Genomic DNA, 128791 nt, shown 5'->3' on the forward strand with positions numbered 1-128791 from the left:
GAATACGAAAATTTAGGTATGTGACTCATTTGGGTACTAACCAATCAGAGAAGAGTTAGGGTTGAAAGTTAGGGTTGAAAGTTAGGGTTAAAAGTTAGGGTTGAAAGTTAGGGTTGACACTTAGGATTATTTTTCTATTTTTGTTTGGCCCAGGGTTATAGGGGAATACGAAAATTTAAGTATGTGACTCATTTGGGTACTAACCAATCAGAGAAGAGTTAGGGTTGAAAGTTAGGGTTGAAAGTTAGGGTTGAAAGTTAGGGTTGAAAGTTAGGATTATTTTTCTATTTTTGTTTGGCCCAGGGTTATAGGGGAATACGAAAATTTAGGTATGTGACTCATTTGGGTACTAACCAATCAGAGAAGAGTTAGGGTTGAAAGTTAGGGTTGAAAGTTAGGGTTGACACTTAGGATTATTTTTCTATTTTTGTTTGGCCCAGGGTTATAGGGGAATACGAAAATTTAGGTATGTGACTCATTTGGGTACTAACCAATCAGAGAAGAGTTAGGGTTAGCGTTGAAAGTTAGGGTTAGGGTTGACCCTTACGATTATTTTTGTATTTGTGTTTGGTGAAAAAAGAATAGAACATTTTTAGTTATGTGACTCATTTAGGTACTTGGCCAATGAGAGTTAAGTTCTGAACAATTTAGGGAGGGTGTGGTTTGGGGTTGAAAGTGTGGTAAGAAAAAGTGTAAGTGGGTAAGAACGTGAGGGAGGTTGTGGGTAGGTGGGTGAGGGAGGTTTAGGGATGTATGGTGGGTGTGGGTAAGGAGGTTGAAGGTTTTTGAGGGAAGGTGGATGATGAAGAGAGTGGGTAGGTGGTGTTGAAGGTGGATTAGGGAGGGTGAGTAAATGTGTCTGGGAGGGTGAGGATGAAGGTGGGTGAAAAAAGTGTGGGTCAGTTCAGGTATGGGTGAGTGGGCAAGGGTGAGGCTGGGTATTGGTGTGCAGGTAAGGGTGGTGAAGGTGAATTTTAATATGGATGATGAGGGTAGAAGGTGGGTGAGGGAGGTTGGGTGAAGGAGGGTGTGGGAAGGTGATGTTGAAGGTGGGTGAGGGATGGTTAATATGGGTATAGGAGGCTTTGTAGGTAAGGTTGAGGCCAGTAAGGTAGAGTGAACATGGGTGAGGGAGGGTGAGGATTAAGGTGGAAGAGGGAGGGTGTGTTTAAGTGGGGTTAAAGGTTGGTGAATGTAGGTGAGGTAGGGGGATGAGTGAAGGTGTGGGTGAGTGAAGGTGTTGGTGAGGGGGCAATGGTGGGTGGGTGAAGGTGGATGAGTGTGAGGGTGAAGGTGGATGAGGTGGTGGGTGATAGTGAACATGGGTCAAGAGCGGGTGAGGGAGGGCATGGAATCAGTCTGTGAGCCTGCCCTTTCTATTTTGTTGTATATATTCTATTCCCTATCCAATTGACATGTTGCATTTATATGCAGTTAGTCATTCAAAAATTTGAAAACTCTTGCATTCGTTGCATGTTAGCGAGAGGCACCCTTAGAGGTAAAGAGCTAGCTTTTACCTCACTACTAAGTACTTGGACATTGAGGACTAGATCCGTTTTGTACAGAGCGGAGCTTCTCCTCTGCCGTATGCTAGGAGTGAAGAAGCACTACTGTCTATCGTCCGTAAAGGGGTATGCTTTCTTCCCCCAATTTACAGTCGAGCTAGCGCTGCAGATGGGACAGTAGCGAAGAGTTCACTGCCTGACTCTAAAAGGGCACACTCGTGTAAAGGGAGAGAAATCAACTCAAAGCTTTATATCCTGAGAGATAAAAGCAATGCATTGTGTAGGTGTACTCACTTACCTCAACTACTTACCTCCTTGTTAGTATGTCCTTTGTGAACATCATCTTGATAGACGAACTTACCTATTTTCATACTGCAAATAAATTTTACCCAAGATAAGTGAAAAAATATAATGCAATCCCCTTTAGAGCAATGCAGTTGAGGACCCTCTTTCACTGATGGACTAAATAAACAATGCTTAGACTGAGTGAGAGAGGGGTTTGTGAGAGAGAGGGGAGAGTGGTAGTCCTTGAAAGAGAGAGAGAAAGAAAGGACATTTGTGAGAGTAAAATACAGGTGATTTAGAAGGAGCAGGGATGCTAGTCAGGGAGAGTAATAGAGAGCAGGGAGAGAAAGAGAGGGTGTGAGAAAGAAAAAGAGAGAGAGAGAAGTGGAAGAAAGAAATGTGTGTGAGAGCAAGAGACGGGTTGAAGTGAAAGAGATAGAGTGGGAGTAAGAGAGAAAAAAATTGAGAGAAGGGAGAGGGAGAGAGAAGGGAGAGGGAGAGAGAAGAGAGGGAGAGAGAAGGGAGAGAGAGAAAGCAGGGAGAGACAAGTGTGAGAGGAGGGACAGAGAAGGGAGAGGGAGAGAGAAGGGAGAGGGAGAGAAAAGGAAAAGGGAGAGAAAATGAAAAGGGAGAGAGAAGGAAATGGAGATAGAAGGAAAAGGGAGAGAGAAGGAAGAGGGAGAGAGAATGGAGAGACAAGGGAGAGGGAGAGACAAGGAAAGGGAGAGAGAAGGGATAGTGAGAGAAAAGGGAGAGGGAGAGAGATGGAAGTGACAAGGGAGAGAGGAGGGAGAGAGAAGGGAGAGGGAGAGCGAAGGAAAGGAGAGGGGAAAGGAAAAGGGAGAGAATGGAGAGACAAGGAAAAGGGAGAGAGCATGGAAAGTGAGAGAGAAGGAAGAAGGAGAGAGAAGGAAGAGGGAGAGAGATGGGATAGGGAGAGAGAAGGGAGAGAGAAGGCAGAGGGATAGAGAAGGGAGTGAGAAAAGGGAGAGAGAAGGGAGAGAGAAAGAAAAGGGAGAGAGAAGGGAGAGGGAGAGACAAGGAAAGGGAGAGATAAGGGATAGGGAGAGAGAAGGGATAGGGAGAGAGAGAAGGGATAGGGAGAGGAAGAAGGGATATGGAGAGAGAGAAGGTAGATGTAGAGAGAAGGGAGATGGAGAGAGAAGGGAGAGGGAGAGAGAAGGGTGAGGGAGAGAGAAGGGTGAGGGAGAGAAAAGGAAAAGGGAGAGAAAAGGAAAAGGGAGAGAAAAGGAAAAGGGAGAGAAAAGGAAAAGGGAGAGAAAAGGAAAAGGGAGAGAAAAGGAAAAGAAAAGGGAGAGAAAAGGGAGAGAAAAGGGAGAGAGAAGGCAAAATGAGAGAGAAGGTAAAGGGAGATAGAAGGAAAAGGGAGAGAGAAGGAAGAGGGAGAGAGAAGGAAGAGGGAGAGAGAATGGAGAGACAAGGGAGAGGGAGAGACAAGGAAAGGGAGAGAGAAGGGATAGGGAGAGAGAAGGGATAGGGAGAGAGAAGGGAGAGGGAGAGAGAAGGGAGAGGGAGAGAGTGATGAGGGAGTGACAAGGAAAAGGGAGAGAGAAGGGAGAGGGAGAGAGAAGGGAGAGGGAGAGAGTGATGAGGGAGTGACAAGGAAAAGGGAGAGAGAAGGGAGAGGGAGAGAGAAGGGAGAGGGAGAGAGGAGAGAGAGAAGGGAGAGAGAGAAGGGAGAGGGATAGACAGAGAGAAGGAAGAGGGTGCGAGAGAAGGGAAAGGGAGAGAGAGAGAAGGGAGAGGGGGAGAGAGAGGTAGAGGGAATGATCAGGGAGTTATAAGGGAGAGGGATAGAGAAGGGAGGGGGAGAGAGAGAGAGAAGGGAGTGGAGAGAGAGAGAAGGGAGAGGGAGAGCAAAGGAAAGGGGAGGGGAAAGGAAAAGGGAGAGAGATTGGAAAGGGAGAGAGAAGGAAGAGGGAGAGAGAATGGATAGGGAGAGAGAAGGGAGAGAGAAGGCAGAGGGATAGAGAAGGGAGTGAGAAAATGGAGAGAGAAAGAAAAGGGAGAGAGAAGGAAAAGGGAGAGAGAAGGAAAAGGGAGAGAGAAGGAAAGGGAGAGAGAATGAGAAGGGAGAGAGAATGGAGAGACAAGGAAGAGGGAGAGACAAGGAAAGGGAGAGAGAAGGGATAGGGAGAGCGAAGGAAGAGGGAGAGAGAAAAGGGAGAGAGAGAGAGAAGGGAGAGAAAGAGAGTGATGAGGGAGTGACAAGGAAAAGGGAGAGAGAAGGGAGAGGGAGAGAGAAGGGAGAGGGAGAGAGGAGAGAGAAAAGGGAGAGAGAGAGAAGGGAGAGGGAGAGAGAGAGGTAGAGGGAATGACGAGGGAGTTATAAGGGAGAGGGAGAGAGAAGGGAGGGGGAGAGAGAGAGAAGGGAGTGGAGAGAGAGAGAAGGGAGTGGAGAGAGAGAGAAGGGAGAGGGAGAGCGAAGGAAAGGGGAGGCAAGGAAAAGGGAGAGAATGGAGAGATAAGGAAAAGGGAGAGAGCATGGAAAGGGAGAGAGCATGGAAAGGGAGAGAGAAGTAAGAGGGAGAGAGAAGGAAGAGGGAGAGAGAAGGGATAGGGAGAGAGAATGGAGAGACAAGGGAGAGGGAGAGACAAGGAAAGGGAGAGAGAAGGGATAGGGAGAGAGAAGGGAGAGGGAGAGAGAAGGGGGTCACAAGGGAGAGAGGAGGGAGAGAGAAGGGAGAGGGAGAGAGAAGGAAAAGGGAGGGGAAAGGAAAAGGGAGAGAGAAGGAAGAGGGAGGGAGAAGGAAGATGGAGAGAGAAGGAAGATGGAGAGAGAAGGAAGATGGAGAGAGAAGGAAGATGGAGAGAGAAGGAAGAGGGAGAGAGAAGGAAGAGGGAGAGAGAAGGAAGAGGGAGAGAGAAGGAAGAGGGAGAGAGAAGGAAGAGGGAGAGAGAAGGAAGAGGGAGAGAGAAGGAAGAGGGAGAGAGAAGGAAGAGGGAGAGAGAAGGAAGAGGGAGAGAGAATGGAGAGACAAGGGAGAGGTAGAAACAAGGGAGAGGGAGCGACAAGGGATAGGGAGAGAGAAGGAAGAGGGAGAGAGAGAAGGAAGAGGGAGAGAGAGAAGGAAGAGGGAGAGAGAGAAGGGATACGGAGAGAGAGAAGGTAGATGTAGAGAGAAGGGAGATGGAGAAGAAGGAAGATGGAGAAGGGAGAGAGAGAGAGAGAGAGAGAGAGAGAGAGAGAGAGATGAGGGAGTGACAAGGAAAATGGAGAGAGAAGGGAGAGTGAGAGAGAAGGGAGAGGGAGAGAGGAGAGAGAAGGGAGAGAGAGAAGAGAGAGGGAGAGACAGAGAGAAGGAAGAGGGTGAGAGAGAAAGGAATGGTTGAGAGAGAGAAGGGAGAGGGAGAGGGAATGACGAGGGAGTTATAAGGGAGAGGGAGAGAGAAGGGAGGGGGAGAGAGAGAAGGGAGTGGAGAGAGAGAGAAGGGAGAGGGAGAGCGAAGGAAAGGGTAGGGGAAAGGAAAAGGGAGAGAATGGAGAGATAAGGAAAAGGGAGATAGCATGGAAAGGGAGAGAGACGGAAGAGGGAGAGAGAAGGAAGAGGGAGAGAGAAGGGATAGGGAGAGAGAAGGGAGAGAAAGGCAGAGGGATAGAGAAGGGAGTGAGAAAAGGGAGAGAGAAAGAAAAGGGAGAGAGAAGGGAAAAGGAGAGAGAAGGAAAAGGGAGAGAGAAGGAAAAGGGAGAGAGAAGGAAAGGGAGAGGGAAGGAAAAGGGAGAGAGAATGGAGAGACAAGGGAGAGGGAGAGACAAGGAAAGGGAGAGAGAAGGGATAGGGAGAGAGAAGGGAGAGGGAGAGAGGAGGGGGTGACAAGGGAGAGAGGAGGGAGAGAGAAGGGAGAGGGAGAGAGAAGGAAAAGGGAGCGGAAAGGAAAAGGGAGAGAGAAGGAAGATGGAGAGAGAAGGAAGATGGAGAGAGAAGGAAGATGGAGAGAGAAGGAAGAGGGAGAGGGAAGGAAGAGGGAGAGGGAAGGAAGAGGGAGAGGGAAGGAAGAGGGAGAGAGAATGGAGAGACAAGGGAGAGGTAGAAACAAGGCAGAGGGAGCGACAAGGGATAGGGAGAGAGAAGGAAGAGGGAGAGAGAAAAGGGATAGGGAGAGAGAGAAGGGATACGGAGAGAGAGAAGGGATACGGAGAGAGAGAAGGGATACGGAGAGAGAGAAGGTAGATGTAGAGAGAAGGGAGATGGAGAAAGAAGGAAGATGGAGAAGGGAGAGAGAGAGAAGGGAGAGAGAGAGAGAGAGGGAGAGAGAGAGAGTGATGAGGGAGTGACAAGGAAAAGGGAGAGAGAAGGGAGAGAGAAGGGAGAGGGAGAGAGGAGAGAGAGAAGGGAGAGAGAGAGAAGGGAGAGGGAGAGACAGAGAGAAGGAAGAGGGTGAGAGAGAATGGAAAGGGAGAGAGAGAGAAGGGAGAGAGAGAAGGGAGAGGGAGAGAGAGAGGTAGAGGGAATGACGAGGGAGTTATAAGGGAGAGGGAGAGAGAAGGGAGGGGGAGAGAGAGAGAGAAGGGAGTGGAGAGAGAGAGAAGGGAGAGGGAGAGCGAAGGAAAGGGGAGGGGAAAGGAAAAGGGAGAGAATGGAGAGATAAGGAAAAGGGAGAGAGCATGGAGAGGGAGAGAGAAGGGAGAGGGAGAGAGGAGAGAGAGAAGGGAGAGTGAGAGAAGGGAGAGGGAGAGACAGAGAGAAGGAAGAGGGTGAGTGAGAAGGGAAAGGGAGAGAGAGAGAGAAGGGAGAGGGAGAGAGAGAGGTAGAGGGAATGACGAGGGAGTTATAAGGGAGAGGGAGAGAGAAGGGAGGGGGAGAGAGAGAGAGAAGGGAGTGGAGTGAGAGAGAGAAGGGAGAGGGAGAGCGAAGGAAAGGGGAGGGGAAAGGAAAAGGGAGAGAATGGAAAGATAAGGAAAAGGGAGAGAGCATGGAAAGGGAGAGAGAAGTAAGAGGGAGAGAGAAGGAAGAGGGAGAGAGAAGGTATAGGGAGAGAGAAGGGAGAGGGAGATAGAAGGGGGTGACAAGGGAGAGAGGAGGGAGAGAGAAGGGAGAGGGAGAGAGAAGGAAAAGGGAGGGAAAAGGAAAATGGAAAGAGAGAATGGAAAGGGAGAGAGAAGGAAGATGGAGAGAGAAGGAAGATGGAGAGAGAAGGAAGATGGAGAGAGAAGGAAGATGGGGAGAGAAGGAAGAGGGAGAGGGAAGGAAGAGGGAGAGAGAATGGAGAGACAAGGGAGAGGTAGAAACAAGGGAGAGGGAGCGACAAGGGATAGGGAGAGAGAAGGAAGAGGGAGAGAGAGAAGGGATAGGGAGAGAGAGAAGGGATAGGGAGAGAGAGAAGGGATAGGGAGAGAGAGAAGGTAGATGTAGAGAGAAGGGAGATGGAGAAAGAAGGAAGATGGAGAAGGGAGAGAGAGAGAAGGGAGAGAGAGAGAGTGATGAGGGAGTGACAAGGAAAAGGGATTGAGAAGGGAGAGGGAGAGAGAAGGTAGAGGGAGAGAGGAGAGAGAGAAGGGAGAGAGAGAAGGGAGAGGGAGAGGGAAGGAAGAGGGAGAGAGAAGGAAGAGGGAGAGAGAAGGAAGAGGGAGAGAGAAGGAAGAGGGAGAGAGAATGGAGAGACAAGGGAGAGGTAGAAACAAGGGAGAGGGAGCGACAAGGGATAGGGAGAGAGAAGGAAGAGGGAGAGAGAAGGAAGAGGGAGAGAGAGAAGGAAGAGGGAGAGAGAGAAGGAAGAGGGAGAGAGAGAAGGGATACGGAGAGAGAGAAGGTAGATGTAGAGAGAAGGGAGATGGAGAAGAAGGAAGATGGAGAAGGGAGAGAGAGAGAGAGAGAGAGAGAGAGAGAGAGAGAGAGAGAGATGAGGGAGTGACAAGGAAAATGGAGAGAGAAGGGAGAGTGAGAGAGAAGGGAGAGGGAGAGAGGAGAGAGAAGGGAGAGAGAGAAGAGAGAGGGAGAGACAGAGAGAAGGAAGAGGGTGAGAGAGAAAGGAATGGTTGAGAGAGAGAAGGGAGAGGGAGAGGGAATGACGAGGGAGTTATAAGGGAGAGGGAGAGAGAAGGGAGGGGGAGAGAGAGAAGGGAGTGGAGAGAGAGAGAAGGGAGAGGGAGAGCGAAGGAAAGGGTAGGGGAAAGGAAAAGGGAGAGAATGGAGAGATAAGGAAAAGGGAGATAGCATGGAAAGGGAGAGAGACGGAAGAGGGAGAGAGAAGGAAGAGGGAGAGAGAAGGGATAGGGAGAGAGAAGGGAGAGAAAGGCAGAGGGATAGAGAAGGGAGTGAGAAAAGGGAGAGAGAAAGAAAAGGGAGAGAGAAGGGAAAAGGAGAGAGAAGGAAAAGGGAGAGAGAAGGAAAAGGGAGAGAGAAGGAAAGGGAGAGCGAAGGAAGAGGGAGAGAGAAAAGGGAGAGAGAGAGAGAGAAGGGAGAGAAAGAGAGTGATGAGGGAGTGACAAGGAAAAGGGAGAGAGAAGGGAGAGGGAGAGAGAAGGGAGAGGGAGAGAGAAGGGAGAGGGAGAGAGGAGAGAGAAAAGGGAGAGAGAGAGAAGGGAGAGGGAGAGAGAGAGGTAGAGGGAATGACGAGGGAGTTATAAGGGAGAGGGAGAGAGAAGGGAGGGGGAGAGAGAGAGAAGGGAGTGGAGAGAGAGAGAAGGGAGTGGAGAGAGAGAGAAGGGAGAGGGAGAGCGAAGGAAAGGGGAGGCAAGGAAAAGGGAGAGAATGGAGAGATAAGGAAAAGGGAGAGAGCATGGAAAGGGAGAGAGCATGGAAAGGGAGAGAGAAGTAAGAGGGAGAGAGAAGGAAGAGGGAGAGAGAAGGGATAGGGAGAGAGAATGGAGAGACAAGGGAGAGGGAGAGACAAGGAAAGGGAGAGAGAAGGGATAGGGAGAGAGAAGGGAGAGGGAGAGAGAAGGGGGTCACAAGGGAGAGAGGAGGGAGAGAGAAGGGAGAGGGAGAGAGAAGGAAAAGGGAGGGGAAAGGAAAAGGGAGAGAGAAGGAAGAGGGAGGGAGAAGGAAGATGGAGAGAGAAGGAAGATGGAGAGAGAAGGAAGATGGAGAGAGAAGGAAGATGGAGAGAGAAGGAAGAGGGAGAGAGAAGGAAGAGGGAGAGAGAAGGAAGAGGGAGAGAGAAGGAAGAGGGAGAGAGAAGGAAGAGGGAGAGAGAAGGAAGAGGGAGAGAGAAGGAAGAGGGAGAGAGAAGGAAGAGGGAGAGAGAAGGAAGAGGGAGAGAGAATGGAGAGACAAGGGAGAGGTAGAAACAAGGGAGAGGGAGCGACAAGGGATAGGGAGAGAGAAGGAAGAGGGAGAGAGAGAAGGAAGAGGGAGAGAGAGAAGGAAGAGGGAGAGAGAGAAGGGATACGGAGAGAGAGAAGGTAGATGTAGAGAGAAGGGAGATGGAGAAGAAGGAAGATGGAGAAGGGAGAGAGAGAGAGAGAGAGAGAGAGAGAGAGAGAGAGAGAGAGATGAGGGAGTGACAAGGAAAATGGAGAGAGAAGGGAGAGTGAGAGAGAAGGGAGAGGGAGAGAGGAGAGAGAAGGGAGAGAGAGAAGAGAGAGGGAGAGACAGAGAAGGAAGAGGGTGAGAGAGAAAGGAATGGTTGAGAGAGAGAAGGGAGAGGGAGAGGGAATGACGAGGGAGTTATAAGGGAGAGGGAGAGAGAAGGCAGGGGGAGAGAGAGAAGGGAGTGGAGAGAGAGAGAAGGGAGAGGGAGAGCGAAGGAAAGGGTAGGGGAAAGGAAAAGGGAGAGAATGGAGAGATAAGGAAAAGGGAGATAGCATGGAAAGGGAGAGAGACGGAAGAGGGAGAGAGAAGGAAGAGGGAGAGAGAAGGGATAGGGAGAGAGAAGGGAGAGAAAGGCAGAGGGATAGAGAAGGGAGTGAGAAAAGGGAGAGAGAAAGAAAAGGGAGAGAGAAGGGAAAAGGAGAGAGAAGGAAAAGGGAGAGAGAAGGAAAAGGGAGAGAGAAGGAAAGGGAGAGGGAAGGAAAAGGGAGAGAGAATGGAGAGACAAGGGAGAGGGAGAGACAAGGAAAGGGAGAGAGAAGGGATAGGGAGAGAGAAGGGAGAGGGAGAGAGGAGGGGGTGACAAGGGAGAGAGGAGGGAGAGAGAAGGGAGAGGGAGAGAGAAGGAAAAGGGAGCGGAAAGGAAAAGGGAGAGAGAATGGAAAGGGAGAGAGAAGGAAGATGGAGAGAGAAGGAAGATGGAGAGAGAAGGAAGATGGAGAGAGAAGGAAGAGGGAGAGGGAAGGAAGAGGGAGAGGGAAGGAAGAGGGAGAGGGAAGGAAGAGGGAGAGAGAATGGAGAGACAAGGGAGAGGTAGAAACAAGGCAGAGGGAGCGACAAGGGATAGGGAGAGAGAAGGAAGAGGGAGAGAGAAAAGGGATAGGGAGAGAGAGAAGGGATACGGAGAGAGAGAAGGGATACGGAGAGAGAGAAGGGATACGGAGAGAGAGAAGGGATACGGAGAGAGAGAAGGTAGATGTAGAGAGAAGGGAGATGGAGAAAGAAGGAAGATGGAGAAGGGAGAGAGAGAGAAGGGAGAGAGAGAGAGAGAGGGAGAGAGAGAGAGTGATGAGGGAGTGACAAGGAAAAGGGAGAGAGAAGGGAGAGAGAAGGGAGAGGGAGAGAGGAGAGAGAGAAGGGAGAGAGAGAGAAGGGAGAGGGAGAGACAGAGAGAAGGAAGAGGGTGAGAGAGAAGGGAAAGGGAGAGAGAGAGAAGGGAGAGAGAGAAGGGAGAGGGAGAGAGAGAGGTAGAGGGAATGACGAGGGAGTTATAAGGGAGAGGGAGAGAGAAGGGAGGGGGAGAGAGAGAGAGAAGGGAGTGGAGAGAGAGAGAAGGGAGAGGGAGAGCGAAGGAAAGGGGATGGGAAAGGAAAAGGGAGAGAATGGAGAGATAAGGAAAAGGGAGAGAGCATGGAGAGGGAGAGAGAAGGGAGAGGGAGAGAGGAGAGAGAGAAGGGAGAGTGAGAGAAGGGAGAGGGAGAGACAGAGAGAAGGAAGAGGGTGAGAGAGAAGGGAAAGGGAGAGAGAGAGAGAAGGGTGAGGGAGAGAGAGAGGTAGAGGGAATGACGAGGGAGTTATAAGGGAGAGGGAGAGAGAAGGGAGGGGGAGAGAGAGAGAGAAGGGAGTGGAGAGAGAGAGAGAAGGGAGAGGGAGAGCGAAGGAAAGGGGAGGGGAAAGGAAAAGGGAGAGAATGGAAAGATAAGGAAAGGGAGAGAGCATGGAAAGGGAGAGAGAAGTAAGAGGGAGAGAGAAGGAAGAGGGAGAGAGAAGGTATAGGGAGAGAGAAGGGAGAGGGAGATAGAAGGGGGTGACAAGGGAGAGAGGAGGGAGAGAGAAGGGAGAGGGAGAGAGAAGGAAAAGGGAGGAAAAGGAAAAGGGAGAGAGAATGGAAAGGGAGAGAGAAGGAAGATGGAGAGAGAAGGAAGATGGAGAGAGAAGGAAGATGGGGAGAGAAGGAAGAGTGAGAGGGAAGGAAGAGGGAGAGAGAATGGAGAGACAAGGGAGTGGTAGAAACAAGGGAGAGGGAGCGACAAGGGATAGGGAGAGAGAAGGAAGAGGGAGAGAGAGAAGGGATAGGGAGAGAGAGAAGGGATAGGGAGAGAGAGAAGGGATAGGGAGAGAGAGAAGGTAGATGTAGAGAGAAGGGAGATGGAGAAAGAAGGAAGATGGAGAAGGGAGAGAGAGAGAAGGGAGAGAGAGAGAGTGATGAGGGAGTGACAAGGAAAAGGGATTGAGAAGGGAGAGGGAGAGAGAAGGTAGAGGGAGAGAGGAGAGAGAGAAGGGAGAGAGAGAAGGGAGAGGGAGGAGTGGGAAGGAAGAGGGAGAGAGAAGGAAGAGGGAGGAGAGAAGGAAGAGGGAGAGAGAAGGAAGAGGGAGAGAGAGAATGGAGAGACAAGGGAGAGGTAGAAACAAGGGAGAGGGAGCGACAAGGGATAGGAGAGAGAAGGAAAAGGGAGAGAGAGAAGGGATAGGGAGAGAGAGAAGGGATAGGGAGAGAGAGAAGGGATACGGAGAGAGAGAAGGTAGATGTAGAGAGAAGGGAGATGGAGAAGAAGGAAGATGGAGAAGGGAGAGAGAGAGAGAGAGAGAGAGAGAGAGAGAGAGAGATGAGGGAGTGACAAGGAAAATGGAGAGAGAAGGGAGAGTGAGAGAGAAGGGAGAGGGAGAGAGGAGAGAGAAGGAGAGAGAGAAGAGAGAGGGAGAGACAGAGAGAAGGAAGAGGGTGAGAGAGAAAGGAATGGTTGAGAGAGAGAAGGGGAGAGGGAGAGGGAATGACGAGGGAGTTATAAGGGAGAGGGAGAGAGAAGGGAGGGGGAGAGAGAGAAGGGAGTGGAGAGAGAGAGAAGGGAGAGGGAGAGCGAAGGAAAGGGTAGGGGAAAGGAAAAGGGAGAGAATGGAGAGATAAGGAAAAGGGAGATAGCATGGAAAGGGAGAGAGACGGAAGAAGGAGAGAGAAGGAAGAGGGAGAGAGAAGGGATAGGGAGAGAGAAGGGAGAGAAAGGCAGAGGGATAGAGAAGGGAGTGAGAAAAGGGAGAGAGAAAGAAAGGGAGAGAGAAGGGAAAAGGAGAGAGAAGGAAAAGGGAGAGAGAAGGAAAAGGGAGAGAGAAGGAAAGGGAGAGGGAAGGAAAGGGAGAGAGAATGGAGAGACAAGGGAGAGGGAGAGACAAGGAAAGGGAGAGAGAAGGGATAGGAGAGAGAAGGGAGAGGGAGAGAGGAGGGGGTGACAAGGGAGAGAGGAGGGAGAGAGAAGGGAGAGGGAGAGAGAAGGAAAAGGGAGAGCGGAAAGGAAAAGGGAGAGAGAATGGAAAGGGAGAGAGAAGGAAGATGGAGAGAGAAGGAAGATGGAGAGAGAAGGAAGATGGAGAGAGGAAGGAAGAGGGAGAGAGAATGGAGAGACAAGGGAGAGGTAGAAACAAGGCAGAGGGAGCGACAAGGGATAGGGAGAGAGAAGGAAGAGGGAGAGAGAAAAGGGATAGGGAGAGAGAGAAGGGATACGGAGAGAGAGAAGGGATACGGAGAGAGAGAAGGGATACGGAGAGAGAGAAGGTAGATGTAGAGAGAAGGGAGATGGAGAAAGAAGGAAGATGGAGAAGGGAGAGAGAGAAGGGAGAGGGAGAGAGAGAGGTAGAGGGAATGACGAGGGAGTTATAAGGGAGAGGGAGAGAGAAGGGAGGGGGAGAGAGAGAGAAGGGAGTGGAGAGAGAGAGAAGGGAGAGGGAGAGCAAGGAAAGGGGAGGGGAAAGGAAAAGGGAGAGAATGGAGAGATAAGGAAAAGGGAGAGAGCATGGAGAGGGAGAGAGAAGGGAGAGGGAGAGAGGAGAGAGAGAAGGGAGAGTGAGAGAAGGGAGAGGGAGAGACAGAGAGAAGGAAGAGGGTGAGAGAGAAGGGAAAGGGAGAGAGAGAGAGAAGGGAGAGGGAGAGGAGAAGGGATAGGGAGAGAGAGAAGTGATAGGGAGAGAGAGAAGGGATACGGAGAGAGAGAAGGTAGATGTAGAGAGAAGGGAGATGGAGAAAGAAGGAAGATGGAGAAGGGAGAGAGAGAGAAGGGAGAGAGAGAGAGTGATGAGGGAGTGACAAGGAAAAGGGAGAGAGAAGGGAGAGGGAGAGAGAAGGGAGAGGGAGAGAGGAGAGAGAGAAGGGAGGAGAGAGAGAAGGGAGAGGAGAGAGGAGAGAGAAGGAAGAGGGTGAGAGAGAAGGGAAGGGAGAGAGAGAAGGGAGAGGGAATGACGAGGAGTTATAAGGGAGAGGGAGAGAGAAGGGAGGGGGGAGAGAGAGAGAAGGGAGAGGGAGAGGTTTCAAACCACAGAAACATTAACATTCACAGTATTTACAATCTTAACAGAACTCTTATGGAGACAATAAAGGGGGTAGGTGCTCTGGGGAATTTCATACACAAGAGCCCCACAAACAGGGCTGGTTGATGATAAACCAATGAATACCATATTTAAAACCACATAAACATTACAAGTTACAGTACTTACAATCTTTATCAGTACCCTTGTAGACAATAAATGTGGATATATACACACACACACACACACACACACACACATTACAGTATGTGGGTGTGTATGTGTACATTATCTCTAGGGGTAGGTGCTATGGACTGTTTCATACACAAGAGCCACCCACAACCAGGGCTGGTTGATGATAAACCAATGAATACCATATTTCTAACCGCATAAACATTACAAGTTACAGTACTTACAATCTTTATCAGAACTCTTATAGTCAATAATGTGGATATGGAGAAGGAAGAGAGAAAGAAAAGGGAGAGAGAAGGGAAAGGGAGAGAGAAGGAAAAGGGGAGAGAGAAGGAAAGGGAGAAAAAAGGAAAAGGGAGAGAGAAGGAAAGGGAAGAGAGAATGGAGAGACAAGGGAGAGGGAGAGACAAGGAAAGGGAGAGAGAAGGGATAGGGAGAGAGAAGGGAGAGGGAGAGAGAATGGAGTGACAAGGGAGAGAGAAGGGAGAGAGAAAGAGAGAGAAGGAAAAGGGAGGGGAAAGGAGAAGGGAGAGAGAATGGAAAGGGAGAGAGAAGGAAGAGGGAGAGGGAAGGAAGATGGAGAGAGAAGGAAGATGGAGAGAGAAGGAAGAGGGAGAGAGGAGAGAGAGGGAGAGAGAAGGGAGAGACAAGGGAGAGGTAGAAACAAGGAGAGGGAGTGACAAGGGATAGGGAGAGAGAAGGAAGAGGGAGAGAGAGAGAAGGGAGAGAGAGAGAGAAGGGAGAGAAAGAGAGTGATGAGGGAGTGACAAGGAAAAGGGAGAGAGGAGGGGAGAGGGAGAGAGAAGGGAGAGGGAGAGAGGAGAGAGAGAAGGGAGAGAGAGAGAAGGGAGAGGGATAGACAGAGAGAAGGAAGAGGGTGAGAGAGAAGGAAAAGGGAGAGAGAGAGAAGGGAGAGGGAGAGAGAGAGAAGGGAGAGGGAGAGAGAGAGAGTAGAGGGAATGATTGAGGGAGTTATAAGGGAGAGGGAGAGAGAAGGGAGGGAGAGAGAGAGAGAAGGGAGTGGAGAGAGAGAGAAGGGAGAGGGAAAGCAAAGGAAAGGGGAGGGGGTAAAGGAAGGAGAGAATGGAGAGACAAGGAAAAGGAGAGAGATTGGAAAGGGAGAGAGAAGGAAGAGGGAGAGAGAAGGAAGAGGGAGAGAGAAGGGATAGGGAGAGAGAAGGAAAGGGAGGAGAGAAGGAAAGGGAGAGAGAAGGAAAAGGGAGAGAGAATGGAGAGACAAGGGAGAGGGAGAGACAAGGAAAGGGAGAGAGAAGGGATAGGGAGAGAGAAGGAGAGGGGAGAGAGAAGGGGGTGACAAGGGAGAGAGGAGGGAGAGAGAAGGGAGAGGGAGAGAGAAGGGAAAAGGGAGGGGAAAGGAAAAGGGAGGGGAAAGGAAAAGGGAGAGAGAATGAAAGGGAGAGAGAAGGAAGAGGGAGGGAGAGGGAAGATGGAGAGAGAAGGAAGATGGAGAGAGAAGGAAGATGGAGAGAGAAGGAAGATGGAGAGAGAAGGAAGAGGGAGAGAGAAGGAAGAGGGAGAGAATGAGAGACAAGGAGAGGTAGAACAAGGGAGAGGGAGCGACAAGGGATAGGGAGAGAGAAGGAAGAGGGAGAGAGAGAAGGAAGAGGGAGAGAAAGAAGGAAGAGGAGAGAAAGAAGGAGAGGGAGAGAGAGAAGGGATAGGGAGACAGAGAAGGTAGATGTAGAGAGAAGGTAGATGTAGAGAGAAGGGAGATGGAGAAGAAGGAAGATGGAGAAGGAGAGAGAGAGAGAGAGAGAGAAGAGGAGAGAGAGAGAGAGAGAGAGAGAGAGAGAGAGAGAAGGGAGAGAGAGTGATGAGGGAGTGACAAGGAAAAGGGAGAGAGAAGGGAGAGGGAGAGAGAAGGGAGAGGGAGAGAGGAGAGAGAAGGGAGAGAGAGAGAAGAGAGAGGGAGAGACAGAGAGAAGGAAGAGGTGAGAGAGAAAGGAATGGTTGAGAGAGAGAAGGGAGAGGGAGAGGGAATGATGAGGGAGTTATAGGGAGAGGGAGAGAGAAGGAGGGGGAGATAGAGATGGGAGTGGAGAGAGAGAGAAGGGAGAGGGAGAGCGAAGGAAGGGAAGGGGAAAGGAAAAGGGAGAGAATGGAGAGATAAGGAAAAGGGAGAGAGCAATGGAAAGGGAGAGAGACGGAGAGGGAGAGAGAGGAAGAGGGAGAGAGAAGGGATAGGGAGAGAGAAGGGAGAGAAAGGCAGAGGGATAGAGAAGGGAGTGAGAAAAGGGAGAGAGAAAGAAAAGGGAGAGAGAAGGGAAAAGGAGAGAGAAGGAAAAGGAGAGAGAAGGAAAGGGAGAGAGAAGGAAAAGGGAGAGAGAATGGAGAGACAAGGGAGAGGAGAGACAAGGAAAGGAGAGAGAAGGGATAGGGAGAGAGAAGGGAGAGGGGAGAGAGGAGGGGGTGACAAGGAGAGAGGAGGGAGAGAGAAGGGAGAGGGAGAGAGAAGGAAAGGGGAGCGGAAAGGAAAAGAGAGAGAGAATGGAAAGGGAGAGAGAAGGAAGAGGGAGAGAGAAGGAAGAGGGAGAGAGAAGGAAGAGGGAGAGAGAAGGAAGATGGAGAGAGAAGGAAGATGGAGAGAGAAGGAAGATGGAGAGAGAAGGAAGAGGGAGAGGGAAGGAAGAGGGAGAGAGAATGGAGAGACAAGGGAGAGGTAGAAACAAGGCAGAGGGGAGCGACAAGGGATAGGGAGAGAGAAGGAAGAGGGAGAGAGAAAAGGGATAGGGAGAGAGAGAAGGGATAGGGAGAGAGAGAAGGGATACGGAGAGAGAGAAGGATACGGAGAGAGAGAAGGTAGATGTAGAGAGAAGGAGATGGAGAAAGAAGGAAGATGGAGAAGGGAGGGAGAGAGAGAAGGGAGAGAGAGAGAGAGAGAGAGAGAAGGGAGAGAGAGAGTGATGAGGGAGTGACAAGGAAAAGGGAGAGAGGAGGGAGAGGGAGAGAGAAGGGAGAGGGAGAGAGGAGAGAGAGAAGGGAGAGAGAGAGAAGGGAGAGGGATAGACAGAGAGAAGGAAGAGGGTGAGAGAGAATGGAGAGACAAGGGAGAGGTGTAGAAACAAGGGAGAGGGAGTGACAAGGGATAGGGAGAGAGAAGGAAGAGGGAGAGAGAAAGGGAGAGAGAGAGAGAGAAGGGAGAGAAAGAGAGTGATGAGGGAGTGACAAGGAAAAGGGAGAGAGGAGGAGAGGGAGAGAGAAGGGAGAGGGAGAGAGGAGAGAGAGAAGGGAGAGAGAGAGAAGGGAGAGGGATAGACAGAGATAAGGAAGAGGGTGAGAGAGAAGGGAAAGGGAGAGAGAGAGAAGGGAGAGGGAGAGAGAGAGAGTAGAGGGAATGATGAGGGAGTTATAAGGGAGAGAGAGAGAGAAGGGAGGGAGAGAGAGAGAGAGAGAGAGAGAGAGAGAGAGAGAGAGAGAGAGAGAAGGGAGTGGAGAGAGAGAGAAGGGAGAGGGAAAGCAAAGGAAAGGGGAGGGAAAGGAAAAGGGAGAGAATGGAGAGACAAGGAAAAGGGAGAGAGATTGGAAAGGGAGAGAGAAGGAAGAGGGAGAGAGAAGGAAGAGGGAGAGAGAAGGAAGATTTAGAGAGAAGGAAGATGGAGAGAGAAGGAAGATGGGGAGAGAAGGAAGAGGGAGAGGAAGGAAGAGGGAGAGAGAATGGAGAGACAAGGGAGAGGTAGAAACAAGGGAGAGGGAGCGACAAGGGATAGGAAGAGAGAAGGAAGAGGGAGAGAGAAAAGGATAGGGAGAGAGAGAAGGGATAGGGAGAGAGAGAAGGATACGGAGAGAGAGAAGGTAGATGTAGAGAGAAGGGAGATGGAGAAAGAAGGAAGATGGAGAAGGGAGGGAGAGAGAAGGGAGAGAGAGAGAGAGAGAGAAGGGAGAGAGAGTGATGAGGGAGTGACAAGGAAAAGGGAGAGAGGAAGGGAGAGGGAGAGAGAAGGGAGAGGGAGAGAGGAGAGAGAGAAGGAGAGAGAGAGAAGGGAGAGGGAGAGGGAGAGAGAAGGAAGAGGGTGAGAGAGAAGGGAAAGGGAGAGAGAGAGAAGGGAGAGGGAATGACGAGGGAGTTATAAGGGAGAGGGAGAGAGAAGGGAGGGGGAGAGAGAGAGAATGGAGAGGGAGAGAGAGAGAGAAGGGAGAGGGAGAGAGAGAGAAGGGAGAGGGAGAGGTTGAGAAGGGAGAGAGAGAGAAGGGAAAGGGAGAGAGAGAAGGGAGGTCAGGTGTTCAGGATATCCAAGCTTCAACACAGATGCTTTAATCAGTCCCTGCTTCAGCACAGGTGGCTCAATCAGGGTCTCTGTCTTCAAACAAGCCTCTGTTTGAGCCACTTGTGCTGAAGCTGTAAAATTGTGCTGAAGCTGTAAAATCCTGAAATTCAGACCAGTTTGGGGGATTAAGGACTTGAGTTGAGCAGCCATGTGTTCAAATTTTATGATACCTATTATTTACATTTGCATCTAGAGTGCTCTTTAGAAGCGGTTTGTCTCACTTAAGAGTGATTAGAATAGGCCGCAAAATCTTTTGCTGTGTACAGGAAAAAAGAGGCATAACAAACCAAGGCTGCCATCTCTTTATATCACAAGGTTACTCAGCAAACATAACAGAAAAACACAGAGAATACACAGAACAATGCAAAGAGCCACCCACATACAGAACTGGTTGATGATAAACCAATGAATACCAAATTTCAAACCACAGAAACATTAACATTCACAGTATTTACAATCTTTAACAGAACTCTTATGGAGACAATAAAGGGGGTAGGTGCTCTGGGGAATTTCATACACATGAGCCCCACAAACAGGGCTGGTTGATGATAAACCAATGAATACCATATTTAAAACCACATAAACATTACAAGTTACAGTACTTACAATCTTTATCAGAACTCTTATAGTCAATAAATGTGGATATGGAGAAGGGAGAGAGAAAGAAAAGGGAGAGAGAAGGGAAAGGGAGAGAGAAGGAAAGGGGAGAGAGAAGGAAAGGGAGATAGAAGGAAAAGGGAGAGAGAAGGAAAAGGAAGAGAGAATGGAGAGACAAGGGAGAGGTAGAAACAAGGGAGAGGGAGCGACAAGGAAAGGGAGAGAGAAGGGATAGGGAGAGAGAAGGGAGAGGGAGAGAGAATGGAGTGACACGGGAGAGAGGAGGGAGAGAGAAGGGAGAGAGAAGGAGAGAGAAGGAAAAGGGAGGGGAAAGGAAAAGGGAGAGAGAAGGAAGAGGGAGAGAGAAGGAAGAGGGAGAGAGAAGGAAGAGGGAGAGAGAAGGAAGAGGGAGAGAGAAGGAAGAGGGAGAGAGAATGGAGAGACAAGGGAGAGGTAGAAACAAGGGAGAGTGAGCGACAAGGGATAGGGAGAGAGAAGGAAGAGGGAGAGAGAGAAGGGAGAGAGAGAGAGAAGGGAGAGAAAGAGAGTGATGAGGGAGTGACAAGGAAAAGGGAGAGAGAAGGGAGAGGGAGAGAGAAGGGAGAAGGAGAGAGGAGAGAGAGAAGGGAGAGAGAGAGAAGGGAGAGGGAGAGACAGACAGAAGGAAGAGGGTGAGAGAGAAGGGAAAGGGAGAGAGAGAGAAGGTAGAGGGAGAGAGAGAGGTAGAGGGAATGATGAGGGAGTTATAAGGGAGAGGGAGAGAGAAGGGAGGGGGAGAGAGAGAGAGAAGGGAGTGGAGAGAGAGAGAAGGGAGAGGGAGAGCGAAGGAAAGGGGAGGGGAAAGGAAAAGGGAGAGAATGGAGAGACAAGGAAAAGGGAGAGAGATTGGAAAGGGAGAGAGAAGGAAGAGGGAGAGAGAAGGAAGAGGGAGAGAGAAGGAAAAGGGAGAGAGAAGGGATAGGGAGAGAGAAGGGAGAGAGAAGGCAGAGGGATAGAGAAGGGAGTGAGAAAAGGGAGAGAGAAGGGAGAGAGAAAGGAGAGAGAAAGAAAAGGGAGAGAGAAAGAAAAGGGAGAGAGAAGGAAAGGGAGAGAGAAGGAAAAGGGAGAGAGAACGAAAGGGAGAGAGAATGGAGAGACAAGGGAGAGGGAGAGACAAGGAAAGGGAGAGAGAAGGGATAGGGAGAGAGAAGGGGGTGACAAGGAAGAGAGGAGGGAGAGAGAAGGGAGAGGGAGAGAGAAGGAAAAGGGAGGGGAAAGGAAAAGGGAGAGAGAATGGAAAGGGAGAGAGAAGGAAGAGGGAGAGAGAAGGAAGATAAAGAGAGAAGGAAGAGGGAGAGAGAAGGAAGAGGGAGAGAGAAGGAAGAGGGAGAGAGAAGGAAGAGGGAGAGAGAAGGAAGAGGGAGAGAGAAGGAAGAGGGAGAGAGAAGGAAGAGGGAGAGAGAATGGAGAGACAAGGGAGAGGTAGAAACAAGGGAGAGGGAGCGACAAGGGATAGGGAGAGAGAAGGAAGAGGGAGAGAGAGAAGGGATAGGGAGAGAGAGAAGGGATAGGGAGAGAGAGAAGGGATACGGAGAGAGAGAAGGTAGATGTAGAGAGAAGGGAGATGGAGAAGAAGGAAGATGGAGAAGGAGAGAGAGAGAGAGAGAGAGAGAGAGAGAGAGAGAGAGAGAGAGAGAGAGAGAGAGAGAGAGAGAGAGAGAGAGAGAGAGAGAGAAGGGAGAGAGAGAGAGTGATGAGGGAGTGACAAGGAAAAGGGAGAGAGAAGGGAGAGGGAGAGAGAAGGGAGAGGGAGAGAGGAGAGGGAGAGAGGAGAGAGAAGGGCGAGAGAGAGAAGAGAGAGGGAGAGACAGAGAGAAGGAAGAGGGTGAGAGAGAAAGGAATGGTTGAGAGAGAGAAGGGAGAGGGAGAGGGAATGACGAGGGAGTTATAAGGGAGAGGGAGAGAGAAGGGAGGGGGAGAGAGAGAAGGGAGAGGGAGAGAGAGAGAGAAGGGAGAGGGAGAGAGAGAGAGAAGGGAGAGGGAGAGGTTGAGAATGGAAAGAGAGAGAAGGGAAAGGGAGAGAGAGAAGGGAGGTCAGGTGTTCAGGATATCCAAGCTTCAACACAGATGCTTTAATCAGTCCCTGCTTCAGCACAGGTGGCTCAATCAGGGTCTCTGTCTTCAAACAAGCCTCTGTTTGAGCCACTTGTGCTGAAGCTGGAAAATCCTGAAATTCAGACATGTTTCGTGGCTTAAGGACTTGAGTTGAGCAGCCATTTGTTCAAATTCTATTATACTTTTTATTTACATTTGCATCTAGAGTACTCTTTAGAAGCGGTTTGTCTCACTTAAGAGTGGCTAGGATAGGCCGCAAAAGCCATTGAGGTTTACAGGGAAAAAAAGAGGCATAACAAACTAAGGCTGCCATCTCCTTTATATCACAAGGTTACTCAGCAAACTTAACAGAAAAAACACAGAGAATACACAGAACTATGCAAAGAGCCACCCACAAACAGGGCTGGTTGATGATAAACCAATGAATACCATATTTCAAACCAAAGAAAAATTAACATGTACAGTATTTAAAGTACGTGAATGTGACCGCAATCACCGTTATGAATAGGTATATAGGATCAAACGACAGGTGCTCAAGGGGTATAGATATAATGTTTATCAGAGTTGATCAAAAAAGATTTGATCAGAAGAGTTCCCCTTATATACAGCACTCTATTGTCATTCGTATGGTAAAGGTAGACAACAATTGGTCTTGCAGTATATTACTGCAGATCTGTCAGGTTGGCCAGAATCACTGCGGATATCAGAAAATAATAAAATTTTATTAATTCTACATAGATAATTAAAAACACATATACATGATTAAAAATCCCTTTTTGTGGCTGATATGTAAATAGGATGAGGATTATTTGGATCTATTGCCATATATCATCATATCATGACTCTCAGAGTAATAACAGCAGGTCTGTAATTGATTTGTATGTGGCTAGCTAGCAAACAAATTGGTCTTGCCGTATATTACTGCAGATCTGTCAGGTTGGCCAGAATCACTGCGGATATCAGAAAATAATAAAATTTTATTAATTCTACATAGATAATTAAAAACACATATACATGATTAAAAATCCCTTTTTGTGGCTGATATGTAAATAGGATGAGGATTATTTGGATCTATTGCCATATATCATCATATCATGACTCTCAGAGTAATAACAGCAGGTCTGTAATTGATTTGTATGTGGCTAGCTAGCAAACAAATTGGTCTTGCAGTATATTACTGCAGATCTGTCAGGTTGGCCAGAATCACTGCGGATATCAGAAAATAATAAAATTTTATTAATTCTACATAGATAATTAAAAACACATATACATTATTAAAAATCCCTTTTTGTGGCTGATATGTAAATAGGATGAGGATTATTTGAATCTATTGCCATATATCATCATATCATGACTCTCAGAGTAATAACAGCAGGTCTGTAATTGATTTGCATGTGGCTAGCTAGCAAACAAATTGGTCTTGCAGTATATTACTGCAGATCTGTCAGGTTGGCCAGAATCACTGCGGATATCAGAAAATAATAACATTTTATTAATTCTACATAGATAATTAAAAACACATATACATGATTAAAAATCCCTTTTTGTGGCTGATATGTAAATAGGATGAGGATTATTTGGATCTCTTGCCATATATCATCATATCATGACTCTCAGAGTAATAACAGCAGGTCTGTAATTGATTTGTATGTGGCTAGCTAGCAAACAAATGTTGGCAAAAATCACAGTTTGAGATCATATCATAACTCACAGAGTAATAACAGCAGGTCTGTAAATGTTTTGTATGTTATTAACTCGCAGATAGATACTTGCAAAATTCACCATTCAAACCACAATCACTGTCTAACATATATACTGGTATTGCTGCTCTGAATAGATAATTTACAGGGCAACTCTTCTGATCAAATCTTTTTTGATCAACTGATAAACATTTACAGTATTTACAATCTTTATCAGAACTCTTATAGAGACAATAAAAAGTGGATATATATACACACACACACACACACACACACACACATTACAGTATGTGGGTGTGTATGTGTGTATATTATCTCTAGGGGTAGTTGCTCTGGGCTATTTCATACACAAGAGCCCCACAAACAGGGGTGGTTGAGCCTTTCAGGTACAGACACATCTCAAATAAACACTGATACCTTATGAATATTTCTCTATTAAACAGAAAGTAATCAGCAGCTTTGTGCTTTTTCAGTAACAGACCCTCTTTAATCACAGAAGATTCCCAGAGATAAAAAAAATAAAGCAACTTACTGTATTTGAGACACACACCACTCGGTTAAACACTTTGAATTAAAGCCCAGGCCCATCTGACATCACATGATCAGTGACCAATTAGAGAATTTGTAGCAGACAAAAAAACTACAGTGCCCATGAAGCTTTGCTGCAAACTCATCCTGGAGTTCAAGAGTTTACAATGATTGATGTCTTACAACTGGGAGTGAGACAAATTGTAACAAAAACTAAATGTATCTATTCTGCTTATTGTAATGTCAGTGTGTGTGTCTGAGGTCCAGGGATATGTCATTTAATTGTGTGTGTGTGTGTGTGTGTGTGTGTGTGTGTGTATGTATGTGTGTGTGTCATCTTAAATCAATCTATTCTTAACAAATAAAAATATTTTACATGTACTAATTCTCTAATTTCTTTTAATTCACTATGAATTGACTGAATTATTTTAGTATTTTTCTCTCCGCTCTTAATTATTGCTTAATTATATATTTTTTCATGTTTGTGGTTCTGAATCCACACATTAGGAAGTATAGACAGTTGCTTTCTTTCTTTCTTGCTTTCTTGCTCTCTTGCACTCTTGCACTCTTGTGGAGAGGGAGTGGCTCAGTGAGTAAAAGACACTGAGTGGCACTGAGAGTTTGAAGCCTGGGGCCTGGTTCAATTCCTGGTGTCAGATCCTTGTGACCTTGGGCAAGTCACTTTATCTCCCTGTGCCTCAGGCACCAAAAACATAGATTGTAAGCTCCATGGGGCAGGGACCTATATTATATTATTATAAATTATATTATTATATTATTGAGCATTTCCCATTTTAAATGCAAAATTACTAACTAATATGTTTTTCTCCTTGTGCTATGAAATGCCTTATTTGAATCCAAAACTCATTGTATGAGGATAGACGCCATTGATTTTTCTTTCATTATTGCACATATGAATGTACAGCTGCAGCAGCAGCGGCCTTTATTCGAACACTTCACGCTGTGTATACTTCAGAATACCCATGTAGTGGCACGTGATCTCTTCCAACCTTCCCGCCTTATCACCCACTATCACTGCTTACTGAATAGCAGTAGGCATTAAGTGCTTGATAAGTGGCTTATGAACGCTTACTGCATAGGCGTGTGTGTGTGTCTGTGTCTATCTGAGGTACTGAGATACAGTAGGTCATTTAATTGTGTGTGTGCATGTACAAACTAAAAAAAAGTAACAGTGTTATTATAGCAATTACCAGTGTTACAAATATAGAAGTGCAAATAGCTAAAATGTAAGGAATCTACCGTTTTTTTTAAAAAAGGGGGGGACTATTCCATTTTGCATTTCACTTAATGTGACTTATTACCTTGCAATTAGATTTCTAGATATCTCTTGTATTTTCTAGGGTTACTCTTTGGGAGTACACTGGCGACACACTTTATTCGAGCTTGGCTAGCCCCACGAATTCGGGTATACCCGGGTGTATTGAGGTTTGTGACTGTTTTCTGCCCGAGTGCATTGAGTTATTTTCCAGGCAGGGATTGAAGCATTTTATTCCCGCTGGCTGCAATACTGCACAGTATATATATATATACTGCATTACAATTCATGAATTTATGCCATCTGGCAGACACGCGAAGCATTGCAGCCTATTAAATCCTAATCATTATCATTTAACAGATCAGCCGCCCATCAGCCAGGCATGAACCCAGGCTGGGAAGGCAAATGCAACGGGGCTTGTCAGAGGTGAGGAGCGGCGCATTCCAGGTATCTGCCAGGTACATACCGGGTATTTGCTCTAATAAAGTGTGTCGGTGCAGTATGTGTGAGAGCAAGAGACGGGTTGAGTGAAAGAAATAGAGTGGGAGTCAGGGTGAAAAAATGGAGAGAAGGGAAAGTGAGAGAGAAGGGAATGTGAGATAGAAGGGAAAATGAGAGAGAAGGGAGAGGGAGAGAGAAGGGAGAGGGAGAGAGAGCAGAGGTAAAGAGTGGTGTTTAAAGAGGGGGCAGTTTTAGTCGGGGAAGTAAGGCAAGGGTCATATCGAGAGAGATAAAGGGGGAGTGAGTGATAAAGGGAGAGAGAAAGGGGGAGAGAATGAGCTCTTAAAACAGGACTGCTTTAATGTTTTTAAAGCCTAAGAAATCAGATCAACATACACTGAAAATGAAGGATTTTTTAAAACCGATCGAATTGGCAGAACCAGACTGAAACAGCTTCGTACAAAGCCTTTTTAGATACAGATTGGACATGGGAGAAGGGCTTGCAGCATAGCAAACCATGCCAATTCGCATCTAGAGTGCTCTTTCGAAGTGATTTGTCTCACTTCAGAGTTTCTAGACTAGGCCGCAAAATCCTTTACGGTGTACAGGAAAAAAGAGACATAAAATACCAAGTCTATTTCAAAACAATGAATGCAACTTAAAGACTCAACATATCTGGCTGATGAATGCAAGGGTTAAACCTGGGAATACTATATTTTCAGTGTGACATGACCCTATTAAGATGCATTTCTCAAGGTTTACAAGTTACTGTATGGTTATTTTGCTGTTTAAAGTTTTTCTACCTTTTTTTGTTTAATTTCTTGAAATTACCTATGTACTGGTAGGAAGATAAATGTTTGAACAGGGGTTCTCAACTCCAGTACTCAAGCCTGTCCAACAGGTCAGGTTTTCAGGATATCCCACCTTAAGCACATGTGGTTCCATCAGGGGCTCAGTTTTCAACCAAGCCTCTGATTGAGCCAAGATATATGACACATATTACTAATGCAGGAATAAGTCATCAGAAATAGGCCCCTTGTTCAAAACAATATAACCATTTTCTCCTGGGATGTTGGAAGCATTAATATGCCTGATGACGCCATATGCTGGGCACAATGACCGAGATAGCAGCTGAGAGAAAGAGCAGAGAATGTAATAGTGTTTAAAATTGTTTCCCAATAGCTCAGATATAGCGATCAGTGAAAGAACAGTGTCCCATCAGCAGTGGCTGGACTGGATGTCTTGCTCACAAGTGCTATGTAATGTGGAAAAATGTTGCACACCAAAAATCAAAATAAATCTGAGATACTAATACCAGTGGGAGTCCGAGTGAAAAAATGGAGAGAAGGGAGAGTGAGAGAGAAGGGAGCGAGAAGGGAGTGGGAGAGGGAGAAGAGGTAGAGAGAGGTGATTAAAGATTGATTAGTTTGAGTCAGGGGAAGTGGGGCAAGGGTCATATAGAAGGAGATAAAGGGGGAGTGAGTGATAAAGGGAGAGAGAAAAGTTGTGAGATAAAGGGGGAGAGAATGAGCACTAAAAACAGGACTGCTATAACGTCTTGAAAGCCTAAGAAATCAGATCAACATACATAGACCTGAAAATGGAGGATTTTTTAAACCGATCGAATTGGCAGAACCAGACTGAAACAGCTTCTTATCAGCCGTCTACCACTGAGATGTATATTCTTTCAGTGGTAGAGAATGTATCATACCCTCCATTAGCAGTGTCTGATTACAATGGCTGCAGTGAAAGAAGTTAGGGTTAGGGTATCCTGAAAACCTGGCCTGTTTGCGGCTCTCGAGGACTGGAACTGTGCAGGCCTGGCTTACAGCATAGCAAAGTAGGCCAATTCACATAAAGAGAGCTATTTAGAAGTGGTTTGCCTCACTTCAGAGTTACTAGAATAGGCCACAAAATCCTTTGCGGTGTACAGGAAAAAAGAGGCATAACATACCAAGGCTGCCATCTCTTAATATTACAAGGTTACTAGATGCTCTGCAGAATTTTATAAATGCAGTAATTAATTGAAGCCAACTAAAGTGTCACTAATTTTAAATATCTTGGCATTTGGTTTCACTCCCATTTAAAATTTGAGTTGCATATTGATAATCTGACATCCAAAATCATTGCCAAACTGGGTGTACTTTATAGGAACAAATCCTCCCTAGGCCAAGGTGCATGATGGGTTAACTTTTGTATCTTACAGACATGCTTAAATGTAGTTAGTACTGCATTGCTGTGAACAGGACACATAGTGGAAAGTTACCTTAATTAAGAGAAACTCTCCAGAGTTGTATGGGAGTCTCCTGGGCCCTCCCCTAGGTCATGCTTATAGTGCCAGCAACGCGACTGGCGAAGTGACGGGTGACGTCACCTGCGAAAGTTATAATTTAACTTTCGGGGATGTCGCTGGCGACATGGGCATTGATTGGTTCAGAGGCTGTCACATGTGGCGACAGCCTCTGAAAAATCTGATTTCCCCAGCTCCAAATTTTGAGTCGCCAGCGTTACTCCCGTCGCGTCGCACTTACTATAAGCGCTGCCTAACTGGGATGTATACTGAATGCCTGGATGTGTTCTCTGACACATTTGTACAGCAGAGAAATGTGCCAGACTCTCAACTGTGGCAAAGCTGATAGTATACTCAGGACTGCGTGCAGTAAAAATTGATCACATAATAGCAACTATTGGGAGTCCCCTGGTTGTTGATGACATCATGAGCGCTATCCTGAGTGTCATAGAATGCTGAAATATATCCAAAGCTATGTATCCAATAAATTGAGCAGAAAGAGATAGGGGAAACTGTCCAAGCATTGCTGGAGTCAGAGGTAATATGGACCGCAGCCAGTTTGTTCAACTATCTGGGCTGTGGAAATACCAGATGGGTAGTGTAGGGTGGCTGTGCACTGTAGAACCCTAAACACAGTAGTGCCACTGTTGGTCGCTGTCATCGCTGACGTAGTTACTTTGGTGGAACATATGCTGTGAAGTATGTATATACAATTATACCAAGGTACAAAAATAGGAGAATGAGAAAAGGAACATAGAGTAGTACGTCTTTGGCTAAGAGAAGAAGAAACCACTTGATTGTCTCTCTCTCTCTCTCTCTCTCTTTTTAGATATATATATATATATATATATATATATATATATATATTTATATTTATTTATAAATAAATATATATATATAAAAAAGAGAGAGAGAGAGAGAGAGAGAGAGAGATATACTGACTGCACTGCACACAGATAGTGAGTATAACATGACCACACAATTATTACCCTATTTATTATTATCCTCTATCTACTCTATAATTCTTGATGCAATTCCTCAGATATACTACATACATTGTATCATTAATATGTCAGTGAGTTGACTGTATTACCCTGTTAATTTAATGTAATCATGTATGGTTATAACTCTGTTCCCAGGTCATTCTTGAAAATGAGAGGTAACTCTCACTGTATTACTTCCTGGTAAACATTTTATAAATACATAATCTAGTTTTTGTTAAACGAGTATAAATGGCTATTGGATTTCAGAGCGCCCTCCTGGATGCTACAAATGTGGGCGCAATGGTGTCTCACCAGTACACATATAGCAAATAGAAACAAAGAAACACAGAGTTTACAGCAGGTACAACCAAGGAATCCTTTCAGATAAAGGGATTCATCAACTGTAATACTCAATAGGTGGTATATCTCCTGACATGCACATGCGGCCTACACTATCTAGGCCATACGAAACGAACAATGTGCAAAAAGTTTTTAGAACATCGGCGCACTAATGTCAAGGGATTCGTAGTCCTTTCAGTAGCTATCAGGAAGGTGATAAACCAAATCAAGGAATTTTCTGATAAGGGGATATCAAGGGCTCAAGAGCACTATAGTCAGAGATGTACAGCGGTTCCTATGTAAATCTGAAGAGTCATTTAAAATGCATGCCCATTAAGTAATAGATATTGCAAGCTTACAAAAACTGTTGAATACAGGGACACCGATATAATCTAATACAATTAAAATTAGAATTTGAGATTGTATTATGCTTAATGAACCATTTATTGAACAAAACAGCCAGCAAATAAACGAGTGCACAGAGATATCTTCATAAGATCCCCTAATATTCTCTAAGTAGGTGGAGCATTATGAACTTTTCCCACTTTTGTTATATGAAGGGGTGATTAGATTTTCTAGGCCCAACGCCTGGAACAGGTTGAAATGTAACTTACACGAATAGCTTTGGGCAAACCTCAATGAATGAAAAGTGTTATGATATTGCCTAGATTGAATAGGATGCCTACCGAGCAGACATTATGTATTAACATTGTTTCCCATTTTGATTTTATCATTTTATTATTGTTAGAACTTTAATAAAAATTATTTTAACTTTAGTTCCTATATGGATTTCACTAGCACTATAAGTGCTATAATGAAAACACTTGGGTGAAAAAAAGAAAAATACTTTTAACCATTAAGTTTTTTTCTCATTATGGCTTTTTAAAAATATATTCATACCCATAATTACTTGCACTTTTATGTTTATTATTATTCATGTATGTTTAATAAATGGGCATCAAAGTGTCAAGGACCAAATAATACCTCTCTTAAAATGTTATTGTTGAGTTTTCCCTAGCTGAGGATGTTTGAGCTCATTCATATGTATTTTTATTCATGTCAATTTTATGCCATTATTTATTTTATTATATTTATTTAAAAAATCTTTTACCCAAGGAGCTGACAGTCAACCCATTTCACATGCTGGGAGGAGGTAAACTTAGGTCATATAGTGTTACACTGGCGACACACTTTATTCGAGCTGGGCTAGTCCCACGAATTCGGGTATACCCGGGTGTATTGAGGTTTGTGACTGTTTTCTGCCCGAGTGCATTGGGTTATTTTCCAGTCAGGGATTGAAGCATTTTATTCCCGCTGGCTGCAATACTGCACAGTATATATATATATATACTGCATTACAATTCATGAATTTATGCCATCTGGTAGACACGCGAAGCATTGCAGCCTATTAAATCCTAATCATTATCATTTAACAGATCAGCCGCCCGTCAGCCAGGCATGAACCCAGGCTGGGAAGGCAAACACAACGGGGCTTGTCAGAGGTGAGGAGCGGCGCATTCCAGGTATCTGCCAGGTACATACTGGGTATTTGCTCGAATAAAGTGTGTCGGTGCAGTATACCACTGAATTTATTTGCACCAATCACCATCTATAGACATTGCACTCCCAGTGTATAAATTGGGGGCTGTTCCCCATCTGGGTTATCTCAGATGAAGTCACCTAGTGGCGAAATGCATTACGAGTTAGTGTTGGAGCATTTGCCACCAGCTAGCATGAGCTAGAACCCGTTGCCTTAGCTGCAGCACTCCTAGGCTGTGCAGAGGCATCCTGTATGATCACAGAGCTTTGTCAGCTGTTTGGAGACCAGCTACTGCGGGCCCATGGAATCCCTTTCCTGATACAGGAAGTAGTCATATGTTTTTAAACGTATTGCGAGGGAGTGGGGGCTTCTATATACACTGGCGACACACTTTATTCGAGCTCGGCTAGTCCCACGAATTCGGGTATACCCGGGTGTATTGAGGTTTGTGACTGTTTTCTGCCCGAGTGCATTGAGTTATTTTCCAGGCAGGGATTGAAGCATTTTATTCCCACTGGCTGCAATACTGCACAGTATATATATATATACTGCATTACAATTCATGAATTTATGCCATCTGGTAGACACGCGAAGCATTGCAGCCTATTAAATCCTAATCATTATCATTTAACAGATCAGCCGCCCATCAGCCAGGCATGAACCCAGGCTGGGAAGGCAAATGCAACGGGGCTTGTTAGAGGTGAGGAGCGGCGCATTCCAGGTATCTGCCAGGTACATACTGGGTATTTGCTCGAATAAAGTGTGTCGGTGCAGTATGTCTTGGGGCTTTTTTTATATGAATTGGAGGGGTTTTATGTGCATTGGGGAGGTGGGTGGTTGTGTGAATTTGGGGGTTGCAGATTTTTTTGTATGTATTTGGGGGTGGGAATTTTTTTGCATTGGGGTGGTTTTTTTTTGGCATATATTTTGTGGGTGGAATTATGTGAGGGAGAGGGAATTGAGTCAGAGTGTTGTAATTGATGGAAGGGTGAGAGGAGAGAGGGGGAGAGAGAGTGAGGAAAAGAGGGAGTAGGGGTAAGAAATACATGTGAGGGGGGTAGGTTTAGAGGGAGAGTTGGGTAATTGATGGCGGGGGGAGAGTGAGAGGTGAGACAGAGGGAAGAAAAATACATGGGAAAAGGGAGGGAAATAGAGAGGGCCTACAAAGTGTAAAATGGGGGGGTTTGTGAGGTGTGAAATAGGCCTTGCAACACTACCATTTGAGTAAAAGTTGTGCCCTAAAAAAAATGTCATGGTAGGTGTGCTATGGGGTAGGGAGGGGGGCCTGATCCTTGCATTTGTCCTGGGCCCCAAGATTTCTGCTGGCGGCCCTACTGACAAGGGATTCCTCAAATTGGGCCCAGCAGAAGCTACTTCCCAAGCAAGCAATTGCCTTTTTATATTATTTGTTCTGCTTTTTACTATTACCAGTATATATATGTAACATCGCCAAAAGAAGGGTCGTGCGGTCACTGCTGTATTTCATCTCCTGTCTGCACCGCTGATAAGAGGCATAGAGGAATTTGTGAGGGCGGACCCTCGCTCTCGCAGAGGGGAGGGGTTTGATGTCTGTCTGTGTGTGTGTGTGTGTGTGTGAGAGGGAGAGAGAGAGTGTGTGTGTAAGAGGGAGAGTGTGTGTGTGTGTGTGTGTGTGTGTGTGTGTGTGTGTGTGTGTGTGTGTGTCACCCACCCTGTTTCCCTCTGTCTCACTTTCTGTCGCCCTCTGTCTCACTTTCTGTCACCCTCTGTCTCACTTTCTGTCACCCTCTGTTTCCCCCTGTCACCCTCTGTCTCACCCTGTCACCCTTTGTCTCACCCTGTCACCCTGTGTCACACCATGTCACCCATTTTCTCCCTGTCAACCTCTGTATCTCTCGGTATCACCCTGTCATTCTCTGTCTCACCCTGTCACCCTCTGCCTCACCCTGTCACCCTCTGCCTCACCCTGTCACCCTCTGCCTCACCCTATCTCACACACTCTCTGTGTCTCACACACTCTCTGTGTCTCACACACTCTCTGTGTCACACACACACGCACACTCTCTCTGTGTCACACACACACTCTTAACAAGGACTAATTGTAGTATAATGTAATACAATAAATAAACATGTCAAAAACGAATGTTGTTCTTACTAGGAATTTATTCAATTTTTTTTAAAGCGGGCCTGGGGCGGGGCTAGGTGATGAGTAGATTTTTTTGTTCAGCGAGTAGATTTTTGGGTGATTTGTCAACCACAATATATATATATATATATATATATATATATATATATATATATATATATATATATATGTAAGGGGGCCACTCCCGGCTTCCCTGATGTTCCTTTGCCCCTTGCCTTACCCCTGTGGCAGTGGGGGAAGGGGATGGCGACTTTTCCCAGTTGGCGCCGCTATCTGTGCCGGCGCCGTCGGGGGCCCTGATGCTCGAGCATGCGCAGATAGCCACAGCGGCCATGTTGTGTTTGGTGCGAGGTTCGCGCAATACGCAGAGGTTGGCAAGGGTAGTGGTGGCCATTACAAGTGTACAGGAGATCTGGTAGGTTGCGCAGGTGCAGTTATGTGTAGCGGTGGCCACTACAGCTTTGCACAGGTGCAGTAGAGACCGCGCACACAGTCCCCATAGGAAAGAGGTTCTGAGTGGACTACATCCCCCAGCAGCCTCTGGTGAATGCCCTATGTTCCCTGTCACCTGCAACCAACCAGCCACTGAGACTTGCAGATTCTCTGCAGCAGGGAATTTGATACATTGTTTTGTGCAGTCAGGAAGCAGACTGGGAAGCACATGAGTGAGTGAGACTTAGGGGACAAAGGGGGAAAGAAGGTGGGCAGAGAGCTGCGAGATTCTGCCCTAGGCCAGAAATCCCCAGGCTAGAGTTGAGGCCCTGACTTCCCACTAGTGAGGGTGGGTGGTCACAGGGACAGGCCCTAGTACAGGAACCTGTCACTTTAGAGAGAGAGAGAAGTGAAGGAAGCAGAGACTGTCGCAGCACCATTACAGAGGTTTAGGATCAGACCTCTTCAAGCACAGCAGCAACCAACCGGGTGGGATCGCCCTGGAAGGTAACCCTGACGTATCTTCACCGTCGGATCCTTTGCGAAGTCTGTTTGCAGGTCCTAGCGCTGGAGCGCTCGGCAGGTAACATCCATAAGTGCACCAACTATAAATCAGTACATAGTGGCTGTGCAGTCACACACACACATACCTTACTTTGGGGGTGGGGTTGTGGTGTGGGGAGTTGGACATGGTGTGGGTACACGGTGAGGGGTTGCATCCTGCGAGACACGTGAGTTACTGTGTCTCCTAGAAGAGAGACACTTAATGTATGACATGCATAGTTATGTTACTGTTAGAAAAGTCACTGTTCTTTTATATGCTGTGTGCGTGATATTATATTATTGTCCTGTGAGGAACAACTCCCGCTCTGCTTGGAGCCATCACAGGTGGAGGCGCTGCACCATATAGTATTGTTCAGGAGGATACACCCCAGGCTCTCATTGGCGGAGGCTCAGGCCTCCTGTGAGCCTCACAGGTAAAGCACCACACTGGGTAATACATATAGCTCCCCTCACATGCACCCTATCTGCGATTGGGTGGGGGAATATGGGTTACATATATATATATATATATATATATATATATATATATATATAGTACCGACACACTTTATTCGAGTGTGGCCGGTACCGCAAGCCGGGAGATTTCCCGGCTTGCTAGTGGCCGCCCCTCGGCGTGCCGCGCGTCATAGACGCGCGGTCACGCGTCTTCGGGAGCGTGCGCCCCCTGCACACGCGTCCAGGGGCTCCCCGAGGGAGCCCTGGTGTCCCGCGATCGCGGGACAGCGGCAGGGGGTTCCGGGGGACCCGGCGGACCCGGCAGCGGTAGGGAGAGCGCCCCGATCGGAGGGCGCTCTTCCGCTGCTTCGGCGCGCGCCCGTCACTCTCGGGCGCGCGCCAGGCTACTGCTGCGGCCAAGAACGGGCAAATGCTCGAATAAACTTGGCCGCAGCAGTATATATATATATATATATATATATATATATATATATATATATATATATACTTATTATTAGGCTATAACTGCAGCACTGATTATTGTGCTACCTAGTTCTTGTTGGTTCTTAATAGATTGCTATGAGGGATATTGTTATATGCACTTATGATATAATACACCTCATTTAGCAATCAGGACGCCACACTCCATATATTTTAGCACCCTCCCCATCAGTTACATATGTTGCTGGTACCATGGTTTTTTACCTCACTACTTCTTATTGGGACTCACACTGGTACTGTCATTTAGCGCATGAATATTTATTTTGTTCTAACAAAATTAACACAGTATAGGAAAATATGCATTTGTCAGAGGGAAAGGCCAATAATCTGGAGTCAGGTCACCCTAATGTATATTAAAAATAAACACAGGCCTGTCTGATACTCCCTGATATTATAAAGTAAAGAGGCCACTCTATAATAAATATTTACACAGGCCTTTTTAAGTCTGTCCCTAATAATCTGTAATCAGGAGGTCATTATAAGTGTTAAACAGTAGTGGTACTGTGATATTAAAGTGACAATCCCATACAAGTTTAATTCAGCCCAAATCCACACAATAATGTTAATAAATGCATTATAAATATCACATGACCATATGTATACTGGCTTAGTTCATGGCTGTGTTATTACATCATTACATGTGTAATTAAATCCGTGACATTCTCAGGCTCCCCCCTTCTGTGACAATCATACAGCCGGGCCGTTACATTGCAACACACTAATCCCGCCCCTAGTGACATCACGTAATCAGTAACCAGTCAGAGAAGCTAGCAGGCAAAGAACTACATTTCCCACAATGCACCTCGTGGAGTGTGGCTAGCAGCTACACCTTCTCTCACTAGTTTGTCTCCTGCGAGCTTCCGTACACAGCGTCTTGTTAGAGTGGGGCGTGGACATGTGTAAACTTCAATGGTGGGAAAATGAGACAGTTTTAGCTGCTAGCTGAGCAGTGGTACAGCGCTCTGTAGAAGGCGCTCTCAGTCGGGTGAGTGATTTTTCAATGTGTGTGTTTATTTTATTTCATTTCTCATTTTACTTTCACTTTAAGTACTGCATGCTTATTTTTTTCTTTGGGCATTTAGGGATTTAAGTGCTCCGTGAGCCGATTCCTCCATTGAAGGAGGAGCTATGAGGCCAACCTATCACAGCTACTGTACCATCTTCAGTTGCTTTCAGTATACTGATTAATCCACGGCACAGAATATGCAACTTCAAATACATCTATCAACTGTCTATATGTTAAGCCCCCGGACAAGCATTTGCTTGTTAGTTATACACTAGTTTCATACAAGCACTTCACACAGGGGGCTTCAACTTAGGTAGTACTTGACCGGCCGGTCTGAGTGTTCTCATTTCCATATATTTCTTGCCTCTACACTTTATTTACATACTTTGTACTTATTACTGCAGTGTAGCATTTTTCCCCACACCTTAAGGTTCAGTTTATAACAGCTTTGTAGGTCACCACTGCTCCTCATTTTAACCATTTATGTGTATGTGATTAATAAACCTTTATTGATACAATTTGTGTATGTTAGAGTGCTATTCAGGGGATTCTTTTTTTCTGTGTTAGTTTTCATATATATGTGTGTGTGTGTGTGTGTGTGTGTGTGTGTGTGTGTGTGTGTGTGTGTGTATATATGTATATATTTATGTATATATATTTGTGTGTGTGTGACCTTGGGCAAGTCACTTCATATCTTCTGTGCCTCAGGCACCAATGTCATAGATTGTAAGCTCTATGGGGCAGGGACTTGTGTCTGCAAAATGTCTCTGTATAGCGCTACGTAAAACTAGCAGCGCTTTAAAAGAACATGCTGTTATTATTATTATATATAAATGTGTATGTATTTATTTATATAGCACTATTAATGTATATAGCGTTTCACAGTAGTAATACATGTGAAAATCCTATAAATAACAAATACAAATATCAGGTCATGGGAATAAGTGATTTGGACATAAAAGTAACATTTCGGAAGTGTGGACAACTAATACATCTTGTAGATTGCCTTTACAGTGTGATGTCATTGATTCAGTAGATTGTGTGCAGACCAGGACTGCAGTACAGTGTCACTCACATGGATGACTTGCGTGGTAGAAGCTCAAGAACAAGGATGTCAAACTCCAGTCCTCGAGGGCAGCAAACAGGCCAGGTTTTCAGGATATCCCTACTGAAAACCTGGCCTGTTTGGGACCCTCGAGGACTGGAGTTTGACATGCATGCTCTAGACGGAGCACAGCTGTGGGTGGGAGGTGGATTTGCTTTGCATCAAATGGTTTGGAGCAAGGTTTATTGTATGTATTATCATAATAACAATGCAATGCTTAACTTTTATTTCAGGAGGGATGACTGCAGAACAGAAGTGAATATTGAAGCCATGTGTTCCTTTTCTTGCAAAAGAGAAAATTTGAAGGACAGTTGAACAGAATGAAAATTACTACACAGAGACAGATAAGCAATGTGTATATTTCTCATTTACCATTTAGTATTTGTCGTTTTATTGACTCCACACAATCCGGCTGCTACGGGTTTCACATTGAACATTTTCATCTCTACTCTACCCCTTCCTGTGATCTGAACCATGCAAGTTTTCATTGATTCAATACATCATGAGTAGAGTGTGGCTACAGTATGAAGTAAAGACCCAAGGACCACATCTACTACCATTCATAACAAGAACATGTGCAGTAGCGCACAGCTGCAGTTCTATGTGATTGTTATGAAAGGTTGAGGTGGTTCAATTCTATGAATCTGGAGTGGGATGGATCCTGTTTGCATCACATGGTTTCATCTAGGCCAGTAGATTATATAACTCTCAGTACAGGTTACACATGGCATCAGTATTAGTGATGTAAAGAGGAGGAAAGCTTCAATGTGGAGAACAAAGCCAAGTAATGTTGAAGTTACTCCTTTTACCATTTACTTGGTCAGTCTGTACTGTCTACTCCCCACACAGCTGCTAAGGGTCTTCCATTTTAAATACTTTCACCTCCTATTCTGCACTGCTTTGCTGCCCATTATTTAGAGATGCGTTCCAGTCATGTTTACCACTCTGAATCTCTCTGCAGTCATTGATTCAGCACATCATGGGTAGAGCATGGCTACAGATACAGAAAGCTTTTATTATTTTACCGGCTGATCATCCATAATATTGCATTAAAACATAGAATATCACTTAATTTCCAAAAGATTCAGTGATGCTGATAATGCAGAATCTCACAACATTTCCCATCATAATGCCATAATGCACCAGAGGAAGAAATAATCCTTGCTATATCTGTACATTGTGTGACGTATTACCTCCATGACCATTGATAGCAAGTACATCTTCTGTATAGAGCAGCTGTGTTATGATGCAGTTATTGATCATCATTGACATAATCACAAGAATCTTATGCAAAGGGAAATTGTCCGCAGCGAAGTGAGATGTGTGCCTGTTTTAAGTCCTCCAGCTTAACGCCCCTACACCTCCCACTACACAGACATACTTACTTATGCATACACTGACATCTGGCATACCTACACACACCCCAGGGCCACTTCCTTCCCCTGATGTCAGGGAGAGGATGGGCATGCAGAGTGCAGTAAGTCTCCACGTTACTCTGGCCAACAGTCTTGGCCTACCCCCAGCATCTGTCACCCACAACATCTGTTCCCTCCTTGTAAAGTGCTGAACTATCTCACCTGGGTCAGTGCTATAGCTGATCACAGTGCCCGATCATGATGTCACTGTGACAGGCAGCAGTGCAGATTGACCGGTCAATCAATGCAGTGCCGCACCATATGCACTAAATGAGATTTCCGTGCCCCCTGTCAGGTTACTCCCTGGGCAGTGACCCTGCTCACCCCCTCCCCTAGTTCCACCTCTGACCACAATTATCTCTCTTGGAGAGTGTAGCAAATTGGTGTTGGTGGAATCTCACCTCTGCCATGCATGGTCACAATCTGGGCACAGGACCCAAATAGTGGGCAATGTGGCACTTCTTACAGTAGAGAATAAGTAACTATATTCTTTACTTGTGTATTAAGGACCTTATTTGCATTAAAATTCAGTCCCCATGGGACCAAGACTTTCTGGCTTACTGAACAAAGTGGAATTGTTTCGTAGAGGGTGGAGAATTGTATTTTATCTGAAATTACCCCCTCTGCACAAAATACAAACAATTATACACATACACGTACCTTGTGGAAGTTGTTGCCCTCTATCTTCCTGTGGTCTCTCCCTGTTTCTCACCGTGCCTCCTCCCATTTCCTTGCACCTCTGCGTCTCCGCATATATCCCTATACTCAGAGCCGGCTCCGGTCAGTGACATGGGATGCCCAAATATGAGCATATCCATACATGGGCATCCATGCCACTGACCGGAGCCCACTCTGTTGCGGATATGGAGAGAGACTGGGAGATTTACATCCCCTTATAATTCATATGGTGCATAGTACCGGCACGTATTGTTTTACCGTTACTGTGTACCTTCCTACTTTCACACTGGTACAGTATGTGCTGCAGTGGGACTGAGAGGGATATATTGGTAACACATAGTTATTGTTGGGGGAATTCAATCCATTTTGAAAATAGTAATGCAATGTTTTATACTTTTTTTTTTGCAGTAATGAAGAATGAAAAAGTTCTGTTAAAATTGAATTGGAGGTGAACTGGAATCATCATCAACTCTGCACCAGTGTGAATTGATGTTCTTTAATGTTCTGATAAGGTACATGCAACATCTCTTCCTCAACCCCTACACCACTCTCTGCCTCTTGCCTCTCTCTCTCCACCTCCCTGCTAAGCGTATTAACCCATCTAATGTAATCCACATTCCATGTCTCACTTTACTCTTCACTTCTCACGTGCCCTCTGGAATGTCTGCTCTCTGACTAACAAGGTCTATTTGTACATGACCTCTTCTGCTCTCATCATCCACCACTTCTCATTCCCCTCACCCCTGTCCTACTCGATACCTCAGCTTAATTGAACTCTCTCCTCTGACATCTACCCTTATCTCTAACCTCTCCTCACTTTCTGCTTAAACTAACTATCTTGTTAACTTTTACAATGCTATCATCTCCTCCTCCTCCCTCCTCCCTCCTCCATTATATATTTATATGCCCCTTCTAGGCTCTGACACACTCATCCCTCTAAGGCCATGATTATCATGGGCACATGCTTGGTCATCCACAGTGCGTGCGAGCGATGCAGAGCCGCCTCGGACCTCAGTGCAGGGATTGCTGCATACCCCAGCATCTGTCACCCACAAACAATACACACACTAATACTCCCCACAATACACACTATAATACCTCCTCAATACTAATCTCTCCAATAATATTATAGCTCCAAACACAATATACACAACACCCTTACACAAGATACACAATCTAGTACTCTCCTCTGCACCTCTACACACAATATAATACTCCCACACACACAATATACACACTACCCTCCTACCCCCATAAAATACAACCAATAATACACACACACTTTGTGGATGTTGGGACCAGCTCCCGGCATGCACCAGTGAAAGAGAGAGGCCAGCAGAAGCTCGGAAGAACTCCCTCTCTCCATCCGTGCCTCCCTCCGTTTCCCATCTTCTCCCTGTCTCTCTCCCTCCCTTTCCTTGCATCTCCCTGCGTCTTTACGTATACCCAGTCAGTGACGGCTCTGGTCACGTGATGCCTTAATATGGGCTTATCCATATATGTTCATCCACGTCACTAATGTGATGCCCGCACTGTTGCGGAGCTGGTACTTACGACGCGCACTTATTGTTTTATCAGTACTGCGTACCTGACTCTACCGGCCTACTTTCAACACTAGTACAATAAGTGCTTCACTACGAGTGAGTGGGGAATATTGGCATCACACAGTCACTGTTGAATATGCCATTCAATCCATTTTGAAAATAGTAATGCAATGTGGTTTTGTTTTGTTTGCTTTTTGCAGTAATGAAGAATGGATAAGTTATATTAAAATTAAATTGGAGGGGAACTGGATTCAGCATTTCATCATGAACTCTGCACTTGTGAGAATTTACCTTCTTGAATGCCCTGACAGGTACACGCAACTTTAAGACTATAATCTGCTGTGCAAGCTTTCGTGCTATACCTCCCCCTCAGGTTTTGATTTATACATTTGCTCCCTCAAGTCATGTCCTCTAATATTTGAAAGCTCTCTCCTAGCATTTTCTCTCTACCACAGAACGTCATCCCAATGTAACCTCTCTCTTGTTCTCTCTGCTTGCTGTTTCCTCACTCCTCTGTTAAACTTTTCTAATTTCTCTAACTTCCACACTCCTGCTTTTATCCACATGTTCTCCTCTTTCCTTCCCCTACCTTTGCATGTGTCTACACACTGCACCATTTGTACAGACCTCTATTGCAGCTATTTCTGCACTGCTCAATGAAAAGCACTCATGTACATCCTATTCTCTGCGCCCCCTCTCTCTGCGCCCCCTCTCTCTCTGCACCCCTCTCTCTCTGCGCCCCCTCTCTCTCTGCGCCCCCTCTCTCTCTGCGCCCCCTCTCTCTCTGCGCCCCCTCTCTCTCTGCGCCCCCTCTCTCTCTGCGCCCCCTCTCTCTCTGCGCCCCCTCTCTCTCTGCGCCCCCTCTCTCTCTGCGCCCCCTCTCTCTCTGCGCCCCCTCTTTCTGCGCCCCCTCTTTCTGCGCCCCCTCTCTCTGCGCCCCCTCTCTCTGCGCCTATCTGTCTCATTCTCTCTACGTCCCTCTCTCTCTACATAGAGCTATCTCTGGCTCTCTCTACACCTATCTCTGTGTCTCCTTCTATGTTTGCTGATGTGTGGGATATCTCTTATAATCTTGAACCTGCTCATATACACATCGGGTCTCCCTGCCTCTGCCTCCCTGCTAAGAGTGTTAACCTATCTAATGTAATCCACATTCCTTTCCTTACTTTTCTCTTCCCTTCTCCTATGCCCTCTGGAATGCCCGTTCTCTGACTAACAAGGCTCTAGTTGTACATGACCTCTTCTGCTCTCATCATTCACAATCAGTCATTCCCCTCACCCCATCTTACCTGTCCCACTGATTTTCCTCTGCTTAATTAAACTCTCCTCTGACATCTACTCTAACCTCTCTGCTCTCTCTCTCTCTCTTTCTGCTTAAACTGACAATCTTATTAACTCTTACAATGCTATCCTCTATATGCCCCTTCAAGCTCTGACACACTCGTCCCTCTAACCCACACCCTTGGCTAAATTCCCAAACATGTTCATCACACTTCCACTCGCTGTTCTTAATGCCTATGAAGGAAATCTCACACTTGATGTTTGATTTTTCTACAGTAAAAATGTCTCCAGTCCTGTATAAAGCTGCTCTCTGGGGCCAAACCACACTACTTTTTTTTCCACATTCATCAACACACAAATTTAATTTACGCTGTCTTTTTTCCCCTGTATTTGACTCCCTCCACTAACCTTCTTCTCACACTTGCCATCCTTCCTTCACTTCTCCTCAAGCATTTGACTACTTCAGAGGCAAGGTGGATGCCACCCACAAGGAGATTCCTTCTGTCCCTTCCCCCTTCTCTCCTTCTACCTAATTCTCCTTCTGCATTTGACTCCTTTTCTTCTCTTACAGAGCTGGAAGCTAATCATCTTCTCTTCTCCCTCTACCACATGCCCTCTAGATCGTATCCCCTCACACCTTACTGCATCTCTTAGTCCCCACTCTCACCCACATCTTCAAGTCCTCCCTATTCTCTGGCTCTTTACCCTCTTACTTTAAGCCTGTAGTGGTCACCCTTTTCTCAGAAACAACCTACACCCTATGTGCCTTACTAACTACCGCCCTATATCCCTCCTGCTGTTTGTCTCCTAATTGCTAGAATGTCAACATTCTTAAATCACATGCCCTCCTGGATCCTTTACAACCTGCCTTTCGTACAGCTCGTTCTACAGACTGTGCTTAAAGCAAATTCCCAAGGTCACTTTTCCCTACTAATCCTACTTGATCTATCTGCTGCGTTTGATGCTCTCAATCACTCTCCTCCTTCATATTCTAAACTCTCTCTTGGTATCCGTAACACAGTTCTATCCTGGTTTTCATCATAACTTTCCTGTCACACATTCTCCATCTCTGTTGCTAACATGTCTTCGTCTTCTATTGATCTGTCTGTGGGTATACATCAGGGCTCTGTTCTGAGATCTCTCTTTCTCTCTACATACTATCATTTGGTGACCTCATCAACTCTTTGTGACAATCCTATAAATAACAAATACAAATATCAGGTCATGGGAATAAGTGATTTGGACATAAAAGTAACATTTCGGAAGTGTGGACAACTAATACATCTTGTAGATTGCCTTTACAGTGTGATGTCATTGATTCAGTAGATTGTGTGCAGACCAGGACTGCAGTACAGTGTCACTCACATGGATGACTTGCGTGGTAGAAGCTCAAGAACAAGGATGTCAAACTCCAGTCCTCGAGGGCAGCAAACAGGCCAGGTTTTCAGGATATCCCTACTGAAAACCTGGCCTGTTTGGGACCCTCGAGGACTGGAGTTTGACATGCATGCTCTAGAAGGAGCACAGCTGTGGGTGGGAGGTGGATTTGCTTTGCATCAAATGGTTTGGAGCAAGGTTTATTGTATGTATTATCATAATAACAATGCAATGCTTAACTTTTATTTCAGGAGGGATGACTGCAGAACAGAAGTGAATATTGAAGCCATGTGTTCCTTTTCTTGCAAAAGAGAAAATTTGAAGGACAGTTGAAGAGAAGGAAAATTACTACACAGAGACAGATAAGCAATGTGTATATTTCTCATTTACCATTTAGTATTTGTCGTTTTATTGACTCCACACAATCCGGCTGCTACGGGTTTCACATTGAATATTTTCATCTCTACTCTACCCCTTCCTGTGATCTGAACCATGCAAGTTTTCGTTGATTCAATACATCATGAGTAGAGGGTGGCTACAGTATGAAGTAAAGACCCAAGTACCACATCTACTACCATTCATAACAAGAACATGTGCAGTAGCGCACAGCTGCAGTTCTATGTGATTGTTATGAAAGGTTGAGGTGGTTCAATTCTATGAATCTGGAGTGGGATGGATCCTGTTTGCATCATATGGTTTCATCTAGGCCAGTAGATTATATAACTCTCAGTACAGGTTACACATGGCATCAGTATTAGTGATTTAAAGAGGAGGAAAGCTTCAATGTGGAGAACAAAGCCAAGTAATGTTGAAGTTACTCCTTTTACCATTTACTTGGTCAGTCTGTACTGTCTACTCTCCACACAGCTGCTAAGGATCTTCCATTTTAAATACTTTCACCTCCTATTCTGCACTGCTTTGCTGCCCATTATTCAGAGATGCGTTCCAGTCATGTTTAGCACTCTGAATCTCTCTGCAGTCATTGGTTCAGCACATCATGGGTAGAGCATGGCTACAGATACAGCAAGCTATTATTATTTTACCGGCTGATCACCCATAATATTGCATTAAAACATAGAATATCACTTAATTTCCAAAAGATTCAGTGATGCTGATAATGCAGAATCTCACAACATTTCCCATCATAATGCCATAATGCACAAGTGGGAGAAATAATCCTTGCTATATCTGTACATTGTGTGACGTATTACCTCCATGACCAATGAGAGCAAGTACATCTTCTGTATAGAGCGGCTGTGTTATGATGCAGTTATTGATAATCATTGACAAAATCACAAGAATCTTATGCAAAGGGAATTGTCCGCAGCGAAGTGAGATTTCAGCCCCCAAACGTCTGTAATATTAATGCAATGTCTTACTTTTGTTGCAGTGAACACTGAAGAGATGGATCTACTACAACACTGTACAGGATGATCATACGCTACAAGCAGCAAAATGATCTTGCAGTTGACAGTATGTTGTTCTGGTAATGTGCACAATTATTATTTATGGGCTACACACCACAGTGCTGGACATATTCTGTTAACTTCAACTCTACTCCTAACATGGAGATGTCTTCCTGGTGTTACTGATTCAGTACATCATATGCACAGTGTGGTTATGATATGATGGATTGATTTAATGAACCCACCAACCAATGATGACATCTGCATCATCTTCTGTAAAGTGCAGCTACAGCATGATATTATCAGCATTTGGTGCGGTATAATCAGAGGTATCTATGTGCTTTTGTGCCTGTTTTAAGTCCTCCAGCTTAACGCCCCTACACCTCCCACTACACAGGCATACTTACTTATGCATACACTGACATCTGGCATACCTACACACACCCCAGGGCCACTTCCTTCCCCTGATGTCAGGGAGAGGATGGGCATGCAGAGTGCAGTAAGTCTCCACGTTACTCTGGCCAACAGTCTTGGCCTACCTCCAGCATCTGTCACCCACAACATCTGTTCCCTCCTTGTAAAGTGCTGAACTATCTCACCTGGGTCAGTGCTATAGCTGATCACAGTGCCCGATCAGGATGTCACTGTGACAGGCAGCAGTGCAGATTGACCGGTCAATCAATGCAGTGCCGCAACATATGCACTAAATGAGATTTCCGTGCCCCCAGTCAGGTTACTCCCTGGGCAGTGACCCTGCTCACACCCTCCCCTAGTTCCACCTCTGATCACAATTATCTCTCTTGGAGAGTGTAGCAAATTGGAGTTGGGGGAATCTCACCTCTGCCATGCATGGTCACAATCTGGGCACAGGACCCAAATAGTGGGCAATGTGGCACTTCTTACAGTAGAGAATAAGTAACTTTATTCTTTACTTGTGTATTAAGGACCTTATTTGCATTAAATTCAGTCCACACGGGACCAAGACTTTCTGGCTTACTGAACAAAGTGGAATTGTTTCGTAGAGGGTGGAGAATTGTATTTTATCTGAAATTACCCCCTCTGCACAAAATACAAACAATTATACCCATACAAGTACCTTGTGAAAGTTGTTGCCCTCTATCTTCCTGTGGTCTCTCCCTGTTTCTCACCGTGCCTCCTCCCATTTCCTTGCACCTCTGCATCTCCGCATATATCCCTATACTCAGAGCCGGCTCCGGTCAGTGACATGGGATGCCCAAATATGAGCATACCCATATATGGGCATCCATGCCACTGACCGGAGCCCGCTCTGTTGCGGATATGGAGAGAGACTGGGAGATTTACATCCCCTTATAATTCATATGGTGCATAGTACCGGCACGTATTGTTTTACCGGTACTGTGTACCTTCCTACTTTCACACTGGTACAGTATATGCTGCAGTGGGACTGAGAGGGATATATTGGTAACACATAGTCATTGTTGGGGGAATTCAATCCATTTTGAAAATAGTAATAAAATGTTTTTTACTTTTCTTTTTTTTCAGTAATAAAGAATGAAACATTTCTGTTAAAATTGAATTGGAGGTGAACTGGATTCATCATCAACTCTGCACCAGTGTGAATTGATGTTCTTTAATGTTCTGATAAGGTACATGCAACATCTCTTCCTCAACCCCTGCACCACTCTCTGCCTCTTGCCTCTCTCTCTCCACCTCCCTGCTAAGCGTATTAACCCATCTAATGTAATCCACATTCCATGTCTCACTTTACTCTTCACTTCTCACGTGCCCTCTGGAATGACTGCTCTCTGACTAACAAGGTCTATTTGTACATGACCTCTTCTGCTCTCATCATCCACCACCTCTCATTCCCCTCACCCCTGTCCTACTCGATACCTCAGCTTAATTGAACTCTCTCCTCTGACATCTACCCTTATCTCTAACCTCTCCTCACTTTCTGCTTAAACTAACTATCTTGTTAACTTTTACAATGCTATCATCTCCTCCTCCTCCCTCCTCCTCCTCCCTCCTCCATCATATATATGCCCCTTCTAGGCTCTGACACACTCATCCCTCTAAGGCCATGATTATCATGGGCACATGCTTGGTCATCCACAGTGTGTGCGAGCGATGCAGAGCCGCCTCGGACCTCAGTGCAGGGATTGCTGCATACCCCCAGCATCTGTCACCCACAAACAATACACACACTAATACTCCCCACAATACACACTATAATACCTCCTCAATACTAATCTCCCCAATAATATTATAGCTCCAAACACAATATACACAACACCCTTACACAAGATACACAATCTAGTACTCTCCTCTGCACCTCTACACACAATATAATACTCCCACACACACAATATACACACTACCCTCCTACCCCCATAAAATACAACCAATAATACACACACACTTTGTGGATGTTGGGACCAGCTCCCGGCATGCACCAGTGAAAGAGAGAGGCCCGCAGAAGCTCGGAAGAACTCCCTCCATCCGTGCCTTCCTCCGTTTCACATCTTCTCCCTGTCTCTCTCCCTCCCTTTCCTTGCATCTCCCTGCGTCTTTACGTATACCCAGTCAGTGACGGCTCTGGTCACGTGATGCCTTAATATGGGCTTATCCATATATGTTCATCCACGTCACTAATGTGATGCCCGCACTGTTGCGGAGCTGGTACTTACGACGGGCACTTATTGTTTTATCAGTACTGCGTACCTGACTCTACCGGCCTACTTTCAACACTAGTACAATATGTGCTTCACTACGAGTGAGTGGGGAATATTGGCATCACACAGTCACTGTTGAATATGCCATTCAATCCATTTTGAAAATAGTAATGCAATGTGGTTTTGTTTTGTTTGCTTTTTGCAGTAATGAAGAATGGAAAAGTTATATTAAAATTAAATTGGAGGGGGACTAGATTCAGCATTTCATCATGAACTCTGCACTTGTGAGAATTTAACTTCTTGAATACCCTGACAGGTACACGCAACATTAAGACTATAATCTGCTGTGCAAGCTTTCGTGCTATACCTCCCCCTCAGGTTTTGATTTATACATTTGCTCCCTCAATTCATGTCCTCTAATATTTGAAAGCTCTCTCCTAGCATTTTCTCTTTACCACAGAACGTCATCCCAATGTAACCTCTCTCTTGTTCTTTCTGCTTGCTGTTTCCTCACTCCTCTGTTAAACTTTTCTAATTTCTCTAACTTCCACACTCCTGCTTTTATCCACATGTTCTCCTCTTTCCTTCCCCTACCTTTGCATGTGTCTACACACTGCACCATTTGTACAGACCTCTATTGCAGCTATTTCTGCACTGCTCAATGAAAAGCACTCTTTAATATCCTATTCTCTGTGCCCCCTCTCTCTGCGCCCCCTCTTTTGGCGCCTCCTCTCTCTGCGCCCCCTCTCTCTGCGCCTATCTGTCTCATTCTCTCTACGTCCCTCTCTCTCTACATAGAGCTATCTCTGTCTCTCTCTACACCTATCTCTGTGTCTCCTTCTATGTTTGCTGATGTGTGGGATATCTCTTATAATCTTGAACCTGCTCATATACACATCGGGCCTCCCTGCCTCTGCCTCCCTGCTAAGAGTGTTAACCTATCTAATGTAATCCACATTCCTTTCCTTACTTTTCTCTTCCCTTCTCCTATGCCATCTGGAATGCCCGTTCTCTGACTAACAAGGCTCTAGTTGTACATGACCTCTTCTGCTCTCATCATTCACAATCAGTCATTCCCCTCACCCCATCTTACCTGTCCCACTGATTTTCCTCTGCTTAATTAAACTCTCCTCTGACATCTACTCTAACCTCTCTCTCTCTTTCCGCTTAAACTAACAATCTTATTAACTCTTACAATGCTATCCTCCTATCTATATGCCCCCTCTAGGCTCTGACACACTTGTCCCTCTAGCCCACACCCTTGGCTAAATTCCCAAACATGTTCATCACACTTCCACTCGCTGTTCTTAATGCCTATGAAGGAAATCACACAATTGATATTTGATTTTTCTACAGTAAAAATGTCTCCAGTCCTGTATAAAGCTGCTCTCTGGGGCCAAACCACACTACTTTTTTTTCACATTCATCAACACTCAAATTTAATTTACGCTGTCTTTTTTTCCCTGTATTTGACTCCCTCCACTAACCTTCTCCTCACACTTGCCATCCTTCCTTCACTTCTCCTCAAGCATTTGACTACTTCAGAGGCAAGGTGGATGCCACCCACAAGGAGATTCCTTCTGTCCCTTCCCCCTTCTCTCCTTCTACCTAATTCTCCTTCTGCATTTGACTCCTTTTCTTCTCTTACAGAGCTGGAAGCTAATCATCTTCTCTTCTCCCTCTACCACATGCCCTCTAGATCGTATCCCCTCACACCTTACTGCATCTCTTAGTCCCCACTCTCACCCACATCTTCAATTCCTCCCTATTCTCTGGCTCTTTACCCTCTTACTTTAAGCCTGTAGTGGTCACCCTTTTCTCAGAAACAACCTACACCCTATGTGCCTTACTAACTACCGCCCTGTATCCCTCCTGCTGTTTGTCTCCTAATTGCTAGAATGTCAACATTCTTAAATCACATTCCCTCCTGGATCCTTTACAACCTGCCTTTCGTACAGCTCGTTCTACAGACTGTGCTTAAAGCAAATTCCCAAGGTCACTTTTCCCTACTAATCCTACTTGATCTATCTGCTGCGTTTGATGCTCTCAATCACTCTCCTCCTTCATATTCTAAACTCTCTCTTGGTATCCGTAACACAGTTCTATCCTGGTTTTCATCATAACTTTCCTGTCACACATTCTCCATCTCTGTTGCTAACATGTCTTCGTCTTCTATTGATCTGTCTGTGGGTATACATCAGGGCTCTGTTCTGAGATCTCTCTTTCTCTCTACATACTATCATTTGGTGACCTCATCAACTCTTTGTGACAATCCTATAAATAACAAATACAAATATCAGGTCATGGGAATAAGTGATTTGGACATAAAAGTAACATTTCGGAAGTGTGGACAACTAATACATCTTGTAGATTGCCTTTACAGTGTGATGTCATTGATTCAGTAGATTGTGTGCAGACCAGGACTGCAGTACAGTGTCACTCACATGGATGACTTGCGTGGTAGAAGCTCAAGAACAAGGATGTCAAACTCCAGTCCTCGAGGGCAGCAAACAGGCCAGGTTTTCAGGATATCCCTACTGAAAACCTGGCCTGTTTGGGACCCTCGAGGACTGGAGTTTGACATGCATGCTCTAGAAGGAGCACCGCTGTGGGTGGGAGGTGGATTTGCTTTGCATCAAATGGTTTGGAGCAAGGTTTATTGTATGTATTATCATAATAACAATGCAATGCTTAACTTTTATTTCAGGAGGGATGACTGCAGAACAGAAGTGAATATTGAAGCCATGTGTTCCTTTTCTTGCAAAAGAGAAAATTTGAAGGACAGTTGAAGAGAAGGAAAATTACTACACCGAGACAGATAAGCAATGTGTATATTTCTCATTTACCATTTAGTATTTGTCGTTTTATTGACTCCACACAATCCGGCTGCTACGGGTTTCACATTGAATATTTTCATCTCTACTCTACCCCTTCCTGTGATCTGAACCATGCAAGTTTTCGTTGATTCAATACATCATGAGTAGAGGGTGGCTACAGTATGAAGTAAAGACCCAAGGACCACATCTACTACCATTCATAACAAGAACATGTGCAGTAGCGCACAGCTGCAGTTCTATGTGATTGTTATGAAAGGTTGAGGTGGTTCAATTCTATGAATCTGGAGTGGGATGGATCCTGTTTGCATCATATGGTTTCATCTAGGCCAGTAGATTATATAACTCTCAGTACAGGTTACACATGGCATCAGTATTAGTGATTTAAAGAGGAGGAAAGCTTCAATGTGGAGAACAAAGCCAAGTAATGTTGAAGTTACTCCTTTTACCATTTACTTGGTCAGTCTGTACTGTCTACTCTCCACACAGCTGCTAAGGATCTTCCATTTTAAATACTTTCACCTCCTATTCTGCACTGCTTTGCTGCCCATTATTCAGAGATGCGTTCCAGTCATGTTTAGCACTCTGAATCTCTCTGCAGTCATTGGTTCAGCACATCATGGGTAGAGCATGGCTACAGATACAGCAAGCTATTATTATTTTACCGGCTGATCACCCATAATATTGCATTAAAACATAGAATATCACTTAATTTCCAAAAGATTCAGTGATGCTGATAATGCAGAATCTCACAACATTTCCCATCATAATGCCATAATGCACAAGTGGGAGAAATAATCCTTGCTATATCTGTACATTGTGTGACGTATTACCTCAATGACCAATGAGAGCAAGTACATCTTCTGTATAGAGCGGCTGTGTTATGATGCAGTTATTGATCATCATTGACATAATCACAAGAATCTTATGCAAAGGGAAATTGTCCGCAGCGAAGTGAGATTTCAGCCCCCAAACGTCTGTAATATTAATGCAATGTCTTACTTTTGTTGCAGTGAACACTGAAGAGACGGATCTACTACAACACTGTACAGGATGAGCATACGCTACAAGCAGCAAAATGATCTTGCAGTTGACAGTATGTTGTTCTGGTAATGTGCACAATTATTATTTATGGGCTACACACCACAGTGCTGGACATATTCTGTTAACTTCAACTCTACTCCTAACATGGAGATGTCTTCCTGGTGTTACTGATTCAGTACATCATATGCACAGTGTGGTTATGATATGATGGATTGATTTAATGAACCCACCAACCAATGATGACATCTGCATCATCTTCTGTAAAGTGCAGCTACAGCATGATATTATCAGCATTTGGTGCGGTATAATCAGAGGTATCTATGTGCTTTTGTGCCTGTTTTAAGTCCTCCAGCTTAACGCCCCTACACCTCCCACTACACAGGCATACTTACTTATGCATACACTGACATCTGGCATACCTACACACACCCCAGGGCCACTTCCTTCCCCTGATGTCAGGGAGAGGATGGGCATGCAGAGTGCAGTAAGTCTCCACGTTACTCTGGCCAACAGTCTTGGCCTACCTCCAGCATCTGTCACCCACAACATCTGTTCCCTCCTTGTAAAGTGCTGAACTATCTCACCTGGGTCAGTGCTATAGCTGATCACAGTGCCCGATCAGGATGTCACTGTGACAGGCAGCAGTGCAGATTGACCGGTCAATCAATGCAGTGCCGCAACATATGCACTAAATGAGATTTCCGTGCCCCCAGTCAGGTTACTCCCTGGGCAGTGACCCTGCTCACACCCTCCCCTAGTTCCACCTCTGATCACAATTATCTCTCTTGGAGAGTGTAGCAAATTGGAGTTGGGGGAATCTCACCTCTGCCATGCATGGTCACAATCTGGGCACAGGACCCAAATAGTGGGCAATGTGGCACTTCTTACAGTAGAGAATAAGTAACTTTATTCTTTACTTGTGTATTAAGGACCTTATTTGCATTAAATTCAGTCCACATGGGACCAAGACTTTCTGGCTTACTGAACAAAGTGGAATTGTTTCGTAGAGGGTGGAGAATTGTATTTTATCTGAAATTACCCCCTCTGCACAAAATACAAACAATTATACCCATACAAGTACCTTGTGGAAGTTGTTGCCCTCTATCTTCCTGTGGTCTCTCCCTGTTTCTCACCGTGCCTCCTCCCATTTCCTTGCACCTCTGCGTCTCCGCATATATCCCTATACTCAGAGCCGGCTCCGGTCAGTGACATGGGATGCCCAAATATGAGCATACCCATATATGGGCATCCATGCCACTGACCGGAGCCCGCTCTGTTGCGGATATGGAGAGAGACTGGGAGATTTACATCCCCTTATAATTCATATGGTGCATAGTACCGGCACGTATTGTTTTACCGGTACTGTGTACCTTCCTACTTTCACACTGGTACAGTATATGCTGCAGTGGGACTGAGAGGGATATATTGGTAACACATAGTCATTGTTGGGGGAATTCAATCCATTTTGAAAATAGTAATGAAATGTTTTTTACTTTTCTTTTTTTTCAGTAATGAAGAATGAAACATTTCTGTTAAAATTGAATTGGAGGTGAACTGGATTCATCATCAACTCTGCACCAGTGTGAATTGATGTTCTTTAATGTTCTGATAAGGTACATGCAACATCTCTTCCTCAACCCCTGCACCACTCTCTGCCTCTTGCCTCTCTCTCTCCACCTCCCTGCTAAGCGTATTAACCCATCTAATGTAATCCACATTCCATGTCTCACTTTACTCTTCACTTCTCACGTGCCCTCTGGAATGACTGCTCTCTGACTAACAAGGTCTATTTGTACATGACCTCTTCTGCTCTCATCATCCACCACCTCTCATTCCCCTCACCCCTGTCCTACTCGATACCTCAGCTTAATTGAACTCTCTCCTCTGACATCTACCCTTATCTCTAACCTCTCCTCACTTTCTGCTTAAACTAACTATCTTGTTAACTTTTACAATGCTATCATCTCCTCCTCCTCCCTCCTCCTCCTCCCTCCTCCATCATATATATGCCCCTTCTAGGCTCTGACACACTCATCCCTCTAAGGCCATGATTATCATGGGCACATGCTTGGTCATCCACAGTGTGTGCGAGCGATGCAGAGCCGCCTCGGACCTCAGTGCAGGGATTGCTGCATACCCCCAGCATCTGTCACCCACAAACAATACACACACTAATACTCCCCACAATACACACTATAATACCTCCTCAATACTAATCTCCCCAATAATATTATAGCTCCAAACACAATATACACAACACCCTTACACAAGATACACAATCTAGTACTCTCCTCTGCACCTCTACACACAATATAATACTCCCACACACACAATATACACACTACCCTCCTACCCCCATAAAATACAACCAATAATACACACACACTTTGTGGATGTTGGGACCAGCTCCCGGCATGCACCAGTGAAAGAGAGAGGCCCGCAGAAGCTCGGAAGAACTCCCTCCATCCGTGCCTTCCTCCGTTTCACATCTTCTCCCTGTCTCTCTCCCTCCCTTTCCTTGCATCTCCCTGCGTCTTTACGTATACCCAGTCAGTGACGGCTCTGGTCACGTGATGCCTTAATATGGGCTTATCCATATATGTTCATCCACGTCACTAATGTGATGCCCGCACTGTTGCGGAGCTGGTACTTACGACGGGCACTTATTGTTTTATCAGTACTGCGTACCTGACTCTACCGGCCTACTTTCAACACTAGTACAATATGTGCTTCACTACGAGTGAGTGGGGAATATTGGCATCACACAGTCACTGTTGAATATGCCATTCAATCCATTTTGAAAATAGTAATGCAATGTGGTTTTGTTTTGTTTGCTTTTTGCAGTAATGAAGAATGGAAAAGTTATATTAAAATTAAATTGGAGGGGGACTAGATTCAGCATTTCATCATGAACTCTGCACTTGTGAGAATTTAACTTCTTGAATACCCTGACAGGTACACGCAACATTAAGACTATAATCTGCTGTGCGAGCTTTCGTGCTATACCTCCCCCTCAGGTTTTGATTTATACATTTGCTCCCTCAATTCATGTCCTCTAATATTTGAAAGCTCTCTCCTAGCATTTTCTCTTTACCACAGAACGTCATCCCAATGTAACCTCTCTCTTGTTCTTTCTGCTTGCTGTTTCCTCACTCCTCTGTTAAACTTTTCTAATTTCTCTAACTTCCACACTCCTGCTTTTATCCACATGTTCTCCTCTTTCCTTCCCCTACCTTTGCATGTGTCTACACACTGCACCATTTGTACAGACCTCTATTGCAGCTATTTCTGCACTGCTCAACGAAAAGCACTCTTTAATATCCTATTCTCTGTGCCCCCTCTCTCTGCGCCCCCTCTTTTGGCGCCTCCTCTCTCTGCGCCCCCTCTCTCTGCGCCTATCTGTCTCATTCTCTCTACGTCCCTCTCTCTCTACATAGAGCTATCTCTGTCTCTCTCTACACCTATCTCTGTGTCTCCTTCTATGTTTGCTGATGTGTGGGATATCTCTTATAATCTTGAACCTGCTCATATACACATCGGGCCTCCCTGCCTCTGCCTCCCTGCCTCTGCCTCCCTGCTAAGAGTGTTAACCTATCTAATGTAATCCACATTCCTTTCCTTACTTTTCTCTTCCCTTCTCCTATGCCATCTGGAATGTCCGTTCTCTGACTAACAAGGCTCTAGTTGTACATGACCTCTTCTGCTCTCATCATTCACAATCAGTCATTCCCCTCACCCCATCTTACCTGTCCCACTGATTTGCCTCTGCTTAATTAAACTCTCCTCTGACATCTACTCTAACCTCTCTGCTCTCTCTCTCTTTCCGCTTAAACTAACAATCTTATTAACTCTTACAATGCTATCCTCCTATCTATATGCCCCCTCTAGGCTCTGACACACTTGTCCCTCTAGCCCACACCCTTGGCTAAATTCCCAAACATGTTCATCACACTTCCACTCGCTGTTCTTAATGCCTATGAAGGAAATCACACAATTGATATTTGATTTTTCTACAGTAAAAATGTCTCCAGTCCTGTATAAAGCTGCTCTCTGGGGCCAAACCACACTACTTTTTTTTCACATTCATCAACACTCAAATTTAATTTACGCTGTCTTTTTTTCCCTGTATTTGACTCCCTCCACTAACCTTCTCCTCACACTTGCCATCCTTCCTTCACTTCTCCTCAAGCATTTGACTACTTCAGAGGCAAGGTGGATGCCACCCACAAGGAGATTCCTTCTGTCCCTTCCCCCTTCTCTCCTTCTACCTAATTCTCCTTCTGCATTTGACTCCTTTTCTTCTCTTACAGAGCTGGAAGCTAATCATCTTCTCTTCTCCCTCTACCACATGCCCTCTAGATCGTATCCCCTCACACCTTACTGCATCTCTTAGTCCCCACTCTCACCCACATCTTCAATTCCTCCCTATTCTCTGGCTCTTTACCCTCTTACTTTAAGCCTGTAGTGGTCACCCTTTTCTCAGAAACAACCTACACCCTATGTGCCTTACTAACTACCGCCCTGTATCCCTCCTGCTGTTTGTCTCCTAATTGCTAGAATGTCAACATTCTTAAATCACATTCCCTCCTGGATCCTTTACAACCTGCCTTTCGTACAGCTCGTTCTACAGACTGTGCTTAAAGCAAATTCCCAAGGTCACTTTTCCCTACTAATCCTACTTGATCTATCTGCTGCGTTTGATGCTCTCAATCACTCTCCTCCTTCATATTCTAAACTCTCTCTTGGTATCCGTAACACAGTTCTATCCTGGTTTTCATCATAACTTTCCTGTCACACATTCTCCATCTCTGTTGCTAACATGTCTTCGTCTTCTATTGATCTGTCTGTGGGTATACATCAGGGCTCTGTTCTGAGATCTCTCTTTCTCTCTACATACTATCATTTGGTGACCTCATCAACTCTTTGTGACAATCCTATAAATAACAAATACAAATATCAGGTCATGGGAATAAGTGATTTGGACATAAAAGTAACATTTCGGAAGTGTGGACAACTAATACATCTTGTAGATTGCCTTTACAGTGTGATGTCATTGATTCAGTAGATTGTGTGCAGACCAGGACTGCAGTACAGTGTCACTCACATGGATGACTTGCGTGGTAGAAGCTCAAGAACAAGGATGTCAAACTCCAGTCCTCGAGGGCAGCAAACAGGCCAGGTTTTCAGGATATCCCTACTGAAAACCTGGCCTGTTTGGGACCCTCGAGGACTGGAGTTTGACATGCATGCTCTAGAAGGAGCACAGCTGTGGGTGGGAGGTGGATTTGCTTTGCATCAAATGGTTTGGAGCAAGGTTTATTGTATGTATTATCATAATAACAATGCAATGCTTAACTTTTATTTCAGGAGGGATGACTGCAGAACAGAAGTGAATATTGAAGCCATGTGTTCCTTTTCTTGCAAAAGAGAAAATTTGAAGGACAGTTGAAGAGAAGGAAAATTACTACACAGAGACAGATAAGCAATGTGTATATTTCTCATTTACCATTTAGTATTTGTCGTTTTATTGACTCCACACAATCCGGCTGCTACGGGTTTCACATTGAATATTTTCATCTCTACTCTACCCCTTCCTGTGATCTGAACCATGCAAGTTTTCGTTGATTCAATACATCATGAGTAGAGGGTGGCTACAGTATGAAGTAAAGACCCAAGGACCACATCTACTACCATTCATAACAAGAACATGTGCAGTAGCGCACAGCTGCAGTTCTATGTGATTGTTATGAAAGGTTGAGGTGGTTCAATTCTATGAATCTGGAGTGGGATGGATCCTGTTTGCATCATATGGTTTCATCTAGGCCAGTAGATTATATAACTCTCAGTACAGGTTACACATGGCATCAGTATTAGTGATTTAAAGAGGAGGAAAGCTTCAATGTGGAGAACAAAGCCAAGTAATGTTGAAGTTACTCCTTTTACCATTTACTTGGTCAGTCTGTACTGTCTACTCTCCACACAGCTGCTAAGGATCTTCCATTTTAAATACTTTCACCTCCTATTCTGCACTGCTTTGCTGCCCATTATTCAGAGATGCGTTCCAGTCATGTTTAGCACTCTGAATCTCTCTGCAGTCATTGGTTCAGCACATCATGGGTAGAGCATGGCTACAGATACAGCAAGCTATTATTATTTTACCGGCTGATCACCCATAATATTGCATTAAAACATAGAATATCACTTAATTTCCAAAAGATTCAGTGATGCTGATAATGCAGAATCTCACAACATTTCCCATCATAATGCCATAATGCACAAGTGGGAGAAATAATCCTTGCTATATCTGTACATTGTGTGACGTATTACCTCAATGACCAATGAGAGCAAGTACATCTTCTGTATAGAGCGGCTGTGTTATGATGCAGTTATTGATCATCATTGACATAATCACAAGAATCTTATGCAAAGGGAAATTGTCCGCAGCGAAGTGAGATTTCAGCCCCCAAACGTCTGTAATATTAATGCAATGTCTTACTTTTGTTGCAGTGAACACTGAAGAGACGGATCTACTACAACACTGTACAGGATGAGCATACGCTACAAGCAGCAAAATGATCTTGCAGTTGACAGTATGTTGTTCTGGTAATGTGCACAATTATTATTTATGGGCTACACACCACAGTGCTGGACATATTCTGTTAACTTCAACTCTACTCCTAACATGGAGATGTCTTCCTGGTGTTACTGATTCAGTACATCATATGCACAGTGTGGTTATGATATGATGGATTGATTTAATGAACCCACCAACCAATGATGACATCTGCATCATCTTCTGTAAAGTGCAGCTACAGCATGATATTATCAGCATTTGGTGCGGTATAATCAGAGGTATCTATGTGCTTTTGTGCCTGTTTTAAGTCCTCCAGCTTAACGCCCCTACACCTCCCACTATACAGGCATACTTACTTATGCATACACTGACATCTGGCATACCTACACACACCCCAGGGCCACTTCCTTCCCCTGATGTCAGGGAGAGGATGGGCATGCAGAGTGCAGTAAGTCTCCACGTTACTCTGGCCAACAGTCTTGGCCTACCCCCAGCATCTGTCACCCACAACATCTGTTCCCTCCTTGTAAAGTGCTGAACTATCTCACCTGGGTCAGTGCTATAGCTGATCACAGTGCCCGATCAGGATGTCACTGTGACAGGCAGCAGTGCAGATTGACCGGTCAATCAATGCAGTGCCGCAACATATGCACTAAATGAGATTTCCGTGCCCCCAGTCAGGTTACTCCCTGGGCAGTGACCCTGCTCACACCCTCCCCTAGTTCCACCTCTGATCACAATTATCTCTCTTGGAGAGTGTAGCAAATTGGAGTTGGGGGAATCTCACCTCTGCCATGCATGGTCACAATCTGGGCACAGGACCCAAATAGTGGGCAATGTGGCACTTCTTACAGTAGAGAATAAGTAACTTTATTCTTTACTTGTGTATTAAGGACCTTATTTGCATTAAATTCAGTCCACATGGGACCAAGACTTTCTGGCTTACTGAACAAAGTGGAATTGTTTCATAGAGGGTGGAGAATTGTATTTTATCTGAAATTACCCCCTCTGCACAAAATACAAACAATTATACCCATACAAGTACCTTGTGGAAGTTGTTGCCCTCTATCTTCCTGTGGTCTCTCCCTGTTTCTCACCGTGCCTCCTCCCATTTCCTTGCACCTCTGCGTCTCCGCATATATCCCTATACTCAGAGCCGGCTCCGGTCAGTGACATGGGATGCCCAAATATGAGCATACCCATATATGGGCATCCATGCCACTGACCGGAGCCCGCTCTGTTGCGGATATGGAGAGAGACTGGGAGATTTACATCCCCTTATAATTCATATGGTGCATAGTACCGGCACGTATTGTTTTACCGGTACGGTGTACCTTCCTACTTTCACACTGGTACAGTATATGCTGCAGTGGGACTGAGAGGGATATATTGGTAACACATAGTCATTGTTGGGGGAATTCAATCCATTTTGAAAATAGTAATAAAATGTTTTTTACTTTTCTTTTTTTTCAGTAATGAAGAATGAAACATTTCTGTTAAAATTGAATTGGAGGTGAACTGGATTCATCATCAACTCTGCACCAGTGTGAATTGATGTTCTTTAATGTTCTGATAAGGTACATGCAACATCTCTTCCTCAACCCCTGCACCACTCTCTGCCTCTTGCCTCTCTCTCTCCACCTCCCTGCTAAGCGTATTAACCCATCTAATGTAATCCACATTCCATGTCTCACTTTACTCTTCACTTCTCACGTGCCCTCTGGAATGACTGCTCTCTGACTAACAAGGTCTATTTGTACATGACCTCTTCTGCTCTCATCATCCACCACCTCTCATTCCCCTCACCCCTGTCCTACTCGATACCTCAGCTTAATTGAACTCTCTCCTCTGACATCTACCCTTATCTCTAACCTCTCCTCACTTTCTGCTTAAACTAACTATCTTGTTAACTTTTACAATGCTATCATCTCCTCCTCCTCCTCCCTCCTCCATCATATATATGCCCCTTCTAGGCTCTGACACACTCATCCCTCTAAGGCCATGATTATCATGGGCACATGCTTGGTCGTCCACAGTGCGTGCGAGCGATGCAGAGCCGCCTCGGACCTCAGTGCAGGGATTGCTGCATACCCCCAGCATCTGTCACCCACAAACAATACACACACTAATACTCCCCACAATACACACTATAATACCTCCTCAATACTAATCTCCCCAATAATATTATAGCTCCAAACACAATATACACAACACCCTTACACAAGATACACAATCTAGTACTCTCCTCTGCACCTCTACACACAATATAATACTCCCACACACACAATATACACACTACCCTCCTACCCCCATAAAATACAACCAATAATACACACACACTTTGTGGATGTTGGGACCAGCTCCCGGCATGCACCAGTGAAAGAGAGAGGCCCGCAGAAGCTCGGAAGAACTCCCTCCATCCGTGCCTTCCTCCGTTTCACATCTTCTCCCTGTCTCTCTCCCTCCCTTTCCTTGCATCTCCCTGCGTCTTTACGTATACCCAGTCAGTGACGGCTCTGGTCACGTGATGCCTTAATATGGGCTTATCCATATATGTTCATCCACGTCACTAATGTGATGCCCGCACTGTTGCGGAGCTGGTACTTACGACGGGCACTTATTGTTTTATCAGTACTGCGTACCTGACTCTACCGGCCTACTTTCAACACTAGTACAATATGTGCTTCACTACGAGTGAGTGGGGAATATTGGCATCACACAGTCACTGTTGAATATGCCATTCAATCCATTTTGAAAATAGTAATGCAATGTGGTTTTGTTTTGTTTGCTTTTTGCAGTAATGAAGAATGGAAAAGTTATATTAAAATTAAATTGGAGGGGGACTAGATTCAGCATTTCATCATGAACTCTGCACTTGTGAGAATTTAACTTCTTGAATACCCTGACAGGTACACGCAACATTAAGACTATAATCTGCTGTGCAAGCTTTCGTGCTATACCTCCCCCTCAGGTTTTGATTTATACATTTGCTCCCTCAATTCATGTCCTCTAATATTTGAAAGCTCTCTCCTAGCATTTTCTCTTTACCACAGAACGTCATCCCAATGTAACCTCTCTCTTGTTCTTTCTGCTTGCTGTTTCCTCACTCCTCTGTTAAACTTTTCTAATTTCTCTAACTTCCACACTCCTGCTTTTATCCACATGTTCTCCTCTTTCCTTCCCCTACCTTTGCATGTGTCTACACACTGCACCATTTGTACAGACCTCTATTGCAGCTATTTCTGCACTGCTCAATGAAAAGCACTCTTTAATATCCTATTCTCTGTGCCCCCTCTCTCTGCGCCCCCTCTTTTGGCGCCTCCTCTCTCTGCGCCCCCTCTCTCTGCGCCTATCTGTCTCATTCTCTCTACGTCCCTCTCTCTCTACATAGAGCTATCTCTGTCTCTCTCTACACCTATCTCTGTGTCTCCTTCTATGTTTGCTGATGTGTGGGATATCTCTTATAATCTTGAACCTGCTCATATACACATCGGGCCTCCCTGCCTCTGCCTCCCTGCTAAGAGTGTTAACCTATCTAATGTAATCCACATTCCTTTCCTTACTTTTCTCTTCCCTTCTCCTATGCCATCTGGAATGCCCGTTCTCTGACTAACAAGGCTCTAGTTGTACATGACCTCTTCTGCTCTCATCATTCACAATCAGTCATTCCCCTCACCCCATCTTACCTGTCCCACTGATTTTCCTCTGCTTAATTAAACTCTCCTCTGACATCTACTCTAACCTCTCTCTCTCTTTCCGCTTAAACTAACAATCTTATTAACTCTTACAATGCTATCCTCCTATCTATATGCCCCCTCTAGGCTCTGACACACTTGTCCCTCTAGCCCACACCCTTGGCTAAATTCCCAAACATGTTCATCACACTTCCACTCGCTGTTCTTAATGCCTATGAAGGAAATCACACAATTGATATTTGATTTTTCTACAGTAAAAATGTCTCCAGTCCTGTATAAAGCTGCTCTCTGGGGCCAAACCACACTACTTTTTTTTCACATTCATCAACACTCAAATTTAATTTACGCTGTCTTTTTTTCCCTGTATTTGACTCCCTCCACTAACCTTCTCCTCACACTTGCCATCCTTCCTTCACTTCTCCTCAAGCATTTGACTACTTCAGAGGCAAGGTGGATGCCACCCACAAGGAGATTCCTTCTGTCCCTTCCCCCTTCTCTCCTTCTACCTAATTCTCCTTCTGCATTTGACTCCTTTTCTTCTCTTACAGAGCTGGAAGCTAATCATCTTCTCTTCTCCCTCTACCACATGCCCTCTAGATCGTATCCCCTCACACCTTACTGCATCTCTTAGTCCCCACTCTCACCCACATCTTCAATTCCTCCCTATTCTCTGGCTCTTTACCCTCTTACTTTAAGCCTGTAGTGGTCACCCTTTTCTCAGAAACAACCTACACCCTATGTGCCTTACTAACTACCGCCCTGTATCCCTCCTGCTGTTTGTCTCCTAATTGCTAGAATGTCCACATTCTTAAATCACATGCCCTCCTGGATCCTTTACAACCTGCCTTTCGTACAGCTCGTTCTACAGACTGTGCTTAAAGCAAATTCCCAAGGTCACTTTTCCCTACTAATCCTACTTGATCTATCTGCTGCGTTTGATGCTCTCAATCACTCTCCTCCTTCATATTCTAAACTCTCTCTTGGTATCCGTAACACAGTTCTATCCTGGTTTTCATCATAACTTTCCTGTCACACATTCTCCATCTCTGTTGCTAACATGTCTTCGTCTTCTATTGATCTGTCTGTGGGTATACATCAGGGCTCTGTTCTGAGATCTCTCTTTCTCTCTACATACTATCATTTGGTGACCTCATCAACTCTTTGTGACAATCCTATAAATAACAAATACAAATATCAGGTCATGGGAATAAGTGATTTGGACATAAAAGTAACATTTCGGAAGTGTGGACAACTAATACATCTTGTAGATTGCCTTTACAGTGTGATGTCATTGATTCAGTAGATTGTGTGCAGACCAGGACTGCAGTACAGTGTCACTCACATGGATGACTTGCGTGGTAGAAGCTCAAGAACAAGGATGTCAAACTCCAGTCCTCGAGGGCAGCAAACAGGCCAGGTTTTCAGGATATCCCTACTGAAAACCTGGCCTGTTTGGGACCCTCGAGGACTGGAGTTTGACATGCATGCTCTAGAAGGAGCACCGCTGTGGGTGGGAGGTGGATTTGCTTTGCATCAAATGGTTTGGAGCAAGGTTTATTGTATGTATTATCATAATAACAATGCAATGCTTAACTTTTATTTCAGGAGGGATGACTGCAGAACAGAAGTGAATATTGAAGCCATGTGTTCCTTTTCTTGCAAAAGAGAAAATTTGAAGGACAGTTGAAGAGAAGGAAAATTACTACACCGAGACAGATAAGCAATGTGTATATTTCTCATTTACCATTTAGTATTTGTCGTTTTATTGACTCCACACAATCCGGCTGCTACGGGTTTCACATTGAATATTTTCATCTCTACTCTACCCCTTCCTGTGATCTGAACCATGCAAGTTTTCGTTGATTCAATACATCATGAGTAGAGGGTGGCTACAGTATGAAGTAAAGACCCAAGGACCACATCTACTACCATTCATAACAAGAACATGTGCAGTAGCGCACAGCTGCAGTTCTATGTGATTGTTATGAAAGGTTGAGGTGGTTCAATTCTATGAATCTGGAGTGGGATGGATCCTGTTTGCATCATATGGTTTCATCTAGGCCAGTAGATTATATAACTCTCAGTACAGGTTACACATGGCATCAGTATTAGTGATTTAAAGAGGAGGAAAGCTTCAATGTGGAGAACAAAGCCAAGTAATGTTGAAGTTACTCCTTTTACCATTTACTTGGTCAGTCTGTACTGTCTACTCTCCACACAGCTGCTAAGGATCTTCCATTTTAAATACTTTCACCTCCTATTCTGCACTGCTTTGCTGCCCATTATTCAGAGATGCGTTCCAGTCATGTTTACCACTCTGAATCTCTCTGCAGTCATTGGTTCAGCACATCATGGGTAGAGCATGGCTACAGATACAGCAAGCTATTATTATTTTACCGGCTGATCACCCATAATATTGCATTAAAACATAGAATATCACTTAATTTCCAAAAGATTCAGTGATGCTGATAATGCAGAATCTCACAACATTTCCCATCATAATGCCATAATGCACAAGTGGGAGAAATAATCCTTGCTATATCTGTACATTGTGTGACGTATTACCTCCATGACCAATGAGAGCAAGTACATCTTCTGTATAGAGCGGCTGTGTTATGATGCAGTTATTGATCATCATTGACATAATCACAAGAATCTTATGCAAAGGGAAATTGTCCGCAGCGAAGTGAGATTTCAGCCCCCAAACGTCTGTAATATTAATGCAATGTCTTACTTTTGTTGCAGTGAACACTGAAGAGACGGATCTACTACAACACTGTACAGGATGAGCATACGCTACAAGCAGCAAAATGATCTTGCAGTTGACAGTATGTTGTTCTGGTAATGTGCACAATTATTATTTATGGGCTACACACCACAGTGCTGGACATATTCTGTTAACTTCAACTCTACTCCTAACATGGAGATGTCTTCCTGGTGTTACTGATTCAGTACATCATATGCACAGTGTGGTTATGATATGATGGATTGATTTAATGAACCCACCAACCAATGATGACATCTGCATCATCTTCTGTAAAGTGCAGCTACAGCATGATATTATCAGCATTTGGTGCGGTATAATCAGAGGTATCTATGTGCTTTTGTGCCTGTTTTAAGTCCTCCAGCTTAACGCCCCTACACCTCCCACTACACAGGCATACTTACTTATGCATACACTGACATCTGGCATACCTACACACACCCCAGGGCCACTTCCTTCCCCTGATGTCAGGGAGAGGATGGGCATGCAGAGTGCAGTAAGTCTCCACGTTACTCTGGCCAACAGTCTTGGCCTACCTCCAGCATCTGTCACCCACAACATCTGTTCCCTCCTTGTAAAGTGCTGAACTATCTCACCTGGGTCAGTGCTATAGCTGATCACAGTGCCCGATCAGGATGTCACTGTGACAGGCAGCAGTGCAGATTGACCGGTCAATCAATGCAGTGCCGCAACATATGCACTAAATGAGATTTCCGTGCCCCCAGTCAGGTTACTCCCTGGGCAGTGACCCTGCTCACACCCTCCCCTAGTTCCACCTCTGATCACAATTATCTCTCTTGGAGAGTGTAGCAAATTGGAGTTGGGGGAATCTCACCTCTGCCATGCATGGTCACAATCTGGGCACAGGACCCAAATAGTGGGCAATGTCACTTCTTACAGTAGAGAATAAGTAACTTTATTCTTTACTTGTGTATTAAGGACCTTATTTGCATTAAATTCAGTCCACATGGGACCAAGACTTTCTGGCTTACTGAACAAAGTGGAATTGTTTCGTAGAGGGTGGAGAATTGTATTTTATCTGAAATTACCCCCTCTGCACAAAATACAAACAATTATACCCATACAAGTACCTTGTGGAAGTTGTTGCCCTCTATCTTCCTGTGGTCTCTCCCTGTTTCTCACCGTGCCTCCTCCCATTTCCTTGCACCTCTGCGTCTCCGCATATATCCCTATACTCAGAGCCGGCTCCGGTCAGTGACATGGGATGCCCAAATATGAGCATACCCATATATGGGCATCCATGCCACTGACCGGAGCCCGCTCTGTTGCGGATATGGAGAGAGACTGGGAGATTTACATCCCCTTATAATTCATATGGTGCATAGTACCGGCACGTATTGTTTTACCGGTACTGTGTACCTTCCTACTTTCACACTGGTACAGTATATGCTGCAGTGGGACTGAGAGGGATATATTGGTAACACATAGTCATTGTTGGGGGAATTCAATCCATTTTGAAAATAGTAATGAAATGTTTTTTACTTTTCTTTTTTTTCAGTAATGAAGAATGAAACATTTCTGTTAAAATTGAATTGGAGGTGAACTGGATTCATCATCAACTCTGCACCAGTGTGAATTGATGTTCTTTAATGTTCTGATAAGGTACATGCAACATCTCTTCCTCAACCCCTGCACCACTCTCTGCCTCTTGCCTCTCTCTCTCCACCTCCCTGCTAAGCGTATTAACCCATCTAATGTAATCCACATTCCATGTCTCACTTTACTCTTCACTTCTCACGTGCCCTCTGGAATGACTGCTCTCTGACTAACAAGGTCTATTTGTACATGACCTCTTCTGCTCTCATCATCCACCACCTCTCATTCCCCTCACCCCTGTCCTACTCGATACCTCAGCTTAATTGAACTCTCTCCTCTGACATCTACCCTTATCTCTAACCTCTCCTCACTTTCTGCTTAAACTAACTATCTTGTTAACTTTTACAATGCTATCATCTCCTCCTCCTCCCTCCTCCTCCTCCCTCCTCCATCATATATATGCCCCTTCTAGGCTCTGACACACTCATCCCTCTAAGGCCATGATTATCATGGGCACATGCTTGGTCATCCACAGTGTGTGCGAGCGATGCAGAGCCGCCTCGGACCTCAGTGCAGGGATTGCTGCATACCCCCAGCATCTGTCACCCACAAACAATACACACACTAATACTCCCCACAATACACACTATAATACCTCCTCAATACTAATCTCCCCAATAATATTATAGCTCCAAACACAATATACACAACACCCTTACACAAGATACACAATCTAGTACTCTCCTCTGCACCTCTACACACAATATAATACTCCCACACACACAATATACACACTACCCTCCTACCCCCATAAAATACAACCAATAATACACACACACTTTGTGGATGTTGGGACCAGCTCCCGGCATGCACCAGTGAAAGAGAGAGGCCCGCAGAAGCTCGGAAGAACTCCCTCCATCCGTGCCTTCCTCCGTTTCACATCTTCTCCCTGTCTCTCTCCCTCCCTTTCCTTGCATCTCCCTGCGTCTTTACGTATACCCAGTCAGTGACGGCTCTGGTCACGTGATGCCTTAATATGGGCTTATCCATATATGTTCATCCACGTCACTAATGTGATGCCCGCACTGTTGCGGAGCTGGTACTTACGACGGGCACTTATTGTTTTATCAGTACTGCGTACCTGACTCTACCGGCCTACTTTCAACACTAGTACAATATGTGCTTCACTACGAGTGAGTGGGGAATATTGGCATCACACAGTCACTGTTGAATATGCCATTCAATCCATTTTGAAAATAGTAATGCAATGTGGTTTTGTTTTGTTTGCTTTTTGCAGTAATGAAGAATGGAAAAGTTATATTAAAATTAAATTGGAGGGGGACTAGATTCAGCATTTCATCATGAACTCTGCACTTGTGAGAATTTAACTTCTTGAATACCCTGACAGGTACACGCAACATTAAGACTATAATCTGCTGTGCAAGCTTTCGTGCTATACCTCCCCCTCAGGTTTTGATTTATTCATTTGCTCCCTCAATTCATGTCCTCTAATATTTGAAAGCTCTCTCCTAGCATTTTCTCTTTACCACAGAACGTCATCCCAATGTAACCTCTCTCTTGTTCTTTCTGCTTGCTGTTTCCTCACTCCTCTGTTAAACTTTTCTAATTTCTCTAACTTCCACACTCCTGCTTTTATCCACATGTTCTCCTCTTTCCTTCCCCTACCTTTGCATGTGTCTACACACTGCACCATTTGTACAGACCTCTATTGCAGCTATTTCTGCACTGCTCAATGAAAAGCACTCTTTAATATCCTATTCTCTGTGCCCCCTCTCTCTGCGCCCCCTCTTTTGGCGCCTCCTCTCTCTGCGCCCCCTCTCTCTGCGCCTATCTGTCTCATTCTCTCTACGTCCCTCTCTCTCTACATAGAGCTATCTCTGTCTCTCTCTACACCTATCTCTGTGTCTCCTTCTATGTTTGCTGAAGTGTGGGATATCTCTTATAATCTTGAACCTGCTCATATACACATCGGGCCTCCCTGCCTCTGCCTCCCTGCTAAGAGTGTTAACCTATCTAATGTAATCCACATTCCTTTCCTTACTTTTCTCTTCCCTTCTCCTATGCCATCTGGAATGTCCGTTCTCTGACTAACAAGGCTCTAGTTGTACATGACCTCTTCTGCTCTCATCATTCACAATCAGTCATTCCCCTCACCCCATCTTACCTGTCCCACTGATTTGCCTCTGCTTAATTAAACTCTCCTCTGACATCTACTCTAACCTCTCTGCTCTCTCTCTCTTTCCGCTTAAACTAACAATCTTATTAACTCTTACAATGCTATCCTCCTATCTATATGCCCCCTCTAGGCTCTGACACACTTGTCCCTCTAGCCCACACCCTTGGCTAAATTCCCAAACATGTTCATCACACTTCCACTCGCTGTTCTTAATGCCTATGAAGGAAATCACACAATTGATATTTGATTTTTCTACAGTAAAAATGTCTCCAGTCCTGTATAAAGCTGCTCTCTGGGGCCAAACCACACTACTTTTTTTTCACATTCATCAACACTCAAATTTAATTTACGCTGTCTTTTTTTCCCTGTATTTGACTCCCTCCACTAACCTTCTCCTCACACTTGCCATCCTTCCTTCACTTCTCCTCAAGCATTTGACTACTTCAGAGGCAAGGTGGATGCCACCCACAAGGAGATTCCTTCTGTCCCTTCCCCCTTCTCTCCTTCTACCTAATTCTCCTTCTGCATTTGACTCCTTTTCTTCTCTTACAGAGCTGGAAGCTAATCATCTTCTCTTCTCCCTCTACCACATGCCCTCTAGATCGTATCCCCTCACACCTTACTGCATCTCTTAGTCCCCACTCTCACCCACATCTTCAATTCCTCCCTATTCTCTGGCTCTTTACCCTCTTACTTTAAGCCTGTAGTGGTCACCCTTTTCTCAGAAACAACCTACACCCTATGTGCCTTACTAACTACCGCCCTGTATCCCTCCTGCTGTTTGTCTCCTAATTGCTAGAATGTCCACATTCTTAAATCACATGCCCTCCTGGATCCTTTACAACCTGCCTTTCGTACAGCTCGTTCTACAGACTGTGCTTAAAGCAAATTCCCAAGGTCACTTTTCCCTACTAATCCTACTTGATCTATCTGCTGCGTTTGATGCTCTCAATCACTCTCCTCCTTCATATTCTAAACTCTCTCTTGGTATCCGTAACACAGTTCTATCCTGGTTTTCATCATAACTTTCCTGTCACACATTCTCCATCTCTGTTGCTAACATGTCTTCGTCTTCTATTGATCTGTCTGTGGGTATACATCAGGGCTCTGTTCTGAGATCTCTCTTTCTCTCTACATACTATCATTTGGTGACCTCATCAACTCTTTGTGACAATCCTATAAATAACAAATACAAATATCAGGTCATGGGAATAAGTGATTTGGACATAAAAGTAACATTTCGGAAGTGTGGACAACTAATACATCTTGTAGATTGCCTTTACAGTGTGATGTCATTGATTCAGTAGATTGTGTGCAGACCAGGACTGCAGTACAGTGTCACTCACATGGATGACTTGCGTGGTAGAAGCTCAAGAACAAGGATGTCAAACTCCAGTCCTCGAGGGCAGCAAACAGGCCAGGTTTTCAGGATATCCCTACTGAAAACCTGGCCTGTTTGGGACCCTCGAGGACTGGAGTTTGACATGCATGCTCTAGAAGGAGCACAGCTGTGGGTGGGAGGTGGATTTGCTTTGCATCAAATGGTTTGGAGCAAGGTTTATTGTATGTATTATCATAATAACAATGCAATGCTTAACTTTTATTTCAGGAGGGATGACTGCAGAACAGAAGTGAATATTGAAGCCATGTGTTCCTTTTCTTGCAAAAGAGAAAATTTGAAGGACAGTTGAAGAGAAGGAAAATTACTACACAGAGACAGATAAGCAATGTGTATATTTCTCATTTACCATTTAGTATTTGTCGTTTTATTGACTCCACACAATCCGGCTGCTACGGGTTTCACATTGAATATTTTCATCTCTACTCTACCCCTTCCTGTGATCTGAACCATGCAAGTTTTCGTTGATTCAATACATCATGAGTAGAGGGTGGCTACAGTATGAAGTAAAGACCCAAGGACCACATCTACTACCATTCATAACAAGAACATGTGCAGTAGCGCACAGCTGCAGTTCTATGTGATTGTTATGAAAGGTTGAGGTGGTTCAATTCTATGAATCTGGAGTGGGATGGATCCTGTTTGCATCATATGGTTTCATCTAGGCCAGTAGATTATATAACTCTCAGTACAGGTTACACATGGCATCAGTATTAGTGATTTAAAGAGGAGGAAAGCTTCAATGTGGAGAACAAAGCCAAGTAATGTTGAAGTTACTCCTTTTACCATTTACTTGGTCAGTCTGTACTGTCTACTCTCCACACAGCTGCTAAGGATCTTCCATTTTAAATACTTTCACCTCCTATTCTGCACTGCTTTGCTGCCCATTATTCAGAGATGCGTTCCAGTCATGTTTAGCACTCTGAATCTCTCTGCAGTCATTGGTTCAGCACATCATGGGTAGAGCATGGCTACAGATACAGCAAGCTATTATTATTTTACCGGCTGATCACCCATAATATTGCATTAAAACATAGAATATCACTTAATTTCCAAAAGATTCAGTGATGCTGATAATGCAGAATCTCACAACATTTCCCATCATAATGCCATAATGCACAAGTGGGAGAAATAATCCTTGCTATATCTGTACATTGTGTGACGTATTACCTCAATGACCAATGAGAGCAAGTACATCTTCTGTATAGAGCGGCTGTGTTATGATGCAGTTATTGATAATCATTGACATAATCACAAGAATCTTATGCAAAGGGAATTGTCCGCAGCGAAGTGAGATTTCAGCCCCCAAACGTCTGTAATATTAATGCAATGTCTTACTTTTGTTGCAGTGAACACTGAAGAGATGGATCTACTACAACACTGTACAGGATGAGCATACGCTACAAGCAGCAAAATGATCTTGCAGTTGACAGTATGTTGTTCTGGTAATGTGCACAATTATTATTTATGGGCTACACACCACAGTGCTGGACATATTCTGTTAACTTCAACTCTACTCCTAACATGGAGATGTCTTCCTGGTGTTACTGATTCAGTACATCATATGCACAGTGTGGTTATGATATGATGGATTGATTTAATGAACCCACCAACCAATGATGACATCTGCATCATCTTCTGTAAAGTGCAGCTACAGCATGATATTATCAGCATTTGGTGCGGTATAATCAGAGGTATCTATGTGCTTTTGTGCCTGTTTTAAGTCCTCCAGCTTAACGCCCCTACACCTCCCACTACACAGGCATACTTACTTATGCATACACTGACATCTGGCATACCTACACACACCCCAGGGCCACTTCCTTCCCCTGATGTCAGGGAGAGGATGGGCATGCAGAGTGCAGTAAGTCTCCACGTTACTCTGGCCAACAGTCTTGGCCTACCTCCAGCATCTGTCACCCACAACATCTGTTCCCTCCTTGTAAAGTGCTGAACTATCTCACCTGGGTCAGTGCTATAGCTGATCACAGTGCCCGATCAGGATGTCACTGTGACAGGCAGCAGTGCAGATTGACCGGTCAATCAATGCAGTGCCGCAACATATGCACTAAATGAGATTTCCGTGCCCCCAGTCAGGTTACTCCCTGGGCAGTGACCCTGCTCACACCCTCCCCTAGTTCCACCTCTGATCACAATTATCTCTCTTGGAGAGTGTAGCAAATTGGAGTTGGGGGAATCTCACCTCTGCCATGCATGGTCACAATCTGGGCACAGGACCCAAATAGTGGGCAATGTGGCACTTCTTACAGTAGAGAATAAGTAACTTTATTCTTTACTTGTGTATTAAGGACCTTATTTGCATTAAATTCAGTCCACACGGGACCAAGACTTTCTGGCTTACTGAACAAAGTGGAATTGTTTCGTAGAGGGTGGAGAATTGTATTTTATCTGAAATTACCCCCTCTGCACAAAATACAAACAATTATACCCATACAAGTACCTTGTGAAAGTTGTTGCCCTCTATCTTCCTGTGGTCTCTCCCTGTTTCTCACCGTGCCTCCTCCCATTTCCTTGCACCTCTGCGTCTCCGCATATATCCCTATACTCAGAGCCGGCTCCGGTCAGTGACATGGGATGCCCAAATATGAGCATACCCATATATGGGCATCCATGCCACTGACCGGAGCCCGCTCTGTTGCGGATATGGAGAGAGACTGGGAGATTTACATCCCCTTATAATTCATATGGTGCATAGTACCGGCACGTATTGTTTTACCGGTACTGTGTACCTTCCTACTTTCACACTGGTACAGTATATGCTGCAGTGGGACTGAGAGGGATATATTGGTAACACATAGTCATTGTTGGGGGAATTCAATCCATTTTGAAAATAGTAATAAAATGTTTTTTACTTTTCTTTTTTTTCAGTAATGAAGAATGAAACATTTCTGTTAAAATTGAATTGGAGGTGAACTGGATTCATCATCAACTCTGCACCAGTGTGAATTGATGTTCTTTAATGTTCTGATAAGGTACATGCAACATCTCTTCCTCAACCCCTGCACCACTCTCTGCCTCTTGCCTCTCTCTCTCCACCTCCCTGCTAAGCGTATTAACCCATCTAATGTAATCCACATTCCATGTCTCACTTTACTCTTCACTTCTCACGTGCCCTCTGGAATGACTGCTCTCTGACTAACAAGGTCTATTTGTACATGACCTCTTCTGCTCTCATCATCCACCACCTCTCATTCCCCTCACCCCTGTCCTACTCGATACCTCAGCTTAATTGAACTCTCTCCTCTGACATCTACCCTTATCTCTAACCTCTCCTCACTTTCTGCTTAAACTAACTATCTTGTTAACTTTTACAATGCTATCATCTCCTCCTCCTCCCTCCTCCTCCTCCCTCCTCCATCATATATATGCCCCTTCTAGGCTCTGACACACTCATCCCTCTAAGGCCATGATTATCATGGGCACATGCTTGGTCATCCACAGTGTGTGCGAGCGATGCAGAGCCGCCTCGGACCTCAGTGCAGGGATTGCTGCATACCCCCAGCATCTGTCACCCACAAACAATACACACACTAATACTCCCCACAATACACACTATAATACCTCCTCAATACTAATCTCCCCAATAATATTATAGCTCCAAACACAATATACACAACACCCTTACACAAGATACACAATCTAGTACTCTCCTCTGCACCTCTACACACAATATAATACTCCCACACACACAATATACACACTACCCTCCTACCCCCATAAAATACAACCAATAATACACACACACTTTGTGGATGTTGGGACCAGCTCCCGGCATGCACCAGTGAAAGAGAGAGGCCCGCAGAAGCTCGGAAGAACTCCCTCCATCCGTGCCTTCCTCCGTTTCACATCTTCTCCCTGTCTCTCTCCCTCCCTTTCCTTGCATCTCCCTGCGTCTTTACGTATACCCAGTCAGTGACGGCTCTGGTCACGTGATGCCTTAATATGGGCTTATCCATATATGTTCATCCACATCACTAATGTGATGCCCGCACTGTTGCGGAGCTGGTACTTACGACGGGCACTTATTGTTTTATCAGTACTGCGTACCTGACTCTACCGGCCTACTTTCAACACTAGTACAATATGTGCTTCACTACGAGTGAGTGGGGAATATTGGCATCACACAGTCACTGTTGAATATGCCATTCAATCCATTTTGAAAATAGTAATGCAATGTGGTTTTGTTTTGTTTGCTTTTTGCAGTAATGAAGAATGGAAAAGTTATATTAAAATTAAATTGGAGGGGGACTAGATTCAGCATTTCATCATGAACTCTGCACTTGTGAGAATTTAACTTCTTGAATACCCTGACAGGTACACGCAACATTAAGACTATAATCTGCTGTGCAAGCTTTCGTGCTATACCTCCCCCTCAGGTTTTGATTTATACATTTGCTCCCTCAATTCATGTCCTCTAATATTTGAAAGCTCTCTCCTAGCATTTTCTCTTTACCACAGAACGTCATCCCAATGTAACCTCTCTCTTGTTCTTTCTGCTTGCTGTTTCCTCACTCCTCTGTTAAACTTTTCTAATTTCTCTAACTTCCACACTCCTGCTTTTATCCACATGTTCTCCTCTTTCCTTCCCCTACCTTTGCATGTGTCTACACACTGCACCATTTGTACAGACCTCTATTGCAGCTATTTCTGCACTGCTCAATGAAAAGCACTCTTTAATATCCTATTCTCTGTGCCCCCTCTCTCTGCGCCCCCTCTTTTGGCGCCTCCTCTCTCTGCGCCCCCTCTCTCTGCGCCTATCTGTCTCATTCTCTCTACGTCCCTCTCTCTCTACATAGAGCTATCTCTGTCTCTCTCTACACCTATCTCTGTGTCTCCTTCTATGTTTGCTGATGTGTGGGATATCTCTTATAATCTTGAACCTGCTCATATACACATCGGGCCTCCCTGCCTCTGCCTCCCTGCTAAGAGTGTTAACCTATCTAATGTAATCCACATTCCTTTCCTTACTTTTCTCTTCCCTTCTCCTATGCCATCTGGAATGTCCGTTCTCTGACTAACAAGGCTCTAGTTGTACATGACCTCTTCTGCTCTCATCATTCACAATCAGTCATTCCCCTCACCCCATCTTACCTGTCCCACTGATTTGCCTCTGCTTAATTAAACTCTCCTCTGACATCTACTCTAACCTCTCTGCTCTCTCTCTCTTTCCGCTTAAACTAACAATCTTATTAACTCTTACAATGCTATCCTCCTATCTATATGCCCCCTCTAGGCTCTGACACACTTGTCCCTCTAGCCCACACCCTTGGCTAAATTCCCAAACATGTTCATCACACTTCCACTCGCTGTTCTTAATGCCTATGAAGGAAATCACACAATTGATATTTGATTTTTCTACAGTAAAAATGTCTCCAGTCCTGTATAAAGCTGCTCTCTGGGGCCAAACCACACTACTTTTTTTTCACATTCATCAACACTCAAATTTAATTTACGCTGTCTTTTTTTCCCTGTATTTGACTCCCTCCACTAACCTTCTCCTCACACTTGCCATCCTTCCTTCACTTCTCCTCAAGCATTTGACTACTTCAGAGGCAAGGTGGATGCCACCCACAAGGAGATTCCTTCTGTCCCTTCCCCCTTCTCTCCTTCTACCTAATTCTCCTTCTGCATTTGACTCCTTTTCTTCTCTTACAGAGCTGGAAGCTAATCATCTTCTCTTCTCCCTCTACCACATGCCCTCTAGATCGTATCCCCTCACACCTTACTGCATCTCTTAGTCCCCACTCTCACCCACATCTTCAATTCCTCCCTATTCTCTGGCTCTTTACCCTCTTACTTTAAGCCTGTAGTGGTCACCCTTTTCTCAGAAACAACCTACACCCTATGTGCCTTACTAACTACCGCCCTGTATCCCTCCTGCTGTTTGTCTCCTAATTGCTAGAATGTCAACATTCTTAAATCACATTCCCTCCTGGATCCTTTACAACCTGCCTTTCGTACAGCTCGTTCTACAGACTGTGCTTAAAGCAAATTCCCAAGGTCACTTTTCCCTACTAATCCTACTTGATCTATCTGCTGCGTTTGATGCTCTCAATCACTCTCCTCCTTCATATTCTAAACTCTCTCTTGGTATCCGTAACACAGTTCTATCCTGGTTTTCATCATAACTTTCCTGTCACACATTCTCCATCTCTGTTGCTAACATGTCTTCGTCTTCTATTGATCTGTCTGTGGGTATACATCAGGGCTCTGTTCTGAGATCTCTCTTTCTCTCTACATACTATCATTTGGTGACCTCATCAACTCTTTGTGACAATCCTATAAATAACAAATACAAATATCAGGTCATGGGAATAAGTGATTTGGACATAAAAGTAACATTTCGGAAGTGTGGACAACTAATACATCTTGTAGATTGCCTTTACAGTGTGATGTCATTGATTCAGTAGATTGTGTGCAGACCAGGACTGCAGTACAGTGTCACTCACATGGATGACTTGCGTGGTAGAAGCTCAAGAACAAGGATGTCAAACTCCAGTCCTCGAGGGCAGCAAACAGGCCAGGTTTTCAGGATATCCCTACTGAAAACCTGGCCTGTTTGGGACCCTCGAGGACTGGAGTTTGACATGCATGCTCTAGAAGGAGCACAGCTGTGGGTGGGAGGTGGATTTGCTTTGCATCAAATGGTTTGGAGCAAGGTTTATTGTATGTATTATCATAATAACAATGCAATGCTTAACTTTTATTTCAGGAGGGATGACTGCAGAACAGAAGTGAATATTGAAGCCATGTGTTCCTTTTCTTGCAAAAGAGAAAATTTGAAGGACAGTTGAAGAGAAGGAAAATTACTACACAGAGACAGATAAGCAATGTGTATATTTCTCATTTACCATTTAGTATTTGTCGTTTTATTGACTCCACACAATCCGGCTGCTACGGGTTTCACATTGAATATTTTCATCTCTACTCTACCCCTTCCTGTGATCTGAACCATGCAAGTTTTCGTTGATTCAATACATCATGAGTAGAGTGTGGCTACAGTATGAAGTAAAGACCCAAGGATCACATCTACCATTCATAACAAGAACATGTGCAGTAGCGCACAGCTGCAGTTCTATGTGATTGTTATGAAAGGTTGAGGTGGTTCAATTCTATGAATCTGGAGTGGGATGGATCCTGTTTGCATCATATGGTTTCATCTAGGCCAGTAGATTATATAACTCTCAGTACAGGTTACACATGGCATCAGTATTAGTGATTTAAAGAGGAGGAAAGCTTCAATGTGGAGAACAAAGCCAAGTAATGTTGAAGTTACTCCTTTTACCATTTACTTGGTCAGTCTGTACTGTCTACTCTCCACACAGCTGCTAAGGATCTTCCATTTTAAATACTTTCACCTCCTATTCTGCACTGCTTTGCTGCCCATTATTCAGAGATGCGTTCCAGTCATGTTTAGCACTCTGAATCTCTCTGCAGTCATTGGTTCAGCACATCATGGGTAGAGCATGGCTACAGATACAGCAAGCTATTATTATTTTACCGTCTGATCATCCATAATATTGCATTAAAACATAGAATATCACTTAATTTCCAAAAGATTCAGTGATGCTGATAATGCAGAATCTCACAACATTTCCCATCATAATGCCATAATGCACAAGTGGGAGAAATAATCCTTGCTATATCTGTACATTGTGTGACGTATTACCTCCATGACCATTGAGAGCAAGTACATCTTCTGTATAGAGCGGCTGTGTTATGATGCAGTTATTGATCATCATTGACATAATCACAAGAATCTTATGCAAAGGGAAATTGTCCGCAGCGAAGTGAGATTTCAGCCCCCAAACGTCTGTAATATTAATGCAATGTCTTACTTTTGTTGCAGTGAACACTGAAGAGACGGATCTACTACAACACTGTACAGGATGAGCATACGCTACAAGCAGCAAAATGATCTTGCAGTTGACAGTATGTTGTTCTGGTAATGTGCACAATTATTATTTATGGGCTACACACCACAGTGCTGGACATATTCTGTTAACTTCAACTCTACTCCTAACATGGAGATGTCTTCCTGGTGTTACTGATTCAGTACATCATATGCACAGTGTGGTTATGATATGATGGATTGATTTAATGAACCCACCAACCAATGATGACATCTGCATCATCTTCTGTAAAGTGCAGCTACAGCATGATATTATCAGCATTTGGTGCGGTATAATCAGAGGTATCTATGTGCTTTTGTGCCTGTTTTAAGTCCTCCAGCTTAACGCCCCTACACCTCCCACTATACAGGCATACTTACTTATGCATACACTGACATCTGGCATACCTACACACACCCCAGGGCCACTTCCTTCCCCTGATGTCAGGGAGAGGATGGGCATGCAGAGTGCAGTAAGTCTCCACGTTACTCTGGCCAACAGTCTTGGCCTACCCCCAGCATCTGTCACCCACAACATCTGTTCCCTCCTTGTAAAGTGCTGAACTATCTCACCTGGGTCAGTGCTATAGCTGATCACAGTGCCCGATCAGGATGTCACTGTGACAGGCAGCAGTGCAGATTGACCGGTCAATCAATGCAGTGCCGCAACATATGCACTAAATGAGATTTCCGTGCCCCCAGTCAGGTTACTCCCTGGGCAGTGACCCTGCTCACACCCTCCCCTAGTTCCACCTCTGATCACAATTATCTCTCTTGGAGAGTGTAGCAAATTGGAGTTGGGGGAATCTCACCTCTGCCATGCATGGTCACAATCTGGGCACAGGACCCAAATAGTGGGCAATGTGGCACTTCTTACAGTAGAGAATAAGTAACTTTATTCTTTACTTGTGTATTAAGGACCTTATTTGCATTCAATTCAGTCCACATGGGACCAAGACTTTCTGGCTTACTGAACAAAGTGGAATTGTTTCGTAGAGGGTGGAGAATTGTATTTTATCTGAAATTACCCCCTCTGCACAAAATACAAACAATTATACCCATACAAGTACCTTGTGGAAGTTGTTGCCCTCTATCTTCCTGTGGTCTCTCCCTGTTTCTCACCGTGCCTCCTCCCATTTCCTTGCACCTCTGCGTCTCCGCATATATCCCTATACTCAGAGCCGGCTCCGGTCAGTGACATGGGATGCCCAAATATGAGCATACCCATATATGGGCATCCATGCCACTGACCGGAGCCCGCTCTGTTGCGGATATGGAGAGAGACTGGGAGATTTACATCCCCTTATAATTCATATGGTGCATAGTACCGGCACGTATTGTTTTACCGGTACTGTGTACCTTCCTACTTTCACACTGGTACAGTATATGCTGCAGTGGGACTGAGAGGGATATATTGGTAACACATAGTCATTGTTGGGGGAATTCAATCCATTTTGAAAATAGTAATGCATTGTTTTTTACTTTTCTTTTTTTTCAGTAATGAAGAATGAAACATTTCTGTTAAAATTGAATTGGAGGTGAACTGGATTCATCATCAACTCTGCACCAGTGTGAATTGATGTTCTTTAATGTTCTGATAAGGTACATGCAACATCTCTTCCTCAACCCCTGCACCACTCTCTGCCTCTTGCCTCTCTCTCTCCACCTCCCTGCTAAGCGTATTAACCCATCTAATGTAATCCACATTCCATGTCTCACTTTACTCTTCACTTCTCACGTGCCCTCTGGAATGACTGCTCTCTGACTAACAAGGTCTATTTGTACATGACCTCTTCTGCTCTCATCATCCACCACCTCTCATTCCCCTCACCCCTGTCCTACTCGATACCTCAGCTTAATTGAACTCTCTCCTCTGACATCTACCCTTATCTCTAACCTCTCCTCACTTTCTGCTTAAACTAACTATCTTGTTAACTTTTACAATGCTATCATCTCCTCCTCCTCCTCCCTCCTCCATCATATATATGCCCCTTCTAGGCTCTGACACACTCATCCCTCTAAGGCCATGATTATCATGGGCACATGCTTGGTCGTCCACAGTGCGTGCGAGCGATGCAGAGCCGCCTCGGACCTCAGTGCAGGGATTGCTGCATACCCCCAGCATCTGTCACCCACAAACAATACACACACTAATACTCCCCACAATACACACTATAATACCTCCTCAATACTAATCTCCCCAATAATATTATAGCTCCAAACACAATATACACAACACCCTTACACAAGATACACAATCTAGTACTCTCCTCTGCACCTCTACACACAATATAATACTCCCACACACACAATATACACACTACCCTCCTACCCCCATAAAATACAACCAATAATACACACACACTTTGTGGATGTTGGGACCAGCTCCCGGCATGCACCAGTGAAAGAGAGAGGCCCGCAGAAGCTCGGAAGAACTCCCTCCATCCGTGCCTTCCTCCGTTTCACATCTTCTCCCTGTCTCTCTCCCTCCCTTTCCTTGCATCTCCCTGCGTCTTTACGTATACCCAGTCAGTGACGGCTCTGGTCACGTGATGCCTTAATATGGGCTTATCCATATATGTTCATCCACGTCACTAATGTGATGCCCGCACTGTTGCGGAGCTGGTACTTACGACGGGCACTTATTGTTTTATCAGTACTGCGTACCTGACTCTACCGGCCTACTTTCAACACTAGTACAATATGTGCTTCACTACGAGTGAGTGGGGAATATTGGCATCACACAGTCACTGTTGAATATGCCATTCAATCCATTTTGAAAATAGTAATGCAATGTGGTTTTGTTTTGTTTGCTTTTTGCAGTAATGAAGAATGGAAAAGTTATATTAAAATTAAATTGGAGGGGGACTAGATTCAGCATTTCATCATGAACTCTGCACTTGTGAGAATTTAACTTCTTGAATACCCTGACAGGTACACGCAACATTAAGACTATAATCTGCTGTGCAAGCTTTCGTGCTATACCTCCCCCTCAGGTTTTGATTTATACATTTGCTCCCTCAATTCATGTCCTCTAATATTTGAAAGCTCTCTCCTAGCATTTTCTCTTTACCACAGAACGTCATCCCAATGTAACCTCTCTCTTGTTCTTTCTGCTTGCTGTTTCCTCACTCCTCTGTTAAACTTTTCTAATTTCTCTAACTTCCACACTCCTGCTTTTATCCACATGTTCTCCTCTTTCCTTCCCCTACCTTTGCATGTGTCTACACACTGCACCATTTGTACAGACCTCTATTGCAGCTATTTCTGCACTGCTCAATGAAAAGCACTCTTTAATATCCTATTCTCTGTGCCCCCTCTCTCTGCGCCCCCTCTTTTGGCGCCTCCTCTCTCTGCGCCCCCTCTCTCTGCGCCTATCTGTCTCATTCTCTCTACGTCCCTCTCTCTCTACATAGAGCTATCTCTGTCTCTCTCTACACCTATCTCTGTGTCTCCTTCTATGTTTGCTGATGTGTGGGATATCTCTTATAATCTTGAACCTGCTCATATACACATCGGGCCTCCCTGCCTCTGCCTCCCTGCTAAGAGTGTTAACCTATCTAATGTAATCCACATTCCTTTCCTTACTTTTCTCTTCCCTTCTCCTATGCCATCTGGAATGCCCGTTCTCTGACTAACAAGGCTCTAGTTGTACATGACCTCTTCTGCTCTCATCATTCACAATCAGTCATTCCCCTCACCCCATCTTACCTGTCCCACTGATTTTCCTCTGCTTAATTAAACTCTCCTCTGACATCTACTCTAACCTCTCTCTCTCTTTCCGCTTAAACTAACAATCTTATTAACTCTTACAATGCTATCCTCCTATCTATATGCCCCCTCTAGGCTCTGACACACTTGTCCCTCTAGCCCACACCCTTGGCTAAATTCCCAAACATGTTCATCACACTTCCACTCGCTGTTCTTAATGCCTATGAAGGAAATCACACAATTGATATTTGATTTTTCTACAGTAAAAATGTCTCCAGTCCTGTATAAAGCTGCTCTCTGTGGCCAAACCACACTACTTTTTTTTCACATTCATCAACACTCAAATTTAATTTACGCTGTCTTTTTTTCCCTGTATTTGACTCCCTCCACTAACCTTCTCCTCACACTTGCCATCCTTCCTTCACTTCTCCTCAAGCATTTGACTACTTCAGAGGCAAGGTGGATGCCACCCACAAGGAGATTCCTTCTGTCCCTTCCCCCTTCTCTCCTTCTACCTAATTCTCCTTCTGCATTTGACTCCTTTTCTTCTCTTACAGAGCTGGAAGCTAATCATCTTCTCTTCTCCCTCTACCACATGCCCTCTAGATCGTATCCCCTCACACCTTACTGCATCTCTTAGTCCCCACTCTCACCCACATCTTCAATTCCTCCCTATTCTCTGGCTCTTTACCCTCTTACTTTAAGCCTGTAGTGGTCACCCTTTTCTCAGAAACAACCTACACCCTATGTGCCTTACTAACTACCGCCCTGTATCCCTCCTGCTGTTTGTCTCCTAATTGCTAGAATGTCCACATTCTTAAATCACATTCCCTCCTGGATCCTTTACAACCTGCCTTTCGTACAGCTCGTTCTACAGACTGTGCTTAAAGCAAATTCCCAAGGTCACTTTTCCCTACTAATCCTACTTGATCTATCTGCTGCGTTTGATGCTCTCAATCACTCTCCTCCTTCATATTCTAAACTCTCTCTTGGTATCCGTAACACAGTTCTATCCTGGTTTTCATCATAACTTTCCTGTCACACATTCTCCATCTCTGTTGCTAACATGTCTTCGTCTTCTATTGATCTGTCTGTGGGTATACATCAGGGCTCTGTTCTGAGATCTCTCTTTCTCTCTACATACTATCATTTGGTGACCTCATCAACTCTTTGTGACAATCCTATAAATAACAAATACAAATATCAGGTCATGGGAATAAGTGATTTGGACATAAAAGTAACATTTCGGAAGTGTGGACAACTAATACATCTTGTAGATTGCCTTTACAGTGTGATGTCATTGATTCAGTAGATTGTGTGCAGACCAGGACTGCAGTACAGTGTCACTCACATGGATGACTTGCGTGGTAGAAGCTCAAGAACAAGGATGTCAAACTCCAGTCCTCGAGGGCAGCAAACAGGCCAGGTTTTCAGGATATCCCTACTGAAAACCTGGCCTGTTTGGGACCCTCGAGGACTGGAGTTTGACATGCATGCTCTAGAAGGAGCACAGCTGTGGGTGGGAGGTGGATTTGCTTTGCATCAAATGGTTTGGAGCAAGGTTTATTGTATGTAGTAACATAATAACAATGCAATGCTTAACTTTTATTTCAGGAGGGATGACTGCAGAACAGAAGTGAATATTGAAGCCATGTGTTCCTTTTCTTGCAAAAGAGAAAATTTGAAGGACAGTTGAAGAGAAGGAAAATTACTACACCGAGACAGATAAGCAATGTGTATATTTCTCATTTACCATTTAGTATTTGTCGTTTTATTGACTCCACACAATCCGGCTGCTACGGGTTTCACATTGAATATTTTCATCTCTACTCTACCCCTTCCTGTGATCTGAACCATGCAAGTTTTCGTTGATTCAATACATCATGAGTAGAGGGTGGCTACAGTATGAAGTAAAGACCCAAGGACCACATCTACTACCATTCATAACAAGAACATGTGCAGTAGCGCACAGCTGCAGTTCTATGTGATTGTTATGAAAGGTTGAGGTGGTTCAATTCTATGAATCTGGAGTGGGATGGATCCTGTTTGCATCATATGGTTTCATCTAGGCCAGTAGATTATATAACTTTCAGTACAGGTTACACATGGCATCAGTATTAGTGATTTAAAGAGGAGGAAAGCTTCAATGTGGAGAACAAAGCCAAGTAATGTTGAAGTTACTCCTTTTACCATTTACTTGGTCAGTCTGTACTGTCTACTCCCCACACAGCTGCTAAGGATCTTCCATTTTAAATACTTTCACCTCCTATTCTGCACTGCTTTGCTGCCCATTATTCAGAGATGCGTTCCAGTCATGTTTACCACTCTGAATCTCTCTGCAGTCATTGGTTCAGCACATCATGGGTAGAGCATGGCTACAGATACAGCAAGCTATTATTATTTTACCGGCTGATCATCCATAATATTGCATTAAAACATAGAATATCACTTAATTTCCAAAAGATTCAGTGATGCTGATAATGCAGAATCTCACAACATTTCCCATCATAATGCCATAATGCACCAGTGGGAGAAATAATCCTTGCTATATCTGTACATTGTGTGACGTATTACCTCCATGACCATTGAGAGCAAGTACATCTTCTGTATAGAGCGGCTGTGTTATGATGCAGTTATTGATCATCATTGACATAATCACAAGAATCTTATGCAAAGGGAAATTGTCCGCAGCGAAGTGAGATTTCAGCCCCCAAACGTCTGTAATATTAATGCAATGTCTTACTTTTGTTGCAGTGAACACTGAAGAGACGGATCTACTACAACACTGTACAGGATGAGCATACGCTACAAGCAGCAAAATGATCTTGCAGTTGACAGTATGTTGTTCTGGTAATGTGCACAATTATTATTTATGGGCTACACACCACAGTGCTGGACATATTCTGTTAACTTCAACTCTACTCCTAACATGGAGATGTCTTCCTGGTGTTACTGATTCAGTACATCATATGCACAGTGTGGTTATGATATGATGGATTGATTTAATGAACCCACCAACCAATGATGACATCTGCATCATCTTCTGTAAAGTGCAGCTACAGCATGATATTATCAGCATTTGGTGCGGTATAATCAGAGGTATCTATGTGCTTTTGTGCCTGTTTTAAGTCCTCCAGCTTAACGCCCCTACACCTCCCACTACACAGGCATACTTACTTATGCATACACTGACATCTGGCATACCTACACACACCCCAGGGCCACTTCCTTCCCCTGATGTCAGGGAGAGGATGGGCATGCAGAGTGCAGTAAGTCTCCACGTTACTCTGGCCAACAGTCTTGGCCTACCTCCAGCATCTGTCACCCACAACATCTGTTCCCTCCTTGTAAAGTGCTGAACTATCTCACCTGGGTCAGTGCTATAGCTGATCACAGTGCCCGATCAGGATGTCACTGTGACAGGCAGCAGTGCAGATTGACCGGTCAATCAATGCAGTGCCGCAACATATGCACTAAATGAGATTTCCGTGCCCCCAGTCAGGTTACTCCCTGGGCAGTGACCCTGCTCACACCCTCCCCTAGTTCCACCTCTGATCACAATTATCTCTCTTGGAGAGTGTAGCAAATTGGAGTTGGGGGAATCTCACCTCTGCCATGCATGGTCACAATCTGGGCACAGGACCCAAATAGTGGGCAATGTGGCACTTCTTACAGTAGAGAATAAGTAACTTTATTCTTTACTTGTGTATTAAGGACCTTATTTGCATTAAATTCAGTCCACACGGGACCAAGACTTTCTGGCTTACTGAACAAAGTGGAATTGTTTCGTAGAGGGTGGAGAATTGTATTTTATCTGAAATTACCCCCTCTGCACAAAATACAAACAATTATACCCATACAAGTACCTTGTGAAAGTTGTTGCCCTCTATCTTCCTGTGGTCTCTCCCTGTTTCTCACCGTGCCTCCTCCCATTTCCTTGCACCTCTGCGTCTCCGCATATATCCCTATACTCAGAGCCGGCTCCGGTCAGTGACATGGGATGCCCAAATATGAGCATACCCATATATGGGCATCCATGCCACTGACCGGAGCCCGCTCTGTTGCGGATATGGAGAGAGACTGGGAGATTTACATCCCCTTATAATTCATATGGTGCATAGTACCGGCACGTATTGTTTTACCGGTACTGTGTACCTTCCTACTTTCACACTGGTACAGTATATGCTGCAGTGGGACTGAGAGGGATATATTGGTAACACATAGTCATTGTTGGGGGAATTCAATCCATTTTGAAAATAGTAATGAAATGTTTTTTACTTTTCTTTTTTTTCAGTAATGAAGAATGAAACATTTCTGTTAAAATTGAATTGGAGGTGAACTGGATTCATCATCAACTCTGCACCAGTGTGAATTGATGTTCTTTAATGTTCTGATAAGGTACATGCAACATCTCTTCCTCAACCCCTGCACCACTCTCTGCCTCTTGCCTCTCTCTCTCCACCTCCCTGCTAAGCGTATTAACCCATCTAATGTAATCCACATTCCATGTCTCACTTTACTCTTCACTTCTCACGTGCCCTCTGGAATGACTGCTCTCTGACTAACAAGGTCTATTTGTACATGACCTCTTCTGCTCTCATCATCCACCACCTCTCATTCCCCTCACCCCTGTCCTACTCGATACCTCAGCTTAATTGAACTCTCTCCTCTGACATCTACCCTTATCTCTAACCTCTCCTCACTTTCTGCTTAAACTAACTATCTTGTTAACTTTTACAATGCTATCATCTCCTCCTCCTCCCTCCTCCTCCTCCCTCCTCCATCATATATATGCCCCTTCTAGGCTCTGACACACTCATCCCTCTAAGGCCATGATTATCATGGGCACATGCTTGGTCGTCCACAGTGCGTGCGAGCGATGCAGAGCCGCCTCGGACCTCAGTGCAGGGATTGCTGCATACCCCCAGCATCTGTCACCCACAAACAATACACACACTAATACTCCCCACAATACACACTATAATACCTCCTCAATACTAATCTCCCCAATAATATTATAGCTCCAAACACAATATACACAACACCCTTACACAAGATACACAATCTAGTACTCTCCTCTGCACCTCTACACACAATATAATACTCCCACACACACAATATACACACTACCCTCCTACCCCCATAAAATACAACCAATAATACACACACACTTTGTGGATGTTGGGACCAGCTCCCGGCATGCACCAGTGAAAGAGAGAGGCCCGCAGAAGCTCGGAAGAACTCCCTCCATCCGTGCCTTCCTCCGTTTCACATCTTCTCCCTGTCTCTCTCCCTCCCTTTCCTTGCATCTCCCTGCGTCTTTACGTATACCCAGTCAGTGACGGCTCTGGTCACGTGATGCCTTAATATGGGCTTATCCATATATGTTCATCCACGTCACTAATGTGATGCCCGCACTGTTGCGGAGCTGGTACTTACGACGGGCACTTATTGTTTTATCAGTACTGCGTACCTGACTCTACCGGCCTACTTTCAACACTAGTACAATATGTGCTTCACTACGAGTGAGTGGGGAATATTGGCATCACACAGTCACTGTTGAATATGCCATTCAATCCATTTTGAAAATAGTAATGCAATGTGGTTTTGTTTTGTTTGCTTTTTGCAGTAATGAAGAATGGAAAAGTTATATTAAAATTAAATTGGAGGGGGACTAGATTCAGCATTTCATCATGAACTCTGCACTTGTGAGAATTTAACTTCTTGAATACCCTGACAGGTACACGCAACATTAAGACTATAATCTGCTGTGCAAGCTTTCGTGCTATACCTCCCCCTCAGGTTTTGATTTATACATTTGCTGCCTCAATTCATGTCCTCTAATATTTGAAAGCTCTCTCCTAGCATTTTCTCTTTACCACAGAACGTCATCCCAATGTAACCTCTCTCTTGTTCTTTCTGCTTGCTGTTTCCTCACTCCTCTGTTAAACTTTTCTAATTTCTCTAACTTCCACACTCCTGCTTTTATCCACATGTTCTCCTCTTTCCTTCCCCTACCTTTGCATGTGTCTACACACTGCACCATTTGTACAGACCTCTATTGCAGCTATTTCTGCACTGCTCAATGAAAAGCACTCTTTAATATCCTATTCTCTGTGCCCCCTCTCTCTGCGCCCCCTCTTTTGGCGCCTCCTCTCTCTGCGCCCCCTCTCTCTGCGCCTATCTGTCTCATTCTCTCTACGTCCCTCTCTCTCTACATAGAGCTATCTCTGTCTCTCTCTACACCTATCTCTGTGTCTCCTTCTATGTTTGCTGATGTGTGGGATATCTCTTATAATCTTGAACCTGCTCATATACACATCGGGCCTCCCTGCCTCTGCCTCCCTGCTAAGAGTGTTAACCTATCTAATGTAATCCACATTCCTTTCCTTACTTTTCTCTTCCCTTCTCCTATGCCATCTGGAATGTCCGTTCTCTGACTAACAAGGCTCTAGTTGTACATGACCTCTTCTGCTCTCATCATTCACAATCAGTCATTCCCCTCACCCCATCTTACCTGTCCCACTGATTTGCCTCTGCTTAATTAAACTCTCCTCTGACATCTACTCTAACCTCTCTGCTCTCTCTCTCTTTCCGCTTAAACTAACAATCTTATTAACTCTTACAATGCTATCCTCCTATCTATATGCCCCCTCTAGGCTCTGACACACTTGTCCCTCTAGCCCACACCCTTGGCTAAATTCCCAAACATGTTCATCACACTTCCACTCGCTGTTCTTAATGCCTATGAAGGAAATCACACAATTGATATTTGATTTTTCTACAGTAAAAATGTCTCCAGTCCTGTATAAAGCTGCTCTCTGTGGCCAAACCACACTACTTTTTTTTCACATTCATCAACACTCAAATTTAATTTACGCTGTCTTTTTTTCCCTGTATTTGACTCCCTCCACTAACCTTCTCCTCACACTTGCCATCCTTCCTTCACTTCTCCTCAAGCATTTGACTACTTCAGAGGCAAGGTGGATGCCACCCACAAGGAGATTCCTTCTGTCCCTTCCCCCTTCTCTCCTTCTACCTAATTCTCCTTCTGCATTTGACTCCTTTTCTTCTCTTACAGAGCTGGAAGCTAATCATCTTCTCTTCTCCCTCTACCACATGCCCTCTAGATCGTATCCCCTCACACCTTACTGCATCTCTTAGTCCCCACTCTCACCCACATCTTCAATTCCTCCCTATTCTCTGGCTCTTTACCCTCTTACTTTAAGCCTGTAGTGGTCACCCTTTTCTCAGAAACAACCTACACCCTATGTGCCTTACTAACTACCGCCCTGTATCCCTCCTGCTGTTTGTCTCCTAATTGCTAGAATGTCAACATTCTTAAATCACATTCCCTCCTGGATCCTTTACAACCTGCCTTTCGTACAGCTCGTTCTACAGACTGTGCTTAAAGCAAATTCCCAAGGTCACTTTTCCCTACTAATCCTACTTGATCTATCTGCTGCGTTTGATGCTCTCAATCACTCTCCTCCTTCATATTCTAAACTCTCTCTTGGTATCCGTAACACAGTTCTATCCTGGTTTTCATCATAACTTTCCTGTCACACATTCTCCATCTCTGTTGCTAACATGTCTTCGTCTTCTATTGATCTGTCTGTGGGTATACATCAGGGCTCTGTTCTGAGATCTCTCTTTCTCTCTACATACTATCATTTGGTGACCTCATCAACTCTTTGTGACAATCCTATAAATAACAAATACAAATATCAGGTCATGGGAATAAGTGATTTGGACATAAAAGTAACATTTCGGAAGTGTGGACAACTAATACATCTTGTAGATTGCCTTTACAGTGTGATGTCATTGATTCAGTAGATTGTGTGCAGACCAGGACTGCAGTACAGTGTCACTCACATGGATGACTTGCGTGGTAGAAGCTCAAGAACAAGGATGTCAAACTCCAGTCCTCGAGGGCAGCAAACAGGCCAGGTTTTCAGGATATCCCTACTGAAAACCTGGCCTGTTTGGGACCCTCGAGGACTGGAGTTTGACATGCATGCTCTAGAAGGAGCACAGCTGTGGGTGGGAGGTGGATTTGCTTTGCATCAAATGGTTTGGAGCAAGGTTTATTGTATGTAGTAACATAATAACAATGCAATGCTTAACTTTTATTTCAGGAGGGATGACTGCAGAACAGAAGTGAATATTGAAGCCATGTGTTCCTTTTCTTGCAAAAGAGAAAATTTGAAGGACAGTTGAAGAGAAGGAAAATTACTACACAGAGACAGATAAGCAATGTGTATATTTCTCATTTACCATTTAGTATTTGTCGTTTTATTGACTCCACACAATCCGGCTGCTACGGGTTTCACATTGAATATTTTCATCTCTACTCTACCCCTTCCTGTGATCTGAACCATGCAAGTTTTCGTTGATTCAATACATCATGAGTAGAGGGTGGCTACAGTATGAAGTAAAGACCCAAGGACCACATCTACTACCATTCATAACAAGAACATGTGCAGTAGCGCACAGCTGCAGTTCTATGTGATTGTTATGAAAGGTTGAGGTGGTTCAATTCTATGAATCTGGAGTGGGATGGATCCTGTTTGCATCATATGGTTTCATCTAGGCCAGTAGATTATATAACTTTCAGTACAGGTTACACATGGCATCAGTATTAGTGATTTAAAGAGGAGGAAAGCTTCAATGTGGAGAACAAAGCCAAGTAATGTTGAAGTTACTCCTTTTACCATTTACTTGGTCAGTCTGTACTGTCTACTCCCCACACAGCTGCTAAGGATCTTCCATTTTAAATACTTTCACCTCCTATTCTGCACTGCTTTGCTGCCCATTATTCAGAGATGCGTTCCAGTCATGTTTACCACTCTGAATCTCTCTGCAGTCATTGGTTCAGCACATCATGGGTAGAGCATGGCTACAGATACAGCAAGCTATTATTATTTTACCGGCTGATCATCCATAATATTGCATTAAAACATAGAATATCACTTAATTTCCAAAAGATTCAGTGATGCTGATAATGCAGAATCTCACAACATTTCCCATCATAATGCCATAATGCACCAGTGGGAGAAATAATCCTTGCTATATCTGTACATTGTGTGACGTATTACCTCCATGACCATTGAGAGCAAGTACATCTTCTGTATAGAGCGGCTGTGTTATGATGCAGTTATTGATCATCATTGACATAATCACAAGAATCTTATGCAAAGGGAAATTGTCCGCAGCGAAGTGAGATTTCAGCCCCCAAACGTCTGTAATATTAATGCAATGTCTTACTTTTGTTGCAGTGAACACTGAAGAGATGGATCTACTACAACACTGTACAGGATGAGCATACGCTACAAGCAGCAAAATGATCTTGCAGTTGACAGTATGTTGTTCTGGTAATGTGCACAATTATTATTTATGGGCTACACACCACAGTGCTGGACATATTCTGTTAACTTCAACTCTACTCCTAACATGGAGATGTCTTCCTGGTGTTACTGATTCAGTACATCATATGCACAGTGTGGTTATGATATGATGGATTGATTTAATGAACCCACCAACCAATGATGACATCTGCATCATCTTCTGTAAAGTGCAGCTACAGCATGATATTATCAGCATTTGGTGCGGTATAATCAGAGGTATCTATGTGCTTTTGTGCCTGTTTTAAGTCCTCCAGCTTAACGCCCCTACACCTCCCACTACACAGGCATACTTACTTATGCATACACTGACATCTGGCATACCTACACACACCCCAGGGCCACTTCCTTCCCCTGATGTCAGGGAGAGGATGGGCATGCAGAGTGCAGTAAGTCTCCACGTTACTCTGGCCAACAGTCTTGGCCTACCTCCAGCATCTGTCACCCACAACATCTGTTCCCTCCTTGTAAAGTGCTGAACTATCTCACCTGGGTCAGTGCTATAGCTGATCACAGTGCCCGATCAGGATGTCACTGTGACAGGCAGCAGTGCAGATTGACCGGTCAATCAATGCAGTGCCGCAACATATGCACTAAATGAGATTTCCGTGCCCCCAGTCAGGTTACTCCCTGGGCAGTGACCCTGCTCACACCCTCCCCTAGTTCCACCTCTGATCACAATTATCTCTCTTGGAGAGTGTAGCAAATTGGAGTTGGGGGAATCTCACCTCTGCCATGCATGGTCACAATCTGGGCACAGGACCCAAATAGTGGGCAATGTGGCACTTCTTACAGTAGAGAATAAGTAACTTTATTCTTTACTTGTGTATTAAGGACCTTATTTGCATTAAATTCAGTCCACACGGGACCAAGACTTTCTGGCTTACTGAACAAAGTGGAATTGTTTCGTAGAGGGTGGAGAATTGTATTTTATCTGAAATTACCCCCTCTGCACAAAATACAAACAATTATACCCATACAAGTACCTTGTGGAAGTTGTTGCCCTCTATCTTCCTGTGGTCTCTCCCTGTTTCTCACCGTGCCTCCTCCCATTTCCTTGCACCTCTGCGTCTCCGCATATATCCCTATACTCAGAGCCGGCTCCGGTCAGTGACATGGGATGCCCAAATATGAGCATACCCATATATGGGCATCCATGCCACTGACCGGAGCCCGCTCTGTTGCGGATATGGAGAGAGACTGGGAGATTTACATCCCCTTATAATTCATATGGTGCATAGTACCGGCACGTATTGTTTTACCGGTACTGTGTACCTTCTTACTTTCACACTGGTACAGTATATGCTGCAGTGGGACTGAGAGGGATATATTGGTAACACATAGTCATTGTTGGGGGAATTCAATCCATTTTGAAAATAGTAATAAAATGTTTTTTACTTTTCTTTTTTTTCAGTAATGAAGAATGAAACATTTCTGTTAAAATTGAATTGGAGGTGAACTGGATTCATCATCAACTCTGCACCAGTGTGAATTGATGTTCTTTAATGTTCTGATAAGGTACATGCAACATCTCTTCCTCAACCCCTGCACCACTCTCTGCCTCTTGCCTCTCTCTCTCCACCTCCCTGCTAAGCGTATTAACCCATCTAATGTAATCCACATTCCATGTCTCACTTTACTCTTCACTTCTCACGTGCCCTCTGGAATGACTGCTCTCTGACTAACAAGGTCTATTTGTACATGACCTCTTCTGCTCTCATCATCCACCACCTCTCATTCCCCTCACCCCTGTCCTACTCGATACCTCAGCTTAATTGAACTCTCTCCTCTGACATCTACCCTTATCTCTAACCTCTCCTCACTTTCTGCTTAAACTAACTATCTTGTTAACTTTTACAATGCTATCATCTCCTCCTCCTCCCTCCTCCTCCTCCCTCCTCCATCATATATATGCCCCTTCTAGGCTCTGACACACTCATCCCTCTAAGGCCATGATTATCATGGGCACATGCTTGGTCATCCACAGTGCGTGCGAGCGATGCAGAGCCGCCTCGGACCTCAGTGCAGGGATTGCTGCATACCCCCAGCATCTGTCACCCACAAACAATACACACACTAATACTCCCCACAATACACACTATAATACCTCCTCAATACTAATCTCCCCAATAATATTATAGCTCCAAACACAATATACACAACACCCTTACACAAGATACACAATCTAGTACTCTCCTCTGCACCTCTACACACAATATAATACTCCCACACACACAATATACACACTACCCTCCTACCCCCATAAAATACAACCAATAATACACACACACTTTGTGGATGTTGGGACCAGCTCCCGGCATGCACCAGTGAAAGAGAGAGGCCCGCAGAAGCTCGGAAGAACTCCCTCCATCCGTGCCTTCCTCCGTTTCACATCTTCTCCCTGTCTCTCTCCCTCCCTTTCCTTGCATCTCCCTGCGTCTTTACGTATACCCAGTCAGTGACGGCTCTGGTCACGTGATGCCTTAATATGGGCTTATCCATATATGTTCATCCACATCACTAATGTGATGCCCGCACTGTTGCGGAGCTGGTACTTACGACGGGCACTTATTGTTTTATCAGTACTGCGTACCTGACTCTACCGGCCTACTTTCAACACTAGTACAATATGTGCTTCACTACGAGTGAGTGGGGAATATTGGCATCACACAGTCACTGTTGAATATGCCATTCAATCCATTTTGAAAATAGTAATGCAATGTGGTTTTGTTTTGTTTGCTTTTTGCAGTAATGAAGAATGGAAAAGTTATATTAAAATTAAATTGGAGGGGGACTAGATTCAGCATTTCATCATGAACTCTGCACTTGTGAGAATTTAACTTCTTGAATACCCTGACAGGTACACGCAACATTAAGACTATAATCTGCTGTGCAAGCTTTCGTGCTATACCTCCCCCTCAGGTTTTGATTTATACATTTGCTGCCTCAATTCATGTCCTCTAATATTTGAAAGCTCTCTCCTAGCATTTTCTCTTTACCACAGAACGTCATCCCAATGTAACCTCTCTCTTGTTCTTTCTGCTTGCTGTTTCCTCACTCCTCTGTTAAACTTTTCTAATTTCTCTAACTTCCACACTCCTGCTTTTATCCACATGTTCTCCTCTTTCCTTCCCCTACCTTTGCATGTGTCTACACACTGCACCATTTGTACAGACCTCTATTGCAGCTATTTCTGCACTGCTCAATGAAAAGCACTCTTTAATATCCTATTCTCTGTGCCCCCTCTCTCTGCGCCCCCTCTTTTGGCGCCTCCTCTCTCTGCGCCCCCTCTCTCTGCGCCTATCTGTCTCATTCTCTCTACGTCCCTCTCTCTCTACATAGAGCTATCTCTGTCTCTCTCTACACCTATCTCTGTGTCTCCTTCTATGTTTGCTGATGTGTGGGATATCTCTTATAATCTTGAACCTGCTCATATACACATCGGGCCTCCCTGCCTCTGCCTCCCTGCTAAGAGTGTTAACCTATCTAATGTAATCCACATTCCTTTCCTTACTTTTCTCTTCCCTTCTCCTATGCCATCTGGAATGTCCGTTCTCTGACTAACAAGGCTCTAGTTGTACATGACCTCTTCTGCTCTCATCATTCACAATCAGTCATTCCCCTCACCCCATCTTACCTGTCCCACTGATTTGCCTCTGCTTAATTAAACTCTCCTCTGACATCTACTCTAACCTCTCTGCTCTCTCTCTCTTTCCGCTTAAACTAACAATCTTATTAACTCTTACAATGCTATCCTCCTATCTATATGCCCCCTCTAGGCTCTGACACACTTGTCCCTCTAGCCCACACCCTTGGCTAAATTCCCAAACATGTTCATCACACTTCCACTCGCTGTTCTTAATGCCTATGAAGGAAATCACACAATTGATATTTGATTTTTCTACAGTAAAAATGTCTCCAGTCCTGTATAAAGCTGCTCTCTGTGGCCAAACCACACTACTTTTTTTTCACATTCATCAACACTCAAATTTAATTTACGCTGTCTTTTTTTCCCTGTATTTGACTCCCTCCACTAACCTTCTCCTCACACTTGCCATCCTTCCTTCACTTCTCCTCAAGCATTTGACTACTTCAGAGGCAAGGTGGATGCCACCCACAAGGAGATTCCTTCTGTCCCTTCCCCCTTCTCTCCTTCTACCTAATTCTCCTTCTGCATTTGACTCCTTTTCTTCTCTTACAGAGCTGGAAGCTAATCATCTTCTCTTCTCCCTCTACCACATGCCCTCTAGATCGTATCCCCTCACACCTTACTGCATCTCTTAGTCCCCACTCTCACCCACATCTTCAATTCCTCCCTATTCTCTGGCTCTTTACCCTCTTACTTTAAGCCTGTAGTGGTCACCCTTTTCTCAGAAACAACCTACACCCTATGTGCCTTACTAACTACCGCCCTGTATCCCTCCTGCTGTTTGTCTCCTAATTGCTAGAATGTCAACATTCTTAAATCACATTCCCTCCTGGATCCTTTACAACCTGCCTTTCGTACAGCTCGTTCTACAGACTGTGCTTAAAGCAAATTCCCAAGGTCACTTTTCCCTACTAATCCTACTTGATCTATCTGCTGCGTTTGATGCTCTCAATCACTCTCCTCCTTCATATTCTAAACTCTCTCTTGGTATCCGTAACACAGTTCTATCCTGGTTTTCATCATAACTTTCCTGTCACACATTCTCCATCTCTGTTGCTAACATGTCTTCGTCTTCTATTGATCTGTCTGTGGGTATACATCAGGGCTCTGTTCTGAGATCTCTCTTTCTCTCTACATACTATCATTTGGTGACCTCATCAACTCTTTGTGACAATCCTATAAATAACAAATACAAATATCAGGTCATGGGAATAAGTGATTTGGACATAAAAGTAACATTTCGGAAGTGTGGACAACTAATACATCTTGTAGATTGCCTTTACAGTGTGATGTCATTGATTCAGTAGATTGTGTGCAGACCAGGACTGCAGTACAGTGTCACTCACATGGATGACTTGCGTGGTAGAAGCTCAAGAACAAGGATGTCAAACTCCAGTCCTCGAGGGCAGCAAACAGGCCAGGTTTTCAGGATATCCCTACTGAAAACCTGGCCTGTTTGGGACCCTCGAGGACTGGAGTTTGACATGCATGCTCTAGAAGGAGCACAGCTGTGGGTGGGAGGTGGATTTGCTTTGCATCAAATGGTTTGGAGCAAGGTTTATTGTATGTATTGTCATAATAACAATGCAATGCTTAACTTTTATTTCAGGAGGGATGACTGCAGAACAGAAGTGAATATTGAAGCCATGTGTTCCTTTTCTTGCAAAAGAGAAAATTTGAAGGACAGTTGAAGAGAAGGAAAATTACTACACAGAGACAGATAAGCAATGTGTATATTTCTCATTTACCATTTAGTATTTGTCGTTTTATTGACTCCACACAATCCGGCTGCTACGGGTTTCACATTGAATATTTTCATCTCTACTCTACCCCTTCCTGTGATCTGAACCATGCAAGTTTTCGTTGATTCAATACATCATGAGTAGAGGGTGGCTACAGTATGAAGTAAAGACCCAAGGACCACATCTACTACCATTCATAACAAGAACATGTGCAGTAGCGCACAGCTGCAGTTCTATGTGATTGTTATGAAAGGTTGAGGTGGTTCAATTCTATGAATCTGGAGTGGGATGGATCCTGTTTGCATCATATGGTTTCATCTAGGCCAGTAGATTATATAACTTTCAGTACAGGTTACACATGGCATCAGTATTAGTGATTTAAAGAGGAGGAAAGCTTCAATGTGGAGAACAAAGCCAAGTAATGTTGAAGTTACTCCTTTTACCATTTACTTGGTCAGTCTGTACTGTCTACTCCCCACACAGCTGCTAAGGATCTTCCATTTTAAATACTTTCACCTCCTATTCTGCACTGCTTTGCTGCCCATTATTCAGAGATGCGTTCCAGTCATGTTTACCACTCTGAATCTCTCTGCAGTCATTGGTTCAGCACATCATGGGTAGAGCATGGCTACAGATACAGCAAGCTATTATTATTTTACCGGCTGATCATCCATAATATTGCATTAAAACATAGAATATCACTTAATTTCCAAAAGATTCAGTGATGCTGATAATGCAGAATCTCACAACATTTCCCATCATAATGCCATAATGCACCAGTGGGAGAAATAATCCTTGCTATATCTGTACATTGTGTGACGTATTACCTCCATGACCATTGAGAGCAAGTACATCTTCTGTATAGAGCGGCTGTGTTATGATGCAGTTATTGATCATCATTGACATAATCACAAGAATCTTATGCAAAGGGAAATTGTCCGCAGCGAAGTGAGATTTCAGCCCCCAAACGTCTGTAATATTAATGCAATGTCTTACTTTTGTTGCAGTGAACACTGAAGAGACGGATCTACTACAACACTGTACAGGATGAGCATACGCTACAAGCAGCAAAATGATCTTGCAGTTGACAGTATGTTGTTCTGGTAATGTGCACAATTATTATTTATGGGCTACACACCACAGTGCTGGACATATTCTGTTAACTTCAACTCTACTCCTAACATGGAGATGTCTTCCTGGTGTTACTGATTCAGTACATCATATGCACAGTGTGGTTATGATATGATGGATTGATTTAATGAACCCACCAACCAATGATGACATCTGCATCATCTTCTGTAAAGTGCAGCTACAGCATGATATTATCAGCATTTGGTGCGGTATAATCAGAGGTATCTATGTGCTTTTGTGCCTGTTTTAAGTCCTCCAGCTTAACGCCCCTACACCTCCCACTACACAGGCATACTTACTTATGCATACACTGACATCTGGCATACCTACACACACCCCAGGGCCACTTCCTTCCCCTGATGTCAGGGAGAGGATGGGCATGCAGAGTGCAGTAAGTCTCCACGTTACTCTGGCCAACAGTCTTGGCCTACCTCCAGCATCTGTCACCCACAACATCTGTTCCCTCCTTGTAAAGTGCTGAACTATCTCACCTGGGTCAGTGCTATAGCTGATCACAGTGCCCGATCAGGATGTCACTGTGACAGGCAGCAGTGCAGATTGACCGGTCAATCAATGCAGTGCCGCAACATATGCACTAAATGAGATTTCCGTGCCCCCAGTCAGGTTACTCCCTGGGCAGTGACCCTGCTCACACCCTCCCCTAGTTCCACCTCTGATCACAATTATCTCTCTTGGAGAGTGTAGCAAATTGGAGTTGGGGGAATCTCACCTCTGCCATGCATGGTCACAATCTGGGCACAGGACCCAAATAGTGGGCAATGTGGCACTTCTTACAGTAGAGAATAAGTAACTTTATTCTTTACTTGTGTATTAAGGACCTTATTTGCATTAAATTCAGTCCACATGGGACCAAGACTTTCTGGCTTACTGAACAAAGTGGAATTGTTTCGTAGAGGGTGGAGAATTGTATTTTATCTGAAATTACCCCCTCTGCACAAAATACAAACAATTATACCCATACAAGTACCTTGTGGAAGTTGTTGCCCTCTATCTTCCTGTGGTCTCTCCCTGTTTCTCACCGTGCCTCCTCCCATTTCCTTGCACCTCTGCGTCTCCGCATATATCCCTATACTCAGAGCCGGCTCCGGTCAGTGACATGGGATGCCCAAATATGAGCATACCCATATATGGGCATCCATGCCACTGACCGGAGCCCGCTCTGTTGCGGATATGGAGAGAGACTGGGAGATTTACATCCCCTTATAATTCATATGGTGCATAGTACCGGCACGTATTGTTTTACCGGTACTGTGTACCTTCTTACTTTCACACTGGTACAGTATGTGCTGCAGTGGGACTGAGAGGGATATATTGGTAACACATAGTCATTGGTGGGGGAATTCAATCCATTTTGAAAATAGTAATGCATTGTTTTTTACTTTTTTTTTTGCAGTAATGAAGAATGAAAAAGTTCTGTTAAAATTGAATTGGACGTGAACTGGATTCAGCATTTCATCATCAACTCTGCACCAGTGTGAATTGACGTTCTTTAATGTTCTGACAAGGTACATGCAACATCTCTTCCTCTACCCCTACACCACCCTCTGCCTCTTGCCTCTCTCTCCACCTCCCTGCTAAGCGTATTAACCCATCTAATGTAATCCACATTCCTTGTCTCACTTTACTCTTCCCTTCTCACGTGCCCTCTGGAATGTCCACCACTTCTCATTCCCCTCACCCCTGTCCTACTCGATACCTCAGCTTAATTGAACTCTCTCCTCTGACATCTACCCTTATCTCTAACCTCTCCTCACTTTCTGCTTAAACTAACTATCTTGTTAACTCTTACAATGCTATCATCTCCTCCTCCCTCCTCCTCCATCATCTATATGCCCCTTCTAGGCTCTGACACACTCATCCCTCTAAGGCCGTGATTATCATGGGCACACGCTTGGTCGTCCACAGTGCGTGCGAGCGATGCAGGGCCTCCCCGTCGCCTCGGACCTCAGTGCAGGGATTGCTGGAGCGACAGGCATGCGCTAACTTTGCCTTCTGTTGCGTGCTTACTATAGACGCAGCCTAACCCATGCATTGGTTTAATTCACAAGCACGCTCTCATCACACTTCATCACATCACACTGCTGCTCTTAACACCTATGGAGGAAATCTCACAGTCTGATTTTCTACACTAAACCTTTGTCCTGTTCTGTAAAACTCTGCTCCTTTTTTTAAGGTCAAACACTACTTTTTCCTCACTCATCAACACTCCAATTTCATTCACACTGTCTTCTATGTATTTGAGTCCCACCACTGACTTTCTCCTCCCACTTAACATCCATCCTTTATTTCTCCTCAAGCCTTTGCTCACTTGAGGCAAGGTGGATGCCATCCACAAGTAGATTCGTTCTCTCCCTTCCCCCTCTCTCTTTTTCTATCTAGATCTCATTGCACTCTTGACTCCTTTTCTCCTGTCACAAAGCTGGAACCTGATCTTCTCTTCTCCCTCTACCACATGCCCTCTCAATCCTATATTCTCACTCTCACCCACATCTTCAATTCCTCCATATCCTTTGGCTCTTTCAACTCTTCCTTTTAAGCATGCAGTGGTCACCCCTATTCTCAAAAATAACCTTGACCTTGTGTGAATTTCTAACTATCGCCCTGTATCCGTCCTACCATTTGCCTCCTAATTGCTAGAACGTCTTGTGATCTCCCGTTTGATCAACATTCTTAAATCACATGCTCCTCTGGGCCCTTCACAATCTGCCTTTCCCAATGTAACCAATTATGTACATAAAGAAAATTCCCAAGGTCCATTTTACTTACTAATCCTGCTTGATCTCTCTTCTGCTTTTGATACTGTCAATCACTCTTCTCATTCATATTCTAAACTCTTTCTTCGTATCCGCAGCAAACTTATATCCTGGTTTTCATCATACTTCTCCATCACACATTCTCCATCTCTGTTGCTAACGTGTCTTTGTCTCCTGTTGTTTTGTCTGTTGGTATACCTCAGGACTCTGTTCTGGGACCTCTCTCACTACATACTATCACTAGTTGACCTTATCAACTATTTTGGCCCTTGATATCATCTCTATGCAGATGATACACACACCTATCCACCCTACCGTCACTCCTGCAATTTAGTTCCTAGTTTCGGGTCGCCTCCTGGCTATATCCTCCATGGATGACACTCTTCTGCCTTAAACCTAATGTCTAAAACTGAGCTCCTCATATTTCCCCCTAAATCTGGCCTAATATCACCTTTCTCCATCGCAGTAAACAGTACTACCATCATCCTGTCATGAAAGCACATTGCCTAGGAGTAACATTTGACTCTTCCCTTTCCATCTTCATTCACGACACTGGCTAAAGTTTGTCGATTCTTTCTCTGTAATATTTCCAAGATTTGCCCTTTTCTCTGTCAATCTACTGCTAAAACGCCAATGCATGCCCTTATCGTATGGGTTAACATACTGCTAACAGGGCTCCCTGCTTCACAACTTTCTCATTTGCAATCTATCCAAAACTCTGCTGCTTGAATAATTTCCCTTTCTCCCACAACAGTATCTGCTCATCTCCTCCTCCTCCTTAAATCCCTCTCCTTGCTTCCCATCAAGTTTCAGATCACCTACAAAGTTCTCCTCCTTACCTTTTTGTTAAGGTTCTCTATTAGTGGTGTACCGAGTACCCGGCGTTACCCAACACATTTCCAGCTACCCGGACATTACTCGAAACCGGCCACTGAGAAGTGGACTTGGCCGGGTAATACCCGGCGTCGGGTAATGTCAGGGCAGCTGGAAATAATCTTTTATACTTACCTTTCCTAAGACATCTAGGATCAGCAGCAGCAGTCCTCTGATGTTGGCAGCATCAGAGGTGTCTTCACCTGGCGGGGGGAGCTGCAGGAATCACTTCCACAGCACCGAAGCAGGTAAGCTGTGTCTGTGAGCCTGCAGCTCCCCCGCCGGCTGAAGACACCACAGATGCTGCCACCGTCACAGGACTGCTGCTGATCCTAGATGTCACCGCCACCCGGAAGGTAAGTGCCAAACCGTGTACCCGACCGGGTAGAACCTTTCATTTTGGCCGGGTACCCGTTACCCATTTTTTTATAGTTGAGGACCCAGTCCAACACTATTCTCTATTCATCTGCTCCTTCCTACATATCATCTTTGGTCTCGTTATGCCCTTCCTCGTCTCCTAAGCTCTACTAATAACTGTCTCCATTATACTTCTTACACCTCTACTGCGCACTCGCTCTCTTGCCTGAAACCCTTTCCCATCAATTTACCTGTGAAACTCACACACACTCAGTATATGCCAACATACCCTCTTCCACCCACATTTAAGATCAACCTTAAAATTCACAACTTAAATGAAGCATTTCAATAGCTTTTACTCGTTGCTACTGTCACTCATTCAGTCACTAACTATTGTTCCCAAGAAGTGCTTTATACTACAAGTACCCACCATTAAGGACAAGCATTGTCATCTACTGCACTTGTTCCCCCACCTGTTGTCTCTCTGTAAGTCTCCTTACATTTCTCTTAGATTGTAAACTACCCAGGACAGGGATTTACTTTCCTATTGTCTGTTTTTGTTTGTTGAATTTATTGTATAATAATTTCCTGTACTTTTTGGTCTCTCTTGTAAAGCGCTGAGTACACAATGGGTGGTATATAAATAGAGATATTTGCAGAGTCTAGAGACAAGGCACACGTGTATAGGTAGCTACAGTTTATCCGGGACCGTATGCATCCTTGAAGTGCCTGTCCCAGTTATTTTCTATTGATTGCAATGTAGGAGTGTCTGTCCTGTCTTATTTTTTTTATTATTATTATTATTATTATTATTATTATTATATATACAAAGATATATACAAAGATTGTTTCCTGTCGTTAGCATGACATTGTGTGACACAGTGTGATGTCATTGATTCAGTAGATTGTGTGCAGACCGGGACTGCAGTACAGTTTCACTGACATGAATAACTTGTGTGGTAGAAGCTCTAGAAGGAGCACAGCTGTGGGAGGGAGGTGGATTTGCTTTGTATCACATGGTTTGGAGCAAGGTTCATTGTATGTATCGTCAATAATAATTATAATAATAATAATGCAATGCTTAACTTTTTTATTTCAAGAGGAAAGACTGCAGAACAGAAGTGAATATTGAAGCCATGTGTTCATTTTCTTGCAAAATAGAAAATTGAAGGACAGTTGAAGAGGAGGAAAATGACTACACAGAGACAGATAAGCAATGTGTATATTTCTCATTTAGTATTTGTCGTTTTATTGACTCCAAAAAATCCGGCTGCTAAGGGTTTCGCATTGGACATATTCACCTCTACTCCACCCCTTCCTGTGATCTGTACCATGCAGATTTTTGTTGATTCAATACATCATGAATAGAGTGTGGCTACAGTATGAAGTACTGACCCAAGGACCACATCTACTACCATTCATAACAAGAACATGTGCAGTAGCGCACTGCTGCAGTTCTATGTTATTGCTATGAAAGGTTGAGGTGGTGCAATCATATGAATCTTGAGTGGGAGGGATCCTGTTTGCATCATTTAATTTGATCTAGGCCAGTAGAGTATATAACTCTCAGTACAGGTTACATATGGCATCAGTATTAGTGATTTAAAGAACAGAAAAACAGGAGTGGAGAACAAAACCAAGTAATGTTGAAGTTACTACTTTTTACTATTTACTTGGTCAGTCTGTACTGTCTACTCCCCACACAGCTGCTAAGGGTTTCCATTTGAGATACATTCACCTTCTACTCTGCACTACTGTGCTACCCTCTATTCAGAGATGAGTTCAAGTCATGTTTACCACTCTAAATCGCTCTGCAGTCATTGATTCAGCACATCATGGGTAGAGCATGGCTATAGATACAGCAAGCTTTATTTTACCCTAATATTGCATTAAAAAATAGAATATCACTCAGTTTCCTACAGATTTACTGATGCTGATAATGCAGAATCTCACCCTCCCATCATAATACACCAGAGGAAGAAATAATCCTTGCTATATATGTACATTGTGTGACATATTGCCTCCATGACCATTGATGGCAAATACATATTCTGTATAGAGCAGCTGTGTTATGATGTAGTTATTGATCATCATTGAGATATAATCACAAGAATCTTATGCAAAGGGAAACTGTCATTAGCATAGTGGGATTTCAGCCCCCAAACTTCTGTAATATTAATGCAATGTCTTACTTTTATTGCAGTGAACACCGAAGAGACGGATCTACTACAACACTGCACAGGACAAGAGTATACACTACAAGCAGCAAAATGATCATGCAGTTGACAATATGTTGTTCTGGTAATGTGCACAATTATTATGTACTGCACCGACACACTTTATTCGAGCAAATACCCAGTATGTACCTGGCAGATACCTGGAATGCGCCGCTCCTCACCTCTGGCAAGCCCCGTTGCGTTTGCCTTCCCAGCCTGGGTTCATGCCTGGCTGACGGGCGGCTGATCTGTTAAATGATAATGATTAGGATTTAATAGGCTGCAATACTTCGCGTGTCTACCAGATGGCATAAATTCATGAATTGTAATGCAGTATATATATATATACTGTGCAGTATTGCAGCCAGCGGGAATAAAATGCTTCAATCCCTGCTTGGAAAATACCTCAATGCACTCGGGCAGAAAACAGTCACAAACCTCAATACACCCGGGTATACCCGAATTCGTGGAACTAGCCGAGCTCGAATAAAGTGTGTCGCCAGTGTATGGGCTCCACACCACAGTGCTGGACATATTTTGTTAACTTCAACACTACCCCTACCATGGAGATGTCTTCCTGTGATTGGTGTTACTGATTCAGTACATCATATGCACAGTGTGGCTATTATATGATGGATTGATTTAATGAACCCACCAAACACTGATGACATCTGTATCATCTTCTGTAAAGTGCATCTACAGCAGGATATTATCAGCATTTGGGGTGATATAATCAGAGGCATCTATGTGCTTTTGTGCTGGGTAAAGTCCTCCAGCTGAACCGCCCCCCGCCCCCCACCCCCCTACACCTCCTGCACACAGGCAAACTTACTTACACACACAGCACACTTACTTATGCACACTGACACTTGGCATACCTACACACACACACCCCACAGCCACTGGCATGCATGCAGAGTCCTGGGCATGCAGGATGGGCATGCAGAGTACAGAATATCTCCACCTTGCTCTGGCCCGTACTCTTGGCCTACCCCCAGCATCTGTCACCCACAACCTCTGTTCCCTCCCTGTAAATTGCTGCACTAACACACCTTGGTCAGCGCTGCAACCGATCACAGCACCGGATCATGTCACTGTGATAGGAAGCAGTGCTAATTGACCGGTCAATCAATGCCACGTGGCAACATACGCACCAAAAGAGATTTCCATGCCCCCTGACAGGCTACTCCCTGGGCAGTGACCCTGCTCATCTTCCACCTCTGATCACAATATTCTCTCTTGGAGAGTGTAGCAAATTGGAGTTGGGGGAATTTCACCTCTGCAGTACATGTAGAGTCCTGTATGCAGAGTACAGAAAGTCTCCACCTTAGTCTGGCCCGTACTCTTGGCCTACCCACAGCATCTGTCACCCACAAATAATACATACACTAATACTCCCCACAATACACACTTTAATACCTCCTCAATAATAATCTCCCCAATAATATTATAGTCTTAAACACAATATACACAATACCCCCTAACACAAGATACCCAATCTAACACTCTCCTCTGCACCTCAACATAATATACACACTATAATACCCTACACACAATATAATACTCCCACACACACACAATATACACACTATCCTCCTACCGCCATAAAACACAACCAATAATACACACACACTTTGTGGATGTTGGGACCAGCTCCTTGCATGCACCAGTGAAAGAGAGAGGCCTGCCATCCGTGCCTCCCTCCGTTTCCCATCTTCTCCCTGTCTCTCTCCCTCCCTTTCTTTGCATCTCCCTGCATCTTTGCGTATACCCAGTCAGTGACGGCTCCGGTCACGTGATGCCTTAATATGGGCTTATCCATATATCTGTTGCAGAGATGGAGAGAGACCTGGAGATTTTACATTTCCTTATAATTCATATTGGTACTTAGTACGGGCACTTATTGTTTTATCAGTACTGGGTACCTGACCGTACTGGCCTACGAGTGAGAAGGCAATATTGGCATCACACAGTTACTGTTGAATATGTCATTCAATCCATTTTGAAAATAGTAATGCAATGTGGTTTTGTTTTGTTTGCTTTTTGCAGTAATGAAGAATGAAAAAGTTATATTAAAATTAAATTGGAGGGGAACTGGATTCAGCATTTCTTCATGAACTCTGCACTTGTGAGCATTGACCTTCTTGAGTGCCCTGACAGGTACACGCAACTTTAAGACTATAATCTTCATCAACTGCTGTGCAAGCTTTCGTGCTATACCTCCCCCTCCGGTTTTGATTTATACATTTGCTCTCTCAATTCATGTCCTCTAATATCTGGAGGCTCTCTCCTAGCATTTCTCTCTACCACAGCACGTCATCCCAATGTAACCTCTCTCTTGTTCTTTCTGTTTACTGTTTCCTCACTCCTCTGTAAAACTTTTCTAATTTCTCTAACTTCCACACTCCTGCTTTTATCCACATGTTCTATACACTTTCCTTCCCCTACCTTTGCATGTGTCTACACAAAGCACCATTTGTACAGACCTCTATTGCAGCTATTTCTGCACTGCTCAATGAAATGCACTCCTGCACATCCTATTCTCTTCCACCTTCCCTCATTCTCTACGCCCCCCTCTCAAAGCCCCCTCTCTCTATGTCTCCTCTCTCTACGCCTATCTGTCTCATTCTCTTGACGCCCTTCTCTCTCTACATATCCCTATCTCTGTCTCTCTCTACACCTATCTCTGTGTCTCCTTCTATGCTCGCTGATGTTGGGGGATATCTCTTATAATCTTGGACCGGCTCATATACACATCAGGCCTCCCTACTAAGAGTGTTAACCTATCTAATGTAATCCACATTCCTTTCCTTACTTTTCTCTTCCCTTCTCCTGTGCCCTCTGGAATGTCCACTCTTACTAACAAGGCTCTAGTTGTACATAACCTCTTCTGCTCTCATCAGTCACAATCAGTCATTCCCCTCACCGCATCTTACCTGTCCCACTGATTTGCCTCTGCTTAATTAAACTCTCCTCTGACATCTACTCTAACCTCTCTTCTCTCTTCTCTCTCTTTCTTTCTGCTTAAACTAACAATCTTATTAACTCTTACAATGCTATCCTCCTATCTATATGCCCCCTATAGGCTCTGACACACTCATCCCTCTAACCCACACCTTTGGCTAAATTCCCAAACACACTCATCACACTTCCACTCGCTGTTCTTAATACCTACGGAGGAAATCTCACACTTTGTTTGATTTTTCTACAGTAAAAATGTCTCCTGTCCTGTATAAAGCTGCTCTCTAGGGCTAAATACACTACTTTTTTCCACACTCATCAACACTCAAATTTAATTTACGCTGTTTTTTTTCTCTGTATTTGACTCCCTCCACTGACCTTCTCCTCCCACTTGCCATCCTTCCTTCACTTCTCCTCAAGCATTTGACTACTTCAGAGGCAAGGTGGATGCCACCCAAAAGGAGATTCCTTCTGTCCCTTCCCCCTTCTCTCCTTCTACCCAAATCTCCTTCTGCACTTGACTCCTTTTCTTCTCTTACAGAGCTGGAAGCTAATCATCTTCTATTCTCCCTCTACCACATGCCCTCTAGATCGTATCCCCTCACACCTTACTGCATCTCTTAGTCCCCACTCTCACCCACATCTTCAATTTCTCCCTATTCTCTGGATTTTTGCCCTCTTACTTTAAGCCTGTAGCGGTCACCCTTTTGTCAGAAACAAACTACACCCTATGTGCCTTACTAACTACCGCTCTGTATCCCTCATGCTGTTTGCCTTCTAATTGCTAGTGTCAACATTCTTAAATCACATGCCCTCCTGGATCCTTTACAACCTGCCTTTCGTACAGCACGTTCTACAGACTGTGCTTAAAGCTAATTCCCAAGGTTTTTCCCTACTAATCCTACTTGATCTATCGGCTGCGTTTGATGCTCTCAATCACTCTCCTCCTTCATATTCTAAACTCTCTCTTGGTATCAGTAACAAAGTTCTATCCTGGTTTTCATCATAACTTTCCTGTCACACATTCTCCATCTCTGTTGCTAACATGTCTTCGTCTTCTATTGATCTGTCTGTGGGTATACATCAGGGCTCTGTTCTGAGATCTCTCTTTCTCTCTACATACTATCATTTGGTGACTTCATCAATGCTTTTGGCCTTAGATATAATCTCTATGCGGATGATACACACACAAATCTATCCACCCCTGTTCTCACTCCTGCAATCCAGTCCCTACTCTTGGGTTGTCTCCTGGCTATATGCTCATGGATGGCACTCCACTGCCTTAAACTTAATGTCTAACACTGGGCTCATATTATCCCCTTTCTCCATCACAGTAAACAGTACTACCATCTATCTTGTCATCAAACATGTTGCATAGGAGTAACATTTGGCTCTTCAATTCCATCTCCATTCACATGCACGGCTATGGGTAAAATGTGTTGCCTCTTTCTCTGTAATATTGCCAAGATCTTCCCTTTCCCCTCTCAACCTACTGCTAAAACTCCAATGTATACTGTTATCCTATAGGTTATTTTAACATACTACTAACAGGCCTCCATGCTTCACAACTTTCTCCTATGCAAAACTCTGCTGCTTGAATTATCTCACTTTCTCCCACAACAGTCTCTGCTCATCTCCTTAAATCCCTGTCCTGGCATCCCATCAAGTTTTTGTATCACCTACAAAGTTCTCCTCCTTACCTTTTTGTTAAGGCTCTCCATTAATCTGCTCCTTCTTGCATATCATCTTTGATCTCTCGTTATGCCCTTGCTTGTCTCTTGCACTATAACCATAACTGTCTCCTGTAAACTTCTTTCACCTCTACTGTTCTCTCACTTGCCTGAAACCATTTTCCATCACTGCACCGTACATGTGAAACTTCCTCACACTCAGTATATGCCAACATAACCTCTTCCACCCACATGTAAGACCAATCTTAAAATTCACGACTTAAATCAAGCATTTAAAAAACTTTGACTCGTGGCTACTGTCCCACACCCACAGTCACTGCTAACAACTATTGTTCCCAAGATGTGCTTTCTACTAATTGTACCCACCATTAAGGACAAGCATTGTCATCTACTGCACTTCTTCCCCCAACTGCTGCCTCTCTTTAAGTCTTCTAACATTTCTATTAGATTGTAAAGTTCCCAGGGCAAGGATTTACTTTCCTATAATCTGTTTTTATTTGTCGCACTTATTTTTTAATTATTTTTCCCCTCTCCCCTAATGATATACATATAGGTTTTCCTGTCATTTGCATGACAGAGTTATTATGGTTAACTATTGCATCATGTAGACTGCCTTTTCAGTGTGATGTAATTGATTCAGTACTTTGTGTGCAGACTGTGACTGCAGTACAGTGTCACGAACATTAATGACTTGTGTGGTAGAAGCTCTAGAAGGAACACAGCTATGGGAGGGAGGTGGATTTACTTTGGATCACATGGTTTGGCGCAAGGTTCATTGTATGTATGATCATAACCATGCAATGCTTAACTTTTATTTCAGGAGGGAAGAACAGTGAATATTGAAGCCATGTGTTTCTTTTCTGTCAGAAGAGAAATTTTGAAAGACAGTTGAAGAGGAGGAAAATGACTACACAGAGACAGATAAGCAATGTGTATATTTCTCATTTAGTATTTGTCGTTTTGTTGACTCCACACAATCCAGCTGCTAAGGGTTTCGCATTGGACATATTCCCCTCTACTCTACCCTTCCTGTGATCTGTACCATGCAGGTTTTTGTTGATTCAATACATCATGAGTAGAGTGTGGCTGCTGTATGAAGTATTGACCCAAGGACCACATCTACTACCATTCATAACAAGAACATGTGCAGTAGCGCACTGCTGTAGTTCTATGTGTTTTATTAAAGGTTGAAGTGGTGCAATCATATGAATCTGGAGTGGGATGAATCCTGTTTGCATCATATGGTTTCATCTAGGCCAGTAGAGTATATCTCTCAGTACAGGTTACACATGGCATCAGTAGTAGTGATTTAAAGAACAGAAAAAACAAGAGAAACTTCAATGTTGATAACAAAGCCAAGTAATGTTGAAGATACTCCTTTAACTATTTATTTGATCAGTCTGTACTGTCTACTCCCCACACAGCTACTAAGTCTTCCATTTGAGATACATTCACCTCCTACTCTGCACTGCTGTTCTGTCCTCTATTCAGAGATGAGTTCCAGTCATGTTTACCACTCTGAATCACTCTGCAGTCATTGATTCAGCACATCATGGGTAGAGCATGGCTACAGATACAGTAAGCTTTATTTTACCGGCTGATCATCCATAATATTGCATTAAAACATAGAATATTACTCAGTTTCCAAAAGATTCAGTGATGCTAATAATGCAGAATCTTTCAACACATCCCATCATAATGCACCAGAGGAAGAAATAATCCTTGCTACACTACCGACACGTTTTATTGAAGCACGGCTAGCACCGCAAGCCGGGGGATGCCCCGGCGTGCTAGCCGCACTCCCTCAGCGTGCCGCGCATCACCGATGCACGGTCACGCGTCATCGGGTGCCTGCGCCCCCTGCACGCGCGTCCAGGGCTCCCCGAGGGAGCACTGGTGTCCCGCGATGTGGGGGACAGCGGCAGGGGGTTCCGGGGGACCCGACGGACCCGGCAGCGGAAGGGAGAAAGCCCCGATCGGAGGGCGCTCCTCCGCTGCTTCGGCGTGCGCCCGGCACCCTCCGGCGCGCGCCAGGTTACTGCTGCAGCGAAGAACGGGCAAATGCTCGAATAAACTCGGCCGCAGCAGTATATCTGTACATTGTGTGACGTTTGGCCTCCATGACCATTGATAGCAAATACATATTTTGTATTGAGCGGCTGTGTTATGATGTAGTTGTTATTGATCATCATTGAGATATAATCACAAGAATCTTATGCAAAGGGAAAATGTCTGCAGCATAGTGGGATTTCAGCTCCCAAACTTCTGTAATATTAATGCAATGTCTTACTTTTATTGCAGTGAACACTGAAGAGACGGATCTACGACAACACTGCACAGGACAAGAGCAAACACTACAAGCAGCAAAATGATCTTGCAGTTGCAAGTATGTTCTGTAATGTGCACAATTATTATTTATGGGCTACACACCACAGTGCTGGACATATTCTGTTAACTTCTACCCCTACCATGGAGATGTCTTCCTGTGATTGATTCAGTACATCATATGCACAGTGTGGCTATGATATGATGGATGGATTTAATGAACCCACCACCCACTGACATCTGCATCATCTTCTGTAAAGTGCAGCAGGATATTATCAGCATTTGGGGTGGTATAATCTGGGGCATCTATGTGCTTTTGTGCCTGGATAAGTTCCTCCAGCTGAACCACCCCCCTATACCTGCCACACAGGCATACTTACAGAGCACACTTACTTATGCACACTGACACTTGGAATACACACACACACACACACACACACACACACACACACACACACACGCATGCAGTGTCCTGTATGCAGAGTACAGAAAGTCTCCACCTTACTCTGGCCTGTACTCATGGCCTATCCCCAGCATCTGTCATCCACAACCTCTGTTCCCTCCCTGTAAAGTGCTGCACTAACACACCTGGGTCAGCGCTGCAGCTGATCACAGTGCCGGATCATGATGTCAATGGGATAGGCAGCAGAGCTGATTGACAAGTCAATCAATGCAGCTCCGCAATATATGCACCAAAAGAGATTTCTGTACCCCCTGTCAGGCTACTCCCTGGGCAGCGACCCTTCTCACCCCTCTCATTCCACCTCTGATCACAATAATCTCTCTTGGAGTGTGTAGCAAATTGGAGTTGGGGGAATCTCACCTCTGTAGTGCATGGTCACAATCTGGGCACTGTACCCAAATATTGGGCAATGTGGCACGTCTTACAGTAGAGAATAGAATAAGTAACTATATTCTTTACTTGTGTATTAAGGAACTTATTTGCAATAAAAATTCAGTCCACCTGGGACCAAGACTTTCTGGTTTTCTGAACAAAGTGGAATTGTTTTCCTATAATTTTATATTCTCTGAAATGTAACATCACAATAAAGTACTCCTATTTTTTTCCTTTGTGCTTTTTTATGGACTATTCCTTTATGTATTTCACTTAATGGGACTAATTACCTTACGATTAGATTTCACTTGTATTTTCTTGGGTTACTCTTTGGAATTTCTCTCTGTGTTCATTTATACTATCTTATTTAGAGCAGTCTTTGCCATTGGACCCCATTTCTTGCCAGAGAGATCTGTAACACAGAGTATTGAAGAGAGTACAGAACAGTGGTGAAGTAGATTTTTATGCTTCTAGGCAGCCTCCCTTCTCACCATGTATTCTGCCCCCGACGGTCTCTTGCACTGCTCCCTCCTACACCCACTCTCCTCACTCTTCCCTCCCCTCCCCGCTATCACTCAATGACCCCCTCTCATTCAATCCTGCTCCCTTACTCCCCCCTCACTCATTCTTCCTTCTGCACACACAATCCTCCCGAATATCACTCCCAAACAACACACACACTAATTCTCCCCACAATACACACTATAATACCTCCTTGTGACGATAGCTTCCACAGGCTTATTAATATTACACAAAAATAATTGGGTTTGAACTGAACGAGGCTTAAGATATAATAAATTGTATTTATTCCTTAGAATATAGGTGAACACAACAGATAATACAGTAACGAACAAGAAGTACACTTACTTAAGGGTTGGGGAATGAGAAGTATGATGTAGCATTTCTTTCAGCAGTGAGGAAATCATTCAGGTGATATCAGGTAACCATATCAGCAAACGAAGACAAAGGATATATGGGTGGACAGCAGTTTATAAACCATTCTCCTTCTATTCTTAACCTTAAGCACAGGGGATTGGTTTACAATTACCTCCAGCCACTCACTAACGTGGGAAAGCATTCTGACCCATGCCCCCCTGCTAGTTGGCACATGCGCAGTAGAACTCTGGGGGTCTCATTTCTGAAGCCCCACATTTACGTCAGGAATGCCAGACAGTCTACCATTTGGAGTTCTGGCAGGAAAACCTTTGTTGAAAGGTGTTAACTGGAACACTTAAGACCTGCCCTGGTTTGGGCTTCGGATAAACAGTGAGGGTGATAAAACTCTTTGAACAGCACTTAAATCCTAGACATAGCGGCGTCCCCAGGGCCATCTGCTACCTTATGGCCCAAAAGAATCTCTTCTGGGTCTTTGTCCATACCTTAAGATACACTATTAAGCATAAAACATAAACGTATTAAAATATCCGGTTCCGTTAGGTTTAGCAGGTCCAAACTTCCCAGTTCGCATTGCCAGAACTGGGACACCATATGGTCCAAAAAGCGACTTGCTACGACCTAAGAAACCGGAGTTACACCAATGCACATTAAATCATTTTAATACAAAAATCTCCATTGAAAAAGAAATCTCAGCTTTTCACTAAATCCCCATTGAAAACAACGGGCAGCTCCGCCATAGACTTTCAATGGTAAATCGCCGCCATTGAAGTCAATGGGGGTTTTCTGCCATTGAAGTTTATGGGAAAAGTCCCGAACTTCAAGGGGGTCCATACTCCGTCGGGTTGGTCCAAGCGGGTCAAGGATGGTTCTGCAGCGATGCCGGAGCAGTGGCTACAGATACCCCAAACCCTGATCCGCTGAACCCTCCGGAACCGGAGATATGGATTCCTAAAATTCAGCATTTCTCACTTAGTCATTTTTCTGAGCCGTTTCTGCCGCCGCCGGCAAAGCCTATGGCGCGACCAGCTCTATCTGGTTCGACCCTTATCGGGGGTCCAGGATTCGGGGACCCGGTGGTGGTCGAGTGGGGGGACGCTTAGGAACTAGGGGCAAAAAGAATTTTATCCCTAGGTGCCCTAAAACAGTTTATTTCCCGCTAATTGACGTTGAACTTGACCCAGTGATTTTAGCTCTTTTGAAGGACATTGTATCCGCTTTGCGGTTTGCGGTCTGGACGGCAGCCAACTAGGTTACCTCGAGGCATCTCCATTGAAGTCAATGAGCCCATTGACTTTCAATGGGAAACCGCCGCTCTCCCTCTCGGACGCCACCTGCTGGTCACTACAGGAAACAGGACGAAAACAGCACAAATTCCTATTGAAATGCATTGAGCCCTAATGGCGGCCAATGGGGACCTGCAAAATGGTGCCCGAAAAGGCGGGAAACTTACACAAAGAGCTATAATCATTAAAGAATTATTAACCCTTGTGCTCCCGGATGGATTCTAGTGTGTGTGTGATGCAAACACTGAGTAACCAGACATTACAATGGAACAGGGGAAAATACATTTACATGTCATAACAAGGGTTACATCACATTTCTGGACCTCAGCCCAGTTAACCCCTTGTCTCCCTGGTGCGGTCAGGGGTGGCCAAATGGGGTGCAACCCCTTTAATACCGGGCCACCCCCTCTCTCCCTCTACACCTCCCCTTCTTAATGCGTGTCCTGTGGCCCACTGGCCCTGACGGGGAGTGGGGCACTGCTGGCACCATTAATGAATTCAGTCTCAGAGGGATAGTCCTGGCGTGAAAGTCCATCAGCATTGCTGTTTTCACTACCCTTTTTGTGCTGAATGGTGAATTCAAATTCTTGCAAAGCCAAGCTCCATCTCAGCAGTTTGGCATTTTCCCCTGATACCCTCTGTAGCCAGCTCAGGGGATTGTGGTCGGTAATGACCGTGAAAGCCCTCCCATAGACATAGGGCTGGAGCTTTTTGAGTGCCCACACAATGGCCAAGCACTCCTTTTCAATGGTGGCATATGCCACCTCCCTGGGGAGCAGTTTGCGACTGAGATACACCACAGGGTGCTCTTTGCCGTCGTCCCCCACCTGGCTCAACACAGCCCCCACACCAAAGTCTGAGGCATCAGTCTGAATAAGAAAATGCTTGGTATAATCTGGGGCCGCCAGGATGGGGGCCTCAGCAAGCGCAGCTTTCAGTGCCTGGAAAGCAGTTTCACAGCAGGAGACCAGGTAATAAGCACAGGCAGTTGCTTCTTAGTCAGATCAGTCAGGGGTTTGGCCACGGCGCTGTACTGTGGGACAAATTTCCTGTAGTACCCTGCGGTGCCCAAAAAGGCCATGACCTGTTTCTTGGTTTTTGGAACAGGCCACTGAACTATGGCTTCTACCTTGGCTGGCTCTGGCTTGAAATGCCCTCCACCCACCCTGTGCCCTAAGTACAGGACTTCTGCCATACCTACCATACACTTAGTGGGTTTTAAGGTAAGCCCAGCCTCCCTGATTCTATCCAGCACCGCAGCTACATGTCCTATGTGGGATTCCCAGGAATTACTAAAGACAGCAATGTCATCTAAGTAAGCCCTGGCATAGCTCTGCATCCCTTCCAGTAACCTATTGACCAGGCGTTGGAAGGTAGCCGGGGCATTCTTCATCCCAAATGGCATCACCAAAAACTCATAGAGGCCACTTGGAGTGAAGAATGCTGACTTCTCCCTAGCCTCCAGGGTCAGGGGAATCTGCCAGTAGCCTTTGCTCAGATCCATGGTGGTCAGATACTTTGCCCCCGCGAGTTCATCTAGTAACTCATCCATGCGGGGCATGGGGTAAGCATCTGACACCGTCCCAGCGTTGAGCAACCGGTAGTACACACAAAACCAGGTGGTTTTGTCCTTCTTAGGCACTAGGACTACTGGACTTGCCCAAGGGCTCTGGGACGGAGTAATTACCCCTAGGGTCAGCATCTCCTCAATCTCTCTCTCCATACTTGTCTTGACCTCTGCTGACACTCTATAAGCGTGCTTATGCAGAGGCTGCAGGTCCCCTGTGTGTACTGGGTGTTTGGTGAGATGTGTGGTCCCTGGCATGTCAGTGAAGAGGGCGCTATACTGAGCTAGCATGTCCCTGGCTTCTCCCTTCTGCCTAGCACTCAACTGTGCCCCGATCTCTACCTGCTCAACAGTGTTTCCTTGCTTTGCCTCCCCTAGGAGATCAGGCAGAGCATTGCTCGCCGGATCCTCCAGCAGTGGGCTACAAATGGCCATTACTGCTCCCATACTCGGTGCTCTGTATTCCTTTAACATATTAATGTGATATGTCTTGTGCCTCTCAGGCGCTACCTGTACAACATAGTTGCACTCATTCACCTTTCGGATAACCGGGTACGGTCCCGACCAGGCAGCCATCAGCTTGTTCTCCCGAGTGGGTTTGAGAACAAGCACCTGCTGTCCTGGGATGAATTCTCTGCTACGGCCTGCTGGTCATACCATTGCTTCTGCTTGGTCTGAGCAGCCCTGAGGTGGTCCTGGGCCACCCCCATAAGCATCTCTAACCGGTCTCTGAGATCTACTACATACTGGATCACTGAAGCATCAGTAGCAGTAGTCTTCCCCTCCCATCCCTCACGGAAGAGGTCCAGAGGTCCACGTACCCTGCGGCCATATAGTAGCTCGAAGGGGGAGAAGCCTGTAGATTCTTGCGGTACCTCTCGGTATGCAAACAGCAAGTGCTGCAGGTGAATCTCCCAGTCTTTCCCCTCCGCCTCTATAGAGGTCCGAAGCATCTGCTTCAGGGTACCATTAAACCTCTCACATAATCCGTTTGTTTGGGGATGGTAAGGGGTAGTGCGCTGGTGCTGTACACCGCAGGCATCCCAGAGACAATGTAACAGTTCACTCATGAACTGCGACCCCTGATCAGTTAGGATCTCACTAGGGAAACCTACCCTAGCAAAAATGTTCAGCAAAGCTGCTGCCACTGTCTTGGCACTTATGGTGCCCAGCGCTACCGCCTCAGGGTACCGGGTGGCAAAATCCACCACCGTGAGGATGTAGCACTTCCCTGACCTGCTAGGAATCATGAGGGGTCCTATCAGGTCCATCGCTACCTTCTGGAAGGGTTCCCCTATTATCGGTAGGGGTCTCAGGGGTGCCTTCACACGGTCGCCCGCCTTACCTACTCGCTGGCAGGCATCACATGAGCAGCAGAAATCAGCCGCATCCCTGGATGCCCCCGGCCAGAAATAACGCTGCAATAACCGGGCTCGCGTTCTGGTGACCCCCTGATGTCCCGCTAACGGAATAGAGTGAGCTACCCATAACAATTGCTGTCGGTACCCCTGGGGTACTACTAGCTGTCGCTTACCGGTCAATCCCTTCTCTATTCTCGGGTTCCCTTCTTCTCTGTATAGGAGTCCCTTATGCCATAGGCAGCGCTCAGTGCCCTCCCCTGCCTGAGATTCGGACGCCCGAAGTCTCACGCCGGCCAGGGTAGGGTCTGCCTTCACTGCCTCCCTAAACTGGGCTCCTAAATCTGCCCCCCCCCAGTCATGTCATTGTCAGGGGAAGGGGACACGGTAAGGGGGAACAGTAAGTCAGCCTGTGGTTGCAACTGATCCTGGCTTACCTCCCTGGGCTCCTCTGTGCCCTCCGCTAACGTTGGTCCCAAAGGCTGGGGGACTGGGGTGGCCACCGCCGACATTGCCGCGGTCTGGCTCCGGGTAACCGCCGCCACTGCAGCGGGCTGGGGCACACGGTCGTAGGTGCAGGTCATCGGTCCCAGGTCATTGCCCAAAAGAATTTCAGCATCCAAACCTGGTAAAACCCCCACCTCCCGCACACCCTTGCCCACCCCCCAATCCAAAAAAATGCGGGCCACCTGCAGGAAACGTGGCTCTCCGTCAGCCACAGTGATCTGTATCCCAGGGCCTGGGATCAATTCCTCTGGCCGGACCATATCAGGTCGGACCAGGGTCACTGCAGCTCCTGAATCAAGTAAGCCAACTGCTTGCCGGTCACCGACTGTGACCGGGGTGAGATGCTTGCTCCTGCCGTCCGTCTGCTGCAGGTCTGCGCTGTGATGTCCTCCGCTCCTGGCTGTAGGCACTGAAGAAACCGGGGTAGGGGTGACATGGGACGTCTCGCTGGGAGTTGTTTCCATGACCGGTCCTGGTTCTTTGGTGGAAGCCACCCGCACGCGGGCTACCGGCTTTGCAGCTGGGGTGCGTTGCCCTCGATAGGGTCCGTTGGAACGCAGGGGTTCCGGGCAATCTGGTCTGATGTGACCAGTGCTGTTGCAATTGTAGCACCGGCGCTCATGCCGGAGCTCTCCCGCCTTCTGTGACCCGCTGCCCGCAGGCGGCTTTTGGGTCCACTGGGGGGTACTCACAGCTTTCTTGGCCGGCGCCGGTGGGGTTACCGCTTTGGCTGGTACCTTGGCGGTCATCTGGGACCGGCTGACCACATAGTCATCTGCCATCCTCGCCGCCTCGGTGTAGGTCTTGGGCTTTTTATCATACACAAAAGCCCTCACCGCCGGCGGGCACTGCTGCATGAGCTGCTCCTGAAAGATGAGGTCCAGCAGGCGTTGGTAAGTCTGGGCCTCAGAGCCCTCCACCCAGTGTAACCCATACAAAGCCATGCGGGTCACATAAGTGACATAGGTCTCCTGAGGGTGCCTCTCCTCCAGCCGGAACTTACCCCGGTAAGCTTCAGGGGTAAAACCATGCTGAAACAGCAAAAGTTCTTTCAGGTGGTCATAGTCATCAGCAAACTCCTCTGTAAGCGCCATCAAAGTCTGTTTAGCCAAGATGGAGAGTAGCGGGTCCAGGCGTGCAACCCTATGCTGGGGAAGCACCCCGTACCGCCGGCACTGCATTTCAAAGTTCCTTAGAAACATGTCAATCCGATCAGTGCCCTCCACATACTTGGTGAGACTGTGCTTGTCCAGTTGGAGTCCATCTCTGGGGGGTCGGACCGGGGGGCAATAAGCGGGTCTGTTCATTGCCATAGAGATAAACGTTAGGGTTAGGGTTAGGGTTATAGGGGAATACGAAAATTTAGGAATGTGACTCATTTGGGTACTAACCAATCAGAGAAGAGTTAGGGTTGAAAGTTAGGGTTGAAAGTTAGGGTTGAAAGTTAGGGTTGACACTTAGGATTATTTTTCTATTTTTGTTTGGCCCAGGGTTATAGGGGAATACGAAAATTTAGGTATGTGACTCATTTGGGTACTAACCAATCAGAGAAGAGTTAGGGTTGAAAGTTAGGGTTGAAAGTTAGGGTTGAAAGTTAGGGTTGACACTTAGGATTATTTTTCTATTTTTGTTTGGCCCAGGGTTATAGGGGAATACGAAAATTTAGGTATGTGACTCATTTGGGTACTAACCAATCAGAGAAGAGTTAGGGTTGAAAGTTAGGGTTGAAAGTTAGGGTTGAAAGTTAGGGTTGAAAGTTAGGGTTGACACTTAGGATTATTTTTCTATTTTTGTTTGGCCCAGGGTTATAGGGGAATACGAAAATTTAGGTATGTGACTCATTTGGGTACTAACCAATCAGAGAAGAGTTAGGGTTGAAAGTTAGGGTTGAAAGTTAGGGTTGAAAGTTAGGGTTGAAAGTTAGGGTTGAAAGTTAGGGTTGAAAGTTAGGGTTGAAAGTTAGGGTTGAAAGTTAGGATTATTTTTCTATTTTTGTTTGGCCCAGGGTTATAGGGGAATACGAAAATTTAGGTATGTGACTCATTTGGGTACTAACCAATCAGAGAAGAGTTAGGGTTGAAAGTTAGGGTTGAAAGTTAGGGTTGAAAGTTAGGGTTGACACTTAGGATTATTTTTCTATTTTTGTTTGGCCCAGGGTTATAGGGGAATACGAAAATTTAGGTATGTGACTCATTTGGGTACTAACCAATCAGAGAAGAGTTAGGGTTGAAAGTTAGGGTTGAAAGTTAGGGTTGAAAGTTAGGGTTGAAAGTTAGGGTTGAAAGTTAGGATTATTTTTCTATTTTTGTTTGGCCCAGGGTTATAGGGGAATACGAACATTTAGGTATGTGACTCATTTGGGTACTAACCAATCAGAGAAGAGTTAGGGTTGAAAGTTAGGGTTGAAAGTTAGGGTTGACACTTTGGATTATTTTTCTATTTTTATTTGGCCCAGGGTTATAGGGGAATACGAAAATTTAGGTATGTGACTCATTTGGGTACTAACCAATCAGAGAAGAGTTAGGGTTGAAAGTTAGGGTTGAAAGTTAGGGTTGAAAGTTAGGGTTGAAAGTTAGGGTTGAAAGTTAGGGTTGACACTTAGGATTATTTTTCTATTTTTGTTTGGCCCAGGGTTATAGGGGAATACGTAAATTTAGGTATGTGACTCATTTGGGTACTAACCAATCAGAGAAGAGTTAGGGTTGAAAGTTAGGGTTGAAAGTTAGGGTTGAAAGTTAGGGTTGACACTTAGGATTATTTTTCTATTTTTGTTTGGCCCAGGGTTATAGGGGAATACGAAAATTTAGGTATGTGACTCATTTGGGTACTAACCAATCAGAGAAGAGTTAGGGTTGAAAGTTAGGGTTGAAAGTTAGGGTTGAAAGTTAGGGTTGAAAGTTAGGGTTGACACTTAGGATTATTTTTCTATTTTTGTTTGGCCCAGGGTTATAGGGGAATACGAAAATTTAGGTATGTGACTCATTTGGGTACTAACCAATCAGAGAAGAGTTAGGGTTGAAAGTTAGGGTTGAAAGTTAGGGTTGAAAGTTAGGGTTGAAAGTTAGGGTTGAAAGTTAGGATTATTTTTCTATTTTTGTTTGGCCCAGGGTTATAGGGGAATACGAAAATTTAGGTATGTGACTCATTTGGGTACTAACCAATCAGAGAAGAGTTAGGGTTGAAAGTTAGGGTTGAAAGTTAGGGTTGAAAGTTAGGGTTGACACTTAGGATTATTTTTCTATTTTTGTTTGGCCCAGGGTTATAGGGGAATACGAAAATTTAGGTATGTGACTCATTTGGGTACTAACCAATCAGAGAAGAGTTAGGGTTGAAAGTTAGGGTTGAAAGTTAGGGTTGAAAGTTAGGGTTGAAAGTTAGGGTTGAAAGTTAGGGTTGACACTTAGGATTATTTTTCTATTTTTGTTTGGCCCAGGGTTATAGGGGAATACGAACATTTAGGTATGTGACTCATTTGGGTACTAACCAATCAGAGAAGAGTTAGGGTTGAAAGTTAGGGTTGAAAGTTAGGGTTGACACTTTGGATTATTTTTCTATTTTTATTTGGCCCAGGGTTATAGGGGAATACGAAAATTTAGGTATGTGACTCATTTGGGTACTAACCAATCAGAGAAGAGTTAGGGTTGAAAGTTAGGGTTGAAAGTTAGGGTTGAAAGTTAGGGTTGAAAGTTAGGGTTGACACTTAGGATTATTTTTCTATTTTTGTTTGGCCCAGGGTTATAGGGGAATACGAAAATTTAGGTATGTGACTCATTTGGGTACTAACCAATCAGAGAAGAGTTAGGGTTGAAAGTTAGGGTTGAAAGTTAGGGTTGAAAGTTAGGGTTGACACTTAGGATTATTTTTCTATTTTTGTTTGGCCCAGGGTTATAGGGGAATACGAAAATTTAGGCATGTGACTCATTTGGGTACTAACCAATCAGAGAAGAGTTAGGGTTGAAAGTTAGGGTTGAAAGTTAGGGTTGAAAGTTAGGGTTGACACTTAGGATTATTTTTCTATTTTTGTTTGGCCCAGGGTTATAGGGGAATACGAAAATTTAGGTATGTGACTCATTTGGGTACTAACCAATCAGAGAAGAGTTAGGGTTGAAAATTAGGGTTGAAAGTTAGGATTGAAAGTTAGGGTTGACACTTAGGATTATTTTTCTATTTTTGTTTGGCCCAGGGTTATAGGGGAATATGAAAATTTAGGTATGTGACTCATTTGGGTACTAACCAATCAGAGAAGAGTTAGGGTTGAAAGTTAGGGTTGAAAGTTAGGGTTGAAAGTTAGGGTTGAAAGTTAGGATTATTTTTCTATTTTTGTTTGGCCCAGGGTTATAGGGGAATACGAAAATTTAGGTATGTGACTCATTTGGGTACTAACCAATCAGAGAAGAGTTAGGGTTGAAAGTTAGGGTTGAAAGTTAGGGTTGAAAGTTAGGGTTGACACTTAGGATTATTTTTCTATTTTTGTTTGGCCCAGGGTTATAGGGGAATACGAAAATTTAGGTATGTGACTCATTTGGGTACTAACCAATCAGAGAAGAGTTAGGGTTGAAAGTTAGGGTTGAAAGTTAGGGTTGAAAGTTAGGGTTGAAAGTTAGGGTTGAAAGTTAGGATTATTTTTCTATTTTTGTTTGGCCCAGGGTTATAGGGGAATACGAAAATTTAGGTATGTGACTCATTTGGGTACTAACCAATCAGAGAAGAGTTAGGGTTGAAAGTTAGGGTTGAAAGTTAGGGTTGAAAGTTAGGGTTGAAAGTTAGGGTTGACACTTAGGATTATTTTTCTATTTTTGTTTGGCCCAGGGTTATAGGGGAATACGAAAATTTAGGTATGTGACTCATTTGGGTACTAACCAATCAGAGAAGAGTTAGGGTTGAAAGTTAGGGTTGAAAGTTAGGGTTGAAAGTTAGGGTTGAAAGTTAGGGTTGAAAGTTAGGGTTGACACTTAGGATTATTTTTCTATTTTTGTTTGGCCCAGGGTTATAGGGGAATATGAAAATTTAGGTATGTGACTCATTTGGGTACTAACCAATCAGAGAAGAGTTAGGGTTGAAAGTTAGGGTTGAAAGTTAGGGTTGACACTTAGGATTATTTTTCTATTTTTGTTTGGCCCAGGGTTATAGGGGAATACGAAAATTTAGGTATGTGACTCATTTGGGTACTAACCAATCAGAGAAGAGTTAGGGTTGAAAGTTAGGGTTGAAAGTTAGGGTTGAAAGTTAGGGTTGAAAGTTAGGATTATTTTTCTATTTTTGTTTGCCCAGGGTTATAGGGGAATACGAAAATTTAGGTATGTGACTCATTTGGGTACTAACCAATCAGAGAAGTGTTAGGGTTGAAAGTTAGGGTTGAAAGTTAGGGTTGAAAGTTAGGGTTGACACTTAGGATTATTTTTCTATTTTTGTTTGGCCCAGGGTTATAGGGGAATACGAAAATTTAGGTATGTGACTCATTTGGGTACTAACCAATCAGAGAAGAGTTAGGGTTGAAAGTTAGGGTTGAAAGTTAGGGTTGACACTTAGGATTATTTTTCTATTTTTGTTTGGCCCAGGGTTATAGGGGAATACGAAAATTTAGGTATGTGACTCATTTGGGTACTAACCAATCAGAGAAGAGTTAGGGTTGAAAGTTAGGGTTGAAAGTTAGGGTTGAAAGTTAGGGTTGAAAGTTAGGGTTGAAAGTTAGGGTTGAAAGTTAGGGTTGACACTTAGGATTATTTTTCTATTTTTGTTTGGCCCAGGGTTATAGGGGAATACGAAAATTTAGGTATGTGACTCATTTGGGTACTAACCAATCAGAGAAGAGTTAGGGTTGAAAGTTAGGGTTGAAAGTTAGGGTTGAAAGTTAGGGTTGACATTTAGGATTATTTTTCTATTTTTGTTTGGCCCAGGGTTATAGGGGAATACGAAAATTTAGGTATGTGACTCATTTGGGTACTAACCAATCAGAGAAGAGTTAGGGTTGAAAGTTAGGGTTGAAAGTTAGGGTTGAAAGTTAGGGTTGGGGTTAGGGTTAGGGTTATAGGGGAATACGAAAATTAGGGTTAGGGTTAGGGTTAGGGTTAGGGTTATAGGGGAATACGAAAATTTAGGTATGTGACTCATTTGGGTACTAACCAATCAGAGAAGAGTTAGGGTTGAAAGTTAGGGTTGAAAGTTAGGGTTGAAAGTTAGGGTTGAAAGTTAGGGTTGAAAGTTAGGGTTGAAAGTTAGGGTTGACACTTAGGATTATTTTTCTATTTTTGTTTGGCCCAGGGTTATAGGGGAATACGAAAATTTAGGTATGTGACTCATTTTGGTACTAACCAATCAGAGAAGAGTTAGGGTTGAAAGTTAGGGTTGAAAGTTAGGGTTGAAAGTTAGGGTTGACACTTAGGATTATTTTTCTATTTTTGTTTGGCCCAGGGTTATAGGGGAATACGAAAATTTAGGCATGTGACTCATTTGGGTACTAACCAATCAGAGAAGAGTTAGGGTTGAAAGTTAGGGTTGAAAGTTAGGGTTGAAAGTTAGGGTTGACACTTAGGATTATTTTTCTATTTTTGTTTGGCCCAGGGTTATAGGGGAATACGAAAATTTAGGTATGTGACTCATTTGGGTACTAACCAATCAGAGAAGAGTTAGGGTTGAAAATTAGGGTTGAAAGTTAGGATTGAAAGTTAGGGTTGACACTTAGGATTATTTTTCTATTTTTGTTTGGCCCAGGGTTATAGGGGAATATGAAAATTTAGGTATGTGACTCATTTGGGTACTAACCAATCAGAGAAGAGTTAGGGTTGAAAGTTAGGGTTGAAAGTTAGGGTTGAAAGTTAGGGTTGAAAGTTAGGATTATTTTTCTATTTTTGTTTGGCCCAGGGTTATAGGGGAATACGAAAATTTAGGTATGTGACTCATTTGGGTACTAACCAATCAGAGAAGAGTTAGGGTTGAAAGTTAGGGTTGAAAGTTAGGGTTGAAAGTTAGGGTTGACACTTAGGATTATTTTTCTATTTTTGTTTGGCCCAGGGTTATAGGGGAATACGAAAATTTAGGTATGTGACTCATTTGGGTACTAACCAATCAGAGAAGAGTTAGGGTTGAAAGTTAGGGTTGAAAGTTAGGGTTGAAAGTTAGGGTTGAAAGTTAGGGTTGACACTTAGGATTATTTTTCTATTTTTGTTTGGCCCAGGGTTATAGGGGAATACGAAAATTTAGGTATGTGACTCATTTGGGTACTAACCAATCAGAGAAGAGTTAGGGTTGAAAGTTAGGGTTGAAAGTTAGGGTTGAAAGTTAGGGTTGACACTTAGGATTATTTTTCTATTTTTGTTTGGCCCAGGGTTATAGGGGAATACGAAAATTTAGGTATGTGACTCATTTGGGTACTAACCAATCAGAGAAGAGTTAGGGTTGAAAGTTAGGGTTGAAAGTTAGGGTTGAAAGTTAGGGTTGAAAGTTAGGGTTGAAAGTTAGGGTTGAAAGTTAGGGTTGAAAGTTAGGGTTGACACTTAGGATTATTTTTCTATTTTTGTTTGGCCCAGGGTTATAGGGGAATATGAAAATTTAGGTATGTGACTCATTTGGGTACTAACCAATCAGAGAAGAGTTAGGGTTGAAAGTTAGGGTTGAAAGTTAGGGTTGACACTTAGGATTATTTTTCTATTTTTGTTTGGCCCAGGGTTATAGGGGAATACGAAAATTTAGGTATGTGACTCATTTGGGTACTAACCAATCAGAGAAGAGTTAGGGTTGAAAGTTAGGGTTGAAAGTTAGGGTTGAAAGTTAGGGTTGAAAGTTAGGATTATTTTTCTATTTTTGTTTGCCCAGGGTTATAGGGGAATACGAAAATTTAGGTATGTGACTCATTTGGGTACTAACCAATCAGAGAAGTGTTAGGGTTGAAAGTTAGGGTTGAAAGTTAGGGTTGAAAGTTAGGGTTGACACTTAGGATTATTTTTCTATTTTTGTTTGGCCCAGGGTTATAGGGGAATACGAAAATTTAGGTATGTGACTCATTTGGGTACTAACCAATCAGAGAAGAGTTAGGGTTGAAAGTTAGGGTTGAAAGTTAGGGTTGAAAGTTAGGGTTGACACTTAGGATTATTTTTCTATTTTTGTTTGGCCCAGGGTTATAGGGGAATACGAAAATTTAGGTATGTGACTCATTTGGGTACTAACCAATCAGAGAAGAGTTAGGGTTGAAAGTTAGGGTTGAAAGTTAGGGTTGAAAGTTAGGGTTGAAAGTTAGGGTTGACACTTAGGATTATTTTTCTATTTTTGTTTGGCCCAGGGTTATAGGGGAATACGAAAATTTAGGTATGTGACTCATTTGGGTACTAACCAATCAGAGAAGAGTTAGGGTTGAAAGTTAGGGTTGAAAGTTAGGGTTGAAAGTTAGGGTTGACATTTAGGATTATTTTTCTATTTTTGTTTGGCCCAGGGTTATAGGGGAATACGAAAATTTAGGTATGTGACTCATTTGGGTACTAACCAATCAGAGAAGAGTTAGGGTTGAAAGTTAGGGTTGAAAGTTAGGGTTGAAAGTTAGGGTTGAAAGTTAGGGTTGAAAGTTAGGGTTGACACTTAGGATTATTTTTCTATTTTTGTTTGGCCCAGGGTTATAGGGGAATACGAAAATTTAGGTATGTGACTCATTTGGGTACTAACCAATCAGAGAAGAGTTAGGGTTGAAAGTTAGGGTTGAAAGTTAGGGTTGAAAGTTAGGGTTGAAAGTTAGGGTTGACACTTAGGATTATTTTTCTATTTTTGTTTGGCCCAGGGTTATAGGGGAATACGAAAATTTAGGTATGTGACTCATTTGGGTACTAACCAATCAGAGAAGAGTTAGGGTTGAAAGTTAGGGTTGAAAGTTAGGGTTGAAAGTTAGGGTTGAAAGTTAGGGTTGAAAGTTAGGGTTGAAAGTTAGGGTTGAAAGTTAGGGTTGACACTTAGGATTATTTTTCTATTTTTGTTTGGCCCAGGGTTATAGGGGAATATGAAAATTTAGGTATGTGACTCATTTGGGTACTAACCAATCAGAGAAGAGTTAGGGTTGAAAGTTAGGGTTGAAAGTTAGGGTTGAAAGTTAGGGTTGACACTTAGGATTATTTTTCTATTTTTGTTTGGCCCAGGGTTATAGGGGAATACGAAAATTTAGGTATGTGACTCATTTGGGTACTAACCAATCAGAGAAGAGTTAGGGTTGAAAGTTAGGGTTGAAAGTTAGGGTTGAAAGTTAGGGTTGAAAGTTAGGATTATTTTTCTATTTTTGTTTGCCCAGGGTTATAGGGGAATACGAAAATTTAGGTATGTGACTCATTTGGGTACTAACCAATCAGAGAAGTGTTAGGGTTGAAAGTTAGGGTTGAAAGTTAGGGTTGAAAGTTAGGGTTGACACTTAGGATTATTTTTCTATTTTTGTTTGGCCCAGGGTTATAGGGGAATACGAAAATTTAGGTATGTGACTCATTTGGGTACTAACCAATCAGAGAAGAGTTAGGGTTGAAAGTTAGGGTTGAAAGTTAGGGTTGAAAGTTAGGGTTGACACTTAGGATTATTTTTCTATTTTTGTTTGGCCCAGGGTTATAGGGGAATACGAAAATTTAGGTATGTGACTCATTTGGGTACTAACCAATCAGAGAAGAGTTAGGGTTGAAAGTTAGGGTTGAAAGTTAGGGTTGAAAGTTAGGGTTGAAAGTTAGGGTTGAAAGTTAGGATTATTTTTCTATTTTTGTTTGGCCCAGGGTTATAGGGGAATACGAAAATTTAGGTATGTGACTCATTTGGGTACTAACCAATCAGAGAAGAGTTAGGGTTGAAAGTTAGGGTTGAAAGTTAGGGTTGAAAGTTAGGGTTGACATTTAGGATTATTTTTCTATTTTTGTTTGGCCCAGGGTTATAGGGGAATACGAAAATTTAGGTATGTGACTCATTTGGGTACTAACCAATCAGAGAAGAGTTAGGGTTGAAAGTTAGGGTTGAAAGTTAGGGTTGAAAGTTAGGGTTGAAAGTTAGGATTATTTTTCTATTTGGGTTAGGGTTAGGGTTAGGGTTAGGGTTAGGGTTAGGGTTAGGGTTAGGGTTAGGGTTATAGGGGAATACGAAAATTTAGGTATGTGACTCATTTGGGTACTAACCAATCAGAGAAGAGTTAGGGTTGAAAGTTAGGGTTGAAAGTTAGGGTTGAAAGTTAGGGTTGAAAGTTAGGGTTGACACTTAGGATTATTTTTCTATTTTTGTTTGGCCCAGGGTTATAGGGGAATACGAAAATTTAGGTATGTGACTCATTTGGGTACTAACCAATCAGAGAAGAGTTAGGGTTGAAAGTTAGGGTTGAAAGTTAGGGTTGAAAGTTAGGGTTGAAAGTTAGGGTTGAAAGTTAGGGTTGACACTTAGGATTATTTTTCTATTTTTGTTTGGCCCAGGGTTATAGGGGAATACGAAAATTTAGGTATGTGACTCATTTGGGTACTAACCAATCAGAGAAGAGTTAGGGTTGAAAGTTAGGGTTGAAAGTTAGGGTTGACACTTAGGATTATTTTTCTATTTTTGTTTGGCCCAGGGTTATAGGGGAATACGAAAATTTAGGTATGTGACTCATTTGGGTACTAACCAATCAGAGAAGAGTTAGGGTTGAAAGTTAGGGTTGAAAGTTAGGGTTGAAAGTTAGGGTTGAAAGTTAGGGTTGACACTTAGGATTATTTTTCTATTTTTGTTTGGCCCAGGGTTATAGGGGAATACGAAAATTTAGGTATGTGACTCATTTGGGTACTAACCAATCAGAGAAGAGTTAGGGTTGAAAGTTAGGGTTGAAAGTTAGGGTTGAAAGTTAGGGTTGAAAGTTAGGATTATTTTTCTATTTTTGTTTGGCCCAGGGTTATAGGGGAATACGAAAATTTAGGTATGTGACTCATTTGGGTACTAACCAATCAGAGAAGAGTTAGGGTTGAAAGTTAGGGTTGAAAGTTAGGGTTGAAAGTTAGGGTTGAAAGTTAGGGTTGACACTTAGGATTATTTTTCTATTTTTGTTTGGCCCAGGGTTATAGGGGAATACGAAAATTTAGGTATGTGACTCATTTGGGTACTAACCAATCAGAGAAGAGTTAGGGTTGAAAGTTAGGGTTGAAAGTTAGGGTTGAAAGTTAGGGTTGAAAGTTAGGGTTGACACTTAGGATTATTTTTCTATTTTTGTTTGGCCCAGGGTTATAGGGGAATACGAAAATTTAGGTATGTGACTCATTTGGGTACTAACCAATCAGAGAAGAGTTAGGGTTGAAAGTTAGGGTTGAAAGTTAGGGTTGAAAGTTAGGGTTGAAAGTTAGGGTTGAAAGTTAGGGTTGACACTTAGGATTATTTTTCTATTTTTGTTTGGCCCAGGGTTATAGGGGAATACGAAAATTTAGGTATGTGACTCATTTGGGTACTAACCAATCAGAGAAGAGTTAGGGTTGAAAGTTAGGGTTGAAAGTTAGGGTTGAAAGTTAGGGTTGAAAGTTAGGGTTGAAAGTTAGGGTTGACACTTAGGATTATTTTTCTATTTTTGTTTGGCCCAGGGTTATAGGGGAATACGAAAATTTAGGTATGTGACTCATTTGGGTACTAACCAATCAGAGAAGAGTTAGGGTTGAAAGTTAGGGTTGAAAGTTAGGGTTGAAAGTTAGGGTTGAAAGTTAGGGTTGAAAGTTAGGGTTGACACTTAGGATTATTTTTCTATTTTTGTTTGGCCCAGGGTTATAGGGGAATACGAAAATTTAGGTATGTGACTCATTTGGGTACTAACCAATCAGAGAAGAGTTAGGGTTGAAAGTTAGGGTTGAAAGTAAGGGTTGAAAGTTAGGGTTGAAAGTTAGGGTTGACACTTAGGATTATTTTTCTATTTTTGTTTGGCCCAGGGTTATAGGGGAATACGAAAATTTAGGTATGTGACTCATTTGGGTACTAACCAATCAGAGAAGAGTTAGGGTTGAAAGTTAGGGTTGAAAGTTAGGGTTGAAAGTTAGGGTTGAAAGTTAGGGTTGACACTTAGGATTATTTTTCTATTTTTGTTTGGCCCAGGGTTATAGGGGAATACGAAAATTTAGGTATGTGACTCATTTGGGTACTAACCAATCAGAGAAGAGTTAGGGTTGAAAGTTAGGGTTGAAAGTTAGGGTTGAAAGTTAGGGTTGAAAGTTAGGGTTGACACTTAGGATTATTTTTCTATTTTTGTTTGGCCCAGGGTTATAGGGGAATACGAAAATTTAGGTATGTGACTCATTTGGGTACTAACCAATCAGAGAAGAGTTAGGGTTGAAAGTTAGGGTTGAAAGTTAGGGTTGAAAGTTAGGGTTGACACTTAGGATTATTTTTCTATTTTTGTTTGGCCCAGGGTTATAGGGGAATACGAAAATTTAGGTATGTGACTCATTTGGGTACTAACCAATCAGAGAAGAGTTAGGGTTGAAAGTTAGGGTTGAAAGTTAGGGTTGAAAGTTAGGGTTGAAAGTTAGGGTTGAAAGTTAGGGTTGAAAGTTAGGGTTGACACTTAGGATTATTTTTCTATTTTTGTTTGGCCCAGGGTTATAGGGGAATACGAAAATTTAGGTATGTGACTCATTTGGGCACTAACCAATCAGAGAAGAGTTAGGGTTGAAAGTTAGGGTTGAAAGTTAGGGTTGAAAGTTAGGGTTGAAAGTTAGGGTTGACACTTACGATTATTTTTCTATTTTTGTTTGGCCCAGGGTTATAGGGGAATACGAAAATTTAGGTATGTGACTCATTTGGGTACTAACCAATCAGAGAAGAGTTAGGGTTGAAAGTTAGGGTTGAAAGTTAGGGTTGAAAGTTAGGGTTGAAAGTTAGGGTTAGGGTTAGGGTTAGGGTTAGGGTTAGGGTTATAGGGGAATACGAAAATTTAGGTATGTGACTCATTTGGGTACTAACCAATCAGAGAAGAGTTAGGGTTGAAAGTTAGGGTTGAAAGTTAGGGTTGAAAGTTAGGGTTGAAAGTTAGGGTTGAAAGTTAGGGTTGAAAGTTAGGGTTGAAAGTTAGGATTATTTTTCTATTTTTGTTTGTCCCAGGGTTATAGGGGAATACGAAAATTTAGGTATGTGACTCATTTGGGTACTAACCAATCAGAGAAGAGTTAGGGTTAGTGTTCAAAGTTAGGGTTGACCCTTATGATTATTTTTGTATTTGTGTTTGG

General features: G+C 44.2%; 3 long non-coding RNA genes across 12 annotated transcripts; all 3 read left to right on the top strand.

Annotated features, from left to right (window-relative positions):
• Positions 1-34777: 34777 nt before the first annotated feature.
• On the top strand, positions 34778-39898 carry LOC142466236 (uncharacterized). The gene is made up of 4 exons (XR_012788099.1): positions 34778-34884; positions 36244-36363; positions 38512-38615; positions 39848-39898. It is a non-coding gene; the product is annotated as an uncharacterized LOC142466236 (long non-coding RNA).
• Positions 39890-69500, top strand: LOC142466235 (uncharacterized). Of its 6 annotated transcripts, XR_012788093.1 has the most exons (18): positions 39890-39958; positions 42557-42676; positions 43696-43791; positions 45236-45339; positions 46571-46681; positions 49073-49192; positions 50213-50308; positions 51753-51856; positions 53088-53198; positions 55611-55730; positions 56751-56846; positions 58291-58394; positions 59616-59726; positions 62118-62237; positions 63258-63353; positions 64796-64899; positions 66131-66241; positions 68640-69499. It is a non-coding gene; the product is annotated as an uncharacterized LOC142466235 (long non-coding RNA). The 6 variants fall into 6 exon arrangements; XR_012788096.1 differs by lacking the exon at positions 59616-59726 and having other exon boundaries at positions 68640-69500; XR_012788097.1 differs by lacking the exon at positions 46571-46681 and having other exon boundaries at positions 68640-69500.
• Positions 69501-69797: 297 nt separating this feature from the next.
• LOC142466237 (uncharacterized) lies at positions 69798-110221 on the top strand. 5 transcript variants are annotated; one of them, XR_012788101.1, is made up of 22 exons: positions 69798-69874; positions 71319-71422; positions 72654-72764; positions 75163-75282; positions 76300-76395; positions 77840-77943; positions 79165-79275; positions 81667-81786; positions 82807-82902; positions 84347-84450; positions 85682-85792; positions 88191-89426; positions 90871-90974; positions 92206-92316; positions 94715-94834; positions 95855-95950; positions 97393-97504; positions 101083-101202; positions 102186-102283; positions 104248-104358; positions 107671-107780; positions 109152-110221. It is a non-coding gene; the product is annotated as an uncharacterized LOC142466237 (long non-coding RNA). The 5 variants fall into 5 exon arrangements; XR_012788100.1 differs by having other exon boundaries at positions 101083-102283; XR_012788104.1 differs by lacking the exon at positions 94715-94834 and having other exon boundaries at positions 101083-102283.
• The last annotated feature ends 18570 nt before the right edge of the window (positions 110222-128791 follow it).

Source organism: Ascaphus truei, chromosome 14, assembly GCF_040206685.1.
Source record: "Ascaphus truei isolate aAscTru1 chromosome 14, aAscTru1.hap1, whole genome shotgun sequence".
NCBI classification, from domain to species: domain Eukaryota; kingdom Metazoa; phylum Chordata; class Amphibia; order Anura; family Ascaphidae; genus Ascaphus; species Ascaphus truei.